This window comes from Marmota monax, unplaced genomic scaffold (assembly GCF_021218885.2).
Source record: "Marmota monax isolate L192 unplaced genomic scaffold, Marmota_monax_Labrador192_F-V1.1 WCK01_AAM20220418_F8-fsc00010, whole genome shotgun sequence".
In the NCBI taxonomy this organism is placed as follows: Eukaryota; Metazoa; Chordata; class Mammalia; order Rodentia; family Sciuridae; genus Marmota; species Marmota monax.
In genome coordinates, this window is record NW_026692321.1 from 19,472,119 (window position 1) to 19,610,355 (window position 138,237).

General features: G+C 41.7%; 5 protein-coding genes across 9 annotated transcripts; 3 read left to right on the top strand and 2 right to left on the bottom strand.

The window, feature by feature from the left end:
• Positions 1–20,835: 20,835 nt before the first annotated feature.
• Nrbp1 (nuclear receptor binding protein 1) lies at positions 20,836–31,602 on the top strand. The gene is made up of 18 exons (XM_046441506.2): positions 20,836–20,963; positions 24,310–24,539; positions 24,874–24,996; positions 25,176–25,277; positions 25,672–25,761; positions 25,916–25,956; positions 26,318–26,412; positions 27,897–27,980; positions 28,171–28,229; positions 28,391–28,489; positions 29,528–29,660; positions 29,800–29,905; positions 30,050–30,100; positions 30,197–30,332; positions 30,517–30,570; positions 30,664–30,727; positions 30,914–30,969; positions 31,056–31,602. The coding sequence occupies exons 2-18, from the start codon at positions 24,330–24,332 to the stop codon at positions 31,158–31,160; spliced, it is 1,608 nt and encodes a 535-aa protein (XP_046297462.1). The 5' UTR covers positions 20,836–20,963; positions 24,310–24,329; the 3' UTR covers positions 31,161–31,602.
• Positions 31,603–31,772: 170 nt separating this feature from the next.
• Positions 31,773–33,348, top strand: Krtcap3 (keratinocyte associated protein 3). Its single transcript, XM_058578434.1, has 7 exons — positions 31,773–31,838; positions 31,957–32,141; positions 32,238–32,297; positions 32,455–32,661; positions 32,772–32,906; positions 33,013–33,125; positions 33,249–33,348. The coding sequence occupies exons 1-6, from the start codon at positions 31,811–31,813 to the stop codon at positions 33,118–33,120; spliced, it is 723 nt and encodes a 240-aa protein (XP_058434417.1). The 5' UTR covers positions 31,773–31,810; the 3' UTR covers positions 33,121–33,125; positions 33,249–33,348.
• A 76-nt stretch (positions 33,349–33,424) lies between these two features.
• On the bottom strand, positions 33,425–70,138 carry Ift172 (intraflagellar transport 172). 2 transcript variants are annotated; one of them, XM_046441504.2, is made up of 48 exons: positions 69,955–70,138; positions 66,462–66,605; positions 66,146–66,258; positions 65,407–65,446; positions 65,057–65,122; positions 64,764–64,843; positions 64,477–64,564; positions 63,511–63,725; positions 62,481–62,604; positions 61,978–62,073; positions 60,375–60,536; positions 59,978–60,031; positions 59,702–59,805; positions 59,447–59,532; positions 56,237–56,349; positions 54,976–55,143; positions 51,135–51,271; positions 50,856–50,963; positions 48,983–49,067; positions 48,656–48,748; positions 47,904–47,981; positions 47,228–47,476; positions 47,036–47,114; positions 46,725–46,845; positions 46,107–46,251; positions 45,504–45,593; positions 44,826–44,923; positions 44,573–44,708; positions 44,373–44,489; positions 43,874–44,016; positions 42,631–42,724; positions 42,219–42,283; positions 41,843–42,023; positions 41,527–41,636; positions 41,305–41,434; positions 38,698–38,796; positions 38,395–38,504; positions 38,192–38,255; positions 37,895–37,981; positions 37,496–37,612; positions 36,620–36,730; positions 36,202–36,321; positions 35,404–35,499; positions 35,154–35,213; positions 34,976–35,074; positions 34,276–34,429; positions 33,759–33,850; positions 33,425–33,573 (listed from the first exon to the last, which is right to left on the bottom strand). In XM_046441504.2, exons 1-48 carry the CDS (start codon positions 69,991–69,993, stop codon positions 33,484–33,486), a joined length of 5,250 nt encoding a protein of 1,749 aa, XP_046297460.1. In that variant the 5' UTR covers positions 69,994–70,138; the 3' UTR covers positions 33,425–33,483. The 2 variants fall into 2 exon arrangements, with proteins under 2 accessions (XP_046297460.1, XP_046297461.1); XM_046441505.2 differs by lacking the exons at positions 63,511–63,725; positions 64,477–64,564; positions 64,764–64,843; ... (3 more) ...; positions 66,462–66,605; positions 69,955–70,138 and having other exon boundaries at positions 60,375–60,567; positions 62,481–62,603.
• A 1,711-nt stretch (positions 70,139–71,849) lies between these two features.
• Positions 71,850–74,953, bottom strand: Fndc4 (fibronectin type III domain containing 4). The gene is made up of 7 exons (XM_046441510.2): positions 74,587–74,953; positions 74,275–74,418; positions 74,075–74,190; positions 73,628–73,832; positions 73,082–73,171; positions 72,646–72,770; positions 71,850–72,458 (listed from the first exon to the last, which is right to left on the bottom strand). The coding sequence occupies exons 2-7, from the start codon at positions 74,366–74,368 to the stop codon at positions 72,423–72,425; spliced, it is 666 nt and encodes a 221-aa protein (XP_046297466.1). The 5' UTR covers positions 74,369–74,418; positions 74,587–74,953; the 3' UTR covers positions 71,850–72,422.
• A 1,821-nt stretch (positions 74,954–76,774) lies between these two features.
• Positions 76,775–98,930, top strand: Gckr (glucokinase regulator). 4 transcript variants are annotated; one of them, XM_046441511.2, is made up of 19 exons: positions 76,775–76,932; positions 77,201–77,356; positions 77,535–77,603; positions 78,224–78,292; positions 78,691–78,764; positions 79,112–79,178; positions 79,355–79,408; positions 80,488–80,582; positions 83,535–83,640; positions 84,928–85,046; positions 85,433–85,531; positions 85,730–85,827; positions 86,165–86,241; positions 86,607–86,703; positions 86,887–86,984; positions 87,083–87,166; positions 94,321–94,470; positions 97,716–97,850; positions 98,529–98,930. In XM_046441511.2, exons 1-19 carry the CDS (start codon positions 76,810–76,812, stop codon positions 98,697–98,699), a joined length of 1,941 nt encoding a protein of 646 aa, XP_046297467.1. In that variant the 5' UTR covers positions 76,775–76,809; the 3' UTR covers positions 98,700–98,930. The 4 variants fall into 4 exon arrangements, with proteins under 4 accessions (XP_046297467.1, XP_046297468.1, XP_058434419.1 ...); XM_046441512.2 differs by lacking the exon at positions 79,355–79,408; XM_058578436.1 differs by lacking the exons at positions 97,716–97,850; positions 98,529–98,930 and adding an exon at positions 97,668–97,709.
• The last annotated feature ends 39,307 nt before the right edge of the window (positions 98,931–138,237 follow it).

The window sequence follows — 138,237 nt, forward strand, 5'->3', positions numbered from 1 at the left end:
GTGCTGGCAGTTTGCTGCTGGAGTAGATAAAATGAAAAGAATAAATTAGATAATAAATCTAGCTGATAGTAGATTGGATTCAGGGGATGGAAGGGAAAGGAAAAATTCTCCAAACTATGAGAAGATCCATTTATTTAAAATACAAAACTAATCATGGCCTCTCCCTCTTGCTCTTAGATAATCTAGATTCCTTAATTACTAGCAAATCACTAGAATGGACCTTCTAATGAGATTTCTTTTTTTTATTATTTTTAATTTTTTATTGTGGGTTGTTCAAAACATTACAAATTTCTTGACATATCATATTCCACACTTTGATTCAAGTAGGTATGAGATTTCTTAACATGGTTTTACAAGATCGTTTATGCTTGAATGGATTCTATAGTATGTCTCTCCTATTTCCATTTCCCTACAACTTAGTGCTTCAGCACTTCTGCTGTGGGTGCCTTCAAACCCATGCTTTCTCTTCTTTGCTTTCCCCCTTGGAATACACCTCTTCACTGACCCTACTTGGCCATCACTTTCTCCAGTAAGTCTTCTCTAATATCTCTATTAGTTTAGATCCCCACTTCTCTTTCCTGATAGATCAGACCATAGTGTCCCAGTATACCTAACACAGTTCTTGTATATGCTTAATAATAGTTGGGTGAGGTATGTATGCTGGAGATTGAACTCGGTGTCCCATGCATGCTAGGCAAATGCTCTACCACTGAACTACACCCCCAACCCATCAATAATATTTAAATATTTATTGAATTAATGAACAACACCAAGGTTTTGGCTCTGACAAAATTTGGAGGAGCCATTAACAGAAAATAGTGCAGTTGTGGATGAGTGTGTTTATTTCAGGAGAAAACAGTGGGTTCAGTTTAGGGAAACATATACAAATATTGAAAATATTAGATTGGGGCTGGGATTGTGGCTCAGCCGTAGAGCGCTCCCCTAGCATGGGCGGGACCCAGGTTTGATCCTCAGCACCATCTAAAAGGCATTGTGTTAAAAGAAAATATTAGGTTGGAGTTAGGCCAGGAGAGTAAAGTTTTGTTTTATTTTGTATGTTTTGCCACATTCCCAGTACTTTTTGTTTTTTTTAAGACAGGATCTCACTAAATTGCATAGGGCCTGGCTACAAAATCTTTACCGTTGGTTGTGATGTGCTGAGTCTGACATCAAACTCGCAATCCTCCTGCCTCAGCCTCCCAAATAACTGGGATTAGAGAGAAAATATTTTAATGAAGCTTACAGGTGTCATGAATGGGGATAAAATCTCTGACCTAAGCAGGAAATTTCTCTGCTGCTGCTACTTTTTCTTTTTTGGTTTTTGATTTTCCCTAAGAATGGAATGCGGCATTGTGAAAACAGCATGAGTTTTGCCATGGATCACCTATGAGACCTCTTTAACAAATTACTTATTCCCTCTCAGGCTGAGTTCCTCATCTGTAAGACAACGTCTAATTATCAAAATGGCTTTAAAGATAAGAGCTTAATGTAAAGTGCCCAGTTCTTCCTAAATGTCATATTGTTAGCAAATGACTACCATTTATTAAGTAGCCATGAACACATGCTAAATATGGAGTAGAAATCACATCAGATTATTCTCTCAAAAAAATAGGAGACGGCTTGAAACAAAATGGAAGAAAAACAGACAAGAAAAAAGTGGAAAAGAAAATAATGATGAGAGGCTGGGGATGTGGCTCAAGCGGTAGCGCACTCGCCTGGCATGCGTGCGGCCCGGGTTCGATCCTCAGCACCACATACAAACAAAGATGTTGTGTCCACCGAAAACTACAAAATAAATATTTAAAAAAAAAAAAAGAAAAGAATGATGAAAAGAAAAACTAAGACACTGGAAAAGTAGGGTGTCAGAAACTAAATAAATACTAAGGGGGCTCATGAAAAGCTGCGGGGGGAGACAAAAAGAATCAGATGATTATCCTCCTACCCCTGAACCCATTCATTTCTTCCTAAATCACTACAGAACACTTGCCAAAACACAAAACAGATTTCATGTATTGAATGGGGTATGGGGGAAGGGGCACAAAATGAGACATTACACACAGATTGATAGTCCTTTAAAATGAGCTGCAAAAATCTAACTAATCAAATGTTCTTAAGGGGCTGATCTGAGCAAAAAAAAAAAGTATCTCTACAATATATACCATATTTGATCAACAGCAAAGAATGAAGACATGGGATTGATTTGTTGTGGATAGGAAATAACCAATTTTAAGAATTTGGCAATTCCTACACATATTCACAATATTATCTGAGTATCACTTTTACTTTATTAAAATCACTAGATAGTTTAGTAGCCATTTCTTCAGACTGATCGTTCTATCAGGTAACTGACATACTAATCATTTTAAAAAACCTTTTTTGTCTGTTTCCATTTGCCTCTCATGAGAAAAAGGAGAAAAGATGCTTTAAGACAGTGTTTTTCAAACATAAAGGACTGGGAATTTAGCTCAGAGGTAAAGCTCTTGCCTAATGTGTGAGAACCTGGGTTTCATCCCCAACACAACAACAATAAAAAAAAAAAGCAGAAAAGGAATCATGAAAACTTATAACATACATTTTCATATCCCTTGGAATTCAGGGGACCCCAATCTAAACAATAGTGCCTTTAAAGCTAAAAGTTTTAGCTTTCAAGTATAAAGTGATACCAATTCAATTATAAATGGAAACAGACATCAGGATCACTCAAAAATAAAAAATGTTAGTTCACATGATCCAAAATATACTGATGTGCTTATATTTTATTTATTTCTATCATACTTACATTTGTATTATAAAAATTAAAACATCAACCAGACATGAGGGTGCATGCCTATAATCCCAGCAACTCAGAAGGTTGAAGCAAGAAATTCAAGGCCAGCCTCAACAACTTAGCAGACCCTGTCTTAACATTAAAAAAAAAGGGGGGCTTGGAATGTAGCTCAGCAGTAAAGGGCTCCTGGGTTCAACCCCAGTACCACAGACACAAAAGTTAAAAGCTTTTAAATTCTCATGGAAAATTCAAGGTGTCTTGAAAATACAAGACCCTCAGTGGGCAATAAAACAGATTGAGAAACATGACCTGCATATGAAAAATGTTATCCGAAGAGTGAGAAAAGGGTGAGAAGGTGAGATGGTGATTCTCCCTAGCTAACCCCAACTCCAGGCTTTTCTTGGGATTCCTACTTTTTGTTGTTGTTGTCGATGGTGTTACTGGGCTGTGAGCCCAGGGTGTTGCAAATGCCAAGTATGTGATCTACAACTGAACTACATCCCCAGCTCTACTTCTGTTTTTGATCCTTCCTTCACATACTTTCATAACTGATTACACTATTCATAATATATTACCTTTGGAAATTCAGCAGTTTGGTTTGGTCTAGTTTAGTTGGTGGCATTGCTGGGGGTCAAACCCCTGCACACTAAGCACATGCTCTACCACTGAGCTATTCCTCCAGACCTCAGCAGTTTTTGTTTGTTTGTTTTATAACTTTTCCTCAGAGAATAGCAATTTTGATACTGTATCCCTCCCTGGAATGATTAAAGGTGAAAGACTGATCACAGAGTCCATTTCTTAGGTTTAGGGCTAATCTTATCTTCACCTTTGTATTTGCAAATTTTAAAGAGATGGTGTATTGCATATATTTTTACATTTTCTGTATTCTGTAACAGCTTTGAAAACCCTTTGAGAGGGAGAAAGACTGCCCCTCCCAGGGGTAGACAGTCCTTAGAGATAACAAAGAACTCATCCAGGAGCATGCCTTTGATATACAATTTGATCAATCTGGAGCTAGACCTCCTTTGTCTGGTCTTTACACTCCAGGAGCCAATATTCTTCTTCCCTAATCATCCCAGGCAATTAGGGAGTACCCCAAATGCTTAGAACCAGTCCTATAAAATCTTTGCCTTGCCCTGCCTTGCCTTTCCCTTAGAACTGCAATAAAGGCTCTGGCCTATACTTTCCCCTTGCTACTGTCCTTCTACCTAACCAAACTGTGGCATTTTCCCTGTAAGACTGCATGGCATGTGGCACCTCCTTTCTAGTACCTGTGGGTATAGAAGACTTTGTTTTCTTGTGCCTCACCTGTGTCTCCTCTTGTGGTCACACCTGACTGACAGTCACCTAAAAGAACATAGAACAGGTATCCCAAAATTGAGACTTTGAACTCAGAGAAATGTTATATTTTATAGTTGCATTGTCATATTTCTAGAAGATGAGACATAAATCTTGAAGCAGTCTGTTTACTCAGGGAAATCATTAGAATGGACCCTGTAAAATATATAAAGGAAATACCTTTTTTAATATTTATTTTTTAGTTTTAGGTGGACACAATATCTTTATTTTATTTTTATGTGGTGCTGAGAATCGAACCCAGTGCCTCATGCATGCTAGGCGAGCGTGCTACCACTTGAGCCACATCCCCCACCCCAAAAGGAAATATTATCCTAAAGAAAACCATAAAAGGATCATTAACCCACATTCACATATGTCAGCTCAATATGCTGGAGTGTTATCCATTTCAATAACATAAATTTTGTCCATAGCAGGATTGTGCCCTTGCGGGGAGACATCATTTTTTTTTCCAAAATAGGGACAAAGAAATGTTTTTTTAAAGTCTTAATTTTCTCTTAGGTATCCTATGTATTTTTTATCCAAGTTTGTGCACAGGAGATCACATGTTATCTGAGAGACTGAGAAAAGGGTGAGAAGGTGAGATGGTGGTTCTCCCTAGCTAACCCCAACTCCCGAGGAGAGTGCCAACCTAATTCCCACACTTCATGCAAGAAGACAGACTGGCTTGGACCACTAGTCTCTCACAGGAGGCATGCTATAAAGTCAGATTATCCAAACACTGGAAAGTGTCAGCAATTCATAGGATTGCATTGGCCAGGCCAAGGTAGAGATAAGTGTTCCCCCTAAGGAAAAGTATGGTCCCTTCATTAGACACTGTAGAGTGGAAATAAGCAAATTATGGACTGAAAAACAAAAAAGTATCTTTCAGATGGCTGGCTGTCACTGGCATTAACTTCCAAGGTGTACCACAGTCTGGAGATTCCTGGTGGGAGTAGCAGGCAGGGTGAGCCAGCTCTGTTATCAGGAATCTGAAGAATAGCCACTTCTAGTGGCAAAAGTGAGCTATTCTTTGCTTGTTGTGTCTGGCCTCTATGTGTCCCTCTCCTCTCATCCCATACTAAGTAGGAATTGAACCTAAGGGTGCTTTACCACTAAGCTATCCCAGCATGCTCTCTGTCTCTGTCTGTCTCTCTCTTTTTTTTTGAGACAGGGTCTTGTTAAATTGCCCAGGCTGGCCTCAAATTTGCAATCCTCCTATCTCAGTCTCTCAAATTGCTGAAACTATAGGCCTATGCCAGCCACCACACCTGGCACCTTTCTGTCTTGTTAAATGGAACAGCCTGAACTGAGCTGAGTTTTGGGGAATAAGGTGAGAAGATGGGGGCTCAGTGATAGCATGTGCAAAGACTTGGATTCAGTCCCTACCACCAAAAAATTAAAAAGTGAGATCTATGTCCACTGGGGTAAGGAAGAGTTGGTATGAAGCCCAGGAGAATCAGTGGTCTGGAGCATGGCAAAAGTGAGAGTAATTTCCAGGGAGGATCTGTGGTCCACTTAACCATTTCCTAGGGACTCCTCATAATCTCTGAGTAAAAGTATTCCTTTGCTGTATAGGCCCGTGAGAACTGAGGGCATATAGGCTGAATCTGGTGGATTGGCCCAAGAGAACCTTATTGTGTTACCTAGCAAAGTTCTGTTGTTTTTTAATGGTTATCACTAGGGCAAAACGTCTTAAAACTGAGGGTCACAGTGAAAAAAAAATACTATAAAAAGGTCTGGGGTTGTGGCTCAGTGGTAGAGCCCTTGCCTAGTATATGTGAGGTACTGGGTTCGATTTTCAGCACCGCATTTAAATAAATAAAGTCCATTGACAACTAAAAAAAAAAATGACCTCTGAAGCCAATGACTTGCCTCTACAATCTGCTAAAGACTAAATAATAGTGATGGAAAACCTGTCAGCTGGAATCCTCTACTGGGTCTACCAAATGGCTTCTTATCCACTTCACATGTCGGTCTATCTCCTGGCTTCTGTCAGTGATGGCAGACTGACCTGCCACTCCGTGTGTTTTTAACCTTACTGGTTATAATTTAAAGTTATGTAATACAACAATGCAGCTACACTTTTAGAAAATCCAACATGAAAGTTTCTTTTAAAGAGATTAATTTCTTAATATCTATTTATTCATTTGTTATTTTATTTATTTTTGCTGGTACCCAAGAGTGTTCTACCTTTGAGCTACATCTCCAGTCCTTTTTATTATTTATTTATTTATTTTTTAAATTTTGAGACAAAGTCTTGCTAAGTTGCTGAGAGTTTTGTAAAGTTGCTGAGGTTGGCCTTGAGCTTGCAATCCTCTTGCTTTATCTTCCAAGTCACTGGGCACCCTATATCAGACCCTTATTTATTATTTTGAGACAGAGCCTCACTGAGTTACCTAGGCTGGCCTCAAACTTGCAATCCTTCTGCATCAGCCTTCTAAGAAGCTGGAGTTACAAGTATGTGCCTCTCTGCCCAGCTACCTCTCACAGTGTGTGTGTATGTGTGTGTGTGTGTGTGTATACATACTATTAGTTGTAGATGGACACAGTACCTTTATTTATCTTTATGTGGTGCTGAGGATCGAACCCAGGGTCTCACCCACATGCTAGGCAAGTGCTCTACCACTGAGCCACAATCCCAGCCTCCCCCTCACAGTTTTAACGTTCACATTTACTATAAATATTATAAAATCTGGAGTTATCAGTGTTTGTATCTGCATCTTGAAAAGATCTCAGCTTTAACTACCTCTCATCTCTCTAATCTTATTATGATTATTTATAGATGTAATTTCAACTTTTTAAAATTTTATTGTGCTAAAATATAAATAACAAAATTTACTGTTTTGTTGTTGTTGTTGTTTGTTTTTGTTTTTTTTTTGGTACCAGGGATTGAACTCAGGGACTTGTCCACTGAGCCACATCCCCAGCCCTATTTTGTATTTTATTTAGAGACAGGGTCTTACTGAGTCACTAAGAGCCTCACGTTTGCTGAGTTTCTGGCTTTGAATTCACAATCCTCCTGCCTCAGCCTCCGGAGCCACTGGGATTACAGGCATGCACCACTGTGCCTGGCAAAATTCACTGTTTCAACCATTTTTAAGTGAATGGTTTAATGACCTGAAGCATATTCCAGTTGTAGTACAACCATTTCTGCCATCCATCTTCACACATCTTCAGAACACTTTCATTCAAATGGGAATTCTGTACCCATTAAACAATAACAGACATTATTATTACTCTGTGTGTATATGTGAATGCATGACCAATGTGATTCTGCAACCTGTATACTCAGAAAAATGAAATATTATATCCCATCTGATTCAAATGTAAGATATGTCAAAATCATTGAAGTGTCATGTGTAACTAATTAAAACAAATAAAAATAAATAAATAAATAACAACTCTGAGCCAGCCACAGTGATACACACCTGTGATACCAGCAACATGGGTGGTCGAATCAGGAAAATTGCAAGTTCAAGGCCAGCCATGGCAATTTAGACCCTGTATAAACTTTTTAAAAATATTTACTTTTTAGGTGTAGTTGGACGCAATACCTTTATTTAATTTATTTATTTTTATGTGGTGCTGAGGATCGAATCCAAGCCCTCACACATGCTAGGCAAGCTCTGCCGCTGAGCTACAACCCCAGCCCCAAGACCTTGTATAAATTTTTTTTTTAATTGTTTAAAGAGCTGGGGATGTAGTTCAGCAGTAAGGCAACCCTGGGTTCAATCCCTAGTTCAAAAAAGAAACAACAATGACAACAACAACAACAAAACCCAACCCAAACAATAACTTCATTTCTCACTCCCCACTCCCACAAGCAACCACCACTATCTTTCCTTCCTCTTTTCCCTCTCTTTCTTCCTCCTTCCATCCTTTTTTTCTTGCTTGCTTTCTGTGCTGGGGATCAGACTCAGGACCCTGCATGCTAGGCAAATGCTCTACCACTGAACCACATCCCCAGCCCACCATGATACTTTTTATGAATTTTACTAATCTGGGTACCTCATATAAGTGAAATCATACAATATGTATCCTTTTGTATTTGGCTAGTTTCCACTTAGCATACATCTTTAAAATTCATTTATATTGTCCATGTATAAGAATTTCATTCTTTTTTTAAGACTGAAGCCTGTGGAAGTTCATCACACCTGTAATTCCAGTGGCATATTAGACTGAAACACTGAAGGATCATGAGTTCAGCGCCAGCCTCAGCAACTCAGCGAGGCCCTAAGGTACTCAATGAGACCCTGACTCTATAAATAAAATGCAAAAAAAGGGCTGGGGGTGTTGCTCAGTGGTTAAGTGCCCCTGGGTTTAATCCCTGGTAACAAAAACAAAAAGAAAAGAAAGACTGAATAATGTTACAGTTTCTCTCTCTCTCTCTCTCTCTCTCTCTCTCTCTCTCTCTCCCTCTCTCTCCTACAAATACACACATGTGTGCACTAATTTTTTATCTTCTTTTTTTGTTTTTATTGGTGTTTTACAGTTTGTACATAATAGTGGGGTTCATTTTGACATAATCATAAATGCATATAGCATAGTTTGCTCATTTTCAATCCCCAGTACCTCCCCTTTCCCTTCCCTCAACCCTCCTGACCCCTTCCTCTGTTCTACTGGTCTTTCTTCTATTATTTAGTGTTTTTTTTTTTTCAATTGGTGCATTACAGTTATACATGAAAGAGGGAGTCATTGTGATGTATTCATACATGCATCTAGCATAAATTGGTCACTTTCATTCTTCAACTGCTCCATTACCTATCCCTTGTTTATACATTTTATGTATGCCACATTTTGTTTATCCATTAATTTTTGATGGCCATTTGGGATATGTCTACCTTTTGGCTATTGTGAATAACGCTTCTGTGAACAATGGGATACAAATATCTGCTTGAATCCCTGCTTTCCATTGTTTTAGGTGCATAGCCAGAGTGGAATTACGTAGATCATATGATGACCATGTTACTTCACCAACTCCTCTTAAGGAACTCATTTTTTAAAATATACTCTCACTTATTTATTTTTATGTGGTGCAGAGGATTGAACCAGGGTCTCGGACTTGCTAGGCGAGCGCTCTACCACTGAACCTCAGCCCCAGCCCTAGTTCTCCCTTTTCAATCAATATTTGTTAAAATCTTTTCATTAATCTCTATATTCACAGTTATTTCTTTAACCATACATCATCTTCCCTTCCTAATAATAGTTCTTCCTCCCCTCGAGGTCCCAATGTCTCTTGATATCTATCTCCCCACCCCCCCTCACTCCCCCCACCCACCTCACTCCCACCCTCACCCCATCCCCCATGCTGGGCACTGAAAGATTTTTCTCTTAATCTCTTATTGTTTTCAACAATTTCATTATTATGTGCCTCAATGTGGTTTCCTTCTTTGTTTCTTCTGTTTGAGATGCATTGAGATTCCTGAAACTGTGTGTTTCTCAGATTTAAAATTTTAAGTTTCTATTTTGTGTGTGTATGCTTAGGGTTGAACCCAGGACCTAGTGCATGTTAAGCATATATTCTGTCACTCTCAGTTACATCCTCAACCCCTCCAATTTTAAAGTTTTTGACTACTATTTCTTCAACTATATTTATGACCTTCTCATCACTATTTCTGAGACTATAGTTGCATGTAGGTTAGAAAGCTTGATATTGTAGCATTAATACTCCGATGATTTTTTTCAGACTTTTTTCTTAACCTCTGTGAGTTTCATTTTGGATAGTTTTCATTGTAATGTCTTTGAGTTTACTAATTTTTCACTCTGTAATATCAAATCTGCTGTTAATCCCATTCAGTGTTATTTTCTTTCATTCTGTGTGTGTGCACGTGTGTGTATGCATGTGTACATGTATGGAGATGGGTCCCAGGGCCTCACAAATGCTAAGCATGTTCTCTACCATTGAGCTACTCCCCAAGCCCTTTCATTTTTGATATATTAATCTCTAAAAGTTCAATATGTGTCTTTTTGTATCTTCCTTTTTTGTTGTTACCATGCTCATGCTTTCCTCTATCTTCTTGAATATAAAAATATGTAATAGCCATTTTTTAATCCCTTAGTTGTTTCTGGAATTTTATTTTGTTAATTTTCTCATCTGTATAATTTCTGGGTTGATTCCTTTTTTCTCCTTGTTATGTATTATATCTTCCTGTTCTTTGCTTGCCTACTAATTTTTTTAAAACATCTTTTTAGTTGTCGATGGACACAATAACTTTATTTTATTTATTTATTTTTTAAATGTGGTGCTGAGAATCAAACCCAGTGCCTCACACATGCAAGGCAAATGTTGCCACTGAGCTACAACCCCAGCCTCCTGCATAGTAATTTTTTTTAATATTTATTTTTTAGTTTTCAGTGGACACAACATCTTTATTTTATTTTTATGTGGTGCTGAGGATCGAACCCAGTGCCCCACACATGCCAGGCGAGCGCGCTACTGCTTGAGCCACATACCCAGGCCCTGCCTAGTATAATTTTTTATTGAATAACAGATATTGTGAATTTTTCCTTTTTGCTCAGAAACAGTACAATCTTTTTAAGGCTTAGATTTAAGTTTTGTTAGGATTTGTTAGGTTGATTCACACTAGAACAAATTTTACTCTTCTACATGGGCACTACCCTTCTGAGGACTCCATTTGATGCCCTATGCATTAGGAAGCCTCTGCTTTCTGGCCAATGGGAACACAAATTATTCCCTGGCTTTCATGCATTCTGGAAGAGTACTCCACCTACTCTTTTTTTGTCCCAGACTTTGTAGTTTTCTCACATGTAGGTTTAGCTCAGTACTCACACAAAATCTTGAAAGGATTCTTCTGTGGGTCTTCATAGTTCTATCTCTGTATAGCTCCATCCATTCTGGTAATTCTCCCCTGAAAATTTTAGTCACCTGAACTCCAGAGTTGATCTTCTCAACACAGTGAGTTTGTCAGGCTCTGTTAGGGTTGTTAGGTTTCCCACTTTCAACACAATGGAAATGGTGGAGGGAGGGGAGAAAAGAGGAAGGAAGAAAAGAAAGAAGGGGGTTGATCCCAGGGACACTCTATCACTGAACTTCATACCTAGCTTTTTTTTTTTTTTTTTTTTTTTTTGAGAAAGGGTGTCACTAAGATGCAGAGGCTGGCCTTGAACTTGCAATCCTCCTGCCTCAGTCTCTCAAGCCACTAGGATTACCTGCCTGTGCCACTTCACTCAGTTTACAACCTTATTTTTATCCTTGAAGTTGAGCAAATATTCCTTTCATGTGCTGCATTGTGTGTCTTTGTCCATTTTCTGTTGTTATAACTGGATACCCAAGACTGGGAAATTTGTAAAGAAAAGGTTTATTTCTTACAGTTCTGGAGGCTGAAAAGTCCAAGGTTGAGCAGCTGCATCTGGTGAGAACCTTCTTGTTAGAGCAGATTGTATGCTGAATCCTGAGGTGGTGTATTGCATCACATGGTGAGAGGCCTCATCCAAAAGAGGAAGCCAAATTGATTTTTAAGACAGATTCACTCTCAAAATAACCCATAATGAGGCGTCATTACTTAAGCCCCTTTAATAATCTTACCTAGTGCCACCTCTTAATATTTCATAATGGGGATTAAATTTCAACATGAATTTTGATAGGGACATTTAAACCATAGCAGTGTATATTTGTATTATTAGTCCTAAAGGCTTACTTTTAAAATTTAATAACTAATGTCTTTTGTCAAGTGTCCCTGAGTTCAATCTCGGGTACAAACAAAACAAAACAAAACAAACAAACAACAAACAAAAACAAAAACCCCACAGATGTATTCATTTACATGGGGAACAGATAGTTGAACTTGGTCTAAAGTGAAGCTACCTATAGCTCTGTTTTCTTCTGGAGACGGCAGGGAAGAATCTGTTTCTTTGCTTTTTCCCACTTCAAGAGCTGCCTGCATTTCCTGGCATCACTTCAATCTCTTGCTTCAATGGTCACATATTCTTTTTTTCTGTAGGCAAAATTTCCCTTTTATATGGACATTGGTTGTTACTTTTATTTATTGATTTTATTTTTTTGCCACTCAGCACTAAACCTAGAGGAGCTTTATCACTGAGCCACATCCCCAGCCCTATTTTGTATTTTATTTAGAGACAGAGTCTTATTGAGTTGCTTAGCGACTTGCTTTGACCAAGGCTGGCTTTGCTTTGACCAAGGCTGGCTTTGAACTCATGATCTTTCTGCCTCAGCCTCCCAAGCTGCTGGGATTACAGGCATGTGCCACCATGCCCGGTTCCCAGTCCTTTATATTTCTTATTTTGAGACAGAGTCTTGCTAAATTCTCAGGCTGGGATCCTCCTATCTCAATCTCCCAAGTTTCTGGGATTATAGAAGTGTGCCACCATGGTCAAAACTAAATCAATATTTGTTTAATAAAATTATCATTTTATTCAGGGCAGACTCTGATCATCCAGGATAATCTCCCTGATCTCAAAAGTCTTAATTTAAACATGTGCAAATCTCTATAAGTAACATTTACAAATTTCAATGATGAAGGCATGGATATCTTTGGGGCTTATTATCCAGCCCAACATACCTTCCCAGGTATTTTTTGTCCATGAGGTCAATTAATCCTTTATTCATCTTATGTATAGTTGCTCCTCCACTTATGATGACATTGCATCCCAATAAAACAATTTAAGTTGAAAATATTCAGAAGTAGAAAATGCACTTAATACACCTGACCTATCAAACATCAGTTTACCAAAACTGCATGTTGTCGGCTCTCATGATTGCATGGCTCACTGAACTGCCCAGAAGATCACTACCCTGGGAAAAAATAAAAATTCAAAACATGAAGTACTTTTTTACTAAATGTGTATTGTCATTTGGTACCTTTGTAAGAAAATATAAGGTGAGCCAGTGTAAGATGGAGACTATCTATACTTCATATATCTGTTGTTGGGTTTGTCAAGAAGTTACACAGATCTATTTTCAAATAAATATGAGCTCTTTAAGGAACTTTGTCATATTTGTTTGTTATTGTACTGCCTTCCATGGTCAAAACTAAATCAATATTTGTTTAATAAAATTAAAATTTGCTCTTTGATTCAGGCCTGGCAGGACAGCTGTAAATTGTGAAATAATGGAGTCTTAGACTACTAATGATAAAAGGAACTCCAAAGCCCTTTCCTTAAAGTCTGAACCTTTTTTTTCAGTGAACCATTTTAGATTTAGGAAAGTTGTCTTTATTACTACAACAAAGGTAAGTTAAGTATGTAAAGCAAATTAAAAGGTTTACATTCTGGGTTTTGTTTTGTTTTGGTTTTGGTTCTGGTGATTGAATCCAGGGCACTTTACCACTGGAGTTACATCCCCAGTCCTTTTTATTTTTTATTTTGAGACAGGATCATTTGACTGCCGAGGCTGACCCTTGAACTTGTGATCCTTCTGCTCCAGTTTCCTAAATTTCTGGGATTATAGGCCTGTGCCACTGCACCTGGCTGCATTAGGGTTTTTAGCCCAGAAAAAACTGTGGAATGACCTGATAATTATTTTAAACTTACAACATTCCTGTGAAGCAAGACAGGTATTACCTTTATGCCTATAAAATACAGAAAAAAATAATAAATGATTTTGAGTCTAACATAATGGAACACAATTAGGGAAATCATATCATCTCAGTGAATTCTTAATTTAGATGGGACGTGTTTGTGAGATTTTTTTTTTTCCTCTTCAGTGACCCTATTTATGTTTATCTTGGAATTTGGCTCAAAAAGAAAGAAGTTGGCTCAATTCTTTATTAAATATTATGATATGACTACCATAATAGAGCTAAACATGTCCCCACTTAATAACTTAAAATATGAAGCTGAGAGGCCTAAAAGATGAGGCAGTACCCTAAGGGATCATTCCTAGACAGGGATCAGGGGTGGAGTAGGTGATGGTTATGACCCTTCAAACTAATAGAGTCTGGCTACCCGTATCAAATAATTCGTAGACAGAAAGCCAAGTCTCTTCCCACTCCCACTCCTGAGATTCACAATTATTTGATCCAGGGAGGGTCTTGGGGATGTGTATGCTTTGGAGCACCTTAGATAAATTCATAATTATTAAGAGATCTAGGTTTCTCTAAGTTGGATGTCCTATAGGAATATAAATGCCAAGCTTGAAGTAAGGAGCATTTTGATCATGTTTTCAATTTGAAGATACTCTTTTGAAAGAAAGGATCCACACCATATCCCTTGAGGGATGATTAGATGAAGATATAGTTATTGAGTCTCATGTTTAAAAAGAAAAGCTTAGGGGCTGGGGTTGTGGCTCAGGGGTAGAGTACTCGCTTGGCACCTGCAAGGGCCTGGGTTCCATCCTCAGCACCACATAAAAATGAATAAAATAAAGGTATTGTGTCCAAATACAACTAAAAAACCAAATATTAAAAAAAAAAAAAAAGAAAGGAAAGCTTAAGTGCTGCAGTCTGGCTGGGCACAATTCAGGAGCCACTTGTCAAAAGAAACAAACTTTATTTTTAGAACACACACACCACACCACACAGCTCCTCAGGAAAAACCCTCAGAGCCCAACTGCCACCACCGGCTTCCCACAAGCCTCTCTTAACTGCTTCACTTTTTTGAAATTTAAAGCATGGTGAATTCGCTTCCCTCCTGCCTGCTCAAATACAGGGCATGTTAATATTTGAGATCCTGTCTCAGGATCCCAACTATCAACTGCAGGGGTTGGGAGCCTCCCAGCATATGGAGGTGGCGCTGTTGGCTGGACACTTACGCCCTCTGGTGATAGAAAGGTGTTAGTAGCAGTCTCCTGTTGTAACTTTTCCCCTGATGGCTTTTTCTGCTCTAAACTTTCTTCCTCTGTCTGACTAGCTCGAGAGACCTTCTCTTTTACTTGAATCTTTTCCTCTGTCTGACTAACTTGAGAGACCTTCTCTTTTACTTGAATCAATATGCCTTCTCCTTCCTCTACCATTGTCTGAACTGAAGGCTTTGGACTAAGCAAACAAGATACGAACGTCCACAATGGCAATGTGCCAACTGGCAGAGTCCCTGGGCTTTTCTTTTCTATTCTTTTTAAATCTTCACCATGATGGTTCCATTGTGATATATTTAACAACTCCTCCTTTAAAAGCCATGGGCTACATTTTTGTATTGTATCAACGTATGCCCTGACTGCTCTTGATTTTACTGGGACTTAAGTAACCAGTTTTTCCAATTACCCTGATCTATGGAAACCAAGACCCTGAAAGAGTCTGTATGGTTTTATTGGTGCATGTGATTTTCACACCACCATATTTACTCATTATTAATTTAATGATTTGCAGTAAAAGACAGGTATTGTGGTGTATACCTGTAATCCCAGTGACTTGGGAAGCTGAGGCAGGAGAATCTCAAGTTTAGCAATTTAGCAAGGCCCTCAAGCAACTTAAAAAAAAGACCTCTCAAAAAAAGGGGAGCTGGGGATATGGCTCAAGAAGTAGCGCGCTCGCCTGGCATGCGTGTGGCCCAGGTTCGATCCTCAGCACCACATACAAACAAAGATGTTGTGTCCGCCGAAAACTAAAAAATAAATATTAAAAAAAAATTTTTTAAAAATGAAAAGGAAGGGAAGAGAGAGTTTTAAGTCAGAACTATTCACTGGTTCCAAAGCTATGAAGATCATAGAGAATAAAGAATGAGAAAGAACTGGGCAAGGTGGTGCACACCTGTAATTCCAGCAACTTGGGAGAATGAGGCAGGAAGATTGCAAGTTCAAGGCCATCTTCTGAAATTTAGTAAGACTCTGTCTTAAAATTAAAAATTCAAAGAACTGATATGGCTCAGCTATAAAGCACCTCTGATTTCAATTCACAATACAACATACAGGCCAAAAAAAAAAAAAAGAATGAGAAATATCTTTTGGAGTAGATCTAATAAAATTAGAGTAAAATTTGAGGATCAATAGGATGAAATTCACATTGTAGGGAACTGGGAAAACAATAGGATTTTCCTAATATATATAAACAGTTCTTATAAGCCAGTCAGAGGGGAATCAACTCAGTATAAAAATATGTAAAGAACTTAATTTTTTTTAATACTTATTTTTTAGTTTTCGGCGGACACAACACCTTTGTTTGTATGTGGTGCTGAGGATCAAACCCGGGCCGCACGCATGCCAGGCGAGCGCGCCACCGCTTGAGCCACATCCCAGCCCCATGTAAAGAACTTAAACTGGGAAGGAACTGAAGGAAGAAATATAGTTTCACAACAAAAACATGAAAAGATATTTCACTTCACTTATAATTAGCCACAACCCCAGCCCACATATTGTTATATTTTTTAAAAACTTTTTTAGTTGTAAATGGACAGAATACCTTTATTATTTTTATGTGATGCTGAGGATTGAACCCAAGACCTCACACATTCTAGGCAAGTACTCTACCATTGAGCTACATCCCTAGCCCCTCACATTGTTATTGGACACCTTTTGAACAATTTGGCAATATCTATTCAAATTTAAGAAGTTCTTAGTTCATACCCTGTCCCCTCAGGAAGTGAAGATTTCATTTTGACCTTTTAATATCTCCTTTTAATCTTCCTCATTAACTTTCAAACAGGATGAAGCATTTTGGATGGGGGATTAGGGGTCCTGATTGGGTTGTTATTGATCTGATAAATGCACACATTCCAGACACACACATACACACACACACACACATTAACAAGCAGGGTGCTCAGTACAAGTCAGCATGTATTAGCTCTTTAATTTTGTCTTGTTTTTAGGTTATTTTTTAGAGAAGTTTTAAGTTCACAGCAAAATTGAGAGGAAGATACAGAGATTCCCCATGTACCCCTGCCCCTGAACATCCGTAGTCTCTACCATTACCAATGGTCCTTATAAGAAGGTACATTTGTTCCAATTGATGAACCTATATTGACACATCATACTTAAAGTCCACAATTTACCTTTGGGTTCTCTTTTTCACATTCTATGTGTTTGGATAATATATAAGCGTATAACATCATTATGGTATCATACACAGTATTTTAACTGCCCTTCAAATGTGTTCTGCATATCATACCTCCTCCTATCTCCAAATCTTTGGCAACCACTGATCTTTTTAATGTCTTCATAGTTTAGTGTCTTCTAGAATGTCACATGACTGGAATTACACAGTATTTAGCCTTTTCAGATTGACTTCTTTCACTTAGCAATATGTTGTAATTGGGATTTCTCCATATCTTGATAGCTCATTTTGAAAAAAATCAGTGTATAATATTCCATTGTCTGGATATACCACAGTTTATTTTTCCACTCAACTACTGAAGGACATCTTCACTGCTTCTAACTTTGGGCAATTATGAATAAAGTTGCTATAAACATTCATGTACAGGCTTTGACGTGGACATAAGTTTTATCTCTTTTGGGTAAATAATAAGGGGGTACAATTGCTGGATCATGTGATAAGAGTATGTTTAACTTTTGGTTTTGATTTGGTGCTGGGGAATTGAACCCAGGGTATTGCATGTGCTAAGCAACACTCTACTGCTGACCTGTGCCACAAACCCTGAGTATTTGGTTTTGTAAAAAATCACCAAACTGAACATAGTTCAACTCCACATTATGTACAATCACAAAAATGGAAAGTTATACTCCATGTATGCATGATATGCCGAAATACATTCTACTGTCAGGTATAAGTGAAAAGAACAAATAAAAAATTTAAAAAATAATGATAATAAAAAAAATCACCAAACTGTCTTCCAGTGTCTATCATTTTGCATTCCCACCACCATAAATGAGAGTTCTTGTTGCTCCACTTCTCCACAATTTTTGGTGGTGTTAGTGTTCTGGATTTTGGTCATTCTAATATATATGTGTTTTTATCTTTTGACTCAGTAATTACATTTGTAAGAATGTACAAAAATAATTTTCACAAGCAGGCAAAGATGTATGTAGCAGAATATTTCACTGCAGCTTTATTTATAATAATAAATGTTGTAAATTACTCCAATATCCACTAGTAGCTATTAAATGTTGGCACATATGGGCAAGGGATTACTTTATTAGTAGAGTAAAAGTCTTGAAATACTTTTTAGCGGTATTTGCATTGCACTGAAAAAAGATGAAAATATAAATTGAAAAAAATGATGTAATATAAGCTTGTTTTCATTTTATATTATATATATTAATATATACATAGAAAAAGAAATGGAGAAAATATATATCAAAGTTTTAATCATTTTGAAGAATTAGTATTACAAAAGATTTCACTTTCTATAGTAATTGTTAATATTTATATGATTTTTGTGAGGATTAAATGAATTGATACATCATAAGGCAATTAAAACAGTGCCTAGCTCACAGAAGCTACTGTCTAAATATTATACTGAAACATATATATTTGGTACTGGGGACTGAATCCAGGGGCACTTAACCACTGAACCACGTCCCCAGCTCTTTTTTATATTTTATTTAGAGACAGGGTCTCACTGAGTTGTTAAGTGCCTCACTAATCTGCTGAGGCTGGCTTTGAACTTGAGATCCTCCTGCCTCAGCCTCCAGAGTTCCTGGGATTACAAGTGTGCCTGGCTGGTAAATGCATTTTTAAGCCCGTTCCTTGCTGTCCTGGCTGTTCCCAAGTCTGCCTTACTTGTTTCAGGAAAAAATTATGGCAGATTAACTTCAAGAACTACATCACTACACCATTATCATCAGAGATAGCACAGTTGAAATTCATGCAGGGAGGATGCAAAAGAGCAAAATTCCCATGGTACATCTTTGTGGAATATCAGTTTTACTGCAAGATTTGGAAGACATGAATTTACTTGATTTCCAGGGTGGAGACTTTCAACCCTGGAGATGAACTCTCAGAGAATTCAGATGAGACAGTGGCAACAGAAAAGCCAAGAAAACATCAGGAAAGCACAGAATTGTTTTTGAGAGCTAGAAACATGCTTCCCTAATCATAGCTATCATCCTATAATGAATTTGAGGGAAATGAAGAATATGTCCCTTTTACTCCAGGTGCCTGAACTGGTCCACTGGGGCCCCTTGCTTCTAGACATCACTCTCTAATGCATGAATGTAGAATTTTTTTCTTTTCTTTCTTTTTTTTTTTTTGGCAGTGGGGCTTTAACCCAGGAGCACTTTACTACTAAGTTATGTTCCCAATCCTATTTTTTTTTTTTTTCATTTTGAGACAGGGTCTGGCTAAATTGCTGAGGTTGACCTGGAATTTGGTATCGTCCTGTGTCAGCCTCCTGAGTCGCTGGCATTACAAGTGTGTGCCACCATGCCTGGCTTGAATGCAGAATTTTAACAATAGATTTAAGACGAACTTGAAATTCTGTAATGTTGGAAAATATATTCAAGTTTTCTGTTGATGAGATTTCTTGAGCTGTTAATGCCCTTATTGATACAAATGGCCACATGTCCATTTTGTTTATAACGTCATGTTTCCGATCTTTCTGGGAAAAAAATGCAAAAGAAGGTCCATAACTTTCATTATATTTATAATTGATTTTAGTTGTAGGTAGACACCGATACCTTCATTTTATTTTTGTGTGGTGTTGAGGATGGAACCCAACGCTTCACGCATGTCAGGAAAGTGCTCCACCACTGAGCCACAGCCACAGCCCAGGAAAGATTAATTTTTAAAATAAATACTTTGAGGTGAAGAAAAGAGAAATTGAGTGTTTGCCAGATTTCCTTTCTCCCGGTGAAGTACCATTAGAGATTCTCTTTAAGGACGTGAAATTTAGTGATTATGACATTCCCGAGTTCGGATGATTGATTCATCCTCCTCCCTTCATAATACATTTCTAATGGTAGAACCAACTTCCATTCCTCAGGCACTGCGTTTAGTTTTCACAGATTAATGACTCACGCAGAATCTATCATCTTTTCATTCCATTTTCGCACAGCTAATCTAAATTCTTTCCAAATAGCTTTTCAACCAAGACTTTGATGAATCTGTTTCGTATTCTCGGTTTATTCTCCACCCTCCGTATCAGGGATTGAAATTAGTGGCACTCTACCACTGAGCCACATCCCTAGCCCTTTTTGAAACACGGTCTCGCTAAATTGCCAAAGCTGGCCTCGAATTTGCGGTCTTCTTGCCTCCGCCTCCCGAATAGTTGGGACTACAGGCGTGGGGTACCACTCCAGGCTACATTTATCAATTTAATTTCTTAAATACTATAAGGCCTCTGATTCTTCTTCTTCTTCTTCTTCTTCTTCTTCTTTTGTCAACTGTCAATAAATAATTTCAAAGATAACTTCAATGAATTCATTCTTGTGAGGACCAAATGAGATAACATCTGTGAGAACCTCTTGCAAAGTTTTGGCAAATAGTGTTATGCAGAGAGTTAACTATCAATTTTCAACGTTGTGTTTTTTTAAAGCTTCCTGAAGAACTAGTGTCCAGTTGCACTGTCCCCAAATAGTAAAAGTGGGTGGGCTCTTCCCTCCGATGAAAGCTATGTCTTTTGATCCTTTTGTCTTTTCGTGAGATTAGAACTGTCATGGCGCCTTCAAGAGGAAGAAGGCCTTCCCCTAGTCCAGCACAATCACTGGGGGGCACCTGGACTGGGCGGAGGGGTGGACAGCGAAACAAGCTTCGGTTGGGACTGAAAACACCGAAACCTCTGCGAGGCTTCTGCGGGAGCGACGCAAGGGGAGGAGACCCGGCTGAAGATCAACCTGCGAGCGACGGTCTGGGGCACCGCCCCCCACCGCCCTGTCCAATGGAAACCTGGCGGCGGTGCGGCACCGCCCATCTGTTGGTCCGGACGCCGCGAGGGCGGGGCCCGCAGTTCGGTTGAGCTGCGGAGCGCAGCTGTGAGGGAGTCGCTGTGATCCTGGGCCGCGGAACCCGAGCTGGAGCTGAAGCGCAGACTGCGGGCGCGGAGTCGGGAGGTGAGCGCCCGGGGAATGAGGCCCGGGAGGGAGGGGCTCGCGAGAGGACAGAGGGGTCGACCCCGAGCCCCAGGACCGCCGTGCTGCAGGCGGCCTTGCTCACTCGGCAGCCAGGCCCGGCTGGGCCCGGCCCTCCTGAGCGAGGGGCCGCCTCGGTCCCACTGTCGCTGCCCGCCCGCTCGTCTGCCCGCCCGGCCTCCCTGGTGTGGCGCCGGCGGCGGAGGCGGCGGCCCAGAATTCTGCGGGCGCGGGTCAGGAGATCCCAGCGTTCGCTTGGAACTCCGGCTGCGAGAGGCGGGGCCGGCGGCGGGGGCGGGGGCGGGGGCGGCAGTCGCGGCCCCGCGGCCTGCGGAAGGAAGCGCCGAGTCCCGGCCTGGCCTGCTCGCCGGGCGGTGCGCCGACGGCGCGGGGGCGTGGCCTGCGGCCTGACGGCGCTGCCGGGCCGGCCTTTGATGAGGCGGCCGCTGCGCGCTCCCTGGCCCTCCAGGCAGGACTCCCTCCCTGGCCGCCGCGCGCTTCCTGACCCTGGCGGGGCGACCTGTTGGAGTGTGAAATTCTGAGGGCCATCTTCCACCTCGAGCTTGCTTTATTTCCGACCGTACGGTTCTGCGGGCCTCAGAGGTTTTCTGCAGTCTGCTCAGGGTGAGGACTGAGGGGTCTGTGGCTGAGGGCGTTGGAGAAGTTGACGTACCGAGAGCTTGCAGTCTAGTAATGAAAGGCCCCGGGAACAACTTTGCAGGACTGCCGACGCTGAGCGAAGTGAACGAACCGTGTGCCTCAGGGTGGCTGAAGGCGACCAGGAGAGCCTTGCGATCCGCCTGTGATCTTTTTTTTTTTTTTAAATATTTATTTATTTATTTTAATTCTCGGCGGACACAACATCTTTGTTTGTATGTGGTGCTGAGGATCGAACCCGGGCCGCACGCATGCCAGGCGAGTGCGCTACCGTTTGAGCCACACCCCCAGCCCCCGCCTGTGATCTTACTGAGCTTCTAGATACCCCTGAGCAGAACCCCAGTGTTGCAAAGGTTTCTTTATCAATAGGAGGGGCACTGAAGGATCTTGGGGTTTTGCCCTCGTGTTCCTTACAGGGGCAAGACTGGGAGGAAGGAGACAAGCACATTCCTGGGGCATCTATTTCTTTGATGACGGTTTGGTTCCTCCTCTGGTGAAACCCAAGTGGATTAGTTGTCTGTGCCCTGGGTCCAGAAGTTTCTTCAGATCCCATTGGCTGTATACAGCCTTTCTGTATTAAAATTCCATTAGTATCTCCTATTGTAATCTAGTAATTTTACTAAAAGATAGACACATTCAGCTGCTTTAGGAAGTAACTGATACAGATGTTCTTACTGTTTTCTTATTTTCTGGGGAAGAAGAAAAACGATCTCTAGCCCAACTTTTCTAGTTGATTACTAAAACAACAGATACTATAGTAGCTTTCTAGGCTGACTGAGTTGAATCTCTCTAGGATAGGCAAGGACCTAGAAATTAATATAAGAATATCTTGTCAGATTGTTTTTTTCTGTAGTGCTTTTTTGCTCCTTGGTATTCGCTAGAATTTCATCTTATAAAAGTCTCCTGACTTGTGTTAAACTTCCTTGTACCTTGGGGAGAGATGGACAGAAGTGAGAATCATTATATCTTTATTTTATATTTATATTTATATTATGCTGAGGGTCGAACTCAGTGTCTCATGCATGCTAGGTGAGCACTCTACCACCTAGCCACAATCCCAGCCCTAAAAGATTGATGTTGACTGGAGGCTTCTGGCATTCTGAAATGACTTTGAGGTGCAGATGTACTTTCCAGGATATTACTTTCATACAGGACAGCAATCCCTTAAGCCCACAGATTCAACAGCCTTTGTTCTTAGAGGTGAAGAATAATATTCAGTGATTGTCCTGTGACTTTTTGCATGGGTAAATGACTATCTTTTTCCTTCAAGTACTATACCCCTGAAGAAATGTTATATTGTATAACACTTTTTCCTATAAAAGTTAGGTCTTGAGCTTTTTAAATTTTTATTTATTACTTTTAGTTGTAGATGGACACAATACATTTTATTTTATTTTATTTTATTTTATTGGTGGTGCTGAGGATTGAACCCAGTGCCTCACATGAGCCACAACTCCAGCCCTGTCTTGAGTTTTTTGTTCCCAAAAGAAATACCTATGTTAGATCCAGTGCCCAGAGAATGGACACTTCAGAACCTTTGAGCAATGTGAATGAAATGAAAACTAGAAGTTTAAAGTCTTAGATCTGCCTTGAATTTGTGGCTTCATAACTGTAGACATCTCATTTATTTTGTTCACTGTTGTATCTAAAGCACCTGCCCAGTGTGTGATCCACACTAAGTGCTTACTAAACATTTGTTGAATAAGCAAATTTTTAAAAATGTTGCTAACCAATACCCATTTGCCATACTCTCACATCATAGGAAAGGTCAGGTCATCAGGGATTCAGTCACCACTGCCCTGGTGAGGTCATCAGGGATTAAATCACCTGACCTAAAGGTAGTCTCACCATGAGCCAGCAGGCTTGTTCTGTGTATAGGAGGGTTTGGATAGTGGATGCCAAGGTTAATTCAGCTGGCTAAATCAGCTAAGGGTTTCAGCTGGATATGTTGGCTGGGGGTGGTACAGGTTTAGCCTTAAGGATGGTTCAGTAGAACATTTTGGAGTCTGGAATCATCTGTCTGAATATCACCTATGTATCCTGGTTCTTGAGCACAGGGCAAATAGGGATATATGGGAATTCAAAGGGAAGCCTGTTGGATGAATATTTGCTGAGAAGGAATGGAACATCTGATTCTGCTGTTCTTTTGGACCTTACTAAGTGGGGTTATGCTGCCATAAGTCTTGTGTTTGTCACTCCTGAGTGAGTCATCTTCAACTAAGATAGCTTCCTTTCTGTAGACTGGAGTTAGAGTAGTTAATTTTTCAGTGTTTAGATAGGAGTAATTCTGATTTTGGATTTAAAGGAGACAAGGGGAATTACTTGTTTTATATTTCTTTGAACCTGCAGATGAGATTATTAAGGTTATTAAATGTAGATCCATCTTTTTTTTCTTTGGTACCAAGGATTGAACCCAGGAGCACTTAACCAACAAGACACATCCCCAGCCCTTTTTTTTTTTTTTTTTAGAGACAGCGTCTCGCTGAGTTGCTGAGGGTCTCATTGAGTTGCTTAGGGCCTTGCTAGGTTGCTGAGGCTGAGTTTCAATTCGTGGTCTTCCTGCTTCAGTTCCCAAGTCACTGGGATTACAGGCTTGCACCACCATGACCACCTTGTAGATCTGTCTTGACCTTCTCTGCCTTCTCCCTTTGTCCTCAACCAACCAATGCAGGCCTGAGTGTTTGTTCCAGCATGTCGGAGGGGGAGTCCCAGACAGTACTCAGCAGTGGCTCGGACCCAAAAGTAGAATCCTCATCTTCAGCTCCTGGCCTGACATCAGTTTCGCCTCCTGTGACTTCCACAACCTCAGCTGCATCCCCAGAGGAAGAAGAAGAAAGTGAAGATGAATCTGAGATCTTGGAAGAGTCACCCTGTGGGCGCTGGCAGAAGAGGAGAGAAGAGGTACGATGATAATGTTACTCTTGGGATTGTAAATTCTAAGAGAATAAGGACTGGGGGCAGGGGATGTGGCTCAAGCGGTAGCGTGCTCGCCTGGCATGCATGCGGCCCGGGTTCGATCCTCAGCACCACATACAAACAAAGATGTTGTGTCTGCCGAAAACTAAAAAAGAATAAATAAATATTAAAATTAAAAAAAAAAAAAAAAAGGACTGGTGGAGCAATCTCAAAGGGGCAGATCAAACTTTAACAGTTTGGGGATTAGGGGAGGATCATATGGAGTATTAAAATAGAGAAGTCATGGAGTAACTTGAATTCTATTTGAATTGCTTCTCAGGTAAATCAGCGGAATGTGCCAGGAATCGACAGTGCATACCTGGCCATGGATACAGAGGAGGGTGTGGAGGTTGTGTGGAATGAGGTACAGTTCTCTGAGCGCAAGAACTACAAGCTGCAGGAGGTAGGTGATGGTGAAAGGATGCCACTGAATGGTGCTAAAGAGGAATAGATGTCAGGCAGCTGGCTATGAGGAGAGCATGTTGGGGGTTAGACCATTTCTGGGGAGGAATGGGAACTGGCTTTTCAGAATTATTACAGTGATTTGTGAGCTCCATTATCCCATTGTCTCCCTTGTTCCAGGAAAAGGTCCGTGCCGTATTTGATAATCTGATTCAGTTGGAACATCTCAACATTGTTAAATTTCACAAGTATTGGGCTGACATTAAAGAGAACAAGGCCAGGGTAAGAATTTTTTCCTGGTATTTCCTGAGTTTAACTGCAAGATTCTAGCTACATTTATTGTTCTTTTTATGCTCAGTGATTGAAACTGAGTAGTTTTGAAACAACTGGAATCAGCTGCTGTGGTGGTGAGAGTAGGGCTTCAGCTGCCACCCATGCCGGTTATCTGGATATAGATGGAGCAAAAAGAGTGATTTTTTGCTTCCTTCATCCCATAGGTTTTATTGCTGAGTAGTTTTCATGGTGCTATTCAATCTAACTAAAGAAACAATGCTAAGAACAAAAGGAGAGAAAGTTGGAAAAAAAATTACAAATTTAATATATATCTGTGTAAATATTTTCAGGTAAGAGATCATTTCTACTGTAAAGCCTTATAATGAGTGCTTTTCTTCCCCAGGTCATTTTTATCACTGAATACATGTCATCTGGGAGTCTTAAGCAATTTCTGAAGAAGACCAAAAAGAACCACAAGACCATGAATGAAAAAGTATGAAGGGAGGGCCAAGTTTTAGGCTGGTTGGGGTTTTAAAAGATTGTATTAATTATAAATCTGATTATGGAGGTTATGGAAAGATGGAAAGACTGGTGGGAGGGTTAAGAGAGGGGGTTATTGCTGACCTTTCAACCAAATTCTCTTCCAGGCTTGGAAACGCTGGTGCACACAAATCCTTTCTGCTCTAAGGTAAGTAATATTTGCTTAGTTTCTTTCCCATATTTCCTAATGTAGTTCCTCCAGATTGTAGGGTACTACTCTGATGTTCTATTCTGCCTTTCCCCACTTTGACTGATACACTGTCAAGATTAGGCCCCCTACAAGTTTTGTAAAGGGTTTCTCTTATTGTCCTAACTGCAACACTATCTCCTGCCTCTTTCTCTTAATGCTTATACATCTATTTAAATCATCAGGCATAATCAAGATTCAGAGTTTGGGGATTATCTTTATGGTGGTCAGCAGGAAACCTGGCCCTTGCTTCTCTTAACCCTTGGGTTCCCCTTGCCCTTAATTTCCCAGTGGCCCCTCTAACAGCCCAGTGCCCCCACAGCTACCTGCATTCCTGTGACCCCCCCATCATCCATGGGAACCTGACCTGTGACACCATCTTCATCCAGCACAACGGACTCATCAAGATTGGCTCTGGTGAGGGGAGGGAGAGGTTCTGGGCAGGGGAGCCTCGGGAATTTGGGAACTAGGGGGTAAGATGAAAAGAATGGGAGAGAACAGCAAAATTCTGAGATGTGGGCTGGTGATAATAGATAGGATCTTGCTAGAGATACTACATAGAGAGCAGCTAATTAGTGGAGATGGGATAGAGTATATAATTTTGTACTTTTTTTGGAGGAAGATTGGGGTTAATACAGAAATATTGATAGGAGGTTGGGAAAAGGCAAGAAGTAGATGTGAGATCTGATTTGAGCCCCTGGGCCCAGACCCAACCAGAGGAGGTTCCGGGCTGTGCCTGCTGTGAGTGCTTTCATTTGCTGTGTATCTGTGTGCAGTGTACATTTCCGTGTGTTGTGTTTATGTATCCATTTGTCTGGGGCTTGGCTGCTCCATCGCTCACAACTTTTCTCTGTTTTCCTCCCTCCCGCTTACGGGCTGCTCTGTTCCCAACAGTCTTTCATAGGATTTTTGCTAATGGTGAGAGCTCCCTCTGCCCCACTTGGGGCTCTGTTTGTGCTCCCTTTGCTCCCTGTGCGGCTGCCCAGTGCATGCAGTCGTGGGAGCAAGGCCTGGTCCCCTATCTCCCCTGCCTAATTTTGCCTGCTTAGCTTCTGCCCTGTCAGCCTTCTACCTGCTTGCCCCTCCATAACCTGCTTGTTTCCTGTGGATTCTGCCTGGCTGGACACTTACTCCTAGATTCATATTCCCCCTCATCATCAGGCTGGTTCCCCAAATCATGCTGTGCTCCCAGATTCTCTGTGACTTGTAATCATTGTTATGATTGGAGTGAGTCCAAATCAGGCCTGGCCCTGGTTCCTCGTGCAGCCCTGTAGCAGGTAGCGTTGAGAAAGAGAGTAGAACAGGAGTCTAAAAAGTTTTGGTGGACTCAAAGTAAAACTGATTCAAGGGTATTGATTTAATTCTGATTCTTGAGTTTCTGGCAAAGGTGGGTAAGAAGGAGGCTAGCTCCTCCTCAGTTATATTTATTGCTTCTTCACCATTTTTATCCAAGTTCCTAAGGTCTCCAATCCTCTCAGATTAGGAAGGGCTGCCTGTTGTTTTATGTTAAATTGAAAGGTGGATGAAAGAAATAAAACTGAATATTTTCATGGTAATCAGAGATTAGATAAATTTGGGACTATGGGAAGATGAACAGGTCACAAGTGAAAAATTTCCCTTAGATATGTTACTTCTTGACTAGCCCCAAACTAGTGTCTGTTAATGTTATCTGAATCCTTTGTTGTTCCTGAGTTTGGGTCCTCAGATGTGAGGAAAAAGGGGGAGGTAGGTAGAGTCCATGTATGGTCTGTAGTTCAGGATGAGAAAGGGGATAGGTTTGTGTCTGCTAAGGGTTAGAAAGGAGACTTCAAAAAAATTTGGCTTTTGGGGGCCTCTCTCTCTGGAGTGAGACTATGCTTTGTTGATGGTGGTCAGATTATGGGTATCTTCCATACTCCCAGTGGCTCCTGACACTATCAACAATCATGTGAAGACTTGTCGGGAAGAGCAGAAGAATCTACACTTCTTTGCACCGGAGTATGGAGGTGAGGCATCCTGGCTTCTCTGTCCTGTCCTCATGCCCTGGTGTTTTGCACCTTATAACCTGAGGTACAGTGGTAATACAACCAAAACTTATATAGTCTACTTTACTAGCATACAATTATGTTTAAAAGGCCTATCTGCCACCCCTTGTCCTCAATCCTCTGTTTCACTAAGTCCTTTCTGTTTTCCTAGAAGTCACTAATGTTACAACAGCAGTGGACATCTATTCCTTTGGCATGTGTGCACTGGAGGTGAGGAACTAAAGAGGGAGGGGGGCAAAAAGAAAGGGTGAAATTAGAAGACAGAAGAGGGAAAATAGAGGACAAGGAAGATGCTGATCTTGAGGGAGTGACTGTGGGAGCACTGAGGTTCTTAGGTCTCTCCTTTTCCTTTGGATTCCTCCTCACTGCAGATGGCAGTGCTGGAGATTCAGGGCAATGGAGAGTCTTCATATGTGCCACAAGAAGCCATCAGCAGTGCCATCCAGCTTCTAGAAGACTCATTACAGAGGGTAAGGCTCTTCAGGATTGCTGCCTTCTTAACTGACTTTCAGGTGTCTTCATATTTTTTCTTCACTTAGACTCTTTGAGCAGGAAAACATAAAGCAGAAAAAGACAAAAATGTAAAATTTCCCTAAGAGGTGTCTACCTTGTTCTTGTATACATACAACAGGTTAGAGCTTAAGATGGTAATATTGGGGTTAAAAATTTTATGTTAATTGAAGTGTGTCTAAATGGAGGTAAACTAATTTGATGGTTACTGTACACAGTTGCTAAATTCTCTTGACATTTGAAAGCAAAATAATCACTTTAAATTAATCAAATCAGTCATTTGGGGATTTCATATTTATATAGTTTTAGTTAGAAGGTTCCTGGAAATAATGACCTATTGAAAGGACCTAAGGAATACGAATCGGTAGATAGACTGACTATAATAAGTAGAAGCTGGACAAGAAAGTCCAAACAAGACTAGTTTGTAACTCATTAGAGATAAATATAACGGGGAACAGGAAAGGAAAGAAGAAAAGCTAGAAGTCTTGAGTGCAGTGTGAAATAAGTTTCTAGTTCACATTGTGGTAGAATATTCAAGTGAAAAATTAGGTATCAGATCTTATTGGCCTTTAAGACTGAAAGTAAGAAAGGTTATGTCATGGGACCTCCAGGAGGTAAAAAAGGATTAGCATGGTTAAAGAAAGCATGGGAAATCCAGTGGATTTCAGTGATTGTAGTAGACAAAAAATTGTGATACTAGGCCTGGGAAATAAAGTGAATATTACCACAATAGGTAAAATTTGGGAAGGGAAAAGTTGAAAAATATTTAAAAGATTGTGGTTTGAGAATAAAAAATAATTAAGACCAGAAAGACAGTGAATGATATCTTTTGATATACTATCTTATATTTTCAAACCCCTTTCAAGTACATTTGTCAGTGTTTTCTCCACAAGTGCTGAACACCTAGTGTGTGCAAAGCCTTGTAATGAGAGCTTTAAAGATGAACTCGGTGGGGTGTTTGCCAGATGCCTGCTCCAGTTCTTAACTCTTTTTTTTAGGAGTTCATTCAGAAGTGCCTGCAGTCTGAGCCTGCACGCAGACCAACAGCCAGAGAACTTCTCTTCCACCCAGCACTATTTGAAGTGCCCTCACTCAAACTCCTTGCTGCCCATTGCATTGTGGGTCACCAACGTGAGTCCCCTTGAACCCTACTAGGAATTTTCTTCCAACTCTCACTGGCATGCTCTCTTTCTTCTATTTCCAAAGAGATTCTTTGGCCCTGTGCTTCCATTCCACTATTCATAACATTCTACTCCATCATGCCCTCCAGACATGATCCCAGAGAACGCTTTGGAGGAGATCACCAAAAACATGGATACCAGTGCTGTACTGGCTGAAATCCCTGCAGGTCCAGGAAGAGAAGCAGTTCAAACTTTGTGAGTAACCAACTGAGAGGGTCTAAAAGGGACAAATGGGTCACTACCACTCTGAGGATCTGTAAAATGCTCGTTCTCAGGGAAAGGTTGAGTCTGCTGTTTTGCTTGTTCCCTTACTTCCATTATCTTTCTTTTCTTCTTTAGGTATTCCCAATCACCAGCTCTGGAATTAGACAAATTCCTTGAAGATGTCAGGTAAGGGAAGAGTGAGGCAGGCTTCCTTAAGGACGCAGGGGCAGGTGTCCTAAGGCACTCCAGAGCCCCATGTAACCTGTCTTTACCTCCTTCCAGGAATGGGATCTACCCTCTGACAGCCTTTGGGCTGCCTAGGCCCCAACAGCCACAGCAGGAGGAGGTGACATCACCTGTAGTTCCCCCCTCTGTTAAGACTCCAACACCTGAGCCAGCTGAGGTGGAAACCCGCAAGGTGGGGGCTATGTAGGTGTGAATGTGTCCATGGTCACTGGGGAAGGGGCAGCTCAAATAAGCCTTACCCATTAGAGAAAAAGTGTGTGTTTCTGTCCTCTGGTCATCGTGTCGTGTGGCCTATGAAGGCTTCCAGGTGTGACTGCTTTCTATTCCAGTAATTTTCCTGTCTTGTTGTGTCCTAGGTGGTGCTGATGCAGTGCAACATTGAATCAGTGGAAGAGGGAGTCAAACACCATGTAAGGCTCAAGGCCAGGACTGCACAGGACTGGGTGGGCAGAGGGTGGAGGAAGAGGAGCCTTATTTATTTATTTATTGGTCTTGTTCTCTAGTTAACACTTCTGCTGAAGCTGGAGGACAAACTGAACCGGCACCTGAGCTGTGATCTGATGCCAAGTGAGTCTCTCCTTTTGCTTGGAGGATGGAGGGCCTGTGAGCTTTATCTTTAAGGGACATATTCAGGGGTGGGAAGATGACAAATCAGTAAAATATTGCTCCCACAGAATAACTGTCTTAGCCCCTAAAATTTGAAGAGCTCTGTGTCCCTTCCTACTATACTCAGCCCTCCTGTTTCTTTGTCAGATGAGAACATCCCAGAGTTGGCAGCTGAGCTGGTGCAGCTGGGCTTCATTAGTGAGGTGAGGTTCCTGCCTACCTTCCTCTACCCTGGCTGCCTCCCTGCCTTCTCTTATCTCAGCCCACCTCACTGAGCTCCTCTTCCCAGGCTGACCAGAGCCGACTGACTTCTCTGCTGGAGGAGACCCTGAACAAGTTCAATTTTGCCAGGAACAACACCATCAACTCAGCCGCTGTCACCGTCTCCTCTTAGAGCTCACTCGGGCCAGGCCCTTATCTGAGCTGTGGCTGTCCCTGGACATGCTGCAGCCCTCCTGCCCCTCCCCCCAGTCAGTATTACCCTGTGAAGCCCCCTCAGTCCTTTATCATTCAGGAGGGCTTTAAGGGCTCCCTGGTTCTGAGCATCGTGCTCCCCTCCCCCTTTCTTCCTCCCCTCTGCACTTTGTTTACTTGTTTTGCACAGACATGGGCCTGGGCCTTCTCAGCAGCCGCCTTCTAGCTGGGGGCTAGTAGCTGACCCGGCGGCTCCGCCCAGCCTGTGTGGACGGGAGGCCCATGGGCACTGGGGGAGCCGAGTTCTACAATCCCGCTGGGGCGGATGGGCGGGAGAGAAAGGTGGTGCTGCAGTGGTGGCCCTGGGGGGCCATTCGATTCGCCTCAGTTGCTGCTGAAATAAAGTCTACTTTTTGCTAAAACTGTCGTGTGTTTGCGCCTCCTAGGGACAGTGCAGCAGATTGTGCAGCCGCCCATTGGGCGGGCCTCAGGTGGAGGGGCGGGGCCCAGGTAGAGCTGCCTTGGGGCTGTGGAGGCTGGGCGTCAGGTGGGGGGGCGGGGCTGAACTCACGGTTGGCGGGGCGGGGCCAGACCCAGGTAGAGCCGCCGGGCGGCTACGCAACCCACGGGATGAAGTGCTACCGCCTCTGCGTGTTTGGTAACTTCCGCCCCTCCCCTCGGTCCCTGAGACCCCTCAGCCTGTCCTACAGGCGACAGCTGGCCCTACGTGCCACCTGCCCCTCCGGGTTCAGGTCTGCCCTCCCCCTGCTTTACAGATGCAGCCCGCGGGCCCCGGCGGCTGATGCGCGTGGGCCTAGCGCTGATCCTGGTGGGCCACGTGAACCTGCTGCTGGGGGCCGTGCTGCACGGCACTGTCCTGAGGCACGTGGCCAACCCCCGTGGCGCTGTCACACCGGAGTACACCACCGCCAATGTCATCTCTGTGGGTTCAGGGCTGCTGGTGAGAGCCTGGGGGGGGGGGTCGGGACAGGGTTGGGGGCGGGTAGGGAGCGACATGCAGAGCGCCTGTGGGCCAAAGGCTTGGTATCTTCCGCAGAGTGTTTCCGTGGGACTTGTGGCTCTCTTGGCATCCAAGAACCTTGTTCGTTCACCACTGGTGAGAGGGGACTTCTGGAGCTTGAGAGGGGTAGGGCGGAGGAACTGTCTCAGCTTTTTCAATGTGAAGAAGGAGCCTCAAATAGAAAACTGTCTAGTTATTGGCAGACTTTGCTAGGCCTAGGCTGCTCACCATTATTAATCTTCTGCTCTGCCAGCACTGGGCCCTGCTGGCCCTGGCTCTAGTGAACTTGCTCTTGTCTGCTGCCTGCTCCATGGGTCTTCTCCTTGCTGTGTCACTCACTGTGGCCAATGGTGGTCGTAGACTTATTGCTGACTGCCATCCAGGACTGCTGGATCCTTCCATCCCACTGGACCAGGGGTCTGGTCACACGGACTGCCCCTTTGACCCCACAAGAATCTATGTGAGTGCTTTCTTGCCATTCAGAAAGCCTTGGTCTTGCCCTTTTAATTTCCTCATTTGCAGCTTATGTCACATTTCCTTTTAGCCCTCATCCTTGCTTTCTGCTTTTAGGATACAGCCTTGGCTCTCTGGATCCCTTCTCTGCTTATGTCTGCAGCTGAGGCTGCTCTATCTGGTTACTGCTGTGTGGCAGCACTCACCCTGCGTGGAATTGGGCCCTGCAGGAAGGAAGGGTTTCAGGGGCAGGTAAGGAAGAGAAACCGGAAGGGTTCACTCAATACAGCCAGTCTGTGTTACAAAGGAGTTGATGTATCATTCAGGGCCATGGTACAAACTCCACCCTCTCCTGCAGCTAGAGGAACTGACAGAGCTTGAACCTCCTAAATGTAAACAGCAGGAAAATGTGCAGCTACTAGATCAACATCAAGAACTCCAGGAGTCACAGAAAACCTGGGTTTAGGACAGGTAAAGGGCCCTGAGAGTGGGGGTCTGGGTTAGAGAGGGGACATGGAAGTGTTCTTGGGACCAGGGCTAGTTCTTTACTGTGCTGCTCCTCTCTCTGACCTGGATTGGTTCTTCCTTTATCAGGCAGGTGATGTTCCAAGGCTCAGTCCACAAGTGTTTTCCACTGGGGCCCTGACACCAGGATGGTATCGATAATTGTAATAAAGAACTTCTCTTTTTTCTACTTGGTTATAATTCTTTTTTTGGGGAAAGGGTACTGTGCTGGTGTTGGGGGTGATTCATCAAAGAATACAGTGGTATCAATTTCTTACAGAACTTTAATGAGGGAGAGGCCCAAACCCTTCCTCAATTTTACCAGTCACTGAAAGGAAAAGCTGGTGCTGGGGAGCCCTCCACACCACTGACTGATGAATTTCAGCACATCCTGGCATACTGGGCTGTGGGAGGTCTGTGAGTAAAGGGAAAGAACATCACAGAAACTCATTAGAGCTGGTACATTGGACATTAGCTTCATCTCCGTGTCCTGGGGAGCAAATGCAGGGTCTGCACCTATCTTCTGAAAGAATCCCAGCCTTTCCCAGCCCCTCCAGCAATGCTGTTCTCCCTGCCTGCTTTCAAGTTTCCCTCTCTAACCTTAATAGCCATAAGAAACTTATTCCAGTTGTCCTTGTTAGCAGCCTTCCCTGGACGCTTAAATTCAATTTTGTTCCTCAGAATGGGGTAACCTGTGGGAGAAGAGAAAAAGAAGAACTAGAGTTTGAGAGAGATTGAAGAGGGTGGAAATAAAGAGAAGCCTGGGGATAAAGATGGCTATCATTTGTCTTAGGTGCCCTTTACTAAATTAAAGTGAAATGATGTTTTTTTTTTTTTTTTTTTGGTTCCAGAGATTGAACTCAGGGGCACTCAACCATTCAGCCACATTCTCAGCCACATTTTATATTTTATTTAGAGACAGGGTCTCGCTGAGTTGCTAAACGCCTCGCCGTTTATAATTTATTTATATGTGGTGCTTTAAACTCGCAATCCTCCTGTCTTAGCCTCCAGAGCTGCTGGGGTTATAGGTGTGTGCCACTGCGCCTGACAAAATAAAGTTTCTTGATCCTTCTACTTTCCCCTCCATAGGATAAGGGGGTGCTGTGGGGTTCTATACCTGTGATAAGGCAGGGAAGTGCCCGAACTCCAGTGCTTGCTGCCACTAGGGAAGCCTCATAGGCACCACGCTCATCCCGAGGCAGAACCTGCTCCAGCCGCTGGTCCATTGAGACTGTGAGTACCCAGTCTCGAACCTCTTCTCTCTGGGCTTCCTGGTGGGGACAGAGGGAGCAAGAGCTTCACAGAGGGTAGGGCAAATGGCTCGGGGGATGGGATTTCCTATACCCTCATCCTGTACACCAGCTTTTCAGCCATAAATGATCCTCCTTGAATTGAGGGACAATAATGAGAGCTGAGGTCCTTCTAAAGATGGCAACCCAAAGCTGTCCTCCTTTCTTCTATACCCTAGCCCGTTTTTATTTTTATTTTGAAACAGGTTCTTGCTAAGTTCCCCAGGATGGTCTCAGACTTGAGATCTTCCTGCCTCAGTTTTCCAAGTTGCTGGGATTACAGGTGTGTTGCTGGGATTACAGGTGTGTGCATCCCTGTAGCTTTTTTTTTTTTTTTTTTTAATATTTTTTGGTTGTCCATGACCTTTATTTTATAATTTATTTATATGTGGTGCTGAGAATTGAACCCAGTGCCTCACACATACTAGGCAAGCACTCTACCACTGAGCCACAACTCCTGCCCCTGTCCTGCCTTCTTAATGCACTCCTTTGTTGACACCTTCCCATTTTCCAACCTTGCACCCTTACCGGTATGTGCTGCTTGGCTGGTAGTGGCACCTCAAATGGAATGTCTGTATCCTGAAAATCAGAGTGGTCAAGGGCATCCAGAGTCCCTTCTTCGATCGCCTATGGCACAGTGGACACCATGACATAAGTACAGCTTGTGACAGGCAAAGCCTCCCAACCTCTGCACATGATTCCTTACATCGGTAAGATCCAAAAAGCGGTTGAGGAAGATGAAGGCCATGTTCTCCCAGCCAACTGCCTATGGCAAAAAAAAAAAAAAAGCAAATGGGAAAGAGCAAGCTGAGCTTGGATGCCACTGGATACAGGGACACACTGCAAGCAGATATAAGAGACCTGTATCTACCCCACACTCAGTTTAGCTCAAGGGATATTCTCTATCTTCCGACTCTGTTCTAGCTTCAGCCCCACCCTTCCTTGTTCCAGCTCACCTGGGCAGCAATGCCTGCTTCATAGAAGGCCTTATCTGCAGGTAGTAGCTGGGTGTGACGCAAGAGTGAAACAGAAAGCCTGGCAGCCACAGTTTCCTAGAGATTGAAAGCAAAGCTTTAGGATCTTGGCACTAGTGGCTGAGCTACCAGATGAATGATCCTGTAACTAATAGCCACAAAACTATAAAACCAATAATCAGTGTTAAACTGATCTGTATCTCAAGCTGTTTGGCTCTTAGTTTCTTTCACTGGCACAACAGAACTGGGCCTAGATTATTTCTAAGCTTCCTTCCGTTTCTAGAATTCTGTCATCCAACTATATGAAATAAATACACAGCAAATTATCAAAAATAAGTCAAACGTGTGTATACATGGTGGGGATGTAGCTCAGAGGTAGAATGCCCCTGGTTTAATCTTTAGGACTATAAATAAATAAATGAATAAGTAAATAAATAAAATAATGTGTGCATTATATGGGTTGAATAAAGAAATCATAGAATTTGAAGGTTTAAACATACTAAAACTGTACTGGGGATGTGGGTCAGTGGTAGGGTGCTTGCCTAGCATGGGTCGGATGCTGGAGATCTAACAAAAAAATAATCTGAAGCTGTATGGGTCTCAAGCCCTAAGAAGGTCAAGACAATATGGGAAGAATACCCACTTCAGCAAAGGTTGAAGACTGATTTATATAGAAGAGGGGAAGTCCAAGAATCTAAGCTCAGGAATCCAGAACTTGGATTCATTCAGCTTCATAGGTTTGAAGATGCCTGCACCTCATCTCCCCGCACTGCATCTCACCAGCTGTTTGATGCTCTGGGCTGCAGAGCGAGTGGCGTAGTAATGAGCAATCAGCAGCATTGTTTCAAACTCCTCATGAGCTGGAGAGTTGGCCTCACTGGATTTCACCAGGTTTTCACACTAGGGAAGGGAGAGAGCGAGGCTGGCTCAGGGGTCAGAGAAGGGCCAGTGTGACAGAGAAGTCACTGATGGCTACCTGGACAGAGGGGGGTAAAATACATCTTGAGAGTAACAGTTTATGGTTTATGTGCATGAAAGAAGAGACTGGGATGGGGACAGGTGGAGGAGTTTTTCTTTTTTGGCAGTATTAGGTAGGGATTGAACCCAGAGCCTTGCACATGTTAGGCAAGTGCTCTACCCATCACATCCCCAGCCCAAGAGAAGCCCTTTTACTCCATTGTGGACCCAACTTCCTCACCAGGTTAAAAAGGACATCCCGAAGATCGGCCCAGCTATGATAGGCCTCAGCACTGTTGGTCCCAGGAGAGCTGACCATGTCCGTGAAGATTCTTTTGTAGATGTTGAAGTTCTAGAGGTTGAGGGAGAAGGGGGATCAGAGTGTGGGGCTCAAGCAAGAGAGAAAGTCAGTGGAAGTGGAGCCAAATGGAGGAGAGTGTTTATGTGTGGGGTTTTTCTTTGGGGGGGGGTACTAGGGATCAAGCCCAGCCAGAGGTGCTCTACCACCGAGTTATATCCCCTGCCTTCTTTGCTTTTTATTTTGAAACAAAATCTCACTAAATTGCTGAGGCTGGCTTGCCTCAAACTTCTGATCCTCTTGCCTCAGCCTTCCAAGTTGATAAGATTGTAGGTGTGCCACTGTGCCCAGCTGTGTGTGTAGAAGCAAGGGGACATTGATAGAGAAAAGTGCTGATTATGTTAAGAGAGAGAAAGTAACTACTTATAAGCTGGAACTCTTGAGTTTGGGAAAATACATGAATGAAAATGCAGTCATAATATTAATGGACTAATATTCTACAGAGCTGTGTTTCTCTGATAGGAGGGCAGTGTTTATTCTCTGAGGAAAGTCAATAAGTAAGCCTTGGAGGAGTGTGCAGGACTCCTCTGAAAGACAGGTCCTTGGGTACAAAGAGCACAAATAGCTCATTGGATGTTTCTTCAAAGGGTAAGTCTTCTTGAGAGGTTACACATCAGGAGAGGTTGGATGGGGACTCTGGCCATGATGTTCTCAAAGGGCAGAATCCTTTGAGAAGACTAGTCCCTGAAGGGATGGGTAATTCTAGAGGAAGAAAGAATCCCCTGGTGGAAACATTTGCCTCAAGGAGAAGGCTGGTACCTGTGGATTAGCAGGAGCTCCATGTTGCACATAGAGAGCCAGTGCCTGGGCAGAGCCACCCTCCCGGATCAGGTGAGTTGCATACAAAGCCACGTATTTGTGCAAAATCTTGTAGTTCTGTCAAGGGATGGAGGAAAAGCACAGGTGAGGGTAGGGATTGGTAAGACAGGCAGGGAGGAGGTGGTAACTTAAAGCCATGGACTTGTTTAGGAGGCAATGGGCATATGCAACTCTGACTCCAATATCAGAATATGAGGCAGCATCAGACTGTACTCTCTGGTTCTGATTAGGATCTCTGGAGATTAGATTCTGGTAGAGGTGAGAGAGGCAGCTCTGGAGCTGGCAGAAAATCAAGGGAATATGTAGAGAGGAGCTGGAATGGGGAGGAGAGAGGAGCACCTGCTTGGTAGCTGTGTCAATGCATTTGTCCCACTGGCCCTGCTCCACATACAGGTCCAAAGCAGCAATCACGTCCACACCCACCAGCTAGAGAGTAATGCAAAAGATAGTTCAGAAGAGATGACCAGAGGGAGAAAAGAAAACTTCTCACCCACATTCTGCTTCTAATCTTTTTGTTGATTTTGCAACACTGGGGATTGAACTCAGGCCTCACATGCTAGGCAAGTGCTCTACCACTGAGCTAACCCTCCAGCCCTGTTTCTGCATCTTGTCTCTCACTAACTCTTCAAGTCTCACCGAGTCCACTTTGCCCTGGTTCTTGAGGAATTCCTTATAATGCTGGTCCACATAGTCTTCATACCTGTGAAGATGGGAAATGGATAGAGATCTCAAGCTTCATTATCTTGGGATGAAACCCTCCCCCAAAGAATGTTTTCCCTGTATTTACAAAAAAAAAAAAAGTAAAACAATTTCCCAATGAGAAGGGGTCATGAGCTTACCGGGGATCTAACTCCTTGGCCACACGCTTAGCCTTGTTCCACTCTTCACCCTCAATGAAAGCATCGATTGCTTCCTTGACAAGGTCTAGGTTCAGATAGAGCTCTGCAGCCTAAACAGTGGGACATCAAAGTGGAGACCATCTTTCCCCTGGACTCCCTAGTTTCTTCTTGGTGAACTCTCCCTCATTGCCCCAGAACATTGCTGCACCTGCCAGGAGGCCCACCTCACACACCTGGGTGTGATGTCACCATTCCACTGATCTCTGTGGACCTGTTTCTTTTCAGTCCTAGCACTCTACTTACTGCACTGTGCTTTCCAATTCCAATCAGCTGGGGTCCTACTGCCCGAATTACTTCCAGACTGCGCTGGGGAGGCAAAAACTTGATGGAGAGTTCTGCTGCCTGAGTGGTTGAAAAGAAGATGGAAATGAGTAGGAGAAACAAACACTACTAGGGCTCCTTGGTCTCACCCCTTTCATACATTTTCCCCTCCAGATGCCAACTTTCTCTCTTGTGTTCTCCTTCACCTTCTACCTTCCTGGGCAAAGCCTGGTTCATGACTTTTTGGTTGGCCATCAGTGTACTAATCTGTTCTGTTCTGTTCTGTTCTGCCTACTGTAACTCTTCCAGACACTTCCTTTGCTGTCTGAGGTCACTGCATTTGGTGCTGGTACCTGTGATAAAGTGGTTTCTCAAGTTCTTTGTCACAAATAGAATCTTGGTATTATGGTATATAGGGAAATAACTTCTGAAATGAATAGTCCAGGCATTCGGCAATTATTTGTGTTGGGCTTTTACAAGCCTCAGTTTCTTTACTTACATGCACTAGATTTTGAAGATAGTACAAAAAAAAAAGAATTAAATCTCTTAACAATGTTAAGCTTGATGAGTATATGTTGAAGTGGCAATATTTTAGATAAATTTGGTTAAATAAAATATATTATAATTATTATTTTTTAACATGGCTTCTAGAAAATTTAAATTATATATGTGGCATACATTTGTGACTTACACATTTCTAGCAGACAGTGCTGGTCTAGATGATTTTTTTTTTTTTTTTTTTTTAAGAAAGAGTGAGAGAGAGAGAGAGAGAAATTTTTTAGTGTTTATTTTTTAGTTTTCGGCGGACACAACATCTTTGTTTGTATGTGGTGCTGAGGATCGAACCCGGGCCGCATGCATGCCAGGTGAGTGCGCTACCACTTGAGCCACATCCCCAGCCCCTGGTCTAGATGATTTTGATGATTCCTTTCAACACTTAAAACTCAGTCATTCTATAAATTCAAGCATCCTAGAAGGTCACTCTCTTTTCAGTGTGAGATTGATATCTTTCCCAGATTTTAATTTCCACAAGATGCAGTTTAGCTACAGTCTACCCCCTGCTCTTTCCCTCACCTATTCTTGCCTTTTTTGGCCTCACAAACCCTTCAAAGTTTAAACAGTATTTCCCTCCCCCACCATCCTCTGACTAATCTGAAGAAGGGCAAGTCATGCAAAAACCCCATAAACAGTGCTCCAGAGTAAAACACAACAGATATTTATAAATACTTGCAGATTAAAATTGGCTAGACTCTCATAACTCATCTTCAGCCATCTTTCTACTTCCTTTGTTCAAATTTCTAGGGGCTATTCAATGATGAGACCTCAGAAACCTAAGAGACATCTTGCAGGGGCATCATCACACCAACATTGAATTTAGAGGGACAATCTCAACTGTCCATGACTCCTAGTACTATACTGCACTGTATCTGAGGTACATTCTTTAAACTAAACATGCATCCTGATTGTGATTATATGTGTGATGGTTATTTTATGTGTTACCTTGGTATACGCAGTGTCCATATCTGGTCAAACATTATTTTGGGTATTTCTATGAGGATTTTTTTTTTTTTTTTTTTTTTGCTGAATTTGTTCTTTTATAGATAGTAGAGTGTATTTTGTAGAGTGTAATTTGACATATTATACATACATGGAGTATAGTTTCCCATTCCTATCGTTGTATGTGATGTGGGGTTAACTGGTCATGTATTCATATATGAACATAAGAAAGTTATGTCCAATTCATCTACTGTCTATGAGGATGTTTTGGGATGAGGTTAACATTTACATTGTAAAGCTGACTGCTCTTCCTAATGTGGAAGACCACAATGAAGTGAAGACCTGAACAGAACAAAAATCTTGGTTCTTCCCCATGTAAGAGAATTCCTCCTGTCTGGACATCTTTGAACTGGGAAATTGGCTTTTTACTGTTTTCAGACTGGAATTTACACACTGACACTTTCTGCATCTGGAGTCCAGACACCTTCAAACAGGAACAACACCATCTGCTTTCCTGGGCTTCCAATGTGCCTACATTGGAAGTCTACCCTGCAGACTTGCCTACTTCCATAAAATTGTGTGAGCCCATATCTTATCTCTCTGTCACATACACACACCCTATTGGTTATTTCTCTAATATTATTTGTCTTAGAATTAGGGAAATGTACTGGACTGGCTTAATCTGCTGGAGGGTTCTTTTCAGGAGCTCTTGGGGAGAAGAGGCGGAACCCATGTTTTTGTCATGGCCTCTCTCTGGCCATGAGTCTGGACTTGATTTTCCAGTTCTGGCCCACAGAGATCTCACCTTCCCTGAACTCTACTTTAATTCATATCCTTTAGTCTCTTCTCAGGTACAATATTAATTAATTGAGCCATGTCTTCCTCTAACTTCTAATTTCTGGCTTTCAGAGCTCTGTCTCACACCCCCTCTTTATCATCTTTATAGGTTCTGGCTCTAGCATACAGCAGGCCCTCAACAGATATCCGTTATCTGACTAAAAACAGACACAGGAGGATCAAGAATGTCTGAGAAGGTGAACTGAGCACAAAAGGACCCAGGGAAAGGAGAGCAGGAAGGTCTGGCGCCCTCACCTTCATCCAGCACTTCTCCATCAGGCTGCTGCTCCCAGAGTCCCGCACTTTGAGGTAGCAGTCGACTGCACGGCTATACTCTCCAGCCTGCTCCCATTGTCGAGCTTGTTCCACAAGTCCCTCCACGCCCCTGTGGAGATGAGAGGGCACGGTCTATCCTGTGCACCTCATGACCTCTATCATCCAGCACTGCCAATGTTGCAGGGACCTCTGGCTTCATACCTGGTCCCCTTCTTTGTAGCTTCCCTTTCATATTCTTCCTGCAAGGCCTCCAACTGACCAGGTACATAGTCCTTGCAGATCCGAAGAGCATCACTCCATAGTCCAGCTTCCTATTCAGAATTTCAGGTATCAGGAGGGCAGAGGGAGGTATGGAAGCATCCTACTGTCACACAAGGACCCACTGATTTCCTGGCCCTCTCTTGTTATTGTTTGTCTTCCCACTTCTCCAATCTTTTAGTACCAGGGCCAGCATGGTTCTCTATGGTCTCTCATACTCTTTCACCCTCCCTTCGTAGCCCCAAATCCAGTATCCCACCTTATAATAATTGAGGGCAAGGCCTGGTCTCTGGGCCCGAAGCAGCAGCCCTTCTGCTTTCTGAAAGTCCTTCTCTTCCAAGGCTCCGCGGGCCTGTCCTACAAGCACCTCCGCAACACTGTCTGGGTCATGGGCCTCGGCCACACGCTGAGCTGCTTCCCAATCCTGGTTGTGGACAAACCTGCCCCATGGGGAGACAAAAGAGATACTGAGTATAAGACTGAGGCCTTAATAGCAGAATAGAAACAGCAATGTCACTGAGGGGGAGTCAGATTTTTTGGTACTGTTTATTGGTCTGAATGAAAGTGAAGATGACCTGAAAGATCCTGGGGCTATGACTGGGAGAACAGGATAAGGAATTTATGGGGTAACTTACATGAGGACTGCCTCCTTGGGTTTACCAGCTCTGATGAATTCCGCTTCAGCCTCTTCAAACTTACCCTATGGAAAAAGAAAGGGTAGCCACATGTGATGAAAGGATGGCTGGCATTATAGGTAGCCAGGAGATAGGAGTTTGAACATCTGGCATCAGTGGCTAGGGGCAGAATAGAGTGGCAAAATCATATCCATGCCAGGTGTGGTGGTGCATGCCTGTAATCCCAGTGGCTTGGGAGGCTGAGGCAGGAGGACCCTGAGTTCAAAGCCAGCCTCAGCAACTCAGCAAGGCCCTAAGCAACTCAGCAAGACCTTGTCTCTAAATAAAATGTTTTAAAAAGGCTGAGGATGTGGCTCAGTGATTAAGTACCCCTGGGTTCAATCCCCAGTATAAAAAATAATAACATCCATACCTCATCCTCCAGGTACATAGCATATCTGAGATGAATCTCGGGGGTTTTATGCTTGAGTGCTAGCCGGGAAAGCTCAAAAGCAAACTCAAAGGAGCTGAAAAAGAAGGTACAGACAGGGTTTGCTTACTTAATACTTATAAAAAGCAAGAGAAAACAGAAAAAGACCAAGAATTGACAGGAGAAAAAGGGATAGCCTTTTAAATAACAGATATGAAGTGATAAGAGAATCATGGAGAGATATAAAAGAAGACAGACTGGCAGCCCTATGATGATTACATCACTGTCACCATGGATCCAGAGGTACCTGGACAAGTCTATGCTTTCCCTGAAATCAGTAGGAGGGTGGGCAGACAAATAGGAAAGGCAGAGGCAAGGAGGGCTCCTGCTGCTCCACACCCTCTCCTGAGCCCCGTCACATTAGCAAAAAAAAAAAAAAAAAAAAAAATGGCTTCTCCAAAGACAAGCAAGACTACCCTCAGTGATCTGATTCTGTTCCTGGCCTTTATAACTTTTGCTTAAGAAAAGCTCATTTTGGGACTGGGGTTGTGGCTTAGTGGTAGAGTGTTTGCCTAGCATGTGTGAGGCACTGGGTTTGATTCTTAGCACTGCATATAAATAAACAAAATAAAGGTCCATTGACAACTAAAAAATATTAAAAGGAAAGAAATAAGCTCATTTTTCTGGGCACAGTGGCACATGCCTATCTATAATCCCTGCAACTCGGGAGGCTGAGGCAGGAGGATCATGAGTTCAAAGCCAGCCTTAGTACGTTAGCAAGTTCACAGCCAGCCTTAGCACGTAGTAACTCAGTGAGACCCTGTCTCTAAATAAAATATAAAAAAGGGCTGGGGATGTGGCTCAGTGATTAAGTGCCCGTGGATTCACTCCCCAGTACTAAAAAAAAAAAAAAAAAAAAGAATATTTCATTTTGCATTTAACAGACTCACACTTCCATTATCCAGAACTAAGTTACTGCTCAGTGCAGTCCCAGCTTTCAAACTGCTCCCTTTCAACCCTTCTTATAACAGCCAAAGATGAAACACTGAGTCCCCAGAAAATGGGAGCAGAGTTACTAATTTATTCTTATTGTTTTATTGTATCCTTCCAAGGATCTCTCCTTACCACATTTCTTCATTCTTGCCTCAGCTTTTGGAAATATTTCTCAGTTAAACATCTATTTTCTTTCTCTATGTAGGGGCTCTGATTGGGATGGGGCCAATGGAGGATAAACTTCAGGCCTTACCAATTGTCAGCAGCATGGTCAATAGCAGCCTCCAGGAGTCCCAGCTTGTTAAGCAGTCTAACTGCAGCCTCTCCTCCCAGGCTCTTTGCCCAAAGGTAGGCCACATGTTTGTGGGCATTAGCTCCACCATGAGCCTTGGCCACCTGCAAAACAATGTCACTGGACAATCCCCCACTGCGGAGTATGCTCCCTTCTCATCTCTGACCTCCTGACCTCAGCTCTAATGAGGATAAGGTATATATTCTAAACCACCAAAAAAAAAAAAAAAAGGTCTTTTAACTTGAGTTGAAGTGCTTAGGGACCAAGGTTGGGCTTTAGGAAGTCCACAAACCTTTAAAATTGTAAGTGAAATTTTGTGTATACAGATGTTAATATGTTTCTGGCAAAAGAGGTTCTGGTCTTCATTATAATTTCAAAGATGCTATGACCAGTTTAGAATTAGTCACTTGAAAGTGGAAAAGAGGAATGGTGGTACGCTGGTGTGGCATGTACTCCTTACCCGGTAGGCCTCTTCCCAAAGCCCACTGGAGCGGTACATGTTCACTGTTGCCTTCCATTCCTGGGCCTCAAGGTAGTGGTACTCAGCTTCCTGCAGTCGGCCTTCGGCCTCCAGCTCCTGCAGGAAGATAGATCAGGATAGAGAGGAGGCAAGGAAGCCTGGCTGGAGAAGAGCTGGGCAGGACCAAGAGAAGGGCTCACCTTGCCCAGATGGAGGTGTGTGTCACTGAGTAGATCTGGGTGGTGCTTCCCTACCAGGCGGATCATGTCATCATACAACTTGTGTTTTTTGAACATGGTGATGGCAAGATCAGGCTCTTCCACTGTCACATACAGCCTGGGGACAGGAGATACACCAGTGGCCTCCTATATAGATGCCTGCTGCCACTGCTTTTGGGCAGAGGGCAAGTATCCTCAGATCCCATCATCCCTTTTTCTGGCTCTGATGCCTCACCTCTCGGCCTCACGGTACTTGCCCTGCTTCTCCATTTCCTGGGCTTGTGTGATGTATAGCACAGACACATCTTCTGGTCTCATGCACTTCATTGCTAGCTGTGCAGACATATAGATCCTGGGTAGCCTCAGGAGCCAATTCCCAAGGGAAGCAGGTCTTCGGGGGAACCTGTCTGCTCAGGAACTCTGAACTCTACCCACAGTCACAGGAGTTTGGTTACCATTCATTCTAGTCAATTCAGGGAATTCCAAGTTCATAAGAAGCAGAAGCAAACTATATTCTGCTAAAATACATTTTGAGATCTTTTCAGGAGAGTTTGTGAGGCTTTGTACTGGGGAGCATGTGCTCCAAATTTTATGTTCCAACTGCCCCCACTGAGCTCTAGAGTACAGGCAAAAAAACAAAGTTACAAGTGACCAAAGCTCAGATCCCAAATCCACCTGCTCTCTTATGAATTATACTCAGGGTCAGGAGCTTCTCCTCATCTCTTCTTTCCCCTTTATTAGGGAATAAAATTATCCAGACTATATTTTGGAACTCTTTCTCAACTTTCCAGGAATCTAGTGAAGGAGGGAGATCAAGTGAAAGAGACCTAGTGAAGGAAATCAGGGACCAAGGAATGAGGCAACAAAATCACTAAGAAGCCTTCTCTCATCATGGATTTCACCCATTTTCTACCTTGTGGGCTTGCTCCCAGCGGCCAGCCTGGGTGTACATGTCTATGGCATCTTTGGTCCGGTCTCCCTTTGTATAGAGCTCCTCAGCAATCTGCAGTTGGAGAGACAGATGCAAAAGGTCAGAACAACAGAGTTAAAGCAGCTTTTACAAAGAAGAAACTAACTCCAGATGGGTTGATAGAAAGACTTGGATACTATCTTATAATAATAGAGAAGAAAGAATAAGTATAGATGAATTGTACCACCTACTATTTAGAAAAAAGACCAGCTCAAAGCAGTATGAGAACAATGCAGTGGAATTTTAAAGGGCCTCACAATTCTGCAATGCAAGGCAATTCTTTGTAGCTATGCTGAGTTATTCATAAAGAATACTCATGCTGGCACAGGAAGGGTTAGAGATCACCCTGTACATCTGGAAGGAAGGTCTGTGTATGCTGGGATGAAACTGGGGAAGTGAACCATTTTTCTTCCTACTTATCATGGTAGTGCTATTTGGGTCCCAGAAAGAAGGATTTGGCAAACTGGACTCTACTTCCTGTTCTGGGTGCTCCTCTTGTTCCCCTATATTGCATTACCTCAAGCTACAGAAAGGACTCTCCCTTACTTCATACTCCTGCAGAGATGCATAATGCTGGGCCACGCAAGGATAGTATTTGGACGCAGTGTTTCGGTCCTGTAGATCTAATATATAAATTGCCTTCTTCCACTGGCGGGCACCCAGGGCAGCTTCAATTGCCTTAATGGAGCACCTGGCATAGTAGGGAAAGACATAAATATGTATGAGGAAAGAGGAAGATGAATGAAAGTAAAGAGCCCCCTCATTTATTTGTAGTACTAAGCACTGAACCTAGTGGTACTTTACCACTGAGATACACTACCAGCCCTTTTTTTGTTTTTATTTTGAGATAGGGTCTCATAAGTTGCCAAAGTTGGCCTTGAACTTCTAATTCTCCTGCCTCAGCCTCCCAAGTCACTGGGATTCAGGTGAGTGCCAATATACCCAGCTAAAGTGCCCCTTTAAGCACATGCCAATCTTTTTTTCCCCCCTGCAGTGCTAGAGATCAAACTTTTGCACATGTTAGGCAAGTCTTCTACCACTGAGCTACATCCCCAGTCTCCAATTACATTTTGAGATCTTTTCTTCTAGACTGTGGTATCCTCCCCTGCCCCAGTGCTTCTCACTTCAGGCCCAAATCTCTATTATACTTCCATGCTACCATACCTGGCTTCAATGTAATGATTAATGGCTGCATCAAGCTGCTTCTGTTGCACCAAGTGGTCCCCCCATGCCTCCTCTAGTCTCACCACCTCCACTGGGAAGGCCAATCGAGCCAGCTCTACCGCTGTCAGGGACAGAGACACACTGGGCTCAGAATTACAGGGATGGAACACAGAAAAATAGGACAGGGAAATGAAGCATGGAGAATGGGTAAGAAATGGAGAATTGAAGCCAGTCAACATTAATAGATACTCCAAAAGAGGTGCAGGAAACTGGGTGAGCACAAGTGTACAACAGTAAGGGACAGCTTATACCTTTCATGAATGCATTGCCTTTACAGTAGCACTCAAGGGCCCGCTGTGGATTTCGAATCTTCTCAAAGAGGTCACCTGCCTATTAACACATAGGAATGTGTTAATAGAAGGAATGCACCCCAAGGCTCCTCTGGGTGGGAGATGTGTACACAGTGCAAATGATAAGGTCTAGGAAAAGGAAATCAGCCCTACCCTTTCATAGAGCTCCCCCTTGATGAGAGCTGTGGTGATGTGCTCCACCAACTCTGTGTTGGCCAGTAGCTCCTCCCGGGTCAGTACCAGCCGAGCAGCTTTGGCAGGGAGTCCAGCTTTGAGATATAGGCTGATGGCTGCTAGTCCATCCCCTTGGCTCTCCTGTAGTTCACCGGCTCGCTCCTCTTGCTGTGTGTCCATCAGCCACTGGTAGTAATCCCGGCGTAGTTTCTCCAGGGCTGGGTGTCCCTGGATATACACAGAGGAAAACTAAAAGTCACATCCCTCCTTCTTGCCCTTCTGCTTTTCTTGCCTCCCCAGTCCTTCTGTAAAAGTGGAAATCTTCCCAAGTCACCCATATCTTTATTTGGAGGGTAGGGAGGATGGGGTACTTTGCCACTGAGCTACATCCTCAGCCTTTTTTGAGGCAGCATCTCGCTAAGATGATGAGGCTGGCCTCAAATCTGCAATCCTCTTGCCTTAACCTCCCAAATGGCTGGCATTACATGCATGAGCCACTGCACCCAGTCCCATGGGCCACCAGTATCTCAACTTCTTACCTTGTCAGGTCCCAGCCCCAACACTATTCTAGTTCCTACAGTCTCCTTGACAAAAGGAGGTTTCTGAAATTGGTGGGACCAAATTCTGAACAACTGTGGAGAAGACAGAATAATACCTTAGCCTCAGCCACAGCGATACACTCATCCCAACGGTGAAGCTCCTGGTACATGTCCATAGCCTCCTCAACCGCATTCTAGGGGAACCAGGCAGAAGAAGGGACACCAGAAAGATATGAGGGTCAAAAACCAGTGTTCCCTGGTCAGCCTGTTTAAGATGCCTGGCCACGAGGACTAAGAGCCTCAACCTTATTGAATAAACAGAGGTAGATTTCTCTTTCTCTCTGTTTTGTTTTTATTTGTTTGTTGTGGGGGTCAAACCTAGGACCTTGTGCTACTAAGCACATACTCTACCACTGAGCCACACTCCTAGCCCCAGAGTTGGATTTACTATGAAACTAAAAGAAACCTAAGTTTCTTGTTTTTACAGGACTCCTTATTTCCACAGAATCTTCAAAGGCAATTTTTCTTAAAGAGGGCTCCTCAAATTGTATAAGTTGGGGCCTCACAAAGCCTGACACTACTCTTATACATAAGAATTGCACAGAGAAGCTCTTGAATAGAGGGAACATTGTAGATTGTTTATGAAAGGAAGAAGAAATTGAAGACCTAAGGAGGAAGTCTGTTGAGATTAAAGACTAATACAAAAGAAGGAAATAAGGAAGGAGGGAAATTAATTCTATAACCCTCTAGAAGTTCTTCCTCAAACCTCTGGGGAATGCTAGTCAGTCAGTTCTCTTTCCTTCTCTGATTTTGCCTCCCCTTTCCCCCTTAGATTCTCTCTTCTGTCCTGTTCCTCTTTTCCTGTTACCTGTTCTAGAAAGATCATTTCAGCCAGTTTGTAGTTCTTCTCCAGCATGGCTAGACGTGCTCGGACCTGATAGAAATCTGTTCCTTCTCCACCCTGCAGGGAAAAAGAAGGTTTTTGTCGTTCTGTCTGTGTGGGTTGAGACAGGAAGGCAGGAAAGACACAGGATGATACACTTGAGGAGCAGTTCCAAAATGGTCTAATTGAGGGTAGAGGAGGGATGGACAGGGTGAAAGAAACTAGGGATAGCTAGAAAGTTAGGAATCACGGGAGTGAATATTAAGAAATCTCAGCTTGGGAAACTAAATGAGTCAAGAGAATAATACTTGCATATTCCCTGGACACCTGATCTGCAATCTCATTGGTCTCATGCAGGAACCGGGCTTTTGCTACATGGCCCAAAGCAGAAAAGCACCTACAGCATGGAGGCAATAATATTAACAGTAATGTTATCACGCAACTATCAGTAAGCCACTGGTTCAGCAAATACACACTGAGCATCTACTATGTACCAGGCACTCTTCTTGTCACTGGAGGCCCAATGCGGGAATAAGGAAGATGAAGGCCCTACTCTCAAGAAACTTCCATTCTAGTATAGACAAATAATAGTAAACAAAAAAACAAGGAAAACTTGAAAAGATGAAAAGTAAGAAACACCAGGGTGATTCTGTCTTTAGTAACTGAGTGAATGATTTAAGTTGGTAGTCAGAGTCTGAAAAGCTAATTTTTGAGCTGATAATTGAGTATGAGAAAGAGCTAATCATGGCAAGATGGGGAAAAATCATTTCAGGTAGAAGGAATAACTAGTGAAAAAGTCCCTAAGAATAAATATGGATGCCAGTGTGGCTGGAGACTAATGGGCAAGTAGCTAATAGGCACAAGAAGAAAGCAGAGGCTGAATATTTGCAGGGCCACAGAAGTCTGGTTTTTGTTTTGTTTTGTTCTTTATGGACAGCATACCTTTATTTTATTTGTTTGTTTATTTATTTTAGAATTTTTTTGGTAGTTGTAGATGGACAGAATGCCTTTATTTTATTTATTTATTTTTTATGTGGTGCCGAGGACTGAATCCAGTGTCTCACAAGTGCTAGGCCAGTGCTCTGTACTGAGCTATAGCCCCAACCCCAGGAGCCTGGGTTTTATACTAAGTATTAACAGTAAGCCAGTGGAAGGTCACAAAAATGACTACAATCTAACTTTTTTAAATTTTTTATGGTACTGAGATTGAGTCCAGGGGTGCTCTATACATAAACTATATCCCCAATCCTTTTTTATTTTTATATTTTTTTGAAGCAGGGTCTCACTAAGTTTCTGAGGCTGGCCTTGAACTTGTGATCCTTATGCCTCAGTCTTCCTAAGTTGTGGGATTAGAGGAGTGTGCCGTTATACCCAGCTAACTTATGTTTTAAAAACAAAATTACCTCATCTGCAGTAGAATCAGTGAATTGTAGGAGTCCAAGACTAGTATCAGTGAGGCTCATTAAGAATCTTCATAATACTGCAGACAGAAAATGGCAATGGTCTGCACTAGGGGCAGGTATAGGGCTGGACCAGATATCAGATATATCAGGATATATTTTGAAGACTGAGTCCTTAAACTTGCTCAGAGTCTATGGGGGGGGGGGGAAGGGATCAATGATGGTTCCTAGCCAAAATAGCAGCTGACATTTATTGAGCACTTATAATACTATAAGCTCTTTGCAAGATTCTCTCATTTGTTCTGTTGTTACCATTCTTCTTTGCCATTCCATGAGGTAAATATTATTATTATTTCTATTTGACATATAGAAAAATAAAGCACAGGTTTTGAAAGGGTAAATAACCTCTCTAAGGTTACACAAGCTGGTAAGTGGAAGGGAGGTTTGAACTCAAGGAGGCTAGAATCTAAAGTCTTATTAACTCCTCTCCTGGAACATCAACATACATGGGACTGAAGGGTTTGAGTGTTAAAAACTCTTAAGGGGAATCCAGTTGCAAGAAGGGGAAGCAAAAATAATAAAAGGTATTCCCTTATGATCTAGGATGGGAGGGTGTTGGGAATAAATGCCCCACAGAAGGGCTCTCGTACTTGTTGGCAACAGAGAGAAGCAAGCCTACACAATGGGCAGGAGCAGCCCATGGGTAAACTGCTCATGGGGTCAGTCCCTATGAACCCCATATCAGGCTAGCTGCCAGGCACCTCAGTTCTACACATCTGCATTACCTCTCAGCAATGTGTAGCTGCCTTGCCTCTAGGGCCAGTTTACTCAAGGTTTTCCACATTGCCTCTGTTTCTGGGGTCATTTCCAGGGTCTCCAAGAAGGCTGTTGCCCTGGAGAGAAAAGAAAACACAGGATAAGGAAGGAGGGCAGGATCTAGAAGACACAGAGGAATACTGGTGCTGGGGCATAGGGAGGGAAGAGGCCAGGTAATTATTCACCCTATTTACCCTTCTCAGACCCAGACTCTCCCACTACCACATTAGTTATCAGTAGCCTCTTACCGGGTGTAATTGCCATCATCAATTGCTGTTCCAAACTCAATAAGGCCCTCATCCAGCGTGTAGGCAACGGTAGTCACACCTTCTGTCACCATCACCTCTGTCTTTCCCCCGCCCCGCTCCAGACCTATAACATCTCCCTGTAAAAGTTCATAGCCCCATCCCCCCAAATTCCAGGTTAGTGTTTCCACCAAATCAACTGCAGAACAGACCCACCCTCACCCAATTGTAGTGCTCACACATGGAGGGAATTATACGTGTCCTTGTTTTCCTAATCTTTTAGTTTCTACCAATCAGATAAAAATGCCTTATCTATGCAGTATCCTTGGGTTCAAAGTGCACTCACAGATGCAACAGCACCAAAGCAAAGTCTGGAGGTAAGAAGACAAAGTATGGTATCTGCTTCTTTAGCAATACCACAGACTAGGTATTCTTTTTTATTTTTGGTACCAGAGATTGAACCCAGGGGTGCTTAACTATCCCCAGTTATTTTTCTTTTTATTTTTTATATTGAAACAGGGTCTTGCTAAGTTGCTTAGGGCCTCGGTACATTGCTGATGTTGGCTTTGAACTTGTAATCCTCCTGTCTCAGTCTCCCAAGCCATTGGGACTATAGGTGTGTGCCATCATACCTGGGTTGAAATATACTTTTAATGGAATATACTTTTTAATGCATTGTTGAGTTCACCTGAAGAAATCACTAAGAATATTCCCTACCTGTATCCTACCTAACCCTCTCAAAAAGAGATCAGACAGGAAAACAAAATTTGATATGATAAAAGTCTGAGCAGGAATAATGGAAACTGAGCAAGGGGGAAAGTGAAGTTGCCCTGAAGGCAAACACAGTATCAAGAAAATAAAACTAGAGCCCTTCAGTGGAACATGGAAGCTGAAAGAGACCTCTCCTTAAATGTGGGGTCCACTCTTTAGTGAAGGCAACAAAACCAAGTGGTACAGATAATTAACATGCTGATTCCTGCAAAAGCAAACGTGAATTATTTCTTGTAGAAAACATGTCCATGAGTCCAAAAACTTGTCTCAAAATCCCAAAAGATTACACTGAATACATGAGCTCACAACTAAAATATCACCAAAATACAAAAAAAATTATGAAAGAGCAAATGGTAATTAAATAGCAGTTTTAGACCTTCAAGAATTTTAGATATTAAAAATAGCAGTTATAGATAATGCATTGAAAATTTTTTTTAAAAAGTTACAGATTATAAAATAATTATGAACTAAGTATGAAATGCTTAAAGACCTAAAAGACAGAATGGAAAATTAAGCAAGAAATAAGAGACTAATGCTAGATATGGTGGTGCACACCTATAATCCCAGCAACTCAGGAGGCTGAGGCAGAAGCACTGCAAATTCAAAGCCAGTCTCAGCAATTTAGTGAGGCCCTAAAAAACTTAGACCCTTTCTCAAAATAAAAAACAAAAAGGGATGGGGATCTAGCTCAGTTATAAAGTGCCCATAGGTTCAATTCCCAGTTTTAAAAAATAGAAATAAGAGACTATCAAAATAGTAAGGCAGATTAGAGAAAGAACCAAACAAAATTTTATGAAATATTTAACTTCTGAAGTAAAACTTCAATAGATGGTTTAAATAATAAATTAGACAAGAATGAAAAGTGCATTAAAGAATTGAAAGGTGGGTAGGTCTTAAGAAATTATCTATAATGTAGCATGGAGCTACATTCAGAAGAAAGAAACTATGAAAGAGAAGTTAAAAAAGGAAAAAAGATAGAATAAGAAGGCTAACATATGCCCAATAAGAGTGCTGATAAAGAGACTAGAGAAAGGGACAGAAGAAGCAGTGTTTGAAGAGATAATAGCTAAGAAATTTCTAAGACTGATGGATAAAAATACATATATTCACAAATACACGAAGCACAATATATATCAAGCAGAATTAATTTTTAATAATTTATATCTAGGTGACTCAGCAAGTAGAGCTTGTACTTAGCATGAACGAGACCCTGAATTCAATCCCCAGCACTGTGGAAAAAAAATTATATTTAGCTGGGTGTGGGGTGCATGCATGTAGTCATAGGTGGATCATTTGAGCCCAGGGATTTGAGGTTAGCCTGGGCAATATAATGAGACTCTGCCTCAAAAAAAGAGAGGAGCATGGTGTCACATGCCTGTAATCTCAGAAACTTGGGAGGCTGAAGCAAGAGGATCACAAATTCAAAGCTAGCCTCAGAAAATCAGAGAGGCCCTATCTCAAGATCAAAATAAAAAGAGTTGGGGAAATATCTCAGTAGCAATGCATCAAATTCAATCCCCAGGAACACCCCCCCACACACACACAAAATAATAATAAAATAAAATAATAAAAAGGGCTGGGGATTTACTCAGTGATACAGCACCTTAGGGTCTATCCCTACTACTGCAAAAAAAGACAGTGGGAGAGAAAAAATTTGTATCTAGAGACGCTGTAGTGAAACTTCAAAATATCTAAGAAAAATAAATAGAAGATTTTAAAAGCAACTAAAGAGGAGCTGGGGCTGTAGCTCAGTGGTAGAGGATTTGCCTACCATGAGTGAGGCACTGGATTTGATCCTCAGCACCACATAAAAATAAATAAATAAATAAATAAAAGTCCATCTACAACTTAAAAAAAAAAAAAAAAAGCAACTAAAGAGAAAAAACAGATCACCTATGCAGAAAGGGCTGCTAATAAATCTGTCAGAATGACAATGGAAGTCAATCATTGGGATAACATATAGAAAAGGTTAAGAAAACTTAGAACTGTCAACCTAGAGTTGGGTGCTGAGTCCAAGTGTCTTTTCCAAATAAAAACAAAATAAAAACATTTTCAGATAATAAGAAACTGAGTACTTCTCATTTTTAAAAAATTTCTTGTCTTTTGCTAAAGAAATTTTCACAAATTTCTAAATGATATTCTTTAAGAAGAAAAATAATTCCAGAGGGCAGACTGGTACTGCAAAAAGAAAAGGTGAACACAAGAAACTGATACCAGGATGATAAATCTATATTCTACCTGTACAAATAATATCTAATTTGGGGATAAAAAAAAAGATTAGAACTAAAATACTGGACAATAATTGCAAAAGCAAGATAGGTTGAAGTTAAAGCCTTTTAAAGTCCTTGCATTATTTTCAGGGGAGAGAGGGTTACATGCTGATTAATTTGAGACTTTAGTGCTGATTAACTTTATACTTTCAAGGGTAATCTCTATAGTACTAGGATGTATAATCCCCAAACCCCAAAGTGAAAAAAGCGTATTTTTTTTTAAAAAAGACAAATTTTAGATTTCCAGTCTGAAATGAGGCAACAAAGTAGAAAAACAGAGAGACAGAAAAAGAACCAAAACAAAGCATCAAGTCTCTATCCACACTCACACCATCATACATACTAGCCTAGCACAGGGTCCCATGTCTCTTCTCTGTTCTCATAGATTCCTCTCAGATTTTGGAAGATTACTGGGTGTATATGATGTTTTGATGGGACAGCAAAGAGAGTTTTACTTGCAATCTGAGATAGAAAGGAATTCTGATGACTTAAAACATTGAATGAACACTAAGGGAACAGCATAGAGCCACCCTTCCCACCAGGGATCTATCTTCCAGCCTAGAGAGAACTCAGTGAAATCCCAAGTCCACTATAATGAGGAACCGTATACCAAGGGTCTAACATAATATCAGGAAACTGAATAAGGATAGTTTTGGAAGCCAGTCCATTAATGGGGATACCTGCCAACTGCATCAGAGATTATGGATGGTGGGCAGAGAAAATCAAGTAATCTTTATAGTCTCCTCAGGGCTCTAATTAATAAGCCTGACATAATGTCTGAGGTTCCCTTAGTGTCAACATACCCTGATAGAGGACATGGTAACCCTCTCAGGTGCCTCAATGTTGTACCACACACACAAGCTGTTTCGGTTCTGGGCTACCAGCACATCACTCCCAGGAACCCACTGCACATAGGAGCAGAAGTTGAGGATCATTGTCTTAGTGCAGCTTTCAATATCATACAGATGCAACTGAAAAAGGAAGAGGCAAACAGCATAGTTAGAAGGGGCTATAGGGGAATCTTTTTCCCTTATGATAAAATGATCTGACCTACCAGTCAGGTACATGCTGAATTTCAAAGTTTATTGATCTATCCCTTAAAGTTTATGCTGAATTTGTATATCTTGACTCTGGCCAAATAAGAGATGACCAAAACAGTAAAGATATACATCTAAGGAGTTAAAGTTCGGTGAAGATCAGATTTTCATTCTCAGAATAACTCTGGGCCAGAATTACCAAAAGGAAGGACACCAGACAAATTAGGTGATATGGAAATTTGTAATGTGACTTTCACTGAAATCAACAATCACTAGATTGTTTCTTTGACTCCAAGGTTGAATACCTTGGTGATGTCATTCAAATATACATACACATACATAAAATTTCTTGTCTTTTGCTAAAGAAATTTTCAGAAATTTCTAAATGATATTGTTTTTAATTCCAGGGATCAAACCCAGGGGTGCTTAACTAATGAGTCACATTCCTTTTATATTTTGAGACAGGGTCTCCCTGAGATGCTTAGGGCCTTGCTAAGTCACTAAGTTGCTGAAGCTGGCTTTGAACTTTCGATACTCCTGCCTCAGCTTCCACAGACACTGGGATTACAGGTGTGCACAATCGCACCCTGCTGGTAACATCATATTGAGAGGAGAATCAATAAGGGATTAGGAGGAGACTCAAGCCAGCTTCAATGTCTTCAGGAACGTGTGGCTGAAGAGCACTAGAGCAGCAAGTCTAGGCAAAGATCAGCTAGGCACCAGGAGGAGGAAAGCAGACAGGGAGGTTTCATGAAGACATAAACTTGTGACTAGTAAGAGAGAAATCAGCTCTCAAACTCCCCTCTTGATTTGGTTACCATCATAATACAGTCTCCTCGAGGGTAATATAGGACAGTCTGTGATTCTAAATACAGAGAATATTGATTCCTCTATACCTTTTGCTATGCTAATGGCAAACAGAACAAAGAAATTATGCCCCATCTTGTCCCCACCCAACCCTGGAAACAGCTTATCTCACACCCTCTATGGGCCAGCCAAGGCCTAAGGCCAAAGTAACCCTTCTCACACGAAGTTTCCGGTCCCTGAAGAGGAGTTTGTGCCCAGTTTCATTAAGTTCCAGCCAATCCACACGGCTCTCATGGCTGATGGTACCAATGTTATAACCACCAATCAGATCCACTATAGAGTAAAGGAGAGAGGGGTAAGAAAGATTCCGCATAGTCATATACCAGGCAAGAGGTAGTAGGTAAAGGTCTGGTCTTAAAATCATATGTTGGGCTTTAAGAATGTTACATCATGGCTGGGGCTGGGGCTCAGTGGTAACACTTGCCTCGAATGTGTGAGGCACTGGGTTCCATCCTCAGCACCACATAAAAATAGATAAATAAAGATATTAAGACGTGTGTGTGTGTGTGTATATATATAGATAGATAGATAGATAGATACATATATATATGTGTGTGTGTGTATGTTAAAAAGAGAGAATATTACATCAGTCTACAGTGTGTCACAAGGAAATGCAAATAACCAATACAGTAAATTGTGCTAGGACGCTTGAAAAATTATCTAGTATTATAGATGGTTTTGTTTCACTCTATAGTTAACTCAAAAGGTCCAGATCTATCAAGGAATGTGATTCCTCTCTGGAACTCCTGCATTTTGCCTCATAAGATCAGAACTACTGTGTAAGCAGTTTCTACTGCTTATGAAATCTTCTGGAAGGCAGCACTGAGCACATTAAGGATAAGCCAGTTTTTGTATACCAATGAGAGAAAGCTAATGAATGAAATGAACTGGATGACCAGATTTGCTCCAACAAGTTACTTGCACATTTGTGTGCCTATGGTATAAGAGCTCTGAAGGGTAAAGAATGGGAAAAGCACACATACAAAAGTAGGAGAAGCCTGTGACTAAAGTTAGGCTGCTCAGTGCAGAGGATTAATATTTTAGTTTTATCTGAGTATTACAAACAATATTAAAAAAAATGATCACATCTAAGGCAGACCACTCAGGGTTGGCTGAGATGCTTTCAGAGTCTCCTGATCAAAGCCATTCACATCTCCTACTGATATACATTATTAATGAGCAATGTGCCTGCTTTTGTTACATAAAAAGACCAAATGTCAGCTAATGTATATTAATGGGAAGATCAATTTAAAGGAAATTTTCTTTTAATTAAAAATCAAAATGATCAAGTCATGTTTTAATGCCCCAAACACAAGTAAATCATAGAATGATAGAACTTCATGAACCCTGATATCGTATACAAAATTACGTGTGTACATACATTTTTCTCATAGAGGGTCATTATTTTATTAAACACTCAAAGGGGCTGGTGACCCAAATATGTAATAGAAGAACTCTGTTGTTTTACATACATTGACAATGAGAACTAAAGAGTGACTGGACTTCTATAAAGTCTCATAGCTTATTATTATCACTAGAATATTGGGTCTCTTGAACTACATTATTGTTTGCATTATAGATATTTATATTTCTGAGCTCAGGAAGCTGATGTGAAATATTCATGAAATGTAAAACTACCTTATGAATAGGCCCACATGTATATGGAAACTTGATTTATGAGAGAAATGGCATTACAAATTAGTGGGTGAAAAATGGACTTTCAATAAATGGTTAAACATATGGAAAAAAACAAAATTAAATCTACCCACATTATACATAAAAATAAATTCCAGGTGGAAAGCAAAATTTAAAAATCTTAAAATACAGGAGGGAATAGGGAAGAATTTCTTAAATAGGACCTCAAAAATCACAAACTATTTTTTTAAAGTGATCAAATAGACTACATTAAAAGTGTCTGAATGCTAAAACACTCAAAGGAGAAGAAAAACAAGCCACAGTGCAGACAAGATATTTGCAATGCAAATAACCATCAAGGGTTACATATGCATATTCAAAGAACTTAAAAATCATTAAGGAAGAGACAACTTGATTTTAAAAATGGATAAGGGATAGGAACTGGCAGTTCACAGACAAAGAAATCCAAGTGATGAGTTAATAAATGAAATTAATAGAAGGAGATATTGTTTCATATACAGAAGTGAGCCAAGTTATGAAGTCAGGCAATTTCAGTATTGGGGAAGAGACTGAACAATGGCAACTCTAATTGCTAGGGTGAGAATACATTGGTACAATCTATTTGGAGAGCAATTTGGAAATATTTAGTGAGTGAAGATACATCTCCTCTATGATTCAGCAATTCCATTCTAGGTATAGATCTTAAAGAAATGAATCACTGTAATAGTGAAAAATCAACAACTTAAATGCCCAACAATAAGAGAAGAGATAAAAGATATAAGGCAAATGTAACAAAATGTTAGGATTTGACAGAACTGGGTATGGGTAAATAAGTAATAATATCATTACTATTAATAGCTAAAACTTTTATGTGCTTATTGTACATCAGTCTGAGTATTTTTCATATGAAGTAGGCACTATTTTTGTCCCCATTATTGGATAAGGAAGTTGAGGGACAAAATGGTTAAGTAACTTAGGTAAGATAACACAGGTAGCAAGCAGAGAAGTGGGATGGTTTGATTCCAGAGCCCCATTCTTAAATATATATTGTATAGGTACGTTACTCTCAAATTATTCTTGAGACATTTCATGACAAAAAAATATAAAGTAAGATTTATAATTGCAAAATATAAAAATATAAAGTAAGATTTATAATTGCAAACACTTATGAAATGCAAAAAAAATTCTGTCATTATTAGTCACATGGCAAACTATACAAAAAAAAATAAATAAATAAGGACTTTTCCAGTTTTAAAAAGTCTATGATTCTGGGGCTGGGATTGTGGCTCAGAGTGAGAGCTCTCACCTCGCACGCATGAGGCACTGGGTTCAGTCCTCAGCACCACATAAAGATAAAAATAAAAATAAAGATATTTTGTCCACTATAACTAAAAAAATAAATATTAAAAGAAAGTCTATGATTCTGTAAAGTCTAAACAGGAAAACTTATAAATTTTCTAATAGTTCTTTCCAATTTGCAGGGTCTAAGATATATCTCTAGAGAACACAATAGTTATATGGGCAGGTTTATGCAATAAGTACCCATTTGTGTACATCTAGACAAGGTATAGAGACACACATATGGACTCAAACATTTCACACAATCTCTGTAAGAATGGGATTACATATTTACCTGGTGCCTTTGACTCCTGGATTCTCCACTGAATATAATCCTGTGATATGGAAGTGTAATACAAACATCTCTTTTGTTGTTGAAAGTATGATAGAATCTTACCTATAGCAATAGTCTTAATATCAACAAGATAAGCCAGTTTCTTATTATCTTCCATTCCTCGCTGGTGCCTCTCATTAATACGGACACTGAAACATAAGGGGTGAGGTAAAGCAAAATGGGCTTAGTTGGGGATTTTATTGAAGCCTTTGAAGTACCACATGGGATGGTTTTTAGAGTAACCCGAGGACACAGAATTTAGAAGTCCAAAAGAAATCCTTTTGGCTTGTAAGTATTCAAAGAACCTCATGAGATTACCTGATGAGGTGAGGGTTCATGAATTCAGTGCGTACAGAACCTAAGGTGTCATTACTCCCATATTCTACCAGGGTTAGCTCTCCAGCATTGAAGATCATGCATACCTAGGAAGAATGGGAAAGGAAGCATGAAGAAAAACAGTGGAATTAGGTGTACTGTATTCACAGTGACTCCCACTTTTCTCCTTGCTATCTCACTATCACTTGCCCTTCTTCTGACACAGGACCTAGAAGGGGGCTAATCAAGATGGTAACAGTGAAATCAAGCTCTACTCACATTCTCATTTTCAAAGAAATATTTCTCATTGCCACCAGATCCCTGCCAGGCTACCTGTGAAGTGGAGGAGAAGACATAAGAATGTAGATAATTATCCAAGGTGAGGCTGAAAGAATGACAGGTGGGAAGCAGGGAGGTCAAATTTAGAAAGGCTTTGGAACCATGCAAAAGATGCTTTGTCAAATTTTGCTTTGGTACCTATGTTTCTGAGAAATGGTATAAAAAGAGTCCAACTATGGAGATTCTTAATCACTCCAGAATTCTAAACCTCTCATTCCTGAAACCAGGTCCCCAGAATATTAGAGTTTCCTGTGGAGTTCCTACACCAAGGGGCCTGGTCCCCAGGAGTAAAAAGCCAAGATGCCCCATTACCCACCCTTCCATTCTTGGTTCCTACCTCACTGAGGCGATTAGTGTTCAGGTCTCCCAGAAGCAGTGTGTCTGACGTGTGAGCCACCAAGTAACGCTCCTTTCCCAGGATTTTCACTTCTTCCACCTCATAGCCATAGTGTGACTTGAGCACCACCCGTGTTCCTGATGATAGGTTCTTCACAATCACCTTGGTAAGGGACAGGTCCGAGCTCCTTAGGCTTCCCCAGGCCAAAAGAGGTGTGAATGTGTTGTGGTCTTTGCCCACCTCCATAGTGCTGAACATAGCTAATACCTTGTTTCTTCACCTGGCCTAGGACATTGTTGGCAATGATGATACCTTACATTTACACAGAGCTTTAATATTCATGAAATGCTTTCATATATTATCTCTTTTGCTACTCATAATACATATAATTCTGAAAGTTCCATTGGGTAAAACCTATCACTATGTTTATATAGCATTTTGTGGAAACTTTTATAAGAGTTTGAGAGTACTGTATTATATTCTCATATAATAAGTTATAAGAGAGTACTGTATTACTTATTATCATTATTAGGTACTAGGATTTTAACCCATGGGCGCTTTACCACTGAGTCACATCCCCAGCCCTTTATATATTTTTTTTAATAGTTGTGGATGGACATGCCTTTATTTTGTTTATTTTTTTATGTGGTGCTGAGGATTGAACCAAGTGCCTCACACATGTGAAGCAAGCGCTCTGCCACTGAGCAACAGCCCCAGTCCTTATTTTTTATTTTGAGACAGAGTCTTGCTAAGTTGCTAAGGGAGTCTTCAAACTTGCAATACTCCTGCCTCAGTCTCTTGAGTTGCTGAGATTATGAGTGTATGCCACTGTGTCCAGCATGTACTTTTTTTAATATTATTTTTTGATACATGTCCTTTGCTATAATGATTTTTTTTTGAAAGGCTAAAGAATTGCTAACATTTTGGCACATACTATCACTCAGCCTTCATGTATATATAAAATATTTATTTATTTATTTAGTTGTAGATGGACGCAACACCTTTATTTATTTATTTTTTTATATGGTGCTTAGGTTCAAATGCCAACCAAAGTGCTCTACCCCTGAGCTACAACCAGCCCTACAATGATCTCTTTAAGAGAAAATATCTTACAGATAATTATATTTATATTCTGAATGCCTAATGGTGCTAATACATAGGATAGAAAGAATAAAATGTTTCTGAGACACTAAAAGAAAGAGGGAACCAGTGAATAATAAATGAAGGAAAGAACAGAGGTAAAGAGAAAAGTAGGCTGGGGAACGACAAATTAACTTGCAACATCATACATGAGCATTCATGGGTCCTAAAACAACAGAGTTTACTTGCCCAGTTTATAGTGGATAGGCAGCAACTATTTTAAACAAGGAAGATGGAACTGGCAATCTCTGTACTTCTTAAGCCTGGTGCTTAAACCTCTTCTTACAATATGGTGGTGGGAGAATTATAGCAGGAAAAGTTGCTAGTGAGTTTCCCTGACACATTCTATCCCTCAGAATAGCTCTGTCAGATGAGTGAAGCTTAAATTTGACACTGTGGTTGAGGCTAGCAGGCAGGGAAGTGTTAAAAAAGTGAAAGAGCCAAGCAAGATCTTGGTGTTCACCTGGCTAGGTCCCACATATGTTAACTCGAACTTGTTCTTGTAAATACTCCTTCGAAGACAGCAGTCAAACTGTTCCACCCCACCACAGAGTGTGCCCTAGAAAGGAAAGTGACAGTATAAAACATAAGACACACAGTACACTGGCATGGAGAGGCTATCTAGAGACATCCCCCAAATCTATGCTTTAGAATCTAGAAAAGAGTTGTTACAAAAGGGTTGGTGTGTTTCAGAAGTCCAGAAGAAAAGAGGCAGCAAATACAGGCCTCGAGGACATCATACATGCATGGAATAATGAGGGAGAAATAAGCCCTGCCTACCAAACTCTGTCCTTTGGAGCCTCTGAAAAAGGATATCTCTCTCTCTCTCTTGGCTTTAACACCAGATTTTTAGATTGGAATCAAAAGGATTCTCTAGTGCCAAGGGAGAGTGTTTTAGGGTAGGCAGGATTTTTTTCCTAGTTTGGAGAAAATCACCAATCCAGAAAGGGGCTACTAGTAACATACTGCACAAAGTCTTGAGCCATCCCGCTTCCAGGCCAAGGCAGTGACAGTGTACAAATTGGCAATCTCCTTGGGCTTGGCTTCTTCCCAGATGCTTCTTCGAGGGCTCCAGTTGAGTACCCGAAGTCTGAAATGAAGTATGTGACTTTTAGAAGAGATGAACTTTGAGCAAAAGAGTGAAAATAAACTAGTAACTGAAGGAAATCAATCTTGCTATATCAGAGAAGAAAGGAAATCAGAGAATAGACAAGCTAGGCAGTCTACTGAGGGAGGACAAAAAAGTGGTAAAGGAAGTTGGGAAAAATCAAGGCAAAATGTAATGGAATAAGAGTGATGGGAGTGGAGAAAACAACAGATGAGGGTAGGTAAGAAAAATGAACAGTCAGTAGTACAGAAATATAAAAAGGGAAATGGAGAAATGGTAGGAGTAAGGGAAGAAAGAAAAGAATATGAGCAGTTACATATGATTGAAGGAGATAGAAACCGAGACTGACAAAGCCAGGGTAAATCATGCTCCCAAGAAGTGATTGGTCCCAGACCCTAGCTGTTTATCTAATGTTAACATTTACTATATTAATTCATTCATTTCTTCATTCACCAAACATTGACTGTATATCCTGCACTAGATGCTAATCTAAGCACTGGAGATAAGAGGGTAAGTAATAAGCCCTTCTCTCAAGGATTCTTCATTATAGCCACAGACACAAGCAATAAACTATAATATAATGTGATAAACTCTAAGCCAGTGGTCTGAAAGGAGCAATGGAAACACAAAGAAATAGGAAATGATTCTGCTGTAGAATCCCAGGAAGAGGCACAGAGACAAAACACAAGAATGGTACATTTTAGAAGTGCCAGTATGCCAAGGCATGATAGAAACAGGAAGGGGAAAGAGCATGATTTATAATCTGAGAATCTCCTTCAACATATACTTGATTCTGACTAGTCTCTTACTCTGGTTCAGAATAATTTGACTACAGCAGAGGGTTCACAGGAAAAGGAGGCAGAAGATGACACCAGAAAGCCAACCTACCTGTCATAACTTCCAAGCACAACGGACTGACCCCCAGGACTTGCTGCAGCTGTGGTGAACTCCCGCTCTTGAGGGTCACGGCTATAATCAAAAGTCTGCAGCACATGGCCTTCCTTTCCATAGGCCACAATCCTCCGATCACAGCCAGCAGCTACAATGCTGTTGGTGGCCCAAGCCAAGGCATAGGGTGGGCATGGGTGGTTAACCAACTTCCCCTAAGATAGAAGTAGAGGGTTCTGCCCTGAAATTCCTCATTCTCAGTACCTCATAACCCATTTGACCATCCTACCCTGTAGAAATATTTCTTCCAATATTTTCCCACCCCAACACATCTTAATCCTGAAGATTCCACAAGTTACCTTTCTGTCTCACATATATACACACAACATATAAAGCTATGGCCTTGAGTTCTAGGCCATATTCACAAAATAGTGACATGCTGGAGATCTCTAATATGCACCTAGTAAAGCCATATAGGGGAGATGTCTTACACATTAACCAATATAGTCTAGGACCACAGAGAGCATATGGTTCCTCCTTTTTTTAGGAGGGCTAAATTTAGTTATTATACAAGTAATTATAAGGTAAATGATTCAAACAATACTGAATTATACAGAGCAAAACATCCATGTTGTCCTTTTCTAAACAGTTAACTTTTTTCCTATGAATTTATATATGTAAATGAGGATAATTTTCATTTTTCTTTCCCCTCAGAGTCTTATTTCCCTTTGCCTTAAGGTTCTCCAGACCTGAATCATCCCTTCTTATAAATAATAAACTCCAGCTTTCTGAACATGATTCTTCTCTGTGGCCACATCCAACTCTTTCTCTCCCTGAGATCCTGAGATCTCATCCTCCAGCCTCTTCCCCTAGTGCTTCAATCTTAGTGCCTTAGATGTCCAGTCTCCTCTAGGAGGGCTCCTGAAACTTCCTTTAGTCCTATTCCAGGGCATCCTTTATTTATACCTGTGACTCTCCGGAGCCTTCATCATCAAAGAAATACCTAACGATGGTACCATCTGCATGACCAGAGAGAATCCCTTTCCCAGAGCAACTAAAAAACAAAGAGAGAAAAGGAGTAAAGGTAAGAAGTAGAGGAGGAGGTTATTCTGTCTCTCCAAGAAAGTTCTCTTCTCTGTCAAACCCTATTCTACATGTGGTTCCATATTTCACACTATGATCTCCCAATCTAGACCTCCAACAGCTTTATCCTGACATTTCTAAGCCCTCATGATATTCTCTTTCTTACTCACTTTGTTGTCAGTGACACAACATAAGAATCCGTCCCATAGATAGTAGATGATTTATTAGTTTTAGTGTTTGCTAAACGAACCTGAAAATGGAAGAATGGATACAAGTCTGGTTAGGCAACTTTCAATTTCACCCAGGCCCTAAGAAAAAAAACAAAATGCACAAAACTGGTCCCTATGTATTCTCCACCCCCAACACACAACTTGGTCTGAAGGGAGAAAATGAATCATATTTCTCTTTCCAGACCCATTATCTCCACCTACCACTTCTCTCGTGTCTCCCTTCCCTCCTTTACCTTGCCTTCAGCCAGTCCAAAGACAATGATGTATTCTGCAGGCCATTGCAGACAAGTAACAGCACTCTATGTGAAAGAAATGGTGAAAAGGGTAACCCTGCTTTTGTGGCTTAGCACAACCTGGCCACCCCACCACACACTACCATCCTAGTCTTCCACAGGGAAGGAAAGAAGGGGATACAACTGGGCTCATAAAAGGAAAGCAAACGAGCTGCCAGGCAACCTTCATCCTTGCAGTAGGAAAAGTCATATTGACATGTTATAAAATGCCAACTCCTGGTTACATTTACAAGCAGATATATCAATATGTTTTACTCAAGTTAAGCTCCAGGGACTGGTCTGAACCTTACCGTCTGGATGAACTTGTTGCAGATGACTTTCTTGTCACCCCTGCCAAATAAAATGAGAAATACATTAAAAACCACTTCGATACTGGGTGAAGTATGGAAGTGACCCATACCTGTAATCCCAGCAACTTGGAGGCCGAGGCAGGACAATAAGTTCAAAGCCACCCTCAGCAACTTAGTGAGGCCCTAAGCAACTTAGCAAGACCTTGTCTCAAAATAAAAAATAAAAAGGGCTGGGGATGTGGCTCAGTGGTTAAGTGCCCCTGGGTTTCATCCTCAGTACCAAAACAAACAAACAAACAAACAAACAAAAAAAAACCACAAAAAACCCACCAAAAACCCACTTCCATATATAAATTGCCAAAAATGATGCTGAAGCAAGGAAGGAAAGACCAGATAACTTTCCTGGTCCTAGTGTATCCTGCCCTCCCTGGAGGAGTTCTTAAAGGAGGCATGAGAGAGACCCTGAAAAGCTCTGGAACAAAACAGCAAAGAAAAAAACATCACACTGGGTGTCAGGATCTCATGGGGCCTTCTGGTGACCTTAGACTCATTACTCCAGGATAGGATTGCAGAACACACAGGACAAAGGTACTGAAGCAATAGCAACAGACTCCAGAAAGTCTCTGCCTTCCATGCCTGGCTTTTGCTCCCCGTCCTCTCTATTCTTCCCCAACTGAGGCATTTTTCATGCCTTCCCTTTCTTTTCTGGGCCATCCCATGCCCCAATCTCTGCCCTCACCAGTCTTCTCCAATCTTGTAGACATAGATGATATTGTCAGTTTGTCCTATGGCAATTTTAGTGGAATCAGGAGAAAAAGCCATGCCCTTTACCATATAGCTCTTCCTGCCATACTAAAAGTAAAAAGAAAAAGATAATGAGTATACATGAAAGAGATAAGGAGAAAATGTACATGTTTGCTCCAACAGGCTCGATTCATCTTGAGAAAAAGAAGGATAGGCCATTTCCTAAGCCGATGGCTAGGAGGTAGGTTAAGAAGTTTTCCAGGTTTGTAAAGCTACCTCAGTGGGTTAAGGTATACACAAGTACTCTTCACCTTCATGTCAGCTGGTTTGGTGGAGAATTTATCTCTCCGCTCCCCATGTTCATCATACAGCAATACCACTCGGTCCACTGTGCAGACAGCAAATTTGGCATTGTTCTGGGACCAGGCCATGCAGGTCACCTTTGCAGCTCCATCCTGTAGAGGCAAAGGGATAAAAAATAAACACCAGGTGCTAGTCTAGAATGCCAAAAGTGTTTCCCATTCCCTTAGTTTTATTATGATTTTGGTCCATTTTCTTCCCATCACAGTGTTTTCCTTAAAATAAAAAGACACATGTGTTCCATTCTGGTTTCCAAGGCTGTCAGATCCTGGACAATGTGCTTTTTTTTTTTTTAATGGATACAATACCTTTATTTTATTTTTATGTGGTACTGAGGATTGAACCCAGTGCCTCACTACTGCTAGGTAAGCACTCTACCACTGGGTTACACCCCCAGCCCCAGCAATGTGCTTTTAGACTCATAATACAAAACATTAAGTCACCTATACCAATCTATCCCTGCAATGGCCTCCTTGTTCCCTTATATCCCAGGACTGATACTGAAATAAATTTAATTGGTCTAATAAGTTTAGTCTTTAGCTACTTATTAATTAATGTTTTTGAGCACCTACTGAGAAAAGTAAAACACACCCAGCCCTAGGATCTCATAAGATGATATGAAATGGAAAAGTCCCATAAGAGAAGTACATACATAATGCAGTAATAATTTGGAGAAGCCCAAGATAATTTTATGCCAAAGTGGTCAAAATTAACTTTGAAGAATGAATGTAGTTGAAAGGGAAATTACCTGGAATAGAATGAAGAGCGTGAGCAAAGGTGAATTCTGGATGAGAAAAAGTAATTTAGTTTAGATGAATAGAAAAGACAAGGCAGGAAACAGACTGAGGCCAGATCAGAATGGATCTTTGAGGCCAGGCTAAGGAGTTTGAGTTTATTTTACAGGAAAGGGAAAGACAGAGAAAATTTTGGAATGGGAAGTTACATAATTAGAGTTGAGACTTAGGATGAGCAATGCCACTTTTCCCCTCCTCAACCACTTACTTCACAGAAGCCCAAGTTAGAAGTGATCAGCACCTAATGGATTATTCTTTTCATGTCTAACCCTCCCACCACCAGCTCTGGTCTTCTATTTTTCTATCCCTAAGAGTTTTCCTCCTTGAAATAAAAATTAAAATAGGGCTGGGGATATAGCTCAGTTGGTAGAGTGCTGAGTGCCTGCCTTGCAAGCACAAGGGCATGGGTTCAATCCCCAGCATCACAAACAAAATAACCTAACTTTGGGGCTGGGGTTGTGACTCAGCAGTAGAATGCTTGCCTAGCACATGTGAGGTCCTGGGTTTGATCCTCAGCACCACATAAAGATAAATAAAATAAAGGTATTGTGTCCAGCTACAACTAAAAACAAAATTAAAATAATAGCTTCAATCCTGTTGTGATTAATTACATGGAATCTAGATCTCTGGCTTAACACATTGTCAATTTTTATTCCTAACCCACTTACATCCAATATTAGGCTTTTTTGACCAAACCCCAAAGTAGAGCCAGAAAATGGTTACACCACCACCACCACTGTCATCCTCCAGCTCTTCATTACATTAGGTTAGAAGTGCTGAGGACAATTCATCAACTTTAGCTGATTATCCTGCTCCATGGCTGTGCCTGATCCTGGGCATGTGGCCCTACCTGCATCATGACATCACCTTATTTTAAGAGATTGAAGGAGGAATCCATTTCCAATTTTTCCATTAGGACAAAGCAATTTTTAAACTATAGATTCTGGGGCAACTTACTGAGTAAGAAGCACAACTTTCTTTTTTTCTAATTTCCTTTTTATTTTCCAAATGCCGCATTCTCTGTGAAGTACCATAATCAATTAATTCTCCTTCCTCTCTCTCCTCCTTCCTCTCTCCCTTCCTCCCCTGCCCCCTCTCTCCCTCTTCTTCCCTACTAGAGATCAAATCCTGGGGTTCTTTACCATTAAGCTATATCCCCAGGCCTTCTTTATTTTTGGTACTGGGGATTGAACCCAGAGATACTTCACACTGAACCACATCCCTAGCCCTTTTTATAATTTATTTACAAACAGGGTCTCACTAAATTGCTGAGGTTGGCTTTGAAATTGCAATCCTCCTGCTTCAGCCTCCAGAGCTGCTGGGATTACAGGTGAGCACCACCACACCCAGATCCTTTTTTATATTTGACTCACTAGGTTGCCCAGTTTAACCCTGAACTTGTGATCTTCCTGATTTAGCCTCCCAAGTAGTTGGGATTACAGGTATGCACCACCATGCCTGGCTAATTCTTTTTCCACATTTTGTACCCCACTGGACTGTTGTAGGATTAAGGGAGATAGAGAATAGAACAATAGCAGCTAACTTGTGTGTGTGTGGGTGGGGGGGGGGGGGTGCTGGGGATTGAACCCTGGGCCTTGTGCATGCAAGGAAATATATTTCCCAGCCCTAAGCAGCTAACTTTTAACAAGCACTCCCATAGAGTAGCATTTTAATAAGTGCTTCACACACATTATCTCATTTTACCTCACAATTCCAAGATAGATGCTGTTAATGCAACTTTTACAGATGGGAGAAATTGAGGCACAAAAAGGCTAAGTAATTTTCCCAAGTTTATATACACAGTTTGTAGGTGGCAGAACCAAGATTTAAATCTATGTATGTCTGACTCTATAATCACAATGCTAACATCTTTAGTTATGCTGCCCGGGTGTATATTGAGCACTCAATTATGACAGATATTCTTACTGGCCTTATGGTAGCCCTTTCAATTCTGAATGTTCTCTCTTGTGCATCAATTTGCACACTGCTTTTTTTTTTTTTTACAGTTTGCAATGCTCTTTTGTGTATATTACTTCATTAACTCTCACCCAAGTCCCTAAGTTTGCTAGTATTGTAAGCTGGTGGAATGCTCAGAAACTGCGTGATAAGGCCTAAAGTCAGAGGTCATACGGCTAGATTAGTAATGGAACTGGGACTTGGATTCTGGTCTCTTAACTCCAAAACCCACCCTTTGTCCACCTTGTTCAGGGTTCCTTCCCTAGTGCCCAGCCTCTATGAATTGGAGGCGACGAAACTTCATGATCAGAATGAAGGTTCAATCTTCCACCCTTCCCTCTTTCGGGTTTGCACCTAAAGCGCTTATTTCCTTCTGTGTAGAATTATGTTCGTGGCCTACACGTGCAGATCTCCCTCTGGAATGAGGCTCTTGAAGGCAGGGGCAGCAGGGCGCGTGATCATGGATTCCTTAGAGCCCCGGCACCGAGCCTGCTGTACAACGGATTATGAAATGTACGGAAAGCTACGGTGATTAGCGGTCCACCTCGCCTACTGAAGGCTGTACAAACGGAGATCGCTAGATCCTTTACAGTCTTCTGCGCACGGCAGGCGCTCATCATTATAAACTTCAGTGCCCCGACTTTTATCGGAACGCACTGCGTCCGGGGAAGGGAAGAGGCACGCAACTCCTCACCTGAGGGCTCAGCAGGGTCCTCAGGTGCTTCAGCTGCATGACGCACACCTGTCTCTCAGAAGCTACAGACAGCGACAACTCCAGCGGTTACCTGGACAACCCGCCAAGCAGCCGAAGCGACTACGCTGACGCGTACGCGACCGGAGCGCCCCGCACGACGCAAGGTCACGAAATGGATTCTCGGCGAAGCAAATAGCGTGCGCAAGCGCAGTGAGCTCTTGGGCGGGTCCGAGAGGAGTCTTGACGAATCCTCTCCTCAACCAATCCCGTTGCTGCATGCAAACCAAAGACCAAGTCCCACCCACAAGTCTTCAGCAAGTCCCCGGCTCGCAGTCATCTTGCTCTTTGATGCATTTCAGCGTGGCTGAGAGTGTTCTCCTCAAATTCTCGGGGTGGGTGAGGCGGGCGGGTGGTGGTGGGGGCGAATAGGACAAAGAGCATTCGATGGAACTAAACACAAATAAGTAACCCGACTTGCACAGGATGTGTCTGCATGGTACTGGGCAAAATATTAATCATACATTATATTGTTAAAGCTCAAAGCTACCTTTTAAATAGGATCGCATTATTCTATTTTATATACCCGGAGACTATTAGGGGTGTCCCTTGCTCAAGTTAACACAGCCAGTAAGGGGTCGGACTGGGACTCAACCCAGAAATGGAAGATTTAAATACTCTTTATATTCCTTCTGGAGTCTTAGCTCACTATCTCCATGCGAGGTCACTCTAGCCTGTAACACTCCTGTCCCAAGAAATGATGGTTTCCAGAGTCTGAGGGAAGTGTTTTAGAACCAGTGGCCAGGGAAATGAAAGATGCTCTACTTGGGCACTGGATAATGGTGAGTTCAAGATTGCTGCTTATATAAGGATGTTTTATGTGTCAGACCAGAGCTCTCCTGATAGGTTAAAGCTTGCACACCTGGGGTTGGAGATTGGTTAAGTACAAAAGGTACTGATTTCTTGATCTTTGTTAGGATTAGGGTGCCTTTCAAAATTTTTGGTTTAATTTCTTATAACACATCAGAGAGATCAAAATGCAGTAAAGGAGTTGCCTCCTGTGGAATGATACAAGGTTGAGTAGATTTATAACTCTCCTGAAAGTGTCACATGTTCTCTTCAGACATATTCTGGGCTCAGAAGCCTCTCCTCCACAGTGGTCACCTGTGTCAACAGGTATTTCTCTTACTCCCACCAACTCCTTCTTGGAAAATAGGGAAGAGTAGAGGATAGCCCCTATTTTCACAGGAAACAAATGCATCATAGAGCCAAAATTATAATTCTTTTGGCATGGAACCCCCCTCAATTTTATTTCTAAACTCCTCCTCTGAATATGGTGGCAGGTTGTGTAAATTTATGCATTACAATTATTACTGACTTTGAATGAACAAAGGTAGAGATGGAGATGAAAGGAAAGACAAAGGCAGGAAGAACAGGCAAAAGAATGTACAGGATAGGAGAATGCAACACAGAGGGATCCATTAGTGTAGCTGCTCTTTCATTAGTCCCCAAGACACTGCTCAGTCTTTTATAGGGTTAACAGAGGAGTAAACAGAATTATGATGTAGAGATGGGCCAGCGATGTAAGCAGTGAAGATGACAAGGCTACTGGCTCTGTCATATGACATAACTTAATTTCCATTGGCACAGGAAGAATTTTGTCTTTTCTAGTATTCTCCCTTCTCATTCAACAAAGCAAAGAAACTGGGGCTCTAGTTTTCTATGCCCCTTCTTCCTGGTCTCTCTGCACTCATTTCAGACCAGAGAATTAAAGCAAATGCCTCACAATACATCTGCCCCTGTCAAGTTGGTGATGGTGTGAGATGCCCATGTACAGTCAAATATAAGTGAAGAGGTGTGGAGATTGTCTTCAGCATACCATAGAATATAAACTCAGCTCCAGTTTGTTCAAGAACCTTTATTGGAAAAATGTCAAAGGAGTGAGGTCACCAGCAGCTGGAGGGGCTGCCAGGTGAGGAGGGAGCACCAGAGGCTCCATGGAAGACATTGGAGTAGTGCAGTGCAGCATCTGCCTCTAGTCCCAGGCAATTCCTGTTATTGGTTGGGGGAGGGCTAGTACCCACAGAAACACCCCTCTCTAAGGCCCAGAGGCAAGATGTGAGAGCAGCTGGGGATGCCAAGAGTCCTGATGCAGGTGAAATGGGGCCCCTATTTGGGACCTAATGGGAAAGGATTGAATAAATGACTCTCCCTGGGCCTGGGGTATGGGAGATGCTTCATCTGATATCCGCTCTCTAGGTCCGGAGGTGCAGACTCTAACCGACCTACCTTCTGTCCCTGCTCACGGTGGAAAGAGGATAGGCACCAGCTTGAGATCATGGGAGTGTGTTACCCTCTAGAGTCTTGGTTAGATCACCTTTATGTGCTCTCCCTGACCTCACCCCATCCCCATCCCCAGGTTGTTACTGCATCTTTCTTCTAGTTCTGTATCTTCACTCACACATCTTCACTCAAACGTCAATGGTGTTGATGGATGATGATTTTTTCTGTGAAAGAAAGTGACCTGGGTCTTTAATTTCAGCAAGGTAGTAGATGCCATCCTTTCTCTTTGGCCTCCTCCAACCCAGACCTTCCATTCTCCCCTTTTTCCTGCCCCTCTTTGGTCTCATCCCTTTCCCTGGCTGCTCCTCTGGGCCCATATTATCCTTCCCACCTTCATTGGCCCAATATCACCTGTCTTGTTCCCACTGGCCTTCCCTGAGGACTCTGTTCTGGCCCCTTCCCCTTCTCCTTGGGGTTGTTGTTGGAGTCATTGTCCTTGATGATGTCATACTGACGGCAGAACAGCCCGATTACAGCTGAAACACAACAATACCATCTAAGCCTTGATGGCAACCTCTCCACTCACAACCTTGAGAGTAACAACATACCCATACAACCTCTAGAAAATCTTTGGATTCCTGGTGTCCAGGCAGTCTTTGTCTCTGGGCTCTCAACAGCCTCCTCTCATTCTCTTTAAACTTGTCCTGATGATCCTCCCTCAAACAAGCATCTCCCCATGTCATTTTTCCCATTCCATTTTCTCCTAACAGAAAAACCTTCACCACCTCCCCCCTTCACTGAGTCCCACACCCTAAGTACTTGGTCCTCCAACCAGCAGCTTACTCACCGGCCCACATGAGCAACACCACCACGATGATGACCACTTCACCTGTCTGCAGTGGTCGCTCTCCATCCAGCCCCTCCACTGTGATGTCACCTGAGAAGACAGGAAACAGACTCCAGAGTTACAGAGGAATCACTAAAACTGCAGAATGGAGATGCTGGGGATTAGAATCAGTTTGGACCCATCATAGTGTGGACCCTGGAGTTGTAAGGTAGCCTATCCCTGGGAGGAAGCCATTGATGGACAGGTGGTTAGAGATCAATAGTCAGGAGGGCTGCAGGTCAGGTACAGAACTCACTCAAGCAGGCTGCAGCTGAAATGACACGAGGTTGGGTGAAAGGAAGCTTAGAAGCCCTTCCCCCAAAGAATTCATTAGCAGTGAGTCTATACCCAGTCCCCTGCCCACCTGCTTTTCCTTCCTTTCCTGGCAGTACAATGAATAAATCATCCCTCTATTCATCTAAGCTAGATGATTGCTTGCCTTGGGGAGCAAATATGAGGTTATAAGCCAGGTAAAAAGCCAAAGAACTCATTAGCCCAGACCCTCACCTGGGCTGGAGCTGTTGGAGGGCAGTCGGTCAGAACCCTTGAGAGTTCGGAAGTGCACCCGGGGCCCTGGGGGGCTCTCTCCCCGAAGGCCAATGCTCCTGACCTGCACTGTGTAGTCGCTGTCTTCAGCCAGGCCCCAAAGGGCACAGGCCCTAGTGGTGGTGTTCACCTCCCGGATCACACGCTGCCCAGGGCCATTCTGCCGCTGCAGGGAGATGATGGGAGAGGAGGGCAGCCTCACCCCAGTTCCTGGCCACAAGGCTTAACCAGGGCCTCCGGACTATCCAAGCACTCCAAGGGAGTAGGGTGAAAACGGCAGCGTGAGCCAAGAAACACCAGCTCCCAGATTCCCCCACCTCTGGGAGGGGAATTTAAAGGGTGGATATAATGAAGGAATGTGCAGAGATCCAAGGACACAGGTCGGGGAAGCTGAAGGGTGATTCATACTTGCTGGGAAATGGAGTAGCCAATGACGATGTTGCCTTCCGGGACGTCCCAGGACACAGTGGCCGAGTTGGCTCTGAGGTGAGTGACCGTCACATTCACAGGAGAGGGAGGTCGGTCTGTGGGTGCCCAGTGTTAACAGGTTAACAGGTTTCACTCACTCACAGCTCCAGCTGACCTCACCCCCATTGGTCTTTACTCACCTGCTCGCACAAAGCCCAGGTCACAGCTGACCAGCAGGAGGACCGTGGGGCTTAGATATGGGGAGAGAGGCATCAGCGAAGCCATGGTCCCCATAGTCCGTTGAGGGGGCACTGGAGCATCCGCTTAACATCCAGGCGGGGCTCCTGGAAGAGGCAGGAGTTGTGAGAGTCAGAGGCTGCCCAGAACGCATAGTGGGCAGCAGCTCTCCTAGGCTTCCCACGGCCCACAGCAGCCCGGTTTTCCGCTCGCCTTCCCCGCCCCCGCATAACCCGCGGCAACCCCAGTGCGCGGTTCTCCCTGCCCACACCCACCTCCGCCGGTCCTCGCGATCGGTCAGGCCTCCGGGGGCTGCTCGGTGCCCAGGGGGCGGCCCATCCTCTGATTCTGGCGTTGCCCCTACCCCATTCCGGCACTGGCCCTGCGAGGCCGGCAGCGCGAGGCCGAGTTGCCGGCAGAGGACAGTGGCGGAGTAGGCACGGCTGCCGGTCTGCGGACCCCAGAGTCCGCGCGGGTCGCGCGGTCTGTCCCAGAGCTGGGGGCGTTGCCGGCGCGGCCTGGCCGCTTGCCTGGGTCCCCGGTGCGGAGGGCAGTGCGGCTCCCTCCGCCGGCCCCTGCAGCGGGATGTGACCGTCCCGGCCAGCCAGCCAGCCGCCGCCTTCTGCAGAGCTGGCCCCGCGCGCTCCGCCGCAGCCCGTTCGGGACGTGCGGGCCCGCCCCGCCCCGCCGGGGTTCTCGCCGCCGTCATCCCCCCTTCGGCCCCCCCACCCCGGTTCTCTCGGGGCTCCTCCCACGACCCTCCCAATGGCGGCCTCCCGGGCCCCCAATCCCTCCTCCCCGGACTCAAGCCGATGATCCGGCGGGGGCGCGGGAAGAGACGCAAGTGCGAGGGTCTTGGGCACCTGGAGAACCCCTCCTTCCCGGGGAGGAATTAGCCAAGTTGGGAGGAGAGATTCCACCTCCGGTGCCGGCGGGGACTGAGAAGAGCAGTGATGGAGATAATTGTTTCAACAATCTATTACTTGTAGACTGCGTCAGCTTTTTAAGTCTCATTCATAATCTTATTTGATTCCCTTCGCTTTCTCATTCATTCTTTCATTTATTCAGCAAATATTTACGAAGTATCTCCTATGTGTCTGGCATTATGTTAAGACCCAGAGATGAAGAGATTGTTAAGAGTGTTGGTCTTAGAGGGAGAAGTAAAGAGCAAAGACTTATGGCTGGCTGGCTATCTCTGTCTCTGTCTTCTCTGTCTCTGTCTTCTCTCTCAAATCTTCCTGTCTCTTAGTTCTGCCACTTTCTGTGTGGTTTTAGAGAAATTGGTTAATCTGCATCTTAGTTTTTCCACATATAAAGCAAAGCATATGAAACCTAATGGGGTTGTTGTGAGGATCAAATGAGACAATATTGGGGAAAGATCTCTCTAAATCTTATAATAGTATGTGAGTGAGTGTTTATTTTTGATTTGCACCCTGTTAGTTGTTTCATTCATTCAGGAAATGAAAGTCCCTAAATTATTTCACGCTTTGGCCTAGTATAATATCTGGAGATTTTAGGTGTATCAGTTCAGCCAACTGTGTGATTTTAAGCAACTAACTGCTAACTGAACTTCTCTGAGTCTGTTCCATGATTTGAAAAACAAGGATGTCAAACAATATTGACCTTTTTTTTTTTTTTTCCTTTTCCCAGTCCTGGTGATTGAAGCCAGGGACACTACACCATTAAACTACACCCCAGCTCCCCCAGCCTCCCCCCACACTTTTTGACAGGGTCCTGCTAAGTTGCCAAAGCTGGTCTGCGACTTGTGATCCTCCTACTTCAGCCTCCAGAGCCAATGGGATTACAGGCATGCACCACCATGCCTGGCTTAATATTGATTTCTTGGTGTTGATATATCCAATGAGACACTGTATGTAAAAAGTGCATGGCTCAGAGTAAATAAATGTTGGATAACATTGTATTTAGGGCAGAGTCTTTTGTTCTCATTGCAGTATTTCTATTTCTGAAGCATTCCCCTGCCCCATACTCAGTTCAGTTTGTGCACACCTGGGGCTCTGAAGCTTCTGTTGCTTTCCTTTCTGAGAGGAGAGGTAAAAATGGGCTAGTAGAGCAGGAAAGAACAACAGAGTGCTGAGCATGTGATCAAGCCATGGCCCAGGTCCTCTGACTTCTGCTGATCCAAGGACCCTGACCTCTGGCCTCTTGGGGCATCCAGAGATTGCCCAGAGATTCTCTCTGGACTGGGTATTGTCCTGCTCTCCCAAGCTTGAGGTCTTCTAAAGAAGACAGCATTGTATCTAAAGGGCAAGAGTAATGAACCTCTGCTCTTCCTCTTCTGAAAATATAGAAGGGGCTGGCAAGTTTTGGGTGCATACAAAGAGGACCCCAGAAGCTCCCCCAGAGTGCTCGGAGCCTAGTAACCAGGAAAGAGTGGTGTAGCCAGAGATGCTGGGGGAGGTGCTCAGAGAGGCCAGGGTTCTTGGGTTAATCATCTCTGTGGCTCAGATAAAGCCCTGCCAATTGGAAGCAGAGTCATTATGACCAGAGGGGTTTGTGTGGCTGAAGAGGCAGGCAGAACAGTGTGTCCATATTATAGGACCATGCCAGGCACAAAACGGTTTCAACACGTGATTGAGACCCCAGAGCCTGGCGAGTGGGAGGTGAGACCCTTCTTGATATTGGTCTTCTGCACTGACTCCTTTCCCTCCACCCTGGGTTTCTGCCCGCTCCTTTTTCCTTCCTATTTTCCCTCCTGATCTTCCTTCCCTAATAGGCTCAAATAATTAAGAGAAGGCTAAGGTCCTGGTGTGTGAGTGTTGGGGGTGTGTGTGTGGTTCAAACACTGTCTGCTGCCACTCCTACCTCCAGCGCAGCAGGCATGAAGGAGGCATTGGCTTCCTGCCCCATCCTTATCCCCTTCCTCTCTAGTTGTCTGGGTATGAGGCAGCTGTGCCAATCACAGAGAAGTCAAACCCACTGACCAGGGACTTGGACAAAGCAGATGCCGAGAAAGTTGTTCGATTGCTGGGGCAGTGTGATGCTGAGATCTTCCAGGAGGAGGGGCAAGCCATGCCCACATACCAGGTGACCCAGCCCCAGCCCCTGGACACAGTTGATAAAGATGCTAACCCCAGCCCCCTCTCAGCCTCTGCCCTCTCAGACAATGGCTCCTGATTTTGGAAACCCCGAGAACCCTCTCTTCTTCCATCCTGATCCACTGACCTCCCTTTCTTGGCTTCTGATTCCTGCCTCATCCCTGTAGAGACTATACAGTGAATCAGTTCTGACCACCATGGTGCAAGTGGCTGAGAAAGTTCAGGATGTGCTGAAGGTACTGATGATTTGTTTGTTCCCTGCCTACGCTATTCCGTTTCCCTCTTTCTCTTTCTTTGGTCTCCATTTCTTATTTTATGGATCTTAGTTGTCCATTTTTTCAGTCCTCCCTCTTGGATCCTTATTGTAATCTTATTAATCAATAATAATAATAATAATAATAATAACTATTAACTGCATAATACTTTATAATTGACCCTGAACTTTCACATCCATTATCCACACAAAGACTTGTGAAGTTGGTATTACTGTCTGTTTACTTTCAGATGAAAAAGAAAAGACTTAGAATAATCACAGTAGTTTGCCCAAATGCTAATAATTATTGGATAATACTGCTTTTAAGTTTTTATTTGAATGATAAAGCTGCTCTCAGCCCCTTCTAGAATAAATTATGGACTGAATAAATAGCTATGTCAGAGATGGGAGTCAAACTGAAGTTTCTTTCTCCAATCCAGTGTTCCTTTGACTATACCACATAGCCAATGTTGTGTTCAGTTTTGTGATACAAGGAGGGATAAGGAGTCCCTTGAAGTCCTCTTTCATTAATGACAAAGAAAAGAAAGTGCTTCCCTATATTCCAGCTGGGTCCTGGCAATCTAGATATCTTTCCTTCCTCAGGAGCCAGAGGAAGCGCTGGTGGTACTTAGTGGAGGGGGCACCTCTGGCCGGATGGCATTCCTCATGTCAGTGAGTACCCCGTTCCCCAGTTTTCCTTCCTCTCTCTCCCTTCTGCAGATGATTCCCCAGGTCCATGAAGGTCATCATAGCTAAGTTTCTAGGTGGACCCTTCATTAGACTTGGGCTGCATGCTTCATCCTCTCCTCCAAAAGTTAGATCCCACCATGGAGTCCCATTTCTCCTGAGCCCATTGGAGACCCACCATTCTATTGGTAATGTCTCTACATCCCATGCATCCCTAAGTAATCATCTCCAACTAGCATCTTTAACTGGCAGATTCCAAGTAGGAATGAGCTAAGCACTGGCCTAGGAGATAATTATACAGTTTTTACCCTTTAGGAATTGAAAGTCCAAGTTACTTGTTCCTTCACTGTCTTTACTTCTTCACATATTCTCCCTGTTGACAGGTCTCCTTTAACCAGCTAATGAAAGGTCTAGGACAAAAACCTCTTTATACCTACCTCATTGCAGGGGGTGACAGGTAAGTCACTTTGGCCTATAAATGTTTCATTTGGCCTGAATATGTGTTATTTTAGAACCTGAATTTGAATGACTTTAGACAAAGATTATTTCCAAAATACCTCAGTCCCCAGCATTCTTTATTGCCTTACTTTTGGCCTACTTTACATACTTAGGTTACCTGACTGGCCTTTGTAGGTATTTGAGTGTTTCAACTCTATGGAGTGTCTATCATGGTGCCCAACAAACAGTAGGTGTTCATTCAATGATTGTTTTCCTTCATTCCCTTCTCTCAGCATAACTTGCCCTAATAAGCCATAGACTTCTGCTTTACAACCAGTGCCTCTGACCTTAAGTCTGCCCTTATAGGTCTGTGGTGGCCTCTAGGGAAAGGACAGAAGACAGTGCCCTACACGGGATTGAGGAACTGAAGAAGGTCTGTGCTTCCTACTAATATTCAACCAGAGACCTCTGTCTGTTCCTTCTCATGGGGACATAAAAGCCCCAACATTCAGATCAAGTCTGTCCTGGCCCCGATAAGTAATATTATTATTGGGTGGGCCCAGGAGTCCTCCCAGTTATTTACCTTGCTCATCTTCCTGCCTGCCCTAGGTGACTGCTGGGAAAAAAAGGGTGATCGTCATTGGCATTTCAGTGGGACTCTCTGTAAGTGTGAAGGCAGGTTGAGTGGATCAATTTTACAAGAAGAAAAGGGATGGGAATGGAATAGTATGGAAGGTAGACAATATGGGTGCTAGAAAACAGAAAATTTGCACAAGGAATTTTAATTAGTTTTACTAATTTAGATCCAGTTGTATGAATGTGGGAGGAGGGAAAAGAGATCCTATCTCAGAATAACTGTGTATTGATCCATCATCAATCAAAATATATGGACTAGTCCAGGGGTCAGCAAACTATGCTGGCAGTCAATCTAACTAGCTGCCTGTTTTTGTAAACAGCTTAACTGGCACATAGCCACTTGTGTTTTCAAACAGTTTACAGCCTCTTTTGTGCTATAGCACTAGGGATGACTAGTTGGACAGAGATCATAGGGCCCACATAGCCTAAAGTATTTATTCCCTGGCTCTTTTCAGAAAAATATGTCCCTTGGGCTAGTCCTTTGCTACATGAACATTAGTCCTTGTACCAACAACATCATCACCTGGAATTTATTAAAAAATTCAGGATCTCAGATTCCAGCCAGGACCCACTGAGTCCAAATCTGCATTTTAACAAGATTCTCTAATAGTTTGTTTGAGAAGCACTGAACTAGGGACCCCAAGGTTCCTGTCAACTCCACAGCTCTCAATCAGAGAGAATTCAGTGAGCAGAAATCTAGATCCCAGCAGTGCATGCCATGGAGGGAGGCATACAAGGAGAAGAGGATACTGACTTCCAGAAGCTTGCAGTTTAGTTCAGTAATTTCCAAACTTTACAGAATAGAAAATTTCCTTAGAAAAACTTACTAAAAATGTAGGATCCTTAGGGTATCTGTTAAAAATGTGCCTCTGCTTTAAATTTGGATTTTTTTCTTTTTGTGATACTAGGGATTAAACCCAGGGCCTTGTGCATGCTAGGCAAGCACCTTCCACTGAGCTACATCCCTAGCCCCCAATTTAGGATCCTCTTAATCACTAGGAATCTCCCTTTTGAACAAGCATTCTGGGGGATTCTGATGCATAGGGGCCTTGGGGCAACACTCAGAGTAACCCCCTCCTCATGTCCTCCTCTCTCACCACCATCAGGCTCCCTTTGTGGCAGGCCAGATGGATTACTGCATGGACAACACAGATGTCTTCTTGCCTGTCCTGGTTGGTTTCAATCCAGTGAGCATGGCCAGGTGAGCCTTTTGTAATGACTGGCCAGCCCTGGGGGAGGTTGGGGCCGACATGCCAAAGTCTATAGTACAATTACAAAAGGAGGACAGATGGAATAGTTTTGTTTGCCAAATCTCAGAATACTAAAGTAAATATGGGGTACCCCTAAGTTTATGAAGTTTTTTTTTGTTGATTGGTTGATTGAATTATTCTCCCCTGATTTCAGAGAGGATTGAAGGCAGTTTACAAAGGTTACATAACAAATACAAAAGTTGGCATACATTCTAAAGAAGGATTGAAGAGTTAAGGAAAACAAGGGCGAGCAGAAAAATTGGGGTGAGGAGAATGCATACCACAAAGATCTGTGCTTTTATTTAGGGTGAGCACCAAGGGTCTTTTCAAAGTTGCAGATGCCAAGTGGCACCTACTCCTGTTTATTCAGCTCTCTTATTTTCATTCCCAAAATTTCTCTTCATTCCAGGCACCCTTTTGTTCCTCTCTGGCTGTTCAAATCCACCCCCCTCTTCCTTCCCTGAGAGCCCTGTGCTGTCAAACAACCTCCCTCTTAGTCTTTATCTAAATGGCCATTTTGTCTGATATCAGAGAAAGTTAACTAATAGTGTGCAGATGTGGTTCCAGACTTAGGGTGCCTGGGTATTAACAAACGAGAGGGAAAAAAATTCTTAGCCCCTTGTGTTAGAGATCTGATTTTATTGATTTGGAGGTAAAGCCCCAAAATGTCCATTTTAAACAAGTGTCCCTGGAGATTCCACTGTACAGCCAGTTTTAGAGGAATCTGCTAAATAAACTCATGGAGTGGGCCACCTGATATGACTGAGGGCTTCCTGTCACTGAAAGGATCACAACATTGGCTTTTTGATTATTTTAGAGCAGCTTTGCATGTTTTGTGGTGGTCTTGGGGAGGCAAATGAGTTGGGTACTTTTGGAGGTATTTTTCCAAGTTTCAGACTCTAGATTCGTAGTATAATTCCTACGAAAGGTGTAAATGAGTCTGAGATACTCCTAACCCTGATCCTTTTCATGGAGGACTCTCCTTCACCAAAAATATATCTGCTGCAGTGGATGCTAATTTCAGGTCCTGTGACTAAGTGAAATGAAGAATTTCAAACAATGTAGGCGTGGAGATCTTCCAGTTGTTCCTTAAATCAGTGACTCCCAAACTTGGCTGATCTTCAGAGTCATCTGAGAAGCTTTTAAAATATACTGATTTTTGGGTTCTGCTCCAGAACTGTTGGTTCTGAATCTGAGGGTGAATATGACATCCAGAAATGGATAATTATTAAAAACAAAACTCCCCTGGTGATTTCAATATCCAGCCCAAGTCTAGGAGTTTGAATTTTAAACCACACGATATAGACATTATTTCACTTCTTTGCTTAAGTCTCCTCTTTCTTAAAGATTCTAGGAAGTTTTAGAAATAGCCTGAGGATAAATGATTGATAAGAAATAACTTTATGCAATGGATATGAAATACGTAAAACTTGTCTGCTTTAGAAGTCACAAAAGAGCTGCAGGAGGCTTACAAGTTCAAAGCCAGCCTCAGCAATTTAGCAAGACCCTAAAACCCTAAGCAATTTACAAAAGTCCCTGGGTTTAATCCCTGGTACAAAAAAAAAGAAAAAAAGAAAAAAAAATGAAAAGAAGAGAAGGAGAGGAAGAGAGAAGGAGAAGAAGAAGAGGAGTTATACAAAAGAAAAAATATATCAAAATAGTTCAAGAAGGAAGGGAATCTTTGCAGGGATTGATGATAAGGGGAAGTTAGGGATGCAATGTGCAGAAGTGACTTTTTGAGGTCCTGTCACAGTAGGTGATTCACAAATTGTTCCCTAGCAAGTAAATACAGGAGATACTCATTCTTTGACATTCTATGATTTGTAACTAAGCAGATAACAAGCCTGTAGCTCTCTTATCTCATTAACACATTGCTTTGTTCTTGATTAATTTGTTCTTGATTAATTTATTCAAGGAATGCCTGCCAATTGTCAGGTGCTATGTATGCTTCATACCTTGCAGCTAGCCAAGCATGGTGGCGCTTGTCTTCTACCCCAGTGTCTTGGTTTGGCTGGAGAATCATAAGTTCAAACCTAGCCTGACTCTGTCTCCAAAAAAAAAAAAAAAATTACAGTCTTATTGGCACACACCTGTAATTCCAGCAACTCCAGAGGCTGAAGCAGAAGGATCTCAAGCTCAAGGCCAGCATCAGCAATTTTTCAAGGCCCTAAGCAACTAGCAAGGTCCTATTGCAAAAAAAAATAATAATAATAAATAGCTGGAGGGCTGGGGATATAGCTCAGTTGGTAGAGTGCTTGCCTTGCATGTGCAAATCCCCAGCACCATCAAAAAAAAAAAAAAAAAAGAAAGAAAAGAAAAAGAAAAGGGGGTGGTGGGGGTTTGGAGATATGGCTTAGTGCTTAAGCAGCCCTGGGTATAAATTCCTAGCACCCCCAAACAAACAAACAAACAAACAGTGTCTTGTAGCTTGGTTCCCTCACTATGGACTTATCCCTCCCTCCTTCTTTGGAAGGATTTCCAGAATGTATTTCCAGTAACGGGAAGGGCTGCTAAAGGACCCTAAGATAGAAGGCAATTCTGACATTTGGCGATGGGCATTCCCCTAGTGGGCCACAGAGAGCAAGGTTAGGGTGGCCATGGCTGTGGGGCTTATGGCAGTGGGGCTGATGCTAGGGCCAGGATACAAGGTTCTTGTCTCCTGCTAGAACTTTAAACTTGAGTATTAGCTTTGCTCTGCTAAAAACTTTGCTGAAAGTATTATTAATCCTATCCTTGGGGTTCAAGGACACACTACCCCATGAGCTCCAAAGCATATCTCTCTACAAAGTTGTTGACCTCTGACTCCAATCTTAATGTGGTCATTGACCCTGACTCCCAATGGAAGCCCTGCCTTTAGATCCTCACAGACAATTCTTCTACCTCTGTTTCTCTCTGGACTCCAGAAATGACCCCATTGAAGACTGGAGTTCAACATTCCGGCAAGTAGCAGAGCGGATGCAGAAAATGCAAGAGAAACAGGAAGCTTTTGTGCTCAATCCTGCCGTAGGGGTACGGCCTCTCTCTCCTTTTTCTATGCCCTCCCTCAAGCATCTGGGAATTGCTGCTTAGGGCCTCTGATTTGTGGTTCAGTTCATCTTGCTCAAATTCCTGAGGTATCGTGTGTCATCTAGCATGTTTTAAATGAAATCCTATTTTCATTTTGAGGTGTTTTATCTTTATTCCAACTCTGATTCTCAAATCAATAACTATTAAACACTTCAGTGATCTAGGGTAGCTTTTTTCTATCTGGGTACAGACAGCCTGGTCTAGCCATTGTTGTCTCATTTAGACTCTTTCATATATTTAAATTTCAAATATGGGATGCTGTTCCATTCCTGTCTTTCTGCATCCTCTCCAGGATGGAGCAGGCCTTAGCCTCTGGGCTCCTATTTAATTTTTGTCTTTGATTTGTCTTCCTCTTTTCTGGGTTGCGGATGCATCTTACTGGTACCATCTACCCTTATTCTGGCCTTAGCCAAAGCCTTGCCATTGCCTCCCTCTGCCTGTGGTGGGCACATTTATGACATTCTCCTTGATCTTCCTTGTGTGAGATAAGAAGAGGAAATTCCATACTACAGAAGATTTCCACCACTTTCTCTCTTCCATGCTCATCTCTTTCCTCCACTCTACGGGCTCTCAATCTTCTTTTCTCAATCACTGCTTTTTAAATTATCTTTGCTGTAGTTTTTGGAATGCTGTGTTACAAATCGGTACTATTGCAATGGCTGCTTCATGGGTTTGTCCAAAGCATGGGAACTGTGACATTTGGGTTGACAAACTACCACAAAACATGGTAGTGGGAGAAGTGGGGAGAAAGTTTCATAAAAAAAACATCCTCTGAAAAAACCCGTGACTCAATTCAGAAGAGACCTCCTCCATGAGAATCCTGAAGCACCACAAGGATGACCAGAGGTAGCCTTTTCCCTCTTTCTTTCAGTTAAGCCTACCCAAGCATTCCTTTCCACAACACATTATTGAAAGCATGTTCAGGGACACTAACCAGAGTGCATCCCCAAGGTCTTTAACCAGGATACATGCTCAGAGGTCACTAACCAGAGTATATGCCCAAGGTTCAAACCAAGATACATGCCCAGGTGTCACTAACCAGAGTGTATGCCCAAAGTCATTAACCAGGGTACATATCCAGGGGTCACCTACCAGAGTTCATGCCCAAGGGTCACCAACCACATTCCATGCCCAGAGATCACCAACTATATTCTGTGTCCAGGGTCACTAACTGGTGGACTGCAGGTTCCTTCCTCTATCAATCCCTTCTGAGTATCATTGCCTCCTCAGCCTGAGGGTCTCAGCGGTTCCTCCCGGATGAAAGGGGGAAGTGCCACCAAGATCTTGCTGGAAACCCTGTTGTTAGCAGCTCATAAGACTGTGGACCGTGGCATTGCAGCATCTCAAAGGTATGAAGGATCTGGGCAAGAGATAGATCACAGTCAGCTGGACGATGGAGGGGGAAATGGGAGGACCAGGTCCAGAGGTTATTAACTTGGGCATGATCCAGGTCATACAGGCTGGAGACCATCCCGTTATGGCCTCCTTCCCTAGTCTCTAGTCTAACTCCCAGATGGTTCACTTACTTTCTCATCTACTCTCTGATCCCATCCTCCCCCAAAGCTCTCTTGATGCCCTTACTCCTCTCTCTGCTCTTTAGTTTTGTGCCCACCTCACCATGGACCAGCAGCTTTAGTTTTATGAGAATTGTGCCTTTCCCTAGATGGGGTGGGGAGTACCTAAATTTTCTTCTGAGATGTTGGGCCCTCCTGGGAACTGTTGACTTTTCTTCTAGATGCCTCCTGGAAATCCTCCGGACATTTGAGCGGGCTCATCAGGTGACCTACAGTCAGAGCTCCAAGATTGCCACCCTGATGAAGCAAGTCAGCACCAGGTATTTGGATTTGTGTTTGGAAGGGTCATCCTAGGAGCAGGGGAGAGTAGGGAATCTGTGAGATATGCTAACATAGGGAGGTGAATGGATCTACCCGAAGGGTCGTGGTTGACTCTTGTTTGTTTACACCTATGCTCTTCCATGTGTATTTCTGACCTCTGGTGATCACTCATGTCCTGATCTCTGATGCATTGTCAGCCTGGAGAAGAAAGGCCGAGTGCACTTGGTTGGCTGGCAGACCCTTGGCATCATTGCCATCATGGATGGAGTAGAGTGCATCCACACTTTTGGCGCTGGTGGGTTCCCAGTCCCAACATTCTTCCTGATTCCACCTGACTCCAACTAATTTGTCCACTATCCAGATATTTTCCTGTCAACCCATGGAGGATCTCACAGAGGTTCCTCAGTGTCCATCCTGCCCTACCTAAATAGGCATTTCAATCAAATTATTTGTCCTTTCCATCCCATCTCAGTCCCTGATCTCTCAACTCCCACCTCTGCTCATGACTATGGCCTCCCACATGGGTAACTCCTCACCCACACCCCACTTTCTGCTTTTCTCCCAGCTCCTAAAGCCTAGAGCCTTCCTTTCCTATAAACCCCATCACTTCTCTTTGTCTTTAAACTTTCCAGATTTCCGAGATGTCCGTGGCTTTCTTATGGGTGATCATAGTGACATGTTTAACCAGAAGGCTGAGCTCACCAACCAGGTCAGAGGAAGACAGTTGGAGAAGTTGTGAATTTCACTGGTGTGCAGGGGGAGGGAGAATAGGGGAAGGTGAGGGTGGAAGTGAGAATACGATGGGATAAACTGTCCAGAGAAGGGAATATGGATTAGAGGTCACTAGGCTTTGAGGCAGCTTGGGGGGTGTGGACGGCTCTGGTTTTACTTCTTAAAACCTGGCTCCAGTCCACTGATTTGCTACATCATCTTGGGCAAAAACACTACCTTTTTGAACCTTGATTTTTACATCTGTAGTCCAAAGGGCTGCACTTGGTGTCCTCTAAGTCCTTTTCAGTCTTGTGCTCTGGAGTGTTCTCATGGAAGGGACTCTCCCATCATCTTCTGCCCCAGGGTCCCCAGTTCACCTTCTCTCAGGAGGACTTCCTGACTTCCATCCTGCCTTCTATCACGGAAATTGACACTGTGCTCTTCATTTTCACCCTGGATGGTAAGAGGGGAGGTGGGAGTGAAAGGGTGAAGGGCTGGAAGTGGTAGGGTAGCAGAGAAGCTGTCATTTCTCTGGATCTTAGGACACCTGTTAAGAGGGAGGGATGGGGTGAGTGTCCTGACTGGAGCTCAGGGTGGCAGGAAGGAGAGTAGCACATCTTTCAACTCTGATGCCCACCCCTAGACAACCTCATGGAGGTGCGGACACTGGTGGAGCAGGTGAAAGAGAAGACCACTAACATCCAGGCCCTGGCACACAGCACTGTGGGGCAGTCTCTGCCGGTGAGGCTCCAGCCTTGAGGAGGGGACGTTGGGTGGCAGTTATAGCCAGGCCTTCCTGGACATGCTACTCACTCCTGCTCCTCTCTGTTTACCTTCAGACCCCTCTGAAGAAGCTCTTTCCCTCCATCATCAGTATCATGTGGCCACTGCTGTTCTTTGAATATGAAGGAAACTTCATCCAGGTAAGGGGGATGAGAAAGTAATATCCACAATGAGGGGATAAAAGAGGGAAGGATTCCAGAAATTGAAAACCCAAAGCAGGAGGAGAGCAATATCTAGCCCCCCTGCCAATTCAGCCAGGCAATTCTTGAGTTACCAGGTCACTAGACAGAGTTTCCAAGGCAAAGAGCTACTGGGTTCAGCTCCCTCTAGGAACATGCAAAACGGGCAGGATTACTGAACAGATGCTCATTTATCCTTTGGGACAGGTTAATTGTGGATACTCTAGTTATCATCACAATCTAAAAACCTTTAGGGCATGGCTTTTTGGCAAAATATTCTATGCTGGACTTAGTGTATATATTGCATTGATATGGTCCCCTGCTTGATAATGAAATTATAATAAAAATTATAATCAAGGACAAACACTGATAATAATCATAGAAATAATAATCAGATTGTGTGTACTTTGCATTTTAGTTTAGAATGGGCATCAGGAAAACTGGGTGCTAGTCCAGCTCTGCTGTGTAAACCAAGGAAAAAAGCAATTTTACATCGCTGGGTCTTAGTTTTCACACTCACCATCTGCCCACTCTCCATGGGGCAGACCCAAGACCTTGGTGGGTTGCCCTGGAGGGATGTGGTCTCTCATCCATTATTTGAACCATCTTCTTCAGGACGTTTCCCCACTTGACCAGACACAACTGGCTGCTGCCTCACTGGACGAAGAAGTCTATGGAAACTTTTTTCCCCTGAGCAGTTCTCATTCTAATGTACATCTTTGTCATCTCCTCCAAGTGGTGTGCATTTGTTACCTCTCTGCTTCTTGTCATGCTTCCCACATTCATTGTCTCCTATGAGATTTGCCTGTCTTCTAAAAAGTCTTCTCTGATTGATCTCATGTCACCTTGGCCTTCCTTCATGTTCTGTACCTCTCCACACTTCTAGGCTCCTGATGGCATCATAATCCCTAATACACAAAGTGCAAAGTTTCTTGTTCCCTCACACCCTTTGAACATTGGGTAGCATATCTAAAGATATGTATTGGCCATTTGATCCTTTTTCTTTTAGTTCTTCTTCTCTTTCTAGTATATTCTCTCATTCTTTTTAGGAGTTGTTTATTTTCTTTCTGATTTGTAAGGAGATGTATAGACCAAGTAACTTTTTTTTTTCTGTTTTAAAGCTTTCCAGCTTATTATGTTTCTTTGATTTCTATGTTTTTGATATGGAGATAAGTTATTTAAAATTTTCTGTACTCAAATCTATCCACTTTGTCTTTGTTAGTTTTTATCTTTCTCTAGATGTTGAGTTTACCTTTCTAAATGGATTGGAATTGTTTAAAAGAAGGAGGCTTCCATTAGGGCTTGTGAATCTTTAGTAGTAGAAATATTTTTTATGTAAACTACACTCAGATTTTTATTTTGAAAATTTCAAACTTGGAGAATAATTTGCAAGAATAGCTCAATGAACACTCACAGGCTTTTCCCTAGATTCACTAACTCCTCTGGCCACATTTGCTTTATCTCTTTTCCCTGAATTGTTTGAAACATAGCTGGAGCTATGAGGGCACGTCACCCCAATTACTTTGGAATGTGTCCCCCAAGAACAAGGACATTTGCAATATAAATATGATACAATTATCCATTCAGGAAAATGACCGTTATTGCACTTCTATTAACTCATATCCAAGCTATATTCAAATTTCCCCAATTATCACTGTATTGTTTTTATTTTCTGATTCCAGGATCCAATCAAGGATAATGCGTTGCCTTTATTAATCAGGTCTCTTTGGTTTCCTTTGATAGTCCTCAGTTTTTCTCTTTTTTGATTCTTATGACAACGACATTTTAGAAGTCTAAAATGTCTTTAATGTCATTTCTCTCTCTTTTTTAACTTATTTACTTATTTATTTAGTTTTTGATGGTTTTTATTTTATTTATTTATATGTGGTGCTGAGAATCGAACCCAGTGCCTCATACGTGCTATCCAAGTGCTCTGCCAAGGAACCACAACCCTAGCCCATCATTTCCAGAACATGCCTCATTTTGGATTTGCCCAACTGTTTAGTCATTATATTCAGGTTGATAAGAGTACCCACAGGTGGGGTTGGGCCAACTGATATCAGTTTGTCCCTTTACTGGTGAGGCTACATTTGATCATTTGGTTAGGAAGATGTTCATTAGATTTCTCTGCATCCTGTTGGTCAACAATCTTCACCGATAGTTTTAGCATCAACTGATGATTCTTGGTTGAACCAACTATTGTGGTTTTAAACTGGTGACTTTTTATTTCTATCCCTTCTAGGTATTTTCATTGGTTGGCATTGTTCTGTAAAGAAAACTTTCTCTTCACTTTGCACCCAATCTGTGTGTGTTTAGTGTCATTATGGACTCTTAAATTTTTTGTTTGTTGTTGTTAAATGCATGTGTATGTGTGTCCATGTGTGTTGAGGTACTCAGGGCCACTGAGCTACATCCCAGACCTTTTTATTTTATTTTGAGACAAGGTCTTGCTAAGTTGCTCAGACTGGCCTCAATCTTGGGATCCTTCTGCCTCAGTCTCCCAAGAGGCTGGGATTATAGGCATGTCCCGCATTAAATGTGTCTTAATACATTCCTGTTGTTACCTGTTGGTTTGTGTGTGTGTATGTTTTATTTTGTTTTGATTTCGGTACCAGGTATTGAACTCAGGAGCGCTTTACCATTGAGCCACATCATCAGCCCTTTTCATTTTTGAGACAGTTTTATGCTAAATTGCTTAGAGTCTTGCTAAGTTACTAAGGCTCCAACTTGTGATCTTCCTGCCTCAGCCTCCCAAATTTCTGGAATTACAGGGGTGTGCCACCTCACCCAGCTCATTTCTCTCCTTTTTTTTTTTTAATTGGAGTGGAGGGCACTGGGGATTGAACTCAGGGGCACTCAATCACTGAGCCACATCTCCGACCCTATTTTGTATTTCATTTAGAGACAGGGTCTCACTGAGTTGCTTAGCACCTCACTTTTGCTGAGGCTGGCTTTGAACGTGAGATCTTCCTGCCTCAGCCTCCTGAGCCACCGGCTTTACAGGCATGTGCCACCGCACCCCGCTCATTTCTCTCTCTCTCTCTCTCTCTCTTTTAACTTATTTAATTATTTATTTAGTTGTTGATGGTTTTTATTTTATTTATTTGTATGTGGTGCTGAGAATCGAACCCAGTGCCTCATACATGCTATCCAAGTGCTCTGCCACGGAACCACAACCCTAGCCCATCATTTCTCTGTTTTTTTAAAAAAATATTTATTTATTTTTTTAGTTGTAGCTGTCAATACCTTTTATTTATTTATTTATATTTTTAAGAAATATTTATTTTTTAGTTGTAGTTGAATACAATATCTTTAATTAATTTATTTATTTTTATGTGGTACTGAGGATCAAACCCAGGGCCTTGCATGTGCTGGGCAAGTGCTCTACCTCTGAGCCACAACCCCAGCCCCCATCATTTCTCTCTCTCTCTCTTTTTTTTTATTTATTTATTTTTTTATTTTTCGGCAGACACAACATCTTTGTTTTGTATGTGGTCCTGAGGATCGAACCCCGGCCGCACGCATGCCAGGCGAGCACGCTACTGCTTGAGCCACATCCCCAGCCCCGTCATTTCTCTTTTTAATGCTCAAAATTTGAGCTCATTCAGGTTGGTTCCCTGGGGCATGTTTATATCCATATTTGAACATTCTTTGTTGTGTTTATTTTTGCAAAACAAATACAAACTGCCACCACCAACAACCAAAAACCTTTCTTAAGCCAAGGGTGGCATACCTTTTATATCTTTCCTGTTTTGCTTAACAAGATATTCTGAAAATGATTCCACTGCAATTAAAGCTCTCTTTCTCGTTGGTATTTAGCTTTTTGGTATGTGCCCATGTATAATAGTTTGCCCAGCCAATCTCCTGTGTAGGGCATTTAGGTTGTTTACAGTATTTTGCTATTGCGAACAATGATGCAATGAATGTGCATATATTTTTGTAATCTTACAAGTCTTTGGGGGGATAAATTCCCAGAAGTATTAGAACTGGGTCAAAGGGTAAATACATATGTAATTTTGTTAGATACTGCAAAGTGATCCCCTATAGGAGTGTACCATGTTGCTTTTCATGCCAGCAATGCTTCTTCCATGTAGCTTCTCTGAGAGTGTTAGTCAGATTTTCATCCCTGTGACCAAAATACCTGACATAAACAACTTAAGTAAGGAAAGGTTTATTTTGACTCACAGTTTCAGAATTTTCAATCCAAGGTGAACTGGCTCCAAGGCAGAAATATGTGGAAGAATTTGGCAGAGGAAAGCTTCATAGCAGGGGGAATCAGATAAAGAGACAGAGGGAAGAGTCAGGGACAAGATATAGTCCCCAAGCACACCTCCAGTGACCTACTTCTTCCAGCCATGCACTGCCTGCCCACGGTTTCACCTCCTCCCAGTAGTTCATTCAAATTATTAATCCACCCAATGGATTAATCCACTGATGAGGTTAGAACCTTCATGAGCCAGTCATTTTCTAAAAGTCCTTCCTCTGAATATTGCTGTACTGAGGACCAAAACACAAGAATTTGGGGACTTTTCAGATCCAAACCATAATAGAGAGTACTATCCAGATTTTGCCAATATGATAGTTAAGAAATATCATTTCTGTGTAGTTTTCATTTGTATTTCTTTTATTATGTGTGAAGCTAAGCACTTTTCACCTGGTTAAGGGTCTTTAGTGAATCTTTTTTATTCCCTTTATGAATTGCATGTTAATGCATTTTACCTCTTTTTCTGGTGAGCTTTTAATCTTTTTTGGAACCCGACTTTGAGTTCTTTGTTTGTATGTGGTGCTGAGGATCGAACCCGGGCCGCACACACGCCAGGCGAGCGTGCTACCGCTTGAACCACATCCCCAGCCCAACTTTGAGTTCTTTATAAAGACATTAGCCTTTAAAAATATATATTTTAGTTGTAATGGGCACAATACCTTTATTTTATTTGTTTATTTTTATGTGGTGCTAGTCATTGAACCCAGTGCCTCATGCATGCTAGGCAAGCACTCTACCACTGAGCCACAACCCCGGCCCCAAAGACATTAGCTTTTTTTTTGAAAAAAAAAATATTTTTTTTTAGTTGTTAAGGTACCTTTTATTTTTTTATATGTGATGTTGTGGTTCGAATACAGTGCCTCACACATGCTAGGCAAGCGCTCCATCACTGAACTACAACTCCAGCCCAAAGACATTAGCCATTTATTTCTGATATATATTGTAAATATTTTCTCTAGGTTTTAACCATGCAAAAATCTTTAATTTGGGGGGAGGAGGCTGAGGTTGTGGATCAGTGGTAGAACACTTGCCTAGCATGTATGAGGCACTGGGTTTGATCCTTAGCACCATATAAAATAAATAAATAAAATAAAGGTATTGTGTTCATCTACAATTAAAACAATGTTTTAAAAATCTTTAATTTTTTTGAGGTTGACCTGATTAATCTTTATTTTAGTCTATCCTTTCCTGAATGACTTGGGATACTACCTGTATCACATACTCAATTTCCATATTAATTGGTCCATTTCTGGACTTTCTGTTTTGTTCCAGGGGTCAGTCTATTGAAGTGCTGGTACCAGCACATTATATATTTAATAATAGAGACTTTATAGTATGTTTGTTATCAACTAGGGATACTCCTCCCTTCATTACTATTTAAAGATTTTCCCAGTTATAATTACAGATTTATTGTACTTTATAAACTTTAAATGAATGTATATCTAAATTATGTAAAGTTTAAAATGTTTTTGTGTTAATCATATAAATGGTTAGTGGTACAAATGGCTAAGAACATAACTCACAGTTAGCTGACCTCTGTCCTACAGGGCAGTGTGATATGTAGTCATAGCATGAATGCTAAATAATAGCCAGCCTTGTGTTGATTGGTCAGAATGGTCAGATTTCTGTTTTTGTATTCAGTGTCCTTGGCATGCACTTGTTAAGTGTTTACAGTATACCCTCTTCCAGGATTTTGTGTGACTAGTTATTTTAGGGGTTCCAGAATAAAAAGGGAAATTCGTAGTGATGTCTTGTTTCCTCAGCCTTCTAGTACTGTGTGACTCCTTTCAACATGTTGGTTGGATCCCTGTTGCAACAAGTGCAGTAATAGATAAGGGACACAGCGTGAACAAGATATCCGGGCTAAGGTCAAGTAGCAGTTGATACTCACAGTACCTGTCCATACGTTTTAATTTTCAAAATGCTTTCACATGCACTCTCTCATTCATCTAGGAGATGATTGTGGCAAAGTAGGAAATACTTTCATCATTGAATCACAAGAGCTGGATTTAAGTCCTGATTCTGTTTCACTATCATATAAGCTTATCCAAGTTAGTTTACTTTTGACTTCTAGTTTCCTCATGGGTAGAAATGGGATAGAAATACCTATTCCAGCCAGGCACAGTGGTGCACGCCTGTAATCCCAGCGACTTGGGAGGCTGAGGCAGGAGAATCAAGAGTTCAAAGCCAGCCTTAGCAAAAGCGAGGTGCTAAGCAACTCAGTGAGACCCTGTCTCTAAGTAAAATACAAAATAGGGCTGGGGATGTGGCTCAGTGGTCAAGTGCCCCTGGAATTCAATCCCCAGTTCCCCAACTCAAAATAAATAAATAAATAAATAGATAGATAGATAGATAAATAAATATCTATTTCCTAGAGATAATGTAAGGATTAAACGAAATTCATTTTTCAACAAACATGTATTTATTAGGAGCCATGTGTCAATCATTATCAAAAGGTCTGGGGCTCCGGAGCAGAATTAGACACCATCTCTGCCTTCAGGGAAACTGTGGCTTAGTGGATGAGTCCCAGGACTTATATCCTCCCTTTTCTGGTACTCAAGGAGCAAAAATAAGTTTTTGGCAAGAGCAAAACCTACTACGGAAGGACTCAGAAAAAATATTTGCCCAGGGTTTAAAAACACAAATGGGTACAGCTGTTAGGTTTGCCTGAGATGTTCTGGTTTACACCCATTATCCTAGTATTTAAACCCTGTGCTGCTTAAACAAGTGATGTCTGTCTTTTAGTTCCTGGTTTTCCACCCTTAGGTCTTGTCTAGTAATGCAGCCCTTTCTATCTTGCAGCTCTCCCATCTTCTAATTTTCCATTTCCCCATGTGTCTGCCATTTTTAGAAGTTTCAGCGTGAGCTAAGCACCAAGTGGATACTGAATACAGTGAGTACAGGGGCCCATGTTCTTCTTGGGAAGATCCTACAAAACTACATGTTGGACCTCCGCATTGGCAACTCCAAGCTGTTCTGGAGGGCACTGGCCATGCTGCAGGTAAAGTGATGGGGTGGGCCTGGCCTTAAAACCTAGGCTGCCATTGGAAGGCATTTTGCAGAGGCAGAGAGATGTGTAGCGGTAAGGGCTGATTTTTCTGCTTTGTGCCTTTCCTCCTCCTTGTGTCAGATGCATCCCCCCCTCTGAGTGTGTGTGCACACATTGGTTCTTGTTTGTGAAACAAAAACTAGTAGGCAAGATTCTTTTAGCTACAAGTATGTAACACAAACCCCATTCATACTGGTGTAAACTAAAGAACGCAAATGATTGCTCCTATAGATGGAACAGTCTAGGGCAGCCAGATTCTCTGATGGTGGGACTGAGAAACTTCACCTCTTACCTCTACTTTCTTCTGTTGCTCTCATTCTGGGACAGATCTTCTCCAGTAGGTGGCAAATCGACCATAAGTAGTACCAGCCTGATATCCTTGCCAGTTTAGCAACCCCAGCAGGAAAAGACTCCATCTGTCCTGTGAGACCCACAAATGCCTGGGGGAATGCTCTCATTGGCTTTTATTTGGTCCCCTGCACACCCCTGAACCAATCACTGCCCAACCTTATTCGTGTGCTTTCCCTACAACATGGTGATGGAGGAAAGGGTGGGAGGTGAGCTTCAATCAAAACTTCTGGCCTGAGCAGGGGAAAACCATAGTTCTCCAGAGGAAAACAAGATGCAGATTCCAGAAGGAGGAGGAACAGATGCTGAGCAGCTAGCATGAGGGATGACCTTGAAAGTAAAGTTGCCAGTTTTAGCAAATAAAAATTCAGGTCAACCAGTTAAATTTGAATTTCAGATAAATAACGAACACTTTTTTTTTAAAGTATAAATGTTCCATGCAGTATTTGGAATGTATATGAATTTTTTTCCCGTTATTTCACATATAACTGAATATCCTATATTTCTGTTTGCTAAATCTGGCAACCCTATGTGAAAAAAAAATCAATATATCCAACATTTAATGAGCACCCATTAGGGTCCTGAAACAACCCATGGACCTACTGAAGTCCAATAGAACTTCAAAGAAGATGGGGTTGGTTTGCACTGTAGTAGCAGAAGGCTTCATGGAAGAGGTGATATTTGATTTAGACTTGGTGGTTTTGACTTGGATAGTTGAAAGGCAGAACTTATTCATATTAGTAAACACATTAGCCAAAGGTCAGAAGGAGGACTAGGTGTGCTATGTAGGGAACACAGACATGACTAGAGTGGAGAGTAACTTTACATAGTAATGAGGCATTACAAAGGAGCAGGAAGAGAAGGGATTGTGAAAAGTTAAAGCCAGACAGGAATTTGGACTTGCCAAATATTCGTAGATTTGTACTGTCCAAAACAATGGTCAGCAGCCACGTATGGTTATAGAACATTTGAAATGTGGCTAGTGTGAATTTTTAATTTTATATAAAAATTAAAGTAGTGAAATTTTTCTTTCTTGTTTTTGGTACTGGGAATTGAGACCAGGGTTGCTTAGCCACTGAACTACATCCCCAGTCCCCCCTTTTTTGTAAGTTTTATTTTGAGACAATGTTAGGGCCTTGCTGAGTTGCTGAAGTTGGTCTCCAAGTTGGAACTCTCCTGCCTCAGCCTCCCAAGTTGCTGGGATTACAGGCGTGCACCACTGCATCCAGCTGAAAATTTTTTTCATTAAATGTAACATTATTGTGTTTGTAGGACTGAACCTCACTTTTTAGCCTTGCATATCAAGCACTCAAATTGAGATGTGTTGTAATTGTAAATAAACCCCAGATTTCATGGGGCTGGGATTGTGACTCAGTGACAGACCACTTGCCTAGCACGTGTGAGGCACTGGGTTCAATCCTCAGCACCACATAAAAATAAGTAAATAAAATAAAGGTATTGTGTCCACCTACAACTAAATTTTTTTTAAATAATAAAAAATAAACCCCAGATTTCAAAGATTTATTGCAAAAATATCATAAAATATCTCATTCATAGTTTTTAATATTGCTTACAAGGTTGAAATAACTTTAATATATTGGGTTGAGTAAAATGTATTAACAATGATTTCACTTTTTTTTTTAAACGCACCTATTGGAAAACTTAAAAGATTCATATGTGGCTTGCATTTTATTTCTGGCAGTGCTAAGCTAACAGAAGTATACTGACAAAATGGAAGCATTATTTACTGATCGCTAGACAGCAATGTGCAGGGTGGATTTTATTATGAAAGAAACTGGAGGGAGGGAGTTCAGTTTAAAATTGCCTATCTGTGGGGTTGCTGGGACGTGATTGCAGAACTAATTCATCATTAATTCCAGTTTAACCCAACCTCATGGCCCACCACCAACTTCTTTTTTTATTTTATTTTTTAAAATACATGACAGAGGAATGTATTACAATTCTTATTACACATATAGAGCACAAATTTTCATATATTTGTAAAAGTATGTTCACGCAAATTCTTTGTACATGTACTTTTTTAATTACAATTTTTATTACACATATATACCACAATTTTTCATATCTCTGTAAAGTAAGTTGACACCCAATCCGTGTCTTCATACATGTATTTTGCATAATGATGTCCATCACATTCCACCATCCTTGCTAATCCCCTGCCTCCTTCCTTTCCCTCCCTCCCCTCTTCCCTATCTAGAATTCATCTATTCATCCATGTTCTCCCTCCCTACCTCATCATGAGTCAGCCTCCTTATATCAGAGAAAACATTTGGCGTTTGTTTTTTTGGGGGGATTGGTTAACTTCACTTAGCATTATTTTCTCCAATGCTATCCATTTACCTGCAAATACCAGGATTTTATTCTCTTTTATTGCTGAGTAAAATTCCATTGTGTACATATGCCACATTTTTTTTTAATATTTATTTTTAAATTTTCGGCGGACACAACATCTTTGTTTGTATGTGGTGCTGAGGATCGAACCTGGGCCGCAAGCATGCCAGGCGAGCTCGCTACCTCTTGAGCCACATCCCCAGCCCCGCCACATTTTTTTAATCCATTCATCCACTGAAGGGCATCTAGGTTGGCTCGCTCCACAGTTTAGCTATTGTGAATTGTGCTGCTATAAACATTGATGCATCACCCACTTCTTTAGCCCAGTTTTTCTTTACATTTGGGGATTTCAGGATTGCCCAAAGGGACAAGTTCCCTGTAACCTCTATAGCCAGTATTTAGGATCCTAGTCTCCCAATTCCCCAGTTCTTTCTTCTCTCCATTCTTAGTTCCCTTGGTCTTCTAGCCGACGCTGATCTTAACAACTTCTTCAACAGCGGTTCTCTGGGCAGTCCAAGGCCCGATGCATTGAGAGTCTCCTCCAAGCGATCCACTTTCCTCAGCCACTTTCGGATGAAATTCGGGCTGCTCTCATCTCCTGCCACATCCAGGTTGCACAGGAGAAGGAACAGGTAGCCTGCCCTCTGCTGGTGACTCAACAAACACTGAGTACTTTTAGTATGTCAGGAACTTTGCTTAATATTTGGTTTACAAAATTCAGTGATATTCTGCTGAGCCTTCTCTCCAGGAGCTCCCCATTCATGGGGAACATGACAGTGACAAGTGATAACAGAAGTGTGAAAAATATACCAAAAAGGAATGCTCCCTTCTGGCTTGGAGGGGAGTCAATAAGAAGAGTGGGGTCTTTGAGCTGGATTTTGAAGGATGAATAGTTTACTGGGTTAAGATGAAGTTTTCTTTCTGCTCTCTTTTTTTTTTTTTTTTGTGGGGTGGGTGGGTACTGGGGATTGAACTCAGGGGCACTCAGCCACTGAGTTACATCTCCAAACCTATTTTGTATTTTATTTAGAGACAGGGTCTTACTGAATTGTTTAGCACCTCACCATTGTTGCTGAGGCTGGCCTTGAACTTATGATCCTCTTGTCTCAACTACTTGAGCCACTGGGATTACAGGCATGGGCCGCCACACCTGGCTTCCCTCTGCTCTTGAGCCACCTCATTACCACTCTCTAGTATTGAAAACAACCTATTTTTGCATCCAGCCTGATGGATGCTCTAGCTTCTCCAGGGTTCTTCCTTAGATGATTTCACTTTCTCTATCTTTACTTCTCCTTGCCTCTTCCCCACAGGTAATCCCTGTAGCCTTGCTGAGCCTTCTCTTCAGATGCTCCATCCCTGAGGCTCAGGCACACCTGGCTGCAGCTCCCTCTGTCTGTGAGGCTGTCAGGAGCGCCCTTGCTGGGCCAGGTCGGAAGCGCAGGACAGACCCCCTGGAGTCTCTACAGCCTGCCCTGCAGTGACCTGGCATTTTTGGGTGTGAGGGAACCCAGCCCAGCTGAAGGGGACTTGTGCCAGCAGCACATGTGGTAGGAGGAAGAAATCCAGTTTCCAGGGGCACCAGCAGCACTTGGTGGGGAGAAAGATTTTCTCCATCTCAGGGGAGAAATTCTTGCTCTTGACTCAGTGTCTCTCACTTTCACTGGCTTTTTCTGATTTTAGAAATAAAACTAAATTCCTGTTTTGGAAAGTTATCCATCAAAGTCAGTAAGTCAGACTCAGTAGACAAGGATGGGACAGGATGACTGGCTTGAGTTGGTCCTAATGGCAGATTTGATTTTTTTAATGATTTGTCCCATTCCTTTGCCCCCTAGTTCAAACCTCTTCCGACATCCCTGTATTCCCATCTGCAATAGGCAGACACGCCTGCACACGTTTGTGACACACACACAAACAAGGAGAGGTGGGAAGTTTTAGGTAATTCCAGGGAGAGAGGGAAGGAGTTGAGTCCCTAGCATAGGTGTCTCGAGGGGGCAAAATTGCGACGTATGCAGTCGAGGGGAGAAATAAAGAAGGTCCACGTGCTTCTGCCCCTTTCAGTGCTTTATTCACTCAAACTACTCAATGCAATTTCACTCTATAGGTTCTTTAATATATATATATATATATATATATATATATATATATATATATATATATATATTAGTTTTAGGTGGACACAATACCTTTATTTTTTATTTTTATGTGGTGCTGAGGATCAAACCCAGTGCCTCATGCATACTAAGCAACACTCTACCACTGAATGCATCCTTGTTTCAGCTGGCTGAATCCCTGTTCATCAGCTCTATTATTTATACTAAATTTGGGGGTTTTTGACCCCCTTTCAATCCTTATCAGCTACCACCGGGTTTCTCCATGACATCATTTACCCTGGGGTCAGAAACATCTGGTCTGGTGGTCTCCTCCCTGATCTTCTCGCCTTTCCCTTTTATCAGGAGAGGACAGCCTGCCAGGGGCTTTACTCTGTTTATCAAGGTGAGCGGAAATAACTTGTTTGAGGCCATACTGGAGGGCTCTGTGAGTATGCCTGGTGAGACTGCAGGTTTCAAACTGCAGTTTTTAAAATGGAGTTGCTTAGGCTCAGGCCTAAGGCAATCCTCACAATAGGTCACCCAGAAAAAGGCAATCCCAATTAACGGGGTCCTTAATACTGGAATGAATTCGGCATCCTCACATGAGACCCATTGAACACTAAAAACCTCTGTAGTCTGTATTTTATTCTAATTAGTTTTTTTTTTTTTAGTTGTTGACAGACCTTTATTTTTATTTATTTATTTATATGTGGTGCTGAGAATCGAACCCAGTGCCTCACATATGCCGGGCAAGTGCACTTCCACTGAGCCCCAGCCCCAGCCCCTCAGTCTGTATTTTAGACTTCAGCTGTTGCATGTTTTGACAAATCAAAGGTCCCCCTTTCCTTCCAGATCTATGCCAGCTCTTCAGTACCTGTGACATATGGCTCCAATGGCAGAGAGCTGGCTCCCCCTTTTGGCAGAGAAATATCCACATGATGGACACCCAATAATGCTCCTGGAGATAAAACCTCCCCTGAGGTCATCAGAGAAGATATCCAGATTTCTAGAGCCCCAGGCAGAGCATGCTTGATCCTATAGATGATGCCAATATGTACAGTAGCCCACTCCTACTTGTGGCAGGGAGATAGTACAGGATTAGATTTCCCCCACACTGGATGCAAGAAAGCTCTAGAAGCCTCCAGTTCTTTGACTTGCCAAGTTCTTGGATAGAAGAAAGATATCAAGTGAATTTAATTCTTAAATAGTTGGATGTGATATTCAGGTATTATGAACAAAGTAGAGTGTGTGCCTTAACCTTGGGAGACATTGGAGGCTAGACATATTCTGGCATTGCAGAGGACAAAAAGATGACTAAGCTCTGATCCCTATCCCCTTAGAAACTCACAAGCACTATAAGCAATTCTAATATAAGACAGTTGAAGTGGATTGGAACAGCAGGGTAAGTACAGAGAGCTGCCAGAATTATTTGGGGAGATTACAGGGTAATCCAAGAATCACCAAAAATTTTGGAAGAAAGGAGGTTAGAGTGGGGTAAAGAAACAAAGAAAACCTGGGAATGTTTGAGACTTCCATTGGAATGTGAATCCTGTATCAGAAAGTCAGATCATTGTCAATGGAATTTGGACTCAGAAGAGCTAAAATAAAGATTCAAAGATTTGTGGGGGCTGGGGATATAGCTCAGATGGAAAATTCAAAGATTTGTTAGAATTGCTTAAAGGTAAATGGTAGGGTGACAACTTTTAACATGATTTGGAGAAAACAAACATCTGGCTGGGTGTGGTGGTGCATACTTGTAATCCCAGAGGCTCCAGGTGGTGGGGGGGCTGAGGCAGGAGGATTGCAAGTTCAAGGCCAGCCTCAGCAATTTAGTGCTTAGTGAGGACCTAAGCAGCTCCACAATGACCTAAGATCTCCACAATGATTGGAATATGCCAAAGGGTCATCAGAGCCAAGGAGAAAGAGCTCCTAATGGCTAAAGTTGGAATGATGGAGCAACAATACAATATAACTTTGTGGACTATAACACAAAGTTATAAAAACAAATACACACAACTTCATACCCATAAAATAAATGACGGAATAAATAGAGTGTGGTGAACTGAGACAAACCTTTCCTGCACAAGAATTCCAAATAATACAAGAATCTATGCCCCTTTCAGGAAATGGAGCCTAATCACTCCATACCCCCCACACCTCCAGTGTGGCTTAAAGGAAAATAGTGGAAAAACCTGGCAAACACTACCCTCACTAGGTAATCAAGATGAGCATCACTGCTGATATTGTACCTCCTTATATGATGTAATGAGACCATCATGCCAGCCTGTGGTATTCTTCCCCCCCAAAACACATAACCTCAGTCTCTATGTATAAGGAAAACATCACAGAAATCCAAATTGAAGGATATTTTACAAAATATCTGCCTGAGGGCAGGGGATATAGCTCAGTGGTTAAGCACTTACCTAGAAAGTGCCAGGCTCTGGATTTGATCCCTAGTACTGGGGGGGGGCGGCGGGGAGGGGAAGGACTAAATGCAATGTGGTAGCCTGCAGTAACCCATACCTGTAATCCCAGTGACTTGGGAGGCTGAGGCAGGAGGATTGCAGGTTCCGGGCCAACCTGAAAAAGCAGGGGTGGGTGGGATGCAGCTTAGTTGCAAAGCGCCCCATGGGTTCAATCCCAAGTACCACATACATATAAAAAGCAATGTGGTACCCTTTGTTGGTTCCTGGACAGATAAAGATATTAGTGGGAAAATATAAAATCAAAATGAAGTCTGAAGTTCAATTAATGGGTAAATGTCAACATCATAGTTTTGACAAATGCACCAAAGTTATGTAGTATTAGCATCAGGCAAGAAAGGTGAAAGGGATGTAGGGACTGACGTACTATCTCCATAACTCTTCTGTAAAAAAAAATACTAAAATTCCTGACTACATTAACATATAATATATGGGAAGGGGTAAATGGAGCTAAAATATTTTAAGGGCCTTGAATTATCCATCAGAGGATAAAGGTTGGATGGGCTTGGCAGCACACGCCTGTAATCACAGTGACTCCAGTGACTCCAGAGGCTGAGACAGGAGAATCGAGAATTCAAAGCCAGCCTCAGCAACAGCAAGGTGCTAAGAAACTCAGTGAGACCCTTTCTCTAAATAAAATAAAAAATAGGGCTGGGGATGTGGCTCAGTGGCCAAGTGCCCCTGAATTCAATCCCTGATACTTCCCCCGAAAAGAGGATAAAGGTCTTGATTAAAACTTTGATAAATTAAGTGTGCATATTGCATTTTTAAAGAATAGCTACCAGAGTGGGTCACAATGGCATATACCTGTAATCTCAGCTACTCTGGAGGCTGAGGCAGGAGGATTACAAGATTAAGGTTAGCCCGGGCAATTTATCAAGACCCTGTTTCAAAATAAAGCAAAATAAAAAGGTTTGGAGATGTAGCTCAGTGGTAAAGCACCCCTGGGTTCAATCCCTGGTCCTGGGGGAGGGGGGAGATTTCCACTTGGATTTGTGTAGGCAGAGTACCTGCCTAATATGTGGGAGGCCCTGAGTTTGATCCCCAGCACCTTGGTGGGGCGGACAGGAGAAAAAGAAATAGCTGGGCACAGTGGTACTTGGCTGCAATCCCATCTACTTGGAAGGCTGAGACAGGAAGATCGCAAATTGGAAGTCAACCTTGGCAATTTCATCTCAAAAATAAAAATTAAAAAGTGGCTAGGGATGTAACTCAGTAGTAAAGTGTCTCTGGTAAAGTTCAATAAGAGAAAGAAAGAAGGAAGGACGAAAGAAGGAAGGAAAAGAAAAAGAAACCCATTAATAGTAGCATTGGCAAACTTTTTCTATAAAGCAATAAATAGTGAATAGTTTGGTCTTTGCAGGCCGACAGCCCTGTGTATCTACTTGACTCTGTTGTAGCATGAAAGCAGCCATAGACAATATATAAAATGGGCATGATGTATGAAGATACGACTTTGTTTGCCAAAACAGGCAGCAGGCTAGGTTTAACTCACAGACCATAGTTTGTTAACTCCTACATGAAAAGAATAAAACCAGAGTGTCTAATTTCCAATTAGTAAAGGGGAAAATGGAGTAATTTAAAAATAGTCATCTAAATACAAAGCAAGAAAGGAGAGAAAAAGAAACAAAACAGGACAAGCTAGAAAGTACAAAGTAAGATTTTGATTTGGTATTATAGTAATTGCATTAAGTGTAAATGGATTACATGTTTTAATTAAAATCATTTTTGTTCTTTTTTTTTATTAGTTGCTCATGACAATACAATGATCTTGACATATCATACATTTGATTCAAATGCATTTTTTGTTCTTGATATGTCTCTTGTAATTAGCATATATTTAGATTTTGTTTGTTTTATATCCAGTATTTAAAGGATATAGAAAGATTGAAAGTAAATAAATGGAAAAAAGAGCCAGGTGCAGTTGTGCACACCTGTAATCCCAGCAACTCAGAGAGGTTGAGGCAGGAGGATCACAAGTTCAAAGCCAACCTCAGCAATTTAGCAAGTCTCTAATTTAAGACAAAGTGTTTCTAGAGAGAAAGAGGGTCTTCATAGTGATAAAAGGTTTAATTCACCAGGAACATATTATAATTTAAAAAATAATTACAAATAAATAAAATAAAATCTAAAGATATCAAAGAAGAAATAAATCCATGCAAATGATTTTACATATCTGTCTTAGTAATTGATGGAAAATCAGACAAAAGCTTAGGAATAATATAGGCTTGAGCATTAAGATGAGAAAAATTGAATAAATGGACACATGGAAACATTATTTCTATCACCTGCAGAATATAATTTTTAATCATGTAGATTTTTTTTTTTTTTTTTTTGCTACCAGGAACTCAACCCAGGGGCATTCAACCTCTGAGCCACATACCCAGACCATTATATTTTTTATTTTGACACAGTGTCTCACTAAGTTGCTGAGGTTAGCTTCAACTAAGATTACAGGTGTGCACCACTGTAACCAGCTAAACGTGTAGAATTTTTAAAATATTTTTATTAGTTATTGATGGACCTTTATTTATTTATATGTGATGCTGAGACTTGAACCCAGTGCCTCGCACGTGCTAGGCAAGCGCTCTGCCACTGAGCCACAACTCCAGCCCATAGAATTTTTATTTTTAATTTTATTAGTGGTACTGCGGATAGAACCCGGGACTCCATGCCTAGTAGGGAATCCACAACGAGGTACATGCCCAGTGTGATAAGTAAATATTTAAGACATAAATAAAATATTTTAACGTATATATTATATTGGCTCATTTTGTATTACCATAACAAAATACATGAGGCAGGCTACTTCATCAAGAGAGAGCTTTATTTGGGCTCACAGTTCTGGTCCGAGGTTGAGGGACCATGTATCCGGGATGGCCTTCTTGGTAGCAGTTCTGATGTGGTACAGGGTATCACATGGCAAGAGACAGGGAGCATGTTTGTGTGTGCAAGGCTATTTTGGCCTCTCTCTCTATTCTTGAAAAGTCACCAGTATTCAATGGGAATTAAATTTTAATGCATGGGAGGAATTATCCTTTTGGGGACACACTTTAAGCCATATCCAAACCATAGCACATATGTAGCAAGGTACTGGTCAAACTGCACACATATGTCTAAAGAACCCCAAACTATACCTTCAGACCTCATCTTCTATTGAACTCCAGGCTGCATATTAACTAGTACCTGCCACATTTTTTTCCCCTCCTACAGTGCTGGGGATCAAACTCAGGGACTCTCACATATTAGGCAAGCACTCTGCCACTGAGCTCAGTTTACATAACAGATCTCATTTATATATATATATATGTGTGTGTGTGTGTATGTATATATATATATATATGTGTGTGTGTGTGTATGTATATATATATATATGTGTGTATGTATATATATATGTTTTTTTTTAAAGGAGAGGGAGGGAGGGAGAGAGAGAATCTTTTTTTATAGATGGACACCACACAATGCCTTTATTTTTATGTGTTGCTGAGAATCAAACCCAGGTCCCGCCCGTGCTAGGCGAGTGCTCTACCGCTGAGCCACAATCCTAGCCCATCATTCTTATTTATTTTTAATTGATTAATTATTTTTTTATCAGAGATTGAACCCAGGGTGCTTAATTACCAAGCTACATCCCCAGTCCTTTTTATTTTTTATTTTGAGACAGGGTCTCTCTATGTTGTTTAGAGCCTCACTAAGTTGCTGAGGGTGGCTTTGCACTTGTGATCCTCCTGCCTCAGCCTCCTGGGCTGCTGGGATTACAAATATAGCACCATGCCCAGCTCATTCTTTAAAATTATAGTTCTCATACTAACTGAAGAGTATTTTTTAAAAGAGAGAGTGGGAGAGAGAGAGAGAGAGAGAGAGAGAATTTTTTTTTAATATTTATTTTTTTAGTTCTCGGCAGACACACCATCTTTGTTTGTATGTGGTGCTGAGGATGGAACCCGGGCCACACGCATGCCAGGCGAGCGCGCTACCGCTTGAGCCATATCCCCAGCCCTGAAGAGTATTTTAAGACCATATTTATTTAATAACTTTCTTCATGATGGGCTTTCAAAGAATATTATTTAAGTTGCCTTTGTAGACTGAAACTCTTTAAGAGACCATGTCTGAATTCTCAAACAGTGTGTTAGTGGTTAAGCATCCCTGGGTTCAATCCCCAGTACCAAATAAAATAAAATAATGTCTGCTATTCAATAGTTCATTGGATTGACTTTCTAAATTAATGTTCTCATAAGAAAAGAGAATGTTCAAATCAGTTTTATTAATCTTAATTATAATAAAAACTGATTCCTTATAAATTTTGTTTGCAGTGCATTAACCTTAGAGAAGCCAGTCACCTCTGAGGGTAAAATAAGTGATGGTAAAATAAGTGATATAGACTTGAAAATGAGACCATACGTTCTGGGGTAGAATGATCCTCTAAAATTATTTCATCTCCCTCTGTGACATTTCTTCTGTTTTGGTACAACAGCAGCTAGGAAATGTGTCAAGCCATGGACTCAGGAAATCATGTTCTTCAAATTTTCTGAAAGTACCTACTTCAACTATCCTAGCTTTCTTAGATTTATTTGACCCTGCATTTTTGTTTTGTAAGTTTTATTTTAATTAATTAATTTATTTATATTAGAGCATTAAAGTTGTGCATAGTAGTTTGGAACATATGACCCCACACCTGACTCTTTAGGGAGTGATTGGCTTGAGAGAAAATGTCTGTGGGGAAGAACAAACCACTTGGAAGATCTGCTCCTTTGAAACTCTGCCTCATTATACTCTACATAATGACAAGTTGTCCAGCCTAATCCTAGGAGAGTGGTAAATGAGTCCTTCCCTGTTCTTTGACTGTCACAGCAGAACCCTGGGCAGTGCAGGAAGGGGCAGCAGATGGTGTCAGAGCATGGACATTGGCTGGATCCTGTCAGATTCACCTTGGAATTCCTATTGTGATGTCATATGGAGGCCCAGTCTTGAGGCAGAAAACTTTGGTTGAGAAGGGCATGGGGTTGAGTAATGGCACCAATTTGGGGACTGGCTATTCCACTGCCACCATATCTCAGCCTTCTACTATTATTTAGTTTCCTTGTTAGTGGGGTCTGGGTACTGTTTTCTAGGTGCAGGGGTTGGAAGCAGGTGGCAGCTGAGACAGACTCAGAGGTATGTGATGTAACTCTTCCTTGAAACTCACTGCTCCTTTCTGTGGGCTGTGGGAGGTATTGGATAGAGGGGAGAGGGGAACTGAGACAATGCCTATGAATGTCTTCCCAGAGATTACTACAGAGCCTTTACCCTTCGATTCATTTTAACAAGATAGTGCACCTTTTATATATGGCCATGTGCTAACATTGAGGAAAAATAAAACACCATCCCCACTCTCCAGGAGCTTGAGATGAAGTGGGGGAGACATTTAGACAGATACATGACTTCAAGGAAATAGAATGTTACAAAAGAGAGGGTGCTGGGGCCCTAGCTCAGCGGCAGAGCACTTGCCTTATATGTGTGAGGCACTGTGTTCAATCCTCAGTACCACATAAAAATAAATAAATAAAATAAAGATATTGTGTCCATCTACAATTTAAAAAAATTTTTTTTTAAAAAAGGAGTAAAGAGGGGGTGAGGGCTGGATGAGTGACTCACACCTGTAATCCTAGCAGGTGGGGAGGCTGAGGCAGGATTGCAAGTTCAAAGCCAGTCTCAGCAATTTAATGAGACCCTAAACAACTTAGCGAGATTGTCTCAAAAAAAAAAAAAAAAAAAAAAAAAAGAGAAAGAGAGAGAGAGAGAGAGAGAGGAAAGAGGTTTGACTATTGCTGAAGACATGGGAGGTAGGCTAATCTATAAAATCCCTTCTGGAAAACCTCAGGGTGAGTTGTGCTTCAGAGGAAAGGTAGCATTTTGAAGGTGAATGTTGTGGATGGAGGAGGGTGATGTAAGACTCTTTTTAGGAGGGAATAGATTGGGGAAAAGCGTGAGAAGGAGAAAAAGATTGATGTGTTTTAGAAGAGATGAGGACACTAAACTGAAGGGCATGTTGAAGTTCAGAGAATGCAATGAGAGAAAAGGGTAGAAAGTGGACAGGGTTTTAAATGCTGGTTGAATATTTTGCACAAACATGATTGTATATACAATTAAAAGAAATTTTAAAGATTTTTAAAGCTAGGTAAAAATGCACTTAAATCTGCATTTTAGAGCAGTGTTTCTCCAATTTTAATATGCATACAAATCACCTTGGGGAGGGCTTATTTAAAAAAGTATGTTCTGATTTAGTTATTCTGGTGTAGGGGGTTGAGATCCTGAATTTCTAACAAGCTCCCAGGTGATGCCGAAGCAGTTGGACAGAGGACCAAACTTTGAGAACAAGGCTTTAAATATCTCCTGTAAATTTATGGTAGTTTTCTGACATAGATAAGTTATGTTAATGGTTGGTGGGAAAGAGGGAGGAAATAAAATGATCAGAGCAGGAAGAAGACATGGATTCATTTCCCAAACACTTATCGCCCACCTCCACCACCATATGCACTCCTCTAGGCATGATGGGTACAGCAGTAGATGGAAGACACAAAAATCTCTGCTCGCAGGAACAAATGAAAGGGAATGAGGAAGAGAGGAGAGTGAATGTTTGGTTGTGGGAGGTCGGAGGTGAGGCAGAAGGAGAAGGGACTAAACATTTTCCTGATGCAAAGAGTTAATTATAAATGTTATCATTTCTTATAAGAACTGCATTAATTTAGTGTATGGCTTGGTGAGTATAGTAAGTGCTTCACATATGTTAGGAAATGAATAAATTGCTTCTCAATTTTAACCCTGAAAGATTGTCAAGATCATGACATTTTAATTTCTGTTTGTTTGGGTTTTTTTCTTTTCTTTCTTTTTTCCTTTTTTTGGTATCAGAGATTAAACCCAGAGGTGCTTAACCAGTGAGCCACATCCATAGACCCCCTCCCCTTTAAAAAAAATTTTTTTTTTTTGAGACAGAGTCTTGCTAAGTTACTTAGGGCCTAGTTAAGCTTCGAGGTTAGCTCTGAAATTGTGATCCTCCTGCCTCAGCTTCCTGAGCCGTTGGGATTATAGATGTGTGCCACCATGCTTGGCAAGATCATAACATTTTAAACATGGGAACATTAGGAGTGCAGTGGGGTGCAAAAATGATCTACAGGTTGAGTATACTTTATCCAAAATGCTTAAGACTATAAGTGTTCTGGAATTTGAAAGTTTTGGGGGATTTTTGAAATATTTACATAAACATAGAGTTATCCTAGGGATTGGACCCAAAGCTAAATAGGAAATTCACTTATGTTTCCTATACATTTTATTCACATAGCCTGAAGATCCTTTTATACAATATTTTAGATAACAAAAAGTTTCATGGTGTGGAATTTTCCACTTGTGGCATCACATTGGCTTTCAAAAAGTTTTATATTTTGGAGCATTTCAGATTTGGGATTTTCAGATTAGGGATGCTCAACCTGTATGACATTGGAAGTGCTTATAAACTTTAGGAGATACTCATCAGGTGTCTCAATTAATCATTTAGACCTCTGATGTCCAATATAATATCCTCTAGACACATTTAAATTGATTAAAATTGAATCAAATGCACTAACTATACTTCAAATGCTCACATGTGTCTAGAGGCCATAATATTGAACAGGATAGACATAGAATATTTCCATCATCATAAAAAAGGGCAATACCAGCATAGATTGTAGATGTTGGAGATAAAGATGTATTGAGTCCCACATAGTGGTTCTGTCTGTAATCCCAGCAGCTCAAGAGGCTGAGGATCACAAGTACAAAGCCAGCCTCAGCAATTTAGCAAGGTTAAGAAATTTCGTGAGACCCTGCCTCAAAATAAAAAGGGTTGGAAATGTGGCTCAGTGCTCAGTGGTTAAGTGCCCTGAATTCAATATCTGGTATCAAAAAAAAGTATTAGATTGTTGCTGAAAGCTTGATCCTTGTCTCCAATGCCAATCCAATAACAAAGACACAGTTTTGAGAAAAAGGAGAAAGAAGGTTTATTGCTTTGCTAGCAGAGAAACACAGAGGATGCCAGTCCCCAAAGGCTGTGATTCTTCTCATCAGCAGGAACAGGGAGCGTTTATAGAGGTGACTAAAAGACTACATTCCCACATGTCTCTGTCTGGAGTTGCAATTCACTTGTTTATTTGGGAGATAGTCATTTCTGAGATCTTCTGGTATCATCCCCAAAGTCTGGATTACTTTGTTCCTATGGTAGGTGTGTACTCAAGGAGAGATAAATCTGCTTAGGTTGGTAAAGAAAGGTAATCCTGTTTCCCTTAAGATTAGGGAGGAACAAGAGAAAGAAACTTTCCATTTTAAAAATAAGTTGAAGTGGCAGAGCAGCGAGGGCTATATTCAAAGCATAAAGTGGACCACTGTTACAGGACCACAAAGTCTCAAAGTCTTTTCAATTTCCTTCTCCAACACATCTCTCAAATACAGCAATCCAGATCTAGTGTTACTCTTTTTTTTTTTTTTTTTGGAGGGGGGGAGGTGGGGGTGGATAACAGGGATTGAACTAAGAGGCACTCAACCACTGAGCCACATCCCCAGCCCTATTTTGTATTTTATTTAGAGACAGGATCTCACTGAGTTGCTTAGAGCCTCACCATTGCTGAGGCTGGCTTTGAACTCTCTCCATCCTCCTGCCTCAGATTGTTATACCAGATTCATGGGACCTCAATAGACCTCCAAGGAGCCGAATCAGATGCAGTCACACAAGAGTCTTTATTGCAAATTCGAGCCTGGACTCACAACTGTTTCCACGCAGCGGTCCCGAGGAGTGAGTCCAGGCCTTAGTTCAGTGAGGATTTATAGGTTTTGGGGGATACTCTATGCGTCACAATATCACACAGCAAATCATTTCACACCGCAGGAAAATCAAACAACAACTCTTAACATTGATTAGCACATTCATTGGCAAGAACAAGTCAGGTAAGGGTGATTGATTAGTTCAAATGGTGGATATGTTTAAACTGATTGGTTTAGGCCTCCAGTGGTTGCAAGAGTGGATATACTAAACTGCAGAGTTTCCTAATCATGTTATCAATCACCGAAACTACTAGGAGGGCTGCCTGGCATTCCAGATATCTTCCCTGTCTCACGCTGATTGGTTGTTGCTGTAGGTCATTACAGTCAGAACTTAGGCCTCAAGCATTCTTTGGTCTTTCTAGGAACTTGCATTGCTGAGTAAAGAACCAACTTCTGGCACTGCAGTCAGAGATATCTGGCTCCTCAGGCCTTTCCAGTTATTCACGGATAAATGACTCAGCAGGGTAACTATGTGCCTAGTAACACTGTGGGTTTTCCAAGAACAAGGGTCCCCTCAGTTTCTCAAGATCATCGCTTCAACCTCCCTAGCCACTAGGATTACAGGTGTGCACCACCATGCCTGGCTTTAGTGTTACTCTTAACTAAGACTTTATTCTTTAACTATTTACAGTTCCCTAACTGGTTTCCTGTGAACTTTTTTTTTTTTTTTTTTTACAGCTTAGGTTAGACCCTGCCCTTACAAAACAAAATGACATACACAAAATCCCCAAAGCCAATACTATCACTCTGCTACAAGTAACTAAGTCTCTTAGTACCTCACTGCTTACAGTAGCATTTCTTAACTTTTTTTGGCAGTACTAGGGAATGAATCCAGGGATGCTCTACCATTGAGTTACATCTCTGTTTTATTTTTTACTTTATTTTTTTTAGTTGTAGATGAACATGCAGTATCTTTATTTATTTTTATATAGTGCTGAGAATCGATCCCAGTGCCTCACACATGTGAAGCAAGTGCTTTACCACTGAGCTACAGCCCCAGCTTATTTTTTACTTTTGAGACAGGGTCTTGCTAAATTGCCCAGGCTGGCTTCAAACTTGTGATATTCCTGTCTCAACCTCCCAAGTGACTGGGATTATAGGTGTGTACCACTATGCCTGGCCTTGAATTTTCAATAATACTGAATAATACTGAATTAAATATTGTCTTGATTACTCTATCTCAAAACAAAATAAAAGAGGACTGGGGCAATAATAGCTCAGTTGGTAGAGTGCTTGGCTCACATGCACAAAGCCCTGGGTTCAATCCCCAGCACAACATACACAAAAATAAATAAATAAAAATAAAAGGACTGAGGATATAGCACTCTATCCCATCCCTTTCCTCTAGCACTATCTATTGAAAAGATCAGCATTTTCTCATTGAGTTACATTGGTGACACTGTCATAAATCTGGTAAATGTATATGTGTGGATCTATTTCAGGACTTTTTTTTTTCTTAGATTGGTCTTTATCTTTTTACCAAAACCTCCCTGTCTTCAATAATGTAGCTTTGTAGTGTCTTGATATTTACTCCTATAAGACTTCCAACTTTGATCTTTTTTAATAGGTCTGGCATTTCCATAAACATTTTGGTCTTGTTAATTGTCACACATAGCATGTAGGGGATTTTTATTGAGTTGCATTGAATTTATAGTTCAGATTAGGGATAACTGACTCCTAAAAATGAGTTTTCCAGTTCATGAATGTGTTCGTCTTGTTTATGTACTTCTTGATTTCTCTCAATAATATTTAGCTGTCAATAGATGGTTTCTGTAAACTATATAGCAAATGATTTTTTTTTATTTTTAAAATATTATTTATTTATTGGTGGTGGGTGGGTACTGAGGATTGAACCCAGGGGTGCTTTACCACAGAGGTACATCTCTAATTTTTTTAATTTTTTATTTTAAGACAGGGTTTTGCTAAGTTGCCAAGGCTGGTCTAAAATTTGCTTCAGCCTCCCAAGAGTCTGGGAATACAGGCTTGTGCCACAATACCCAGAAAATTTTTTTTCATTTTTAAAGGAAATTTTCAAACAAATCAAAAGCACACGAAAGTGTATAAATGAATCTCAATGGCAATTGTCCAATTTCAACTCTTTTGCCACATTATTTTGAAGCAAATTTCAGATTATAAAATTTCATTTATAAATGTTATAGTTTGTGTATCTAAAAGATAAAGGCTCTCCAAAAAAGCTTGATCAAGTCAGATGTGGTGATGCACACTGATAATCCCAGGTACTCAAGTTCCAGGCCAGTCTATGTGACTGAGTGAGACTATCTCAAAATTTTAAAAGGTGTCAGGGGTGGGGTGGGGTGGGGTGCGGGGGTGGACAGAGATGAAATTTAGCTCACTGGTAGAGCACTTGCTTAGCATGTGTGAGGCCCTGGGTTCAATCTCTAGTACTTCAGGGAAGGGAAAAAAAAAGTACCTAATAAGTCAGGTAATGGTTGGTACCTGTCTATAATCCCAACTACTTGGGAGGCTGAGTCAGAATGATCTCTTAAGGCCAAGAGTTTAAGGCCAACCTGAGTAACGGTGAGTGTCTATCTCAGAATAAAACAAAACCCTGAATTGTAATACCATTATTACATGTTAAAAATTAACAATAATTCTTTAATATCATCAAAACCCATCAGTATTAAAATTCCAATTGTCTTATAAGTGACATAAATTATTAAAGTCTGTGTGACTCAACACCACATATTAAGATTGTTTGGTGCCGGATGTGGTAGTACACATGTGTAATCTCAGCAGCTTTGGGAGACTGAGGCAGGAGGATCACAAGTTCAAAGCCAGTCTCAGCAATTTAGCTAATTTAGCAAGAAATTGTCTCAAAATAAAAATAAAATAAAATAAATAAAAATAATAAAAAGGGCTGGGGATGTGGTTCAGTGGCTAAATGCCCCTAGATTCAATCCCCAGTACCAAAAAAAGAAAGAAAAAAACTATTCATGCATTTCTTTCTTCTAATTTTTAGATACTCCATTTTTCTATTATTCTTTCCATCAAAGTGTTGAGGAAATACATTGTTGGCCCCTAGATTTTGCAGTCAATAGTTTACTGGTCAAATGTCAAATGCACATGTTGTCATTTGACAGGTTCTGTTGCTTTTTTTTTTTTTTTTTTTTCTAATTAGGTGGTATGGTTAGGATGTGGTGTATTCCTGCTTAAATATCTGTTTTGAAATTTGGTTAGCAAAGTAGCAGCATTGGGAGGTAGGGCCTTTAGAGAAATTTATGTCTTTCTCACTAGACTGGATAAATTCTCACAGGAATGAGTTCTCACTCTCTCAGGACTGATTAGCTATCAGGGGAGTTACCCACCCCCATCTGCTCTGTGTTTCTTTTCTACATACATCCACTTGCTCTTCTGCCGTGAGTTGAAGTTGTATGAGGACTTCACTGGAAGCTGAGAAGATGCTGACACCATGCTCTTGGACATCCAGAACTGTGGGCCAAAATAAATCTATTTTCTCTATAAATTAATCAGTCACACTTATTCTGTTCAAGTAACAGAAAATGAAGTAAGACAGTGGGGAAGTTGTATCAAACATATCAGAATTAGTTTTTTGGGGGAAGGATTAGTTATCTGAAAGGTGATGATAACATCAGGAGGTGGTGTGGATTGGTGTGGATTCTTAAATGTCATTTTCTAGATAATGCTGAAACTTGGAAGTACAATAAATTTTTCTATGTTGATCTTCTACCTAGAGGTCTTGCTAAATTTGCTTATCAATTCTAATTATTTATCTGTAGGTTTTTGAAAAATATTCCATATAATTGTATCTCATATAAATAACAATTTTATTTTTCCTTTCCAATCCTTATGCTTTTTCTTTCTTTCACCTTGTTGAATGATTGGGACTTCCAGTACAGTGTTGGATAGTACTGGTATAGTGGAGATCTCCTTTTTGTGTGTAAAGGAAAGTTTTTAATAATTCCCTATTTATATATAATGTTGTTATATGTTTTTTCAACATTGTCAAATTAAGGAAGTTCCTTTTTCTATTTTGCTAAGAGTTTTAGTATGAGTGTTAATTTTTTCCTTTTTTAAATTTTAAAATTTTAGTGCACACCCATAATCCCAGTGACTCGGGAGGCTGAGGCAGAAGGATTACAAGTTCAAAGCCAGCCTTTAGCAAGGCCCTAACCAACTTTGCAAGACCCTTTCTCAAAATAATAAGTACAAAGTGTTGGGGATGTTGCTCAGTGGTTAAGCACTCTTAGATTCAATCCCTAGTACCAAAATTAAATTAAATTGAAATTTTTATCACTTTATAAAAGGCTTATGTTTTATTAAGTACTTTTCCTACCTCTATGGAGATGGTCATATGGTTTTCTTTGTTAATTCTATCAATTTGCTGAATTAAACAGAGATTTTAAAATAATAAACCGGTGTGTGTAGTGGCACACGCATGCAGGAGAACTGTGAGTTCAATGCCAGCATCAGCAAAAAGCAAGGCGCTGAGCAACTTAGTGAGATCCTGTCTCTTAACAAAATACAAAATAGGGCTGGGGATGTGGCTCAGTGGTCAAGTGTACCTGAGTTCAATCCCCAGTACCAATTAATAATAATATATAGATAAAATAAAATAACAAACCAACTGTGGGCTAGGTAGTGGTTTACACTTCTAATCTGAGCAATTTGAGGCAGAAAGATCACAAATTTGAGGCACCTAGATCAACTTGGAGAGACCCTAAACAACTTAGTAGACCCTGACTCAAAATAAAAAATAAAAAGGGCTGGGGATGTAGCTCAGGAGAGTGTTGCTGGGTTTTAGTCCCCAGTATCCACCTCCTGAAAACAACAACAACAACAAAACAACAACAAAAAACCCAACTGTGAATTCCTAGAATAAATAAAACACTTTCTTGATGTCATTCATAATATTTTTTATATGTTACTGGATTCAGTTTGCTGATATTTTGTTTGGGGTTTCTGCATCTATGTCCATGAAAAAGATTGACCTGTAGTATTCCTCTCTGGTAATGTCTTCATAAGATTTTAGAATCAAGGTAATCCAATCCTCCTAAGAGCAGAAGCAATCCCTCTTTTTCATCTCATTACAATAACTGATATCTCTAATCATTCATTAAATTCTAAGTTTTTTTGATGTTCAAAGAAACAAAAATTTTCCATAAAACACAAGAACATGGACACAACTCAGCCAAGTTATTTGCCACCTTTTCATCTTTGTCCAATAATCTGTTGCTCATTTCTATCTGAGAAATCATCAAGAATGGTCTTTACTGTCCATATTTCTTTCTTTCTTTTTTTTAAGTTTTACATGAAGTTTAGTATCTTTTTTTTAAATATGTATTTATTTTTTTTTAGGTGTAGATGGAACAACACAATGCCTTTTATTTTTATGTGGTGCTGAGGATAGAACGGGGTCCCGCCCATGCTAGGCGAGCGCTCTACCGCTGAGCCACAATCCCAGCTTCTACTGTCCATATTTCTGTCAGCATAGAAATATGATGCTGATGGAAGCTTTCTCTACAACTCTTCTACTTTTTCTTTCTGAACTCTCAACAGAATCACTTTTGTAGGTCTATTCATATCAAAGTGGAATTTTTCTAGCAGGAACTTCAGAACTCTTCCCACCTCTTCCTATTACATACTTTCAGGTATTCATTACCCTGGTACACCTACTTGAAAACCAATTTCTGTCTTTGCATAAGTTCCTATAACAAAATGCTAAGTGGCTTACAAGTAACAGAAATTTATTTGACATACTGTGGAGTCTGGGAAGTTCAAGATCAGGGTGCCAGCATGGTGAGGGCCCTTTCTTAGTTGTTGACTGCCTACTTCCTAATGTCTGTACATGGCAGAAAGGGTGGGGGATAACTTTGGAATCCACTTTATAAGGACACTAATCCCATCTCATGACCTAATCACCTACAAAGGACCCACATATTAATAATATTACCTCAGGGCTTAGGACTTAAACATTTATTTGGAAAGCAGGGTGGGGAAGCATAAACTGCTGATCCATTGCAAAGTCCTTCATCATGTTGAGGAAATTTCTTTCTATTCCTAGTTTGTTTACTATTTTTATGTGAATGGGCCAATCATATTTTCCCATTTATATTATAATATTACATTGATTTTTTTTTTTACTTGTCAATGGATCTTTTATTATTTTATTTATTTATTTATATGCGGCCCTGAGGATTGAACCCAGGGTCTCACGCATGCCAGGCAATGGCTGTACCATTGAGCCACAACTCCAGCCTAGATATATTTTTTTTTTATGTTGCATTCTTGGAGTAAATCCTGCTTTCACAATTTCTATTCAACATTTTTCTGGAAGCTTTAGCCAGATCAATTAAACATACTATGTAGTTTGCTTTTTATTCTATTTCTCTTTGTTGTTGTTGTTTATTACTCTATTTCACCTTCAAATTTGAAGGGTAGTTTCACTAGTATAAAAGTCTAGCTGGGCATGGTGGCATACACCTATAGAATACCAGCAACTTGAGAGGCTGAACCAAGAGGATCACAAGTTCAAGGCTAGCCTCAGCAATTTAGCGGGGCTCTCAGCAACTAGCAAGAACATGTCTCAAAAAATTAAAAAAGGAATGGGGATAGAGCCCAGTAGTAAAGTGCCCCTGGGTTCAATCCCCAATACCAAAAACTTAAATAAATAAAATTAAAATAAAAGGGGATTGATGGGGATGTAGTTCAGAGATGAAACACTTGTTTAATACAAAAAAAAAAGTCTAGGTAGGTATTTATTTTCTTTTAGCACATTAAAGAATATAATTCTGTTGTTTTCTGTCTTTATTTTTTTTAATTTATTTTTTTAGGTATAGTTGGACACAATACCTTTATTTATTTCTTTTTATGTGGTGCTAAGGATTGAACCCAAGGCCTCACATGTGGTAGGTGAGCGCTCTACTGCTGAGCTACAACCCCAGCCCCTGTTTTCTGGCTTTATATAAATATAAATTATATACACACATATATACATATCTATATATACATATATACTTCACTCTCTCTCTATATATATGTACATATACATTTCACATCAGTGGTAACAAAGAGTTTTTAAAGAGGTGGTACAAAGGTTATATAAAGGCATATATGTAAAATGTATATATCATATATGTGTGTATGTATATACTCTAGTATATGTATTTCATACATATATTCATAATTTTTAAGTATATTAATCTGCATTGATGAACCCAACCAAATTCCATCTTAAGCTTGGGAATCATCTTGTTACAAAGTTATAAAAAGTTCATTTCTTTTTTACTATAAAATACTAAGATTTCTATTTGGCCTGACAACCTGATGTTTAAACTTGTTTGAAATTCTTGCCCATGCTCTGAACTCACCCATGACTGGGTCTCCTTGACCAGATAATAACCCTCTCTGAAACCTCAGCAGTGCCTCATAAATTCTCATGTTGGGATCTGAATTTACCCCTACCTTGAAATATCATGCCATGTAGATCATTAATCTGCTATCTGCCCTTGTATTGTTTGCCAGAACCCTGTTAGTTACAAGTTCCCAAGACACCCCCCTTTGTAACTTTTTGTGCTATATAAACCTCTTCTTCCCTGAGAGCTGGGCTGATCTCTAGCCTGGTTTTGGGAGACAGTCGCTGGCCAGTCTTCTTTGTGTACACAATATAAGCTTGCTTTAATTTGATCTAAAATTGGAGTTGGTGGTCTTTTCTTTGCGTCGTGGTTCAACAGCATTTCAAAATTGGTTTTCCTTTTGCCTCTTATTTTTAATCAATGGTCCATCGTGGACATAAGTTCTTAAATAATATATTAAATAATATATGACTAAACAGAAAATCAATTAAAAACTGTCTAAAGGTTCAAAATTACCATTGCAGCCAGAAGGTATTTGGCTGAGTGATAAATTGTGTTATTAAGTCCTGAGTGTTAGTGAAGTCCCCACTAAATGTTGTGTAGGCTCTTTTGATACTTTCAGGAGACTGATGCCTAGGTTTAAAGAGAAGAAATAAGTGCTTTATTTAAAATGGTAACAAATGTTATTATTGTCTTTGAAAAGACCTGTATCACCTTTGCAAAAAACCTAGAATTTACCCACCACTCTTGGGAAACTATGACCTGTAGAACAAAATTAAAATTCTACTATTAGGCACAATCTTGCTTCTACCTACCTTTTCAGCCTTATCTCCCACAACTTAGCAAAAGTGCACCTGACAACTGTGATATGTTGATCTTTTCAGTAATTTTCCCATTTGTCCGCAGTGATCTTTTTTCACCTAAAAATCTTCTGCTGATTCTTCAAACTCTACTACAAAATGGAAATTTATTAAGTAATTTTTCCTTTCTCACAAGAAGCTAATCACTCTTCTCTGCATTCCCTAATTTTTATATTTCTGTTATAGCACTTACACATGGTATTTTAACTTATCTGCTTAGATGTCTATTTTCCTTACTAACATAAGTTAAAAAAGTATAGGAATTATATTTATCTTTGTAGTTCAACACCCGGCTTAGCAAGTACTCAAAAGTCATAATTAAATAAATAAGGTGGTAATTAATTATATGGTTATAGATGCCAGCTGTATCAATATCTGATATATAAGATATATTAATATCTGCTATATGTGAGATGTGCTGTCAATAAATCTCCAACCTAGAACATAACCCAATTTTATTTTTTTTCCTTTTGTGCTTCTCTAGACTTCAAACCAGCATAAATCGAAAAAGATCCAGAAACCCACAGGTCAGAAAAGTCCTATCCTTTACTCTTCAGTTCAAGGCTAATGATATATCAACTGTGGATCTGCTTTAAATAACAGATAGAGGGAGGTTGAAAAAGAGAATGTAAACGAAAGGAGTGTGCCTATTCTTTCTAGCATCTCCACTTCCAATGAGACATAAACAACTCCATAATTCCTTCCATGATGGCTTTCCTCTTGCTTCCTTTTTTCATCTACTTTTATGCAAAGCCCAGTATGGGAAAGAAACTTGGTCACATAAGAGAATGGACAAAGACTCACTACTAAGAGTTTGGTGAGGGAAATTTCAATATATTTTTTTTACTAAAAGTTTGGTTCTTGTTCTGGATGCCAATCCAATGATGAGAACACAGTTTTGAGAAAAAGGAAAAAGAAGTGTTTGCTACCAAGGAGAAACACAGAGACTCCTATCCAAGAGGCTGTGAGTCTCCACATCAGTGGTAACAAAGAGTTTTTAAAGAGGTGGTACAAAGGTTATATTTCATGTGTTCCCTGTCCTGGGTTGTAATTCACTTGTGAATTTGGGAGACAGTCATTTCTTAGATCTTCTGGCACTATCCCAAATCTGAATTACTTTGTTCCTGTAGTGGGTATGTGCTCAAGGGCAGATAATTCTGTCTAGGATTGGAAAGAAAGCTAATACTGTTTCCCCTTAGATTATGGATGGGAGTTTAGGAATGACAGACAGAGAAAAGAAAGAAACATGTTTTTAAAAAATAATCCACTGGTGGACATGGTAGCACAACCTGTAATCCCAGAAATTTTGGAGGCTGAAGCTGGAGGGTTACAAATTCAAAGCCATTTAGCAAGGCCCTAATAAATTTAGCAAAAACCTTGTCTCAAAAAAAGAAAAAAAAAATGAGCTAAGGATGTGGCTAGGAACCTAGGAACCTAGGAACACCCCTAGGTTCAATCCCTGGTAACAAAAATAAATAAATAAATCACAGGTGCAGAGCAGCAAGGACTGTATTCAAACATGAAGTGGACCTGTTAAACCTTTATTTCCCTACCATAGATGCTGGGTAGACTCCTTTGAAGGAAAAGACATATCATCAGGACCTCTGTTTTACCACTCCAATGTCCTATTCCCATGGCTATTCCTCCTCTTCCCAATGGCTGACATCTACTACATAATGAAGGCAACATCTTTTTTTTTTTTTTTTTTTACTTGAGATCTGATCTCTACCACTCATTAACTTTATAACCTTGGGCATGACTTCACCTTTGTTTCCGTATTTGCAAAATGAGGAGTTGTGCTAAATGATATAAATAGTCACTTTGCTAATAGATTCTTCACTCCTATTCCCAGTTCCACAGTTGGAAGAAAACATCAGGATGGATTGCATTGAAGCTAATCCAACTTGGTGAGTGAGTGAAGCCTGTCTTCAGCCTGTACTAATGATAAATTATCTTAATCATAAAATTTAGGAATACATACCTGAAATGCTAACTTCCTTCATTGTAATCGTTGTCTCCTTTCTAAGTTGTTTCTTATTGTTTTGCTTACTGGTATTTTAATATCACTTCAATTATACTGATATATTCTGTTACATCTAGTGTTTCAGAACTCCCTGTGAGCTGGACCCAGGAATATATACTCTGGTCAATGGGCAAGAGTCTTCAACATATCTTCCAACACCTGGAAAATGCAAGGTCAGGGAACATAGTTTCTGGGTGGGGGATTGAAGATGGTAAAGCATTTGAAAGGATTTAAGAGGGAGGAAGGAAGAGAGTAAAGGCGGGAGGCAAAAGGGAAGGAGAGTCTTAGTTCTGGCAGTGAGCAAAATTCTGGGTTCAAATTAGTTTAAGGATCATATCTGAGTAGAATGGGAATGTTGTTTCTCTTTGTCCTGGTGGAAGAACTCTTTGCACATGTAAATGATGTTGGGGAAAACAACTTTTCCCCCCAAAATCCCCCCTGAAGCCAAACATATTTTTCATTTTCCTCTTCTGATTCCAAAGCAAATAATTGGAAACTTGTCTCTTTATTTCTTAGATCAAGTCTTATGGAACTGGATTTGCCTGAAACCCAGGATGTGACTTCTTCCTCCTCCTCCTCCTCCTCCTCCTCTATCCTTGTGGCTCAGGAGGCTGTTCTACCCAGTTGTGACTGTATGAAGGCAGAACTTTCTACTGACAATGTTATCTCCTCTGGATCATCAAGCACCAGCTCCAGCCTGTCTTACCTTCCTATCTTTTCTGAAGGAAGAACTTGGCAATTCCAGAGCAAAGGTTTACCTGTTTCTCCTCAAAAGCAATCATCTGTATTCAGGAACCAGGACACATCCCTGCCCCCTTTTTGGCTATCAGAGCCTGAGAAATCAGAACTTTTTCAGAATTTGGCAGCTCTTTCATCTCTGCAGCCTCAAAATTCTTTTATTAACTCTATTTTTGAATCCCAAGGTCACTGCAAACAACAACAGAAAACAAAAGATAAGAAAAGGAGCAAGAGTCATTTGGTAGCAGATGAGGGGCCAAATTCGGTTTCAGATGAGAGACCACAACTCCCAGGTTGGGCTCCACTCCAGCTTTCTCCTTTGGCTAGAGGAGAGCTAGAAGGGCATATGTCTTGGAAGGTCTGTACTTTGCGGGAACAAATAGTGCCCTCACCTGTGAAGGAATCATGGGCAATGCTGAATTATTTAATACAAGCAGGAGTCCCTGGACCAGAGAATACCCAAACTCAATTATCTATGCCTATTCATCAAAGCACTGAGCAAAGTACCAATAATAAATCCCCAGACCTTCCATCATTTCAGCTCCATGTGAACATTGGTGTGGAATCTGGATTAAATAGGACAGAAACAAAAATTTCACAGTCATTTATCTCAAATAAGCAGTTACAACCTGTGGATGATCCCCAAATTCTTGGATCTAAGCATTTAGTTAGGTCAATGGGCTCTCCACCTCCCAGAAGTTTAGGAGTTAACATAATTCAAGAAGAAGCCACTTTATTGAAGAAGGACCCAAAGCATGTGCTAGAGCTTAGTATAGAACAGAGAGTCATAGGTCTTCCAGAAAAAAGGATACAGCAGCATAAGACACAAGTGACTGATGTGGAGCTGACCCCAAGGTTACCATATCAAGTCACAGATAACCTAAAGGTAACTCCATTGGCATTGCTTCAGGTCATGAATTCAATGGGAATGATCCCAGAATCACATTCAGATGTGATAGAATCTATGAGTTTGTTTCCACAGCCGCCAAATCAAGTTGTAAAACCAATCCAGCCCAAGGAAATAATGAGTATAACCCCCAAATCACCAAATCAATTAATCAAGTCAATGGAGATAACCCCAAGTCCTCAGCAACAAGATGTGGAATCAGAGAGGATGAACTCAAGACGGAATCGGGTCCCAGACAATGTGAAGATAACTCCTGTAGCATTGCTTCAAGTCATGGATTCCATGGGGATGACTAGCAAATCACATCCACATATCATAGAATCCATGAGAATGATCCCAAAGCCACAACATCGAGTCATGACGTTAGAGAAGATGGACACATTGTTGGACCAGAAAACCATAAAACCAGAAGAGATGAGTCCAAGGCCACAACAGACAGTGATGCAAACTGTAGAAAGGAGTCCAGGGCCACAGCATAAAGTCATGGAGTCAGTGAGCATGACCCCGGGGTCACAAAGTCAAGCCATGGAACAAGTGAAGATTACTCCAGAGCCAGTACATCAGTACACAAAACAATTGGAAACTGTCTCAACACCATTACATCAAGTCATGGATTATAAGAAAGTAACTCCAGTGGTGTTATTACAAACCATGAATGCCATGGGGATAGTTCCATTAGCACAGCCACATGTTACAGAATATGGGGGTTTGACCCCAGATTCACAGTCTCAAATTACAAATTTGACCCCAAGGTCAACTCAACCAGTTGGTTTAACTTCTTCCCTTAGCCCTCCTACAACTCTTGCCCCACTAAAAGTTGTAGAATCTGTGATTTTACCTCCAAAGCTACCACCTAATATCACAAAATCAGCAAGAATGATTCTAACACCATCATATCAATCTGTACATTCTGTAAAGGTAACTCCCGTAGCATTGGGGTTGCCCTTTGGAATGATCACAGTACCACAGTCACAAGTTATAGAATCTCAGAGTTTGACCCCACAGCCAATATCTCAAGTCAAGGAATCTTTGGAATTGACTTCTGGGTTACAGAGCCAAGTGCAAGACTCAGTGAACATGACTTCACAACCACAGCATCAAGGCACAGAATCTGTGTCGTTAACTTCAAGAACATCTCATCAGGTCATGGATCCTTCAAGGTTGAGCCCATGCTGTCAAGTCCTGGAATATTCAGAGATGAGCCCAAGGCAAAACCATAAAGTAACAGAAACTATGGGGTTGACCACTGACACATGGCTAAAAATGAGCAAGTCTATACAGCTGACAGAGTCACACCATCAAATAATGGAATCTTTGGGGACAATCCCAGGAAAACCAGGTCAAGGTACAGAATTTGTAGGAATGAACCAAAAGCCACTGCATCAAGTCACAGAATCTGCTGTAATGACTACTACATCATTGCTTGAAGGTGTGAAATATATGGAGGTGAAGCCAATGTCACAAGTTAAGATTGTGGAGTCTATGAAATTATCCCCAGAATTGCAAGATTTAAAATCTGAGAACCTGGTCCTAGGACCAAGGTTGCAAAGTATGAAATCTGTAGATACAACCACAGGTTTAGTTCCGCAAGTGGCAAAATATGGACAGCTGACACCAACTATAAAATCTACAGGCTTGATCCCAGAGTGTCAATGGCAGAGTATAAAATCTGAAGAGTTAACCTCCATACCACAGCTGCAACAAGGTGAGAAATCTATGCAGTCAGCCCTAGAGTCTCTGCCTCAAGATATGGAATCTATCCAACTCGCTCTAGGACCACAACTGCAAAGTGTAAAATCTGCTGAATTAACCCTAGCACCACAGTTGATAAGTAGGAGATCGATAGATTTGAGCCCCCATTCACAGTTTCAAGATAGAGATTATGCTCATTTGGACCTACCACCAGAGTTTAAAGATACAAAAACTGTGGAATTGACCCTAAAGACACCACTGGAAGATATAAAATCTATGGAGCTGACCCCAAAACCATCAGTACAAAATATCAGCTCTGAGAAGACAGCCCCAGTAGCATTGTCTAAAGATGTAAAAACTCCCCAAATGGTAGAATATAGAAGAGTAATTCCTGAGTCACAAGTGCAAAGTGTGAAATTTGGGGAAGTGATCCCAGGTATACAACTTCAAGCAGTGAAATCTGTAGAGTTGAACCTCAAACCAAATTATCAAGCCCTAGAGCCTGAAAGATTGACTCCATGGCATCAAGTCTCAGAATATTTAGGAATGACCCCAGAGCCAGAACATCAAGGCACAAAGGTAAAACTTACCTCTGACATTTGTCACCAGGTAGGAGAATCTGTTGGGTTGACACAACCATATTTAGAAATTACCCCAGTGCCATTAACAGAATCTATGAAGATGAGTCCAACATCATTCAAAGACACTTGTAAGACTGTGTTCCAACTTGTAAAAGTGATGGAGGAGACTCCAGAACCACAACACACAATAAAACAATCTCTGGACTTGATACCAGGATCAGAGGTGCAAAATGTAAAATCAAAGGTGGTGACCCCAGAGCCACAATCCCAAGGTAGGAAATTTGTTCCTCTAAATACACAATCACATTCAGAAGTTACCAAATTGTCAGAGATACCCTTAAAGGCAGAATCTGAAGATGCAGAAACCATGGGGTTGGTATTCTCTCAAGATGATAAGACCCAGAGGGCTGTCCCAGAACTATATTCTCTGGGGTTGACTCTAGGATCAGAAATACACTACGAAAAATCAGGGTCATTACCACAAAATTTGAAATCTGTTAAATTAAATTCTGAGCCACCCCCAATAGTGGTTGGATCTAAAACTTCAATTACAGGAACAAAACCATATCTTAGAGATTTGATCTCAGGGCCACAACTCCAGGGAGTAAAGTCTAGGCAAATTGATCCAGAGTCTCAGTGGAAAGGTGCAAAATGTGTGTATTCAGTCCAACAGTCAATTACCAGAGTGGCAGAATCTGAGAAGCCAAAACCAGAGCCAGGGATACAAGGTATATTATTGGAGGAATTGACTAAGGGGGCACAGAAACACAGTGTGAAATCTGCATATTTAAATCTAGGCCCATGGCAGCCAAGTGTCAAATCTTCTGGATTGACTCCAGGTCCACAGTTGCAAAGTGTTAGATTTTCCAACTTATCTCCAGATACACTTCTTCAAGAAGAACCTATGGATTTACTCTCAGGGGCCCCACATTATGGTGTGAAATCTGATGAAATGACCCCAGGTTCCCCAGTACAAGAAATCAAATTGTCAGATTTTATCACAGGGACAAAGCATCAAAGTGTCAAATCAGTACCACTGATTCCAGAACCACAGCCTCAAGGGGTGAAATCTGTGGAACTAAGCCCAGGACCAAGCTTGCAAGATGTCAAATTTTCTGATTTGATCCCTGAGCCAAAGCATCAAAGTTTCAAACGTATACAGTTTATACCAAGGGATGAGCTTCAAGATATAAATTTTCTAGGGTTTGTACCAGAATCATCTTTGCAGTTAAGCCAACAGCCACAGGTTGAGGATATGAAATCTGTTATGTCTACTGAAGGATCACAGTTTTACAGAATGAAATCTATGATATTGACCTCAAAACTACAAAGTGAAAAACCTGAGGAAGAAAATCTAGAGCTATGGCAGCAAGATGCCAAATTTTCTGGATTGACCTCAGGGCCAAAACTTCAAGGTGTCAAATTTGGGAAGCAAACCCCAGGGTCAAGGATTGAAATGACTCCAGAGTTAGGGCTGCCTGATTACAAATTAGCAAATGTGTCTTCAGGGCTTCAAGACATTAAACAGGTTGGGCTTAACATAGGGCCATGCCTACAAGATGTTAAATTTTTGGATACAACATCAGGAACTCAACCTCAAAGAGTGAAATCTTCACAGTTAATCTCAGGGCCACAGCCTCAAGGTGGGCAATTTTTGGAGTTCACCTCACAGCCAGAGAGGCAAGGGTCTAAACCAGAGTTGTTAGTACCAGAACCACTGTTTCAAGATGTAAAATACGTAACAATGAACCAAGTGCCACACTTTGAAGGTGAAATTTCTTATAAATTAGTCCCAGAGCCACAGATAGCATATGTAGAATTTATGGAGTTGATTCCTAGGATGCTGTTATCAAGTGTAAACCATTATGAGTTGGCCAGAAGACTACAGTCACAAGGTATAAAATCTGAATTAGTCCAAGTACCACAGTTGGAAAATGTAAAACCTGTGGAACAGACTCCAGTCTCAAAGCTTCAAGACTTAAAATCTGAGAAACCAATCCCAGAAACACAGCTAGAAGATAAGATATCTATGGAACTAGTCCCAGGGCCACATTTGGGAAATACAAAATCTGTGCAGTTAACACCAAAGCCAGAGCTGGGAAAAGTCAAATCTATGGTGTTAACTCCAGGGCCACAGGCAGAAAGTGTGAAACCTAAGGAGCTCACCCTAGCTTCAAAGATTCAGGTTTTAAGATCTGCATTACTACCTTCAGGACCACAGTTGGAAAATATAAAATCTGTGGTCTTAATGCCAGAACCATGTCAGGAAGGTATAAAATCTATGGAGATAACTCCAAGTTCTCAAAAGGAAGGTGTGAAACCCATAAAGATAACCTTGGGACCACAGACAAAAGATTTCAACTCTGTGGAATTTGCCCCTTATTGCAAGGTTGAAGATGTGAAATCCATGGAGTTGACTCCAGGTTCAAAAATTCAAGATTTGAAAACTGTGGAGTTGGTCCCAGGTATACAGAATCAAGATATAAAAGCTATGGAATCAAAACATGGCTCAAAGATGCAAGATGAGAATTCTGTGGCTTTTGTACCTGAGCCATTGCTTCAAGGTGTTAAATCTATGGAGATTTCTCAACAACCTGAACTGCAAGGTATTAAGCCTAAGGAATTGGCTTTAGAGCCACAAATGCAAGATTCCAAATTTGTGGAAATTACTCCATGTTTTAAGATACAAAATTTAAAATTTGTAGAGGAGACTCCAGATTCACAGCTGCAATATGAAAAATCTGTGAAGTTGACTCCAACAGTAAAAAGGCAGGTGAATGTAACCAGAAGAGAAGGAGTTCAAGAAGTAAAATCTGTGGACTTAGCCACAAGGCAACAGTTTCAAGGGATGGCACCTGTGGATTTAACTCTTGAGCCTGAGCAGGATGACCAGATATTTGTAAATTCATTGGAGAGAACATGTGTGGATTTAGAGCAACCAAAAAGGGGATCTGAGTCAGAAAGTATAATATCTTTGAATTTAAAAGGGCCCAAATCTAAAGGTATAAAATCTCTAGACCTCAACTCCGAGCTACCACTGAAAGATACAAAATCATTTGAACTGGCTCCAGAACCAATTATTCAAGATGTAAAAGAGAGAGAGTTCAAATGTGAACCTCAGCTGCAAAGTATAAAATCTTCCAAGTTGACCCCAGGACCACAGTTATACCAAGTGAAACCCTTGGAGTCAACTTTAGAGCCACTGCTTCAAGATGCGAAAATTGTGGAGTTAGACAAAGAGCTGCAGTCTGAAAGTATAAAATATATTAACTGGATACCAGAACCAGAGTACCAAGGTGTGAAATCTGTAGAATTAAACTTTGGGTCACAATATCAAAGTGTCAAACCTGAAGAATTAAAAACTTCAGAAGTGATGCCATCTGAATTGTCTATAGGGCCAAAATTTCAAGGAGCAAAATCTGTGGAGCTTAATCATGAGCCACAGTTGCAGTGTATAAAAACCTCTACACTGACTCCAGGACCAGAGGTACAAAAAAGGAAAATTTTTGCATCAACCTCAGAGCCACAGCTTCAAGGTGTGAAAACTGTGGAAATACACCAAAGGCCACAGCTTAGAAGTAGGAAATCTGTGCAGTGGATACCAGGACCTGAGTTCCAAGGCCTGAAAGCTGTAAGATTAAATCTTGGGCCACTATCTCAACGTGTTAAATCTGCAGGATTGAAAACGTCTATAGACTTGAAAAGTACAAAAGTATGTGAACTAACTCTAAGGCCAAAACTTCCAGGTGCAAAATCTATGGACTTTAACCTTGGGCCTCATGGTCAGTGTCTGAAAACTCCTGAGTTGTCCCCAGGACTAGAGCTGCAAAAAGGAAAAAAATTTTCAACCTTAGAGCCACAGCTTCAAGGTGTGAAAGCTGTGGAGTTAGACCAAGGGACACAGCTTGGAAATAATAAGTGTGTTCAGTGGATTCCAATATCTGAATTCCAAAATATGAAATCTGTGGTAAATCTTGAGTCACAATCTCAGAGTGTCACAGCTCTAGAGTCAAAATCTTCAATACAGTTAAGAGATGTGAAAACATCTGATTTGACTCAAAGGTCAAAGCTCAGAAGTATACAACCTTTGGAATCACTCCAGGAGTATCAGCCTCAAGACTTCAAATCTATTGATTTGAGATCTGAGCTGCAGTTGAAAAGTACAAAATCACGTGACCCAACCTCAAGGTTAAAACTCTGTGATATAAAATCAATGGTGTTCAAATCTGGCCTTCATTTGCAAAGTTTAAAATCTTCAGAGTTGACCTCAGGACAGCTGCAGGAAGTGAAACCCTTGGAGTCATCCCCAGGAACAGAACCTCAAGGCGCGAAGTCTCTAGTGTATACACAAGAGCCACAACTTTCAGGGGTGAGATCAGAGATAAAATGTCAAGGGCCACAATTACAAAATGATAAACTTGTAGAGTTGAACTCTGTAATACACTTGAAAAGTATGAAATCATCAGAATTGGCTCTTCAGACAAAGCCTCAAGGTATGAAATCTGAGGAATTCAACTCTGGGCCCCAGAGGCAGAGTGTAAAATGTTCTAAGTTGACACCTGAGACAAAGTCCCAATATATGAAAGGTACTGAGTTAAGCCCTAGTTCACAGTTGAAAGGTATACCATATTCTGATTTGACAGAGAGAACCAAGATTCAAGGTGTCAAAGCTATAGACTCCAAACCTAGGCCACGTTTGCAAGGTGTAAAATCTAATGAGCCAATACTGAGGACAAAACCTCAAGAAGTAAAATGGGTGGAGTTGAACTTGGGCCCACAGTTGCAAGATGTGAAATCTTCTAAATTGATCACAGGAATAAAGCTTCAAGATGTAAAATCTATGAATTTCAGTTCCAGACCACACTTACGAGGCGTGAAATCTTCTGAAATGATCACAGGGAGAAAGCTTCAAGATGTGAAATCTGTAGAATTCAAATCCACTCCAAAGTTGCAAGGTGAGAAATCTGATTTGACCCTGGGGAGGAAGCTTCTAGGTATGAAATCTGTAGCACTAGACTCAGACCCCCAGTTACAAGATATGAAATCTTCTGAGCTGATCATGGGTATAAAACTTGGAGGTATAAAATCTGTGGAGTTCAGTTCTAGAAAATTCCTTAAAAGTATAAAATCTTCTGAGATGATACCAGGGACACAATTTCAAGTTGTTCAATCAGTGGACTTCAACTCTGGATCACAAATACAAGGTGAAAAATCTTCTGAGTTGACTGAAGGGATGGAATTTCAAGATGTGAAGTCTGTGGAGTTTGACCATGGTTCAAAGTTACAAGGTGTGACATCTGAGTTAATACCAGAAGCAAAGCTTCAAGGCAAGGAATCTGTGAAATTCAACTCAGGCCCCCAGTTGCAAGATGTGAAAATTTCTAAGCTGATCCTGGGGACAAAACTTCAAGATATTAAATGTAGAGGGTTCAGTTCTGGACCATACTTACAGGGTGTGAAATCTTCTGAAGTGATCCCAGGGTCAAAGCTTCAAAAAGAGAAATCTGTGGGATTAATTCCTCAGCCACTGTGGCAAGATGTGAAATCTCTTGAATTGTGTCTAAGTAAGGTACAAGATAGGAAATCTTTGGGGTTCAACTCATTCCCACAGTTCCAAAATAAGGAATTATCCAGGTTGACACCATGTATGAAATCTATGGAATTTAACCCAGGAGTAAAGCTCCAAGGTGTGAAATCTGATTCCATAAACCTTCCAATAGAGGTCAACCATGGCTCAGAATTACAGGTTGTAAAACACTCTGAACTGCCGTTGGAATCAAAGATTCATAGTGTGGTATCTTCTGAATTCAGTACCGGAAATCAGCCAAAAGATGAGAAATCTCATAAATTGAGTCAATGGCCACAGTTTCAAAGTGTAAATTTTATGGTTTTCAATCATGAGCCACATTTGCAAGGGGTAAAACCTTCTACCCCAGATGAGCAATCTCAGAAATTCAAGCATAAGCTTAAATTGAAAGGTGAGGAATCTTCAGAACTGAATCAAGGGTCACAGACTCAGTATAAAAATTTTATGGCATTTGACACTGGGCCACAGTTAGAAAGTTCAAAATCTTTTGAATTTATACCTGGGTCAGAGCTTCAAGGAGTAAAATCTCAGATGTTCTGCTTTGAACCACATTTTCAAGGTGTGAATTCTGTATCCCTTCCAAAGCCCAAACCCCAGTGTGAAAATTCTACTGGGTGCCACCCTGGGCCACATTTTCAAGGTGTGAATTCTGCATCCCTTCCAGAGCCCAAACCCCAGTGTGAAAATTCTATTGGGTGCCACCCTGGGCCACATTTTCAAGGTGTGAATTCTGCATCCATTCCAGGACCCAAACTTCAGTGTGAAAATTCTACTGGGTGCCACCCTGGGCCACATTTTCAAGGTGTGAATTCTGCATCTCTTCCAGAGCCCAAACCCCAGTGTGAAAATTCTACTGGGTGCCATCCTGGGCCACATTTTCAAGGTGTGAACTCTTCTTCTATTCCAGGGCCCAAACCTCAGTGTGTGAATTCTATTGGGTGCCACCCTGGGCCACATTTTCAAGGTGTGAATTCTGCATCCATTCCAGGACCCAAACTTCAGTGTGAAAATTCTACTGGGTGCCATCCTGGGCCACATTTTCAAGGTGTGAACTCTTCATCTGTTTCAGGGTCCAAACCTCAGTTTGTAAATTCTATTGGGTGCCACCCTGGACCACATTTTCAAGGTGTAAAATCTTCTGAGTTAACTCCAATTGCAAAATTTCAAGGTATAAAGCCTTGTGAGTTGAATTTAGAGAGGGAAAAAACTATGATAGTTAACTCTGGACTACATTCACAGGATTTGAAATCTGAACTGACTCCAGGGTCAAGGTTGAAATCTGAACTGACTCCAGGGTCAAAATTTCTAGGTTTAGCACCTATGGAATGCAGCCCTGGACCACATGTACACTGTGTAAATTCTTCTAAATTGAATTCAGAGCCAAAATTAGAATTTATAAAGTCCATGGAATACAAACATGGGCCAGTATTGCAAGATATTACAACTTTTGAATTGACTTCAGGAATAAAAATTCCAAGTATGAAATCTGAATTTCACCTAGGGCCAGAGCAACAAGGCATAGAATCTGTTGTATTCAACTCTGTACAACATGTACAAGATATAAAATGTGAATTGACTTCAGGGACAAAGTTCCAAAATGTGATACCAATGGAGTTCAACTCTGATCTTCAACTTCAAGGTACAAATTCTTCCGACTTGAATTCAGAATTTGAATGCATAAATTTTAAGTTTAGTCCAGGGCCACAGGTGCAAACCATGAAGCCCTCTGAACTGAATCTTGGGTCAGAATCTCAAGGTACAAAATCTGTTTTGTTCAACTCTGGGCCCTACTTGCAAAGTATGAAATCATCTGAGTTAACTGCAGAAACAAAGTTTCAATTTTTGGAGAACCAACTTGAGTCAGGGCAGCAAGTTGTACAATCTCTGTTCACTTTGGGTCCTCAGTTAAATGGTATGCAATCTTTACACCTGCATACAGATGTACAGTCTACAGAGATGAGTAAACAGCCATTGCCTTTTGGCGAGAATTCTATAAAATTGATTTCAGGCCCTGGGCTGCAGGACTTGGAATATGGGGTATATGCGGTAGAACCACGTTTTCAAAGAGTGAAATCTGTGGAATTAAACACAGAGTCACATCCTCAAGGTATGAATTCTGAGAAGTTGCCTTTACACCTCAAGCATCACAATATGTTTGCACCAAAGCCATATTGTCAGGCTATGACATCTCTGGAGTGGAAACCAGGGCCACAACTTCAAAGTGTAAATTCTTTAGGGTTGACATCATGCCTCAGTTCTCAATGTGTTAAATCTGTGATCTTCACACCGAACTCAGGTTTTCAAAATGTAAAACCTGTGAATCTGAGGCCAAGGTCCCAGCAATATGAAGATATGGACTGCCAAGAGTTGAGTTTAGGTGTAAAATCAGTGATGTTGACACCAAAACCAAATAGTGAGTTTCTAACAGGACCAGCATTGGCTAGTGTCAAATTTTCAAATTTGTTTCCTGAATCACAGCAACAAGATGTGAAAACTTTGGAGTTTACTCCAGAGCCAAAGTTGCAAAGTATAAAACATCTGAAATTGTCTTCAGTGTCTCTGCAGCAAACTGTAAAATCTGTGGAGTTAGCACCAAAGTCACTGCCTCAAAAACAGAAATCTGGTAACCAAACTCCAAGAAGTGATCAAACCACAGAATCCTCTGAAGTTATCTCTGGCCCAGGGAAACAGATTGTAGAATATTCAGAGATGATCCCAAAGCCAAAGCAGCAAGTCCCTACAACTGTGAATTTTAATTCAATATCAATTTACCAAGCCCCAGAATCTTCAGAAATGACACAAGAGTTGGCACAAAAAGACACAGAAACTGTGGAGAAATATGTGGGACTGATCTCAAAGCCAACAGATAAAGCCACAGAATTTTCAGAAATGCCTCTACAGCTAGATCTTCAAGTACCAGAATTTGTTGATCTGGCTTCGGTGCTAAGGGATCAAGGCTCAAGATCCTTAAAATTAACCTCAGAGAAAAGCTACCAAATCCCAGAAACTCTGGGGATGCTCTCTCAATCATGGCCTCAAGTTAAGGATTTGGGGGAGTTATATATAAAACCATTACAGCAAGTTATAGAACCTGAAGGAATGATCCAAGAATTCAAGCATCATGCTACAGAAGATATAGGGTTGATCTGTGAAGCAAGGTTGCAAGGGAAAGAATTTCTTGGAACAACCCCAAAGACAATAAGTCAAACTACTGGATATGCTGAGAAATCTCCAAATCACTATCCTCAAACCTTAGAACCTGTGGGGATAATCTCTGAGAAAAGAATGCAAAGGGAAAAAACTGAAATATCATTGCCAAAGCCATCATATCATGTCCCAGATTCTGCTTCAGGGATGACACCATGGCTAGGACACATTCAAGGTCCTGAATCTGTGGAGCTTACTTCTGAGGAACCTATGGAATTGACCCCAAAGTCACAACATCATGTGGGATCTTTAGGAATAACATTAGGGTTAGGAGATAAAGTCCCAGAATCTGTAACTCTGATCTCTAAGCCATCACTGGAAATGGAGGAATCTTTAAAGTTGGCTCCAAAGCAAAAAAGTCAAGTTGTGGGACATGCAGAATCTATAGAGCTCAACTCTGAGACATGGCAGCAAGATAAGGTATCAATTGGGCTAACAAAGTCACAGAATCAAAGAAGGAAAAATTCAGGGATAGCTCCAGCAGGACCACCGAGTCAAATTATAAAAGGTAAGAAGATTAGTCCAAAACCACTGGATCAAGTCACATCACAGATTCAAGTTGCTCAGTCAGTAGGGGTGATGCCAGCAGCTCCCCGCAAAGTTGTTGAATCTGTGAAAGTGACCCCTAGGCCACCACTTCAACTTGCGGAGTCTGTGGCAACACCAGGGCCAAAACCTCAAATGGCAGAAAATATTGAGTTGACTCCAAAACATCAAGATGTAAGATCTTCAGAGTTGACCTCAAGCCCATGGTTACAGAATATGAAATATAAGGAATTAATCACAGAGCCAACACATCAAATTTTGGAAAAGACTGTGTTAACCCCAGGGCCATTGTATCAAATTGTAAAATCTGAGGAATTAGCACCAGGACCAGTTCCTCAGGTTGTAGGCACAATAGGAGTAGCCAGGGGATCAGAGATTTATGTAATGGATTATTTGGATTTAGTCCCAATGCCATATCTTCAAGAACTGGCACAACCTGTAAAATTAACTCCCAGGCCAAGTATTCGAGTGATGTCTGCAGAATTAGCCTCAAAACAAACATCTCCATTTGAGGAACCAACAATATTGAATCATGAGCAAAAGTTGACGCCTGCAAAATCCACAGAGATAAAAACAGAGTCTCCTAAAGTTATGAAATCTGAGGATTTGAATCAAGGACAGATGTGTCAAAATTGGGACTCTAAGGAATCAATGTCAGAAGAAGAGTCACAAGTAAGTGATTTTTTCTTAGAGTCCCTAAACAGCTCTTCAACCCCACTCATTTCAAGTTTTGTCAAAACATCTGAATTAGGAAGCTTTTGGGGTTCTGGGATCTCAGAAGTATCAAGAGCTTTGGATATGAAGAACCTTGGGACATATATTTTGCTGCCTGAAGAGTCCTATTCTGACTCTGTTATGATGCAGTCATCATCTCTTCTCTGGGACCTTCAAAATGAACCCTCTGATAATACAGTGGACATTGTGGAAACCCCACATCCTGAGACTGTGGGAGTGGATATTACATCTAAGGATAAAACTAAGAAGAAGCAGATGGAGAAGTCAGAGGACTCACTCCAGAACCATTGCCAACATCCATCACGAAGCCGGAGATCACCATCTGGGACTTTCCAGGGAAGATCAGGGTCTCAAAGAGGTTCTGCTCGGCCTTTCTTGGGCAGACAACAGAATGTCTGGGAGAATCATGTTAATAGGCAGCGACTACCTAGAAAATATCTCTCTGCTATGCTAATGCTAGGGAATGTCTTGGGGACGACTATGGAAAAGAAGCTTTGTTCTCGAATATGTTTAGCAGAAAGAGCCACTACAGATATCTGTAAGTCTATTCAGAATTTATTTGGGGTTCCAGCTGAACTGATGGAATTTTCCCAGAGCTTGCTAGAGAATGGTCCATGTACTATTTCACAGCCTTCAGTGGTCAAAAGTTACATTCAGAGACATACTTTATGCCACGGTCCTGATCAAAGAGGGACTCTAAGGATGTGGACACGTGGCTCCATGGCTTCCATAATACGGCAATACTCTGGGACCAGATTGGGCACAAAGAAAACAGATTCAAAGCTCAGTAATATATCCCAGGAAGTCACTCAGCATATGCCTATCTTATGTGCCGAGGGCCAGCTTCCTGCCCTAGCAAAGTCAGAGTCTTCTATCAAGATATATTATAATAGGGAGGATCCTATTTCCCAGGAAGAGAGTGAAAACACACAGAGTGATTCACAGAGAAGAATTTTTAAGTCCCAACACTCCTTCAAGCCAAGTTATCTTTCTCCAGTCAAGACTGACTTTTCAGAACAGTTTCAATTGCTACAAGAACTGCAGCTAAAAATAGCAGCAAAACTCTTAAGGAGTCAAATACCCCCCAATGTGCCTCCACCTCTAGCTTCAGGTCTTGTCCTAAAATACCCTATCTGTCTACAGTGTGGCCGATGTTTAGGATTTAATTGCTGTCATAAAATACATACCACTTTTGGGCCTTATCTTCTTATCTATCCACAGATCCACCTTGTAAGTACTCCTGAAGGCCATGGTGAGATTCGGTTGCATCTTGGCTTTAGGTTGCGGACTGGAAAAAGATCCCAAGTTTCAAAGTATCATGGAAGAAGCAGACCCATGACACCAAATAGTCCTATAGCACCATCAAAAAGGAAAGCTAAAATTTATACTCCAGTTTCTAAGAATCCTACTCCCACGAGAGATTTCCAGTCTAGAGCTTTCCAGTCCCCTGCTCCTGTACAAGTCTATAGCAAACAAAGGCAGTGGGGTAGCCCTGGTCTAGTAGGAAAGACAGAAATTGGAGAGTTTGGGCATTATGAATTGTCTCATGTGCACTCCCTATCAGAGAGTGACTCTGTAAGCTGCTATCAGGATGAAACATGGGCTCGAGTGAGAACCAAAAAAACCTGGGATTCAAAATTTCCAGTGAAGAGAATCAACAAAGGAACACCAAACACAAACAGTGGAACCACAATACAGAGTCCCTCTAAGGAATCCCCAGCCCCTTTAAAAAGAAAGAGGACTGTAGTAGCTCATACAAGTTCTGCTTCCTTAAAAAGACCAATTAAGAAATCCCCCCAGCCCAAGTTCCTGCGACTGCTCTTTCAGGGCCTCAAGCAGGCATTCCAAACAGCATGCAGAATGATAGCTTCTTTTGGACAGAAGCCTGAGGACAGGAGCAGGCCAGATGATTTGTGGTCAAGCAAAAGCTATGATTCAAAACAAAAAGCCAGGGACTACTGTTTACCAAAAGATAAAAAAGGAGAGGGGACACCAGTTGTCAAGCAAAGGCCACCTAGTCCAAGCACTAAGAAGGAGGACATATTGTTGGAGGACACAAACCAAAGCAAATCAGCTCAACAGCCACAAACAGAGAGCCCTTGCCAATCCAGACCTCTCCAACTGCCCAAGCCCACAGTGTCCCAAAGAGAGGTCACTTTACAAACTGTTACTGTCAGGCAGACTTTGGGTGTAGTTCAAAATGACAGCAGCAGCAGTGCCAAGAAAACCCTCCATAAAGATGAAATTTCCAGTCAGAAGTCGAAGAATTTGCTCAAATCCGAAAGCAGACTTCAGGTGAAGAGAAACGCGCACAGTTACCATAACAGGAAAGGCCCTCACAAGGAGGCCAGCTGCCACCAGGGGGACAGAACCCTGCAGAACGCCCCTGAGAAGAGCCAGCGCAGCCCTTCGGACAGAACCCTTTCCAGTGTCTCTGAGAGGAGCCATCAGGGACTCTCAGAGGGGACACATCGCAGTCCCTCGAAGAGGAGCCATCACGATGCCCCAGAGAGGAGACGTCACAGTCTCTTAGACGGGAGTCATCAAAGCTCCTCAGAGAGGCCACCTCACAGTCCCTCAGAGGTGGTATGTCCCAGTCCCTCAGAGAGGAGCCGTCCCAGTCCCTCAGAGAGGAGCATCTGCAGTCCTTCAGAGAGAAAGCAGCATAGACCTTCAGAGAGGAGCCATCGCAGACCCTCAGGGAGAAAACATCACAGTTCCTTAGAGAGACCTCGAAGTACCTCAGAGAGGAGCCATCGCAGTACCTCAGAGAGGAGCCGTCAAAGTACCTCACCCAGGAGCCATCGCAGTTCCTCAGAGAGAAAACGTCACAGTCCCTCAGAGAAGAGGTGTCGCAGTCCCTCAGAGAGGAGACTTCGCAGTCCCTCAGAGAGGAGCCATCCCAGTACCTCAGAGAGGAGCCGTCGAAGTACCTCAGAGAGGAGCCGTCGCAGTCCCTCAGAGAGGAGCCATCGCAGTACCTCAGAGAGGAGCCATCCCAGTACCTCAGAGAGGAGCCGTCGAAGTACCTCAGAGAGGAGCCGTCAAAGTACCTCACCCAGGAGCCATCGCAGTTCCTCAGAGAGAAAACGTCACAGTCCCTCAGAGAAGAGGTGTCGCAGTCCCTCAGAGAGGAGACTTCGCAGTCCCTCAGAGAGGAGCCGTCGCAGTGCCACAGAGAGGGGCCGTCGCAGTCCTCGCAGTCCCTCAGAGAGAAGACGTCGCAGTCCCTCAGGGAGGAGCCCTCGCAGTCCCTCCGAGAGGAGCCGTCGTCGCAGTCCCTCCGAGAGGAGCCGTGGTAATTTCTCTAAGATATCCTTTGGCAGTCCCCCTGAGATAAGAGGACACAGTCCTTCTGGGAGAACCCATCACAGTCACTTTGAGATGAGGCAACACAGGCCCTCTGA

Excerpts from the sequence above, each read along its gene's own strand:
- Ift172 (XM_046441504.2), bottom strand. The coding sequence starts at position 69,993 with ATGCAGCTGAAGCACCTGAGGACCCTGCTGAGCCCTCAG. Across the intron at positions 42,284-42,630 it reads CTATGTACCTGGAGGATGAG|GGTAAGTTTGAAGAGGCTGA; the intron begins GTATGGATGTTA and ends CTTTTTCCATAG. Across the intron at positions 41,435-41,526 it reads GCTACAAAGAAGGGGACCAG|GGGCGTGGAGGGACTTGTGG; the intron begins GTATGAAGCCAG and ends TCATCTCCACAG.
- Nrbp1 (XM_046441506.2), top strand. The coding sequence starts at position 24,330 with ATGTCGGAGGGGGAGTCCCAGACAGTACTCAGCAGTGGCTCGGACCCA. Across the intron at positions 26,413-27,896 it reads ACTCATCAAGATTGGCTCTG|TGGCTCCTGACACTATCAAC; the intron begins GTGAGGGGAGGG and ends CCATACTCCCAG. Across the intron at positions 29,906-30,049 it reads AGAGAAGCAGTTCAAACTTT|GTATTCCCAATCACCAGCTC; the intron begins GTGAGTAACCAA and ends TTTCTTCTTTAG.
- Fndc4 (XM_046441510.2), bottom strand. The coding sequence starts at position 74,368 with ATGGGGACCATGGCTTCGCTGATGCCTCTCTCCCCATATCTAAGCCCC. Across the intron at positions 74,191-74,274 it reads CCTGGGCTTTGTGCGAGCAG|ACCGACCTCCCTCTCCTGTG; the intron begins GTGAGTAAAGAC and ends GGGCACCCACAG. Across the intron at positions 73,172-73,627 it reads CTCCAACAGCTCCAGCCCAG|GTGACATCACAGTGGAGGGG; the intron begins GTGAGGGTCTGG and ends CTGTCTTCTCAG.
- Krtcap3 (XM_058578434.1), top strand. The coding sequence starts at position 31,811 with ATGAAGTGCTACCGCCTCTGCGTGTTTG. Across the intron at positions 31,839-31,956 it reads CTACCGCCTCTGCGTGTTTG|ATGCAGCCCGCGGGCCCCGG; the intron begins GTAACTTCCGCC and ends CCTGCTTTACAG. Across the intron at positions 32,142-32,237 it reads CTGTGGGTTCAGGGCTGCTG|AGTGTTTCCGTGGGACTTGT; the intron begins GTGAGAGCCTGG and ends TATCTTCCGCAG.
- Gckr (XM_046441511.2), top strand. The coding sequence starts at position 76,810 with ATGACCAGAGGGGTTTGTGTGGCTGAAGAGGCAGGCAGAACAGTGTGT. Across the intron at positions 78,293-78,690 it reads GGATGGCATTCCTCATGTCA|GTCTCCTTTAACCAGCTAAT; the intron begins GTGAGTACCCCG and ends CCCTGTTGACAG. Across the intron at positions 86,985-87,082 it reads CTGTGGGGCAGTCTCTGCCG|ACCCCTCTGAAGAAGCTCTT; the intron begins GTGAGGCTCCAG and ends GTTTACCTTCAG.